The 121,896-nt window shown below is 49.4% G+C and overlaps 7 protein-coding genes and 3 long non-coding RNA genes across 17 annotated transcripts; 1 reads left to right on the forward strand and 9 right to left on the reverse strand.

Annotated features, from left to right (window-relative positions):
* Positions 1-17,836: 17,836 nt before the first annotated feature.
* Positions 17,837-19,775, reverse strand: LOC148182621 (uncharacterized). Its single transcript, XR_015774433.1, has 3 exons — positions 19,662-19,775; positions 19,408-19,470; positions 17,837-18,035 (listed from the first exon to the last, which is right to left on the reverse strand). It is a non-coding gene; the product is annotated as an uncharacterized LOC148182621 (long non-coding RNA).
* Positions 19,776-45,998: 26,223 nt separating this feature from the next.
* Positions 45,999-51,980, reverse strand: MRM1 (mitochondrial rRNA methyltransferase 1). Its single transcript, XM_005525910.3, has 5 exons — positions 51,243-51,980; positions 50,754-50,847; positions 50,091-50,211; positions 46,678-46,797; positions 45,999-46,535 (listed from the first exon to the last, which is right to left on the reverse strand). The coding sequence occupies exons 1-5, from the start codon at positions 51,902-51,904 to the stop codon at positions 46,486-46,488; spliced, it is 1,047 nt and encodes a 348-aa protein (XP_005525967.2). The 5' UTR covers positions 51,905-51,980; the 3' UTR covers positions 45,999-46,485.
* Positions 51,981-52,715: 735 nt separating this feature from the next.
* Positions 52,716-75,650, reverse strand: DHRS11 (dehydrogenase/reductase 11). 3 transcript variants are annotated; one of them, XR_015774460.1, is made up of 7 exons: positions 75,497-75,650; positions 64,929-65,138; positions 59,454-59,548; positions 58,102-58,231; positions 57,233-57,347; positions 56,568-56,633; positions 52,716-55,325 (listed from the first exon to the last, which is right to left on the reverse strand). XR_015774460.1 is itself a non-coding variant. In XM_088066374.1 (7 exons), exons 1-7 carry the CDS (start codon positions 75,626-75,628, stop codon positions 55,284-55,286), a joined length of 765 nt encoding a protein of 254 aa, XP_087922500.1. In that variant the 5' UTR covers positions 75,629-75,650; the 3' UTR covers positions 52,716-55,283. The 3 variants fall into 3 exon arrangements, 2 of the variants coding, with proteins under 2 accessions (XP_087922500.1, XP_005525746.1); XM_088066374.1 differs by having other exon boundaries at positions 57,233-57,325; positions 64,929-65,135; XM_005525689.3 differs by having other exon boundaries at positions 57,233-57,325.
* A 798-nt stretch (positions 75,651-76,448) lies between these two features.
* GGNBP2 (gametogenetin binding protein 2) lies at positions 76,449-93,673 on the reverse strand. 3 transcript variants are annotated; one of them, XM_014255123.2, is made up of 14 exons: positions 93,560-93,673; positions 92,760-92,887; positions 88,914-88,994; positions 87,037-87,290; positions 86,318-86,416; positions 83,680-83,793; positions 81,971-82,174; positions 80,815-80,989; positions 79,711-79,905; positions 79,017-79,167; positions 78,653-78,778; positions 78,420-78,571; positions 77,790-78,038; positions 76,449-77,106 (listed from the first exon to the last, which is right to left on the reverse strand). In XM_014255123.2, the coding sequence occupies exons 2-14, from the start codon at positions 92,850-92,852 to the stop codon at positions 76,903-76,905; spliced, it is 2,097 nt and encodes a 698-aa protein (XP_014110598.1). In that variant the 5' UTR covers positions 92,853-92,887; positions 93,560-93,673; the 3' UTR covers positions 76,449-76,902. The 3 variants fall into 3 exon arrangements, with proteins under 3 accessions (XP_014110598.1, XP_005525747.1, XP_087922454.1); XM_005525690.3 differs by having other exon boundaries at positions 81,965-82,174; XM_088066328.1 differs by lacking the exon at positions 93,560-93,673 and adding an exon at positions 93,409-93,542 and having other exon boundaries at positions 81,965-82,174.
* A 253-nt stretch (positions 93,674-93,926) lies between these two features.
* On the reverse strand, positions 93,927-100,090 carry PIGW (phosphatidylinositol glycan anchor biosynthesis class W). Of its 2 annotated transcripts, XM_088066198.1 has the most exons (3): positions 99,897-100,024; positions 98,074-99,370; positions 93,927-94,982 (listed from the first exon to the last, which is right to left on the reverse strand). In XM_088066198.1, the coding sequence occupies exons 2-3, from the start codon at positions 99,358-99,360 to the stop codon at positions 94,971-94,973; spliced, it is 1,299 nt and encodes a 432-aa protein (XP_087922324.1). In that variant the 5' UTR covers positions 99,361-99,370; positions 99,897-100,024; the 3' UTR covers positions 93,927-94,970. The 2 variants fall into 2 exon arrangements, with proteins under 2 accessions (XP_087922324.1, XP_005525748.1); XM_005525691.3 differs by lacking the exon at positions 93,927-94,982 and having other exon boundaries at positions 97,814-99,370; positions 99,897-100,090.
* A 51-nt stretch (positions 100,091-100,141) lies between these two features.
* Positions 100,142-118,028, forward strand: MYO19 (myosin XIX). 2 transcript variants are annotated; one of them, XM_014254885.2, is made up of 25 exons: positions 100,142-100,210; positions 101,208-101,297; positions 102,918-103,062; positions 103,312-103,460; positions 103,694-103,807; positions 104,538-104,670; positions 104,887-104,956; positions 105,326-105,428; positions 105,641-105,737; positions 106,187-106,263; positions 106,627-106,717; positions 108,029-108,200; positions 108,391-108,464; positions 108,558-108,679; positions 110,278-110,391; positions 110,757-110,933; positions 111,800-111,946; positions 112,172-112,279; positions 112,821-112,891; positions 113,276-113,385; positions 115,128-115,291; positions 115,865-115,994; positions 116,148-116,233; positions 116,530-116,811; positions 117,235-118,028. In XM_014254885.2, exons 2-25 carry the CDS (start codon positions 101,286-101,288, stop codon positions 117,361-117,363), a joined length of 2,877 nt encoding a protein of 958 aa, XP_014110360.2. In that variant the 5' UTR covers positions 100,142-100,210; positions 101,208-101,285; the 3' UTR covers positions 117,364-118,028. The 2 variants fall into 2 exon arrangements, with proteins under 2 accessions (XP_014110360.2, XP_014110361.2); XM_014254886.2 differs by lacking the exon at positions 100,142-100,210 and adding an exon at positions 101,019-101,059.
* LOC148182622 (uncharacterized) lies at positions 104,703-105,722 on the reverse strand. Its single transcript, XR_015774428.1, has 3 exons — positions 105,623-105,722; positions 104,983-105,365; positions 104,703-104,900 (listed from the first exon to the last, which is right to left on the reverse strand). It is a non-coding gene; the product is annotated as an uncharacterized LOC148182622 (long non-coding RNA).
* On the reverse strand, positions 105,939-113,857 carry LOC148182623 (uncharacterized). Of its 2 annotated transcripts, none has more exons than XR_015774427.1 (4): positions 113,756-113,857; positions 111,050-111,199; positions 107,641-107,725; positions 105,939-106,698 (listed from the first exon to the last, which is right to left on the reverse strand). It is a non-coding gene; the product is annotated as an uncharacterized LOC148182623 (long non-coding RNA). The 2 variants fall into 2 exon arrangements; XR_015774426.1 differs by having other exon boundaries at positions 107,641-107,761.
* A 52-nt stretch (positions 118,029-118,080) lies between the features above and the next one.
* ZNHIT3 (zinc finger HIT-type containing 3) lies at positions 118,081-119,264 on the reverse strand. Its single transcript, XM_005525692.3, has 4 exons — positions 119,145-119,264; positions 118,970-119,001; positions 118,704-118,853; positions 118,081-118,545 (listed from the first exon to the last, which is right to left on the reverse strand). The coding sequence occupies exons 1-4, from the start codon at positions 119,222-119,224 to the stop codon at positions 118,352-118,354; spliced, it is 456 nt and encodes a 151-aa protein (XP_005525749.2). The 5' UTR covers positions 119,225-119,264; the 3' UTR covers positions 118,081-118,351.
* A 724-nt stretch (positions 119,265-119,988) lies between these two features.
* Positions 119,989-121,580, reverse strand: LOC102105561 (lysophosphatidic acid receptor 1-like). The gene has a single exon (XM_005525912.3). It carries the CDS (start codon positions 121,362-121,364, stop codon positions 120,396-120,398), a length of 969 nt encoding a protein of 322 aa, XP_005525969.3. The 5' UTR covers positions 121,365-121,580; the 3' UTR covers positions 119,989-120,395.
* Positions 121,581-121,896: the final 316 nt, after the last annotated feature.

A 121,896-nucleotide genomic window follows, 5' to 3' on the forward strand; every position in this document is an offset into this window, starting at 1 on the left:
AACGTGCACTCAACAATGACTCATCAAACTCAGCTCACTCCAGCACCCACACAAAAAATATCCCTTGCATTTTAACACCTTACACTCACAACTGATTGCAGATGACACCTGGCAAAGCCCTGCGTGTGCATCAGCACCAGCTAAACTTGCCCTCAGGTGATCTTGGAATTAGCAGAACTTCATGCATTTGTCCTTCTTTGATGGGTGTTTTTGTCTTCATCCAGGCACTGGAATTGGCTGTCTATTGTTTTCCAGCAGATTTATCCAGACATTGGATACCCACTTCAAGATTGTGATAGACCAAAAGGCACCGCAGAGTAAGAAAGCTCTGTCCCCCAGAACCAGCTCCTTCATTGTCCATTTCTGCTGGGAGAGACATGAAAAATACATTTGGGTTTGTGCTGCATTCAAACTGCAAACAAAGCCAAAATTACTTTTAAACATCCTATTCCATTTACAAGACCACAAGGACAATTGTTTTGCATTATTCTCTCAGTCCCTTGTGCTTCAGGTTCCTTTTACCACTCAGACTGTCACATATGCACACATTCACATCCACCTTTAATATGAAAATTCCAAGAAGGATATTGTGTATAATCCTTCATGGGCTGCATTTTTAATATATATTAACAAGGTGACGGATACCCTGAGTAGACTGGTCAGGGAAAGAAAACGAAGGCAAGAAATATTCTCAGGGTGTTATTGATTAACTGTTTTTCAGAACAGAGGGAATCATTTTTAACTGGTTTAAACTATGATGGACTCAAGTGGAAAATGCAAGCAGAGTTAGCAAGGAGCATAATTGACTGGGCATGGAACTAAGTAACCTCTCAGCACGCTGGAAGTGGTGGAGTGAGGGGGGTTACAGCTGGGGCTGCTCCGGACCCCGAGCCCTTTCTTCCCAAAGTGAACTCTGCCAGCAGCCACAGACGATGACAAGTAAAGGGAGGGGGGAAAAAAAGGAAGGGAAAAAAAAAAGGGTCCAGCCACTCAGTTACATGATCTAAATTCTAATCAAACATCATTTAAAGCATGTTTTATTTCAGCCTCTGGAGAGATAGTCCCTCCTGACTCCTCACCATGGCAACCGGTGTCTCATTTCAGAAGTGTCATGCCACATTATCATCTTGCCGGCTCACACACTCCTGCCTGACAAGTTCTCTCTGCCCCTTGTGACAACCATTCCAGGCTTATGCTGTTTATTTTTGGTGTCAGGCTGGCCCTGGCAGATTGAAAGGCAACCTCAACCCCTTGAACAACAAGCACCACACCCCACTTGACGATAAGAGATGATTTGAGAAGATATTTGCTTACATGTGTATAAGCAATTTGCCGCACGGTGCAGCCCTGTGTGTCTGAGCGAGCGCAGGCACAGGGATGTGTGTGCAAAGGGGAAGGCGACGGACAAACGTGAGGCTTCCTGAGAAAGCAAACAATTCATGTCAGATCCCAGCTAGCAGATTTCCACCATCACATCCTGTAATTCACACAGAACAATACAAACCACGGGCCTAAGAGGCATCCTAGGGGCTGTGTCCTAAGAGGCAGGGTTGCAAAGCCAGACATTGTCTCTGCAAAACGTCCTCGCTGCGTCGCCACGGAGCGCAGGACCTGGCAAAGGCACTGCACGAAGGACTGGGGACAAAACCTGTTAGGAACTGCTGAAGGAACATCCTAGAGAGAAGCTCAGGGCCAGGTTCATCTCTGCCTAGCACAGCTCTTCAAACATCTGCACCAATCTGTGGCTCTGTCCATCCCTACAGAGAGCTGAGCTCTCCTGGCAGAGAGGGCCAGGCTGTGACTCCTATTTACAGAGCTGCTGGGGAAGACTGCTCCTAAATGATGGTCCCTAAGACAGCACTGGACAGTGACCCTGGTAACAATGGCCACAGCAGGGCCACAGGGAGGACATCAAGTGCAGGGCTCTTAATGACCTCTGGTAGTGATGAGTGTTTGGGCCAAAGCTGGGATCAGCCATGCCTCAGGAGCTGTTCTCACCTTTTCAAAGCTGTGTGGGGAGGAAGGAGCCCATGATGCAAACAAACATGGAGAAGGCTGGAAGAGGAACGGTCTGAAGCCTGGCACAGCACTGCAAAATAAGGTAGAACAGCATTTAAAAAATAGCTGTAAGAGTTCCCAAACTGAGAAAGCCCAAAGCAGAGATTCTCCAGCACACACGCATTGTTAGGGATATCAACAAGCAGCACACACAATTTGTGGGCAGCATCTTGCTTCTACCAGAGCCTGTAATGTTCATCCAGCACATAGCCCAAAGAGGAATGGCAGCTGGAGCAGGGGATGAAAATTCTCATCAAAAAGTAAGACATGCTGGTATCAACTCTACACAACAGTTGTGCTTTTAATTTAATTTATGGGCACATCTTCATGTGCTGCTCTGGTCCTAGGAAAGAGAACTAAGTGTGGTTTACCATGAAGTTTATGTGGGTCACAACACAAACAAAACTTGACCCAGTTATCTCAGAGAAAGAATCATAGACTGGGCAAAACCACACAATTAATTCAGAGGCAATCTTTGATCAAATAAAGAGCTAATTGCAAAACAGCTTTCATTAAAAACAAATAAACAAAGCAATATGTTAGTTTAATTTTTAATCTGTTTTCTGGTAACTGTACCATTGAAACACAGAGGCTTACAATAGCAAGGGATCTGTAAACAAAATAGGATCATCCCCAAGACACACTAATGGCATTTTACTGAGTTTGGAAGAGTAGAGCTTGTAGATTTTTAAAATCATAAAAGGAGAATTAACATTGATTATGGAGCAGCAATGAAATGCCAGAGTTTCATGTCCTATAAAAAACTATAAAACAAGCAAATGCTGTAGAAGGGTTTTCCAGACCAGAGAAAAGGAAGACAAGGGGAATATTCCACAATATCCTGACTTGGAAGGGACCCACAAGCATCTCCTGGCCCTGCTGATGACCACTGCAAAAAAAACCCAGGGTGCAAAAAGAGGATACCGTCACTTCTTCAGTGTTTATTTCTTGTTTAGCCTTCCCATGTACAGGGACTAAACAAGAAATACTGTGGGCCACTGAATATGGGAATTAGTGTGAGAGAAATCCCTTCTCTAGCCTGGTCTGTGCATTGCTGTAGCTGTTTTTAAATCACAGTGTACACAGCATGACAGATACTGACAGACAGAGACTGGCTTTTCCAGGAAATAGATAGGGCTTTCCAGCTTTATCCTTCCAGAGCAGTGTTTTAAAAAAAAATAGTAGTAATAATAAAACCAACCCTGGACGAACATCACTGGTGAAAAATACAAAATGAAAATACGAGTGTTGCTGCTAGGGGCTCTCCTCAGTTCAGAATTCCAGGTTTACAGCAAGGCTATAATTTTGCAAACTAATAAGATGTAGTTGGTGGCGAAAGAAGGCAGTGGGGGGAACAGAAATAGAGCCTGAGCTTTGGAGAGAGGAGGAAGGTGGCAGGTGAAAACTCCGATATTTACTCACTATAGATGCAGAGCCTACAAAACCTTCCCTGGCAGCAGCCCGAGGTGCCAGGCAGACAAGGACAGCAGGCTTGGATGAAGTTGTGCATTGTTTTGTGAGAGTGGCAGCACCGGTATTAATTTTTGGTGCAAGTTACAGGAACATCCAGTGCTAATTGTGTTGGTCCTGGCACGGTGAGCGCGGCACAAGTGCCACTGCTGCCTCAGTGTCTCACCCCTGAGCCGTTTGTTGGGTTTTTTTCCAAAAGGGAATTAATTTCTGGGGTGCTGCCTGGCCAACACTGTTCCTGCCAGACAAAGGAACTCACCTCACAAATAAAACCTCTGCGAACCTCTCCGTGAGGGGGCAAGGGGCACCTGTGGAGATGGGTTTTCTGCAGGGCTCTGCCTGGCAAAGGCCCCGGGAGTGCTGAGCAGAACTCCCGCTGCACATCACAAACTCATTGCGGGGATCAGATCCTGGCGATGTCCCGCATCTTTCTCGCGTGTGGGAAGCGGGAGGTCAAAGCCTTCCCGTCCGGGATCTCGCGCGTTAATTGCGGTTTGTGTTTATTTAATGAGGTGTGGAGCAGCCTCTAGTGGCGGGCGGCGGCCACTTCGGCTCAGCCGGGCACGGAGGGTGCTCGGCTGAGGGGATGGCGGCCGCTCTGCTCGGGGACCCGTCACCTTCCCCTCCTTCCCACAGAGCCGCCACTCTCCCGCCTTCCCGCCATTCCCACAGACCCTCCTCCTTCCCACCTTCCTGCCATTCCCACAGACCCTCCTCCTTCCCACCTTCCTGCCATTCCCACAGACCCTCCCGCCTTCCCCACAGACCCTCCGCCTTCCCCTCTTCCCCACAGAGCCGGCACTCTCCCGCCATCCCCACAGACCCTCCGCCTTCCCGCCTTCCTGCCATCGCCACAGACCCTCCGCCTTCCCCACAGACCCTCCACCTTCCCACCTTCCCCACAGATCCTCCGCCTTCCCACCTTCCCCACAGACCCTTCGCTTTCCTGCCATCGCCACAGACCCTCCTCATTCCACCTTCCTGCCATCCCCCAGAGCCGCCATTCTCCTGCCTTCCCACCATCCCCACAGACCCTCCGCCTTCCCACTTTCCTGCTATCCCCACAGACCCTCCTTCTTCCACACATGCCTGTCCCCTTCCCACCTTTCTCACAGACTCTCCGCTTCCCCTCCTTCTCCACATTCCTGCTTTCCCCACAGACTTTCACTTTTCCTGGAGATCCTACATCTTTCCGCCTTCCCCACAGATGCCTCACTTACCCACAGACCTGTCCCTTTCCCGCAGACTCTTCACTTTCCCACCTTCCCCACAAACTCATCATCTTACCATCCCCAGAGCCTTTCCATTTCGCTGCCATGTTCCTGCCCTCCTCCCCACACTGGAAAATCCAACATGTCACATCTGGTGGTGGCTCTTCAATGTGCACTTACCTACTTTGACAATGCTTAGACTTTATTTTGTTAAGGGAGCGTGTGTGTGTGTGTGTGTGTGTGTCAGAAATCTCTCATGGAAACTTGTTGCAGAAACACAGACACTTGGCCAAGCGATGTTTGGGTTGAATTTTTGCTCCCTGCTTCCCCACCCAAGCCAGGTGCCCTCAAACCCTGGTTGGGTTTGTTCCCTTCCTCTTGTCCCTGTGCTTCCCTCAGTTAAATTCACCTCAATAATCACTTTATCCTGAAGTTCTCTGGCATCACATTTTCTCTAATCACAAGCCAGTGCATCCTCACAAGTAACTCGGTGGCAAGAGCCCATCAGCCACTTCCATGTCCCTCACTCATCACTTACTCCAGATAACATTTTCCCACTGTGTTATATCCAACCTTTCCTGCCACAGCAGAAGTTATATCTTTTGGCTTTTCCCTGGCCTGTGATTTGCATTAATTCCTCAGAAAGCTGCTGTCAGTTTTGTTCTCCATTTATTGGCACAGATCCCAATTTTTTTAAATCCTTGATGGTTTTCTTTAATTAAACTCATAACTTCTCTTAACTATTTTTCCAGCACAACCCCAGATTAAAACACACTTTGACCTCCTGGCCATGCAAGGCACCTTCTTCTGAACCACCACCTTTCCTTTCTGGAAAGCTTCCTTGGGCTTGACATTTGTAGGATTTCTCCATTACTGGTCTTCAAAGAGGTTCTCATTTCCCTCAACAGATTTTTCATACGTTTTGCTGACTTGGCTCAAAATCCTGAAGGAGGTTTGACATGGACCACATGCTTTCAGGGTCTTTTAACACTCTTAATTTCTCCGTCACCTCTGCCCAGTTTCCTTCAATATTTCTTCTTTATGCAAAAGGATATTTATCTTTCACTTTGCCATCTGCCCTGCCACCCGCCTTTGTGATCATGAAGGCAAAACTGTCAGGGGTTTCTTTTTTTATGCTCTTTTCCTTAAACAATGTCTATCAATAACTCTCAGCAGCTTTTAGAATCTTCCCACTGCTGATCTATTATTCCTTTGGCCCGTGCTACATTTCTTATTATTTATTATAACCATTTTCATGGTTTTCCCTTCATTTCCCATGGCGGCTCATCTTGTCACTTCTTTTGCTCCTTGCTTCATTCTGAATTTGCGGTTCCAGGACCACATGTTGGCACACCCTTGTTCCTCCTGGCAGGCAGGTCTGCAGATCTCCCAGGCAGGCAACCAGCCATGCAAGGTGGGAGAAGTCAAAGACAAAATTCAGACAGTTTTCATTCCACACATGTATGGCACATGAGAGCGAAGGCAGCAAAGACCTTGTGCTGACTGTGAAACACAGAATCACAGAATGGTTTGGGTTGGGAGGGACATTAAAGCCCATCTCATCCCACCCCTGCCACGGCAGGGACACCTTCCTCTATCCCAGGTTGCTCCAAGCCCCGTTCAACCAGGGCCAGCCACAGCTTCTCTGGGCATTTTATACCAAGTGCATATATCACATATATAATACCATATATTGCCTCTTGGAAACCTACTCTTGTATATTTTCTCTTTTCTTCCATTTTATTCTGATTTTCTTCCAACTTGCTGCTTCTTTTTCCCTCAAGAAAAATTTCTCAGTTCCTTTTCCTGAAACTCAGTTTATTTTGTGTGGTAGCAGTCACAGATTGTGGTTGTTACCTCTAGTCAGCATAAAGTACCAGCCAGAATGAAACCATAACTGTGAATTTTAGTTTATATTTGATGTACAGTGTGAGGGTTCTAAAAATCTGTGAACCTTTGTAACTAATGTTCTTGTCCATCTCAGCAGAGTTGCATGAGGAAAAGGTTTGCCTCTGTGAATTTGCAATTAGATACCAAGAGAATAAATCACTGCTTTTCCTGAGAAGCAAATTGCCCTGGCCTAAGTAAACAAAATCCCTCACCAAGGACTATTTCAAGTTTTTTTTTTTTCTAGCTGCAACTTTCAGTGAAATCTTCTTTGGAAACCCTGTCTCTCTTTTTTTTTTTCCCTGTTATCCTCACCTGAATTTCCTTGCAGCTTATCTCTAGTTTTTAATAGCTGTGACCACCTTAACTCCTACAAAAGTAAGTGCTGAAAAGCCACAGCCCTGAGGGTCAAATAGAAATGTTCTTTATTTATAGGGAGCACATTTAACTGTCACACAGTTCCTGCCCATTTTTTGTGTCACCATTATTAATAGTTTTCTCCAGCCATCCCTGCCTCTGTATGTGCTCGGCGTTTGAGGATGAGCAGCACCACCTTGGACACTTTGTGGGACAAGGGAACCAATAAAAAGACATTCATGAAAATGACCATACCCAGGGAGATAAAATATCATTATGTGAAATGGATTTGCTGGCACTCCTCACCAAATTTACCACCTATTAAATTATAGAAACCATTATTCCTTTATACAGGAAAGTCTGAAACTTTCCCTCAAAGATATGTTTTATTGTTTTAAGTGGGGCTTGAATGCATTTTTTTCCCTTGTGATAAATTCCCACACATGAATTTTCTTAGCGATACAACAGGTCCTTGTCCTACTAATACTTCTATTGATCAAACAGGGCAATTCTTCCCTTTTCTTCTGGCAGTGCACTCCCAGGAATGCTTTCTGCAGGTGCCCAAAGGGAAGCCTTGATGCCAATTCCCAGCGGATGCTGGCACAGACACACATCCAAGAGGGGAAACTTGAGAAAGGCTGATCCGCTTTGATCACCAAGCATGGAAAAACTGGATGCACCTCTGCAAACAATATTTTTTTTCCTCCCCTCTTCCTTCTTAACATGAAGAAAACTTTGAAACACCTGCAGTGGGAAACAAAAGGTTAATTAAAAAGAACCCCAGTCTTTGCACTAAACTGATTGCTGGGACTCCTGCCAGCCTGGGAAGGTTAAAGAGCTCAAGCATGCGTGGGCTGCGGGGGGAATGGCTAAAATTTACAGCCAGCTCCCTGGAAAGTCACAGTTCAGCTGTTCTCCCGGAGCAGGTGCTCATGGGAGCGGGTCTGTCCCTTTCAAAGCGTGAAGATTGATGAAGCCTTCGCTCTCACCAACTGTAAATATACAACCAGCCTTGTCAGAGCAGGTTTGTAACATCACTTGCTGACAGCAAGAAATTTTTTTTAACCTCCTAAACACACACACACACGCCTACCCCACACAGGCTCACACGCACACACAAAAGTACTGAAAAAAGGGATTTTCCCAGGAAACAGAGGAAAGCCAATAAATAAAATGGTGGGAAAGGCATTTCTGTTTTCCCTGCCCAGAGAGGCAATAGATAGAGGACATACGTGGGGGGATTTTACCCTGTGCTTCAGAAAACAGGCAACATCTTCCTTGGGCTGCACAGTTTATGTTATGTTCTGTTTATGTTATGTTTATGCACAGTTAAGTGCTGTGAGACAGCTCTGGAACTTCTGGAGAGCTGAAGTCAGCAGGGCCGTGCACTGCCAGCCACCCCTCCATGGAGATGGAGGACAAGAAATCATAGAGGTGATACAGCTCAAAGCATCGTTTTACTCTGTCCTGGTGCCTGCAGGCTGAGGATTTGTAGTGGGGTACACAGATGAATTACCTGTTCCTTACAGATAGGAATTATTCCTTGCAGATAGAAATTATTTACTCTTACACTCGATAAAGTTCTGCACACTCATGTTTAGATTGGGATTTTCAAAGAGGAGAGTCCCACACAGAAAGAGCACAGCAAAGCCATGGGATGGGCTCTCAGCCCCAGGATCTCCCTTTCTGCTTTTAACATCGTGTAGATAATGTTGCTCTTAACATCATGTATATAATGCAAACACTCCTCTCCTATAATTAGTGGTTTCATTCCCTGAAGGTGCCACGGCAGAGGTGAGTCCTCAGAGAGTGTTTTCACCCAGAGAAGATTGTCCTTCCTGATTAGCTTGGGATGGGTATTCTGTGCCTGGATAATTGGGTAAAGGGCTGAACAACACCCTGCAGGCACAGCTGCCCCCCGGGACTCAGGGGAGATGTGATGTGTGAGGGAGCAATCCACAGCAGAGACAGACCAGCAGGACAGAGGTGGCTGCTTCTTCAGAGAGGAAATTATTTCCACTAATAACTTTGAAGAGCTGCAGACAAATCCAGCAGGAAAGAATAGTATTGGCAAGGCCTCCCTAAAGCCTCTGGAAACCAGACAGACTGAATTCACTCCTGACTTCGGTGACTGAATTCCTTGGATGATTGGAAGCAGAATTAATATTCCAGTATGAGTTTCTTTACTGTCCCACTCCAGGATTCATTTTTAGCATTGCAGTCAGTTTAACTAAAATAATTCCTCAGCATCCTTTACTCAATTATTTCCCAAGGAAATTCCATCTGTGTTATCATTTCTCTAAGGCAAAATTTCAGGGTAATAGAAAACCTTCAGTCTAATTTCCTAAATTTCTTAGGTTTGATATTTCCCCCACAGTGTGAAGGGATTAAATTGGTGATTTTAGGAAATGTCAATACATTTCAAACACCCCAAAATTTTACTGTGGAAAATAATCAGGTTTTGCTTGGTGGAGTTTTGGGGCTTGTTTTTGCTTCACTGCTTCTGTTTTACTACTTTCTTCTGCTTATTTTTAATAGATTAGTAAAGACTGCCCTGCCTGAATAATTTCCTGAAATTTTCCAAAAGCCCTTTGATTATCTCAGTTTACAAGAGGAAGAAATTTCTACACACCCAAGAAAGCTCCAGCAGTCCTCACTTGCACACAGACTCATCCAACACAAATTCCATTTGCATTTCCTCCAAGGCACTTCCAGGATGAACACACCTGCGACAGAATCGTGCGGCGGAGTGTTTGCAAACTGTCACATTCTCCCTTTTGCTTTCCCTTCTCTCAAATTCCTTGACTGACGTGGCTGTTTGAATTGCTAACACTCTGTGATGAGGACTGTCACTGTCACCTCGGCTGTGTTTACCCAGTGCCGCTCACGGTGGGGTTCCCTCCCCGGCGCCGTGCCTCACACCATGGCACATGCTAATAAAGAGGAAGAGAAAAAGGTACTTCCCTCTTTGCAGCAGCAGCGATGTAGCAGCCCTGATGAATAGTCCAGCCACTGGGACTGTTTCCAGGAGCTGTAAGGAGAAAAAGAAGTAATTTATTGCAAGTGCTAGAAATACATCATATACCTGTGAATACAGGTGACCATCACTTGCTCAAACAGCTGGTGCTGTCCTTGGAGGGAAAAGACCTCCAAGGTCTCTCTCTACCATAGTGAGCAGCCAACAGCAAAATCCTCCCAAGCTTCAGGAAGAGCAAGCATTGATGTGTGCGTGCCTTACACTCCTTGGCAGGGCTGAAAAGCCTGAAATGTGATTACATTTTCTCAGTAAAATTACATTTGGGTCTTCCTGAGATCCAAAATGGTTAAAGCAATTTTTCCATCAGCTTCATTATTACCCTTCAGATGGTATTTGTACTCATCTCCAGTTTTATTTTGGTTATCCCTTCATTAAACTGCCTGCTGATGTTTCAAATCCGTGGTTATTTACCTGTTCCTGCCCCATCTCTGTCAGCCTCAGATCTCCTTGTCTCCCTTTGCCACAGGATTCTCCCTCTGGAGGGGTCAGTGAGGGAAGGGGGGCACCCACCCCCTTTCACATATGTCTGAAACCCCCCATCCCATCAGGGCTGCTCCACAGGGTCCCTGCTCTTCTTCACACCTCTGAGATGGAGCTGTCATTGCCTGCTCCAGCCTGGACCTGGCTGCCCCACTGTCAGAGCTTTTCCGAGTTTCCAAGGGGTTTTCAGCCAAGCCGCATTCCCAGGAGCCTAAATTAATCAAGCTTTTTAAAGCCCTACTAAGGATGGACCAAACAACTTGCTGTCTTCTACTCCCTTTTGCCAAGAAGTTGCAAAGAGAGCAGCCAAGTCTCCCATCCCCCTCACCCTGTAACTCCCTGTTCAGAGCTGGCTCAGGGAAGAGGAGGAAAACGAACCCAAATCACTGCTCAGCTCCTGTTCTCCCAGCCTGCCCATCCCACCCGGTGAAACACACGGCATTAACGCCTCTGCAGCTGAGAGGAACTGATTATTTTTATGGAAATTTGCTCCAAGTTCAGAAGTGGATCAATGACAATTTCTTGAGCTGGCTCCATTTTGAGTACCAGAATTGACTTTTGGAGGAGCTGCTTGATTTCCCAGCTTCCCCCCGCCAGAAAAGAGATTATTGCATAGGTGTGTGATGTAATTCAGCTCCAAATAGGGTCTGGGCCTATTAGACCCCAATATAAAACTCACCCAGGCTCCAGGAAAACAGCAGAGCTCCCTTCTATCCCCCTCCTTGTCACACCTCAGGCCAGACAGAGATGGGAGTGAATCCACCTGCTAATATTCCATACACCACACAGATATAAATGGCAGCTCAGGACATAACACAGGAGAGACTCATTTTGGGCAATTTAGTTCAACTATTCCTTTTCAGAGTTCCCCAGTTTGCCCTGTTTCTATTACCCAACCATGCCACTTCTTTGCTTTTATCTTGTCTTGCTGTCTGCTCATTCTCCTTTCTTTTTCCATTCGAAAATACTTTTCTTCTACTTCAAAGGTCTTTTACTGGAGTACAAATCCCTCTGTTTTCCTCTGACCCATCACCTGCCAGGTCTCTGCATCTCCTTGTGACCACATGGGCAGCAACTCACCAACTTTTTGGCACTGACCCCTCCTCAGCAGGGCCAAGTGACCACCACAAGCACAGCCCCTTCACTCTTTCACTTAACATCTTAAAATCATCCTGGGGGCACCAGAGGTAACAAAGATTGAAGCACTTAATGCAAATTCCTGGCTCCAGGTTAGCACAGTGCAGGGCTTTCTGCAAGGCCTCAGTAAAGAGGTTTTTAATTTAGCACTAACAGGGAGGTTATTGTATGTTAAATAAATACTAATTGATTATTTAATATATATGCATTGAGGGTTAACTGCTATGTAATGAGCTCCTCTCCATTAGCAGGGCTGCTGAACGTCAATTAATATGGGTTTTATAATCAATTGATATTTAACATGCCCTAACTTCCCTGTTTAGACTTAATGGGCCAGCATTTCCAAAGTGGACAATGCCAATAGTTTTTTCTTTTAGAAATTAAAAAATATTTGTGTGAAGATTTACAACAGGGTGAGAAGTTCTGAATGCATTAAAAGCTCAGCAAATCAGCTCTGCAGAACTGGTCACAGCAGGGTGAGTCTGTCCAGCCCCAAGAGCAGCACAGAGCAGAAACCTCTGGAAATGGGAGAGAGGAGCCACATTCTCTGTGGAACCTGGACTTTGTTTTCTATAGAGAGTTTCCCAGAAAGTGCTCTGCCCCATTTCCAAGCTTTACACCATGGCATGAGCTGGGCCTGGCCCCTGTGTGATCCCCTTTTTGCTGTCCAGCTGCTGACATACACCCTGGAAATGGGATGTGCAATCAATCCCCTTTTGGACACTACTGCAAGATAAACATTAGGGACAAGGCTTCCAAGGATGACCAGGGGATTTAGACACAAAGCTTCCATTTATTTTAATAAGCATCATGTCTCTGAGTGTCCCAACTGCCTTTTAAAACATCTCATGGCAAAGACTTTATTCCCTTTGCCTCTCCTTCCCAAGCACACCCAGATAAATCATGTGCAAGCTGTTTGTGGTATACACCAGGGAGAAAACAAGGAAGTTTCTAATGAAAAGAGCGATCATAATGCATTTACAGCCATTATCCAACACTATTTCTTACTTAATTTCCTTACTGGCAGCTTTCACACAGTTTTACCACGTGGCACAGTTTAGCTTAGCTGGCCAAAAATTCAGGCTGGAAGAGAACATACAAGGAAGTACATTAGACACTGTAGTCTCAGTTCCCACCTGAGAGCATCTTTTTCAGATTTGCTCCCTCTGGTCCCCAGCTAGAGCCCTGCACCCCAGCAGGCCACTCCAGGAGATAAATGCTCCCTGTAAATATTACAATATTCCTCATCAGCAGGGCTGGGACAGCACAAAGAGAATGGGGCTTGAACAGCACCCAGGCAGGGTGAGGATGCAGATAATAAAGGCTGGAAAAAGAACAAAGAGGAGCACGTGGCCAAATCGGGGTTTAAAGTCTACAGGCTGATTTATGTCATCTGAGGATCTGGCCCACTTAGATCTAATTTTAACATCCCTGACAAATTCCCTTTAACAGCAAACTGTCGAAAGAGAATCTTTTCTCCACCCCTCATCCTTCCATCTCCAGGAGCTGTTCCCTGTGACAACACTGTTCTCCAGCAGTAATTGGCAGTATCATTCTATTATCACTTATTCTTAAGGCCTGAGGATTTCGTCCCTTGCAATTTTCCTGTTGTACAAATTCACATCTATTAGTTTAAGACATGTGCATGTTCATGCATTTATTCCCTGCGTGTGTCTGAGGATGGAGACAGGACTTAAACCTGAAAGGGCCCTCGTCTTCCCAAAAATTAAAGGAAGCAAGAGAGCTAATTACTGATGACACATCACTGGGGGTTGCAGGAGGAGGTACCTCTGGTGTCTCCAGCAAAACAGTGGCAATTCTCCTTATAAGCATTTTAAATGGATGATGATCCTAATGAACTTAATAGCATCACTATCCAAGGACAGCATCAACTCATTGCCATCCTGCATTTTGCAGAAATAGCTTCCCTTTAAACAGTGTGCCCCTGCTTTGAACAGTAATGGTTTTTAAAAGTGTCTTAGCACACAAAGGCAAAGTCTTTTTTGAAACAGGGTGGAATTGGTTGGTGATTATCACTGAAAAGCTGGCAGCCACCAGCTAACCTTCTAACAATGAAATATGGGAATTTACCTTCATGCTTCAGTGCTTGCTATTCAGCTGTCTACCAGGGTCTAAATCAATGATTCTACACCCTCCACTCAAGGTTTCTCTTTCAAATGCTGCAGATATGACCTTAAGTTCATCATCTAAACAATGCAGTTCACGTTTAATTTCATTAATCTAAGATCTTCCATAAAATTGCAATATGGCACCATACCTTTCAAGTACCTTCATTAAAATCCATGTTATTTCTAAATCCTATGCATATCTATGAGGTCATACGGTGTTTTATTAAAATGGATTTTTGAAAGGCTCAGCTCTTTTATCACCAATTGTCATAAGGTAGTTTACAATAAGAAAAAAAAAAATTTTAAACCCTAAATCCTTTCCAATCTATTAGGCAATGAGCAGATTTGAACATTTCTGAAAATTACCACCTGATTTTTTAGGTTTTTTCCAAGGATTTGGAGAGGAAAAGAAAGGAAATTATTGAACCCTCCTCGTTTGTGTATTTTTTGCTGTTTACTATGGGTAGTGCATTACCCTCTTGATCCAGGCACGTGGGGAGGCAGCCTGGAGAGTGCAGAGATACCCAGGATGCTGCTGTGAGACACTTCACCACTCAAACTGTGAATTCAGTCCCTGCCCACACACTGAGGTGAGCCAGCCAAGTGCTCCTGCCTTCCCTCCTCCACCTGGAGCATCCCCGGCTCTGCTTGGCTCGGTGGGAACAGGGAGCAATCCCAACCTCCCGTGGTTTTCCCAGGCTTCGCTGCACTTCTGGTTTTCATCAATAAATTCCACAAGCCTGGAGCTTACCAGAGCCACTGGAAAACTTCTCTGCGTGCATGGGCTCCATTTAGACCCCACACATTAAATAATTGCAAGTGGGGCTGAGTTGGAGCAACCACTGCTCCCTCCTTAATTAAACCTGAGTTCAGCACACACTCCACTGACCTCTTCTAGAAAAACCCACCCCTCCCATTAATGCCAAACAAAAATCTAATGCAAACATTGGAGCACTGAGATCCTTCACAAAGGAAAAGAAGACATGAATGACAATATGTGTCCAAAGACAATGTTCCACCATGTTTCCTTCTCTTGAGCAAGATACTGAGCACCCTGAAGAGACGGAGCTGTCTGGGGCTCCTGCTCTCACCCTCTGCTCTGTTCCACCAAGGTTTCAGCAGGAGGTGCTGCTATTGAGGTGCCATTTGTGACAGAGCTTCCCCAGTAAATATTGCAGGATGGCTTCAACACACTACCAGAATCAGCCAGGTAGAAAATTTCTAACATTTGTGAGTATTAGGAAGCAGCCATTGTGCTGAGCTCTCAGAGATCCCCTCCTCCGGCCGAGCGCTCCAGGTAACAGCGTTTTAATCACACCCCCTGATTATTCACCATCATCATATTCATGAGCCATCCCCATTTACCAATGCGTGTGTATTTGTCTGTTTTACATAGTCACACCCCTTAGCAGGAGTCCTTAGGTGGTTCTTTAGGGTCGGTTTTCATGCCCAGTGCCCTTTTTAGGGGGCTGTTCCTCAAGCCCTGCTTTTCAGTGAGCACAATATCATCACCATTGTGCACAGCTCCTGCTTTGCCAGCCTTGCAGAGCTGGGCTGGGCTCCTCCTTGTGTTTTGCATGGCTTCTGTTTGCCTAAGTCACATCCTTTATCTGTTTCTGCAAGGCTGTGCTGTTCTCCTGCCCTTATCAGAGTCAAATGCTGTTCTGTTCCGCTGTCCTTATCGCTCCCATAAAGCCATCCCCCGGCTGCAGTGCCACGCTCACCGTGTAACATTACTCTGAAGAAGCAATTACAGCGAGCAGAGCAAGGAACTAAAGACAGGTCACCTAAATGAACTGAGGGAAAAGTACATGAGAAAACAAGAAAATGTCTTCATCACTTTTCAGGCTTCAAATTGGAAAAACAGGGATCAATACTGCAGAACTTCATTTAATGGTGTGAAAAACAATCCACCCCAAGACAGGCAGGAATCACTTATTGCAAAACAAACAGGCCAATTAGGGCTGGCCAGGGCTCTGTGGGACACCAGCACTTGGGGCCATTCCTGAGCCTCCTGCCTGACACGAGGCCACAAGGGATGGAGACACCAGGGAAGGCTGCTCCGAGGCCTCAAAGCAAGATATCCCCAAATGGGCAGCGTGGCTGCATTTTAGTGATTTTTCTCCCCTCATCTTTTTCATCCATGCTCATTCCCATTCGGTTTAGTGGTGGCTGAAACCCTGGGCAGCCCTGGCTGATGTGAGCACTGAGTGTGGGCTGGGAGATGGGAACAGATCTTTTCCCTGATATCCAGTCTAAACCTCCATCAGAGGGAAGCCATTCCCTCTTGTTCTGTCACTCCAGGCTCTTGCAAAGTCTCTCTCCATCTTTATTGTCAGCTCCTTCAGGTGCTGAAAAGTCACAATTAGGTCACCCTGAAGCATTCATGGCCTTAAAACCTTTGGTGTCAGAGTCCAGAACCCCCAGTCCACTGCTGAGTGACTGTTTCTGCCTTGGGAAGTTTTCCTCACCTCTGGAGAAGCAGCAGCTCTGCTCCCCAGCACAGCACTCAGGACACCTCAATACAGACATCTGCCACGGGAGCATTTTATTGCTTTTCCTGACATTGCCACTGCCAGGCCCTGGAGCAGATTAAACAGATTAATAGAAGTGATGTAGAGGGAGTGTAAAACCCGCCAGGCTCCACTGTGGGCCAAGTGAAATGGAGAAAGGAGGGTGGAGCTGACATTTGCAGAAGTAACCTCATGTTATTAAAACAAACTTGGCATGAGGGGAAAATATGTTTGCTTTGCACCTCCTAATGGCTACCAGAGCATATTCAAAATCAAATATTTGTAAGGCAGGAAGTTAGTGGTTTTTCAGTGTTTTCTCCTCCCCTTCTCCTCCCCCTTGTCAGTCAAACACAGTTCCCGTGTCACAGGGCTGCCGCTCTTAAAGTACATGAGAATGCAGCGTGGACATCAGCTCTAAATCTTAAAATCTAACTGGGAATTTATATTTGTCTTCAGGAAAATAATCAACCCCAAAACTCTGGATGCATTTCCAGAAAACTGCTACACACTGCAATTTTTCTCTCTTTTTTCCCTCCTTCTGACGAAACATCGGTTGTATTTTCTCCTTTTATTTATTGGAGTGCTAAATGGATTATTTCAGCAATAAATCAGGCCCTTTCATTACATTTTTAAGGTGTTGTCACTGTTATGAAGTACAGTGTGCCATCAAAATTAAGCTCAGGTTGCATTACCACCTATTTTATAGGTAGAGAATTACTTGATGGATTTTTTTCCAGCAGTCTAAGCACATTGTGTCTTCCCTTCCAAGCCCAACTGTCTCCCTATTTTCACAGGGATTTTCCTTCACAAGTTATGAAATTCTCATGCACATTCTCTCCCAAATACCTGAGGTTTTAAAACAGAGGGATGATATTTCTTTTATCCCAAACTCTCCATGTAAAGCTCAGGGAGGTCAGGGATGGGAAAGACCTGTCTGAGCCCCCCGTTACAAACCCGAAGCAAAGCAGCTCTTCTGTGAAACCATTCAGCTGCAAGGAGCTGCTCCATCAGAAGCACCAGAATCTGGGATTATATTTAAAGTTTTACAGAAGGTGTCCTGAATGGCATCTTTGTGATATTGTCATTAATATATAAAACATAACTGATGTCAGGTGTAAAGAGAGGGATCCCTAACACAGCCAAGGTGCTGCTGCATGGCCACGTTGTGCTGGAACAGGCTGAGCTGCACTGGCCAGAGCAGGTGGAAGGGACTTTGGCTCACACAGGTTAAATTCAGACACTGACCCTCAGGCCCTTTCCCCCACTGCTACCATCCTGCTGGCTTTAAGGTGGCAATTCAGAGAAGATTTTCTTCTAAAGTTTCAAAGCAAAAAGCTTTTCAGCATTCCTGCTCCGTGCCTTTCCTTTATATTGCCACTAACATTTTTTTGCCAGGAGTTTTAGAATGCAGAATGTCCCAAAAGAAATGAATAAAGAATGGCTCACCTGAAAATGATCCAACCCTCTCCAACCTCCACCGTGCCTGTTCCTTTTGCAACCCCCTGATGTACACTGGGAGCAATCCAAAGAAATTAGTGACATTACCCTCTGGTAGTGACACTTATGTTCCAATCTTCAGAAAAGTGACTGCAAATCTGCAGACACATCTGCCTGGTGCTGCAGAAGTAATTTTAGAAAACTAGCTGCTGCACGTTATGGGCGATAGTTTGTGAGCTGTATGTGTCAGTGACCCACTGCTGCATCCTCTGGCAGAGCTGCTCAGCACTTCATCCATCTTCCCTTTCTGGCCACGGCACTGGCAAGACAAAATCTTATGCATTATTTAAACCTTCCCCTTTTTCTCCCCCTCCTCTGATTGTCCAGTTCAGGGATGGCCAGAGCACAATGTCCTGCAGTGCCAGCCCGGGGTCCTGGGCAGGTCCTGGGCTCAGGGAGCTGCCTCTGAGCTCCTCTGAGCCAGGGGCTGTGGCTCTGCAGGCTGCAGAACTTGGCACCTGCCAGGAACAAAAAGGAATCATTTCCCTTTAGCCTTTTAGACTCTCCCCAAGCGCCAGAGGATGAGGCGAGTGCTCGGAGCTCGTGGGGAAGGGCCGGGCACCCTGCGGGCTCCACCACCAAAAATCCCAACTATTCCCAACTCCAAAGTTTTCTTCTTCATCAAAGACAGAGCAGAGCACCAAGCTGCTCAAGGAGTTAAATGTATTAAGCAATTTACAATTAATATAGAACTCATTCCAGAGATATCTACTAGAGAGTACAACAGGGCAATTAACCCACTAATACACTAGGCTATTACATCGCTATGTCTCTTATTTTAGCCTGAGGTGATTTGAAACGCATTGGATTAAAGGATATTACAGGAGATAGCATGAAAAATAGCTTAATGTAATGAGCCATCCCGTGATGTCTGCTATTAAAGATGATTTGCAGTTGAAAACTACAACATACAGTAGTTCAGCCATTTAGAAACATGAGTGTATTTAACCCTTTTCTGGCCTGTGTGTCCCTTACTTGAGGTGCAAGAGTTTCTCCCTCTCCTCTCCCTCACTCCAAATGCATTTATCTGAGGATTATCAAATGCACCTTATTAAAGTACAATAGTATCTTTGGGAGATTGGTGCCTGAGGTTGATAGAAAACCAGTAATCTGCTAATAACTTTTAAAAATAGATCCCCGAGAGAGTAAATAGGCTATTTGACTGGCGACACATTCCCGAAATGGGAACTTGTAACAAATTTCTCTGCTAGCCTTAGGCCTGTCATATCAGTTCCAAACAGTGACCCAGACACAACTGGGAAACAAAAGCACCTTATCTTAAAATCTGTAACTGTACCGAAACAGCAGCACCCAGGGAGGGGAGGGCGAGCAGCTGGAAAAGTTCCTGCCTCTGGAGCAGCCCTGCCACGGAGACTGAGCTGCTCTCAGTTCCCAGGAATAATCACAGTGCTGGGAAAACAGTTTCCACCTGGACAGTGTGCATTTCTCTTTCTCTCATTTCTGTGCTCTCCTCTCTGCCTGGAAAGGTGGTGAAATCATTGAATTCGTGCTGTCAGGCGTGATGGGTTTTGTCTGTGAGACGGGTGAGGCTCTGCATACCCCAGGCACAGTCTCTCTTTCTAACAACCCCATTTACACAGAAATAGAGGTGAACAAAAACTGGCACTTACTTGCCCACCAGAAAAAGGGAGGGTTGTTTCCCCGTGTTTCCTGTGAAGTTTTTCTTCTACAAACTAGAACGAAAAAAAATCCCATGCACCCCATTAAAGACATCCCATGGGGACTTGGGGAAGAGCTGTAAGTAAAAATATTATGAAAAGATGAATTTTCTGGGCAGCTTTGCAGCTGGCTGAGGCATTACAGAGCTGAGTTATTTCACCTGCCTCGACAGGGACAATCCTGAGCCACTTCTCACCTTCCCTACCTGTCATCATCTCTTTCCCCATCTCGTTTTGCCACGAGGTCCTGAAGATCTGTAGCAAATCCTGAATCTCCCCCTTTTTCTTTTGTGATGTTCTCCAACCTTCTCAGAGCAGCACTTCCTGCCTGAAACCCAAATAAAAGCACTTGGTTGTAAAAATAGTATTTTCTAGAAGGATCAAATGAGGATTTTCACATTTGCATAAAAATAGAAAAACAATTAGCAGTGCAAAACAGCCCGAAGTGATTACACTTCTCTTGGAAAGCACTGAGGTAAGGTGCTCTTCACACAGGGGATAACTGCAGGGGGCCAACAATTGGATGGGTGCTATCAATACTGTTCCTTCTCTAAAAAAATATGTGAAGAATGGGGAAAAGAAAGGGGAAAGAAACAAAAAAGCAAACAAACAACCAAAAAGCACTTTCAGGCTGAGATTCTCCTGGACCTGAGCTGACACATTGCTGCACCAAAATGGAAAGAGAAGACAGAAAAAAAAGAATCCATTCCCCAGCTGACCTCCCTGTGCATCAAGGATTTTTAGCAGAGGGTGGTGCATCCCACAAACCTTTCCACAGGGCGAGGTGGTGGTGGGCACCTCTCGCTAATCATATAATAAATCATATAATAAATCATATAATAAATCATAGAATCATATATTATATAATAAATATATTATATAACCAAATAATCATATAATAAAGAGCTTTTCCCTGTCCCTCTGGTGCTGTGAGGTGCCAGGAGCAGCACCCAGCCCGTGTGCAGCTTGTTATTAACAGGCTGCTCTCTCTGCAGCGCTCCTCCCTGCGGCCCAGGTGCCACGGGAACCTGTCATTCCTCATTTCCATCCAGGGCACCGAGTGATTTGGGAGAAACAGAGAGGATGGCCAGGGTTTTCTGACCTTTTCTCCTTCAATTTGGCTCCCGTGCTGTGCGAGGAGGAGATGGCAATCACGCTACGTGGAACCGACAAACTCATCTGGGTGTCAGCGGCTGACGCCGGCGATGGCCGTGTCACTCGGCATCGGGGACACCGCGCCTGTGACGGGATCAGGGCACCGTGGCCCCAACCTGGGAGCACATTTGAGCCTTCCCACTGCTCCTGGCCGGGGCAGGATTGTTTAATTGTCAGCACATTCATCGAAAGTCTTGTTGCTCTGTCCGTTTTTCCTTTCCAAGAAGGGTCGGTGTCTCCTTGCACCTGCAGAACTCCTCCTGGAGGGGGGAAAACCTGGGAGACCACTGAGCTCTCTGCACCGCTTTGTACATCAGCCTGAAAGGCTGTGATGGTGATGGGGAAACTGAGGCACAGACTGGTAATGCCCTGATGGATGGTGCAGGAAGGCAGAGGGACACCCAGGGACAATCCCTGCTCTGCAGTGCCCATCCTGTGCCAGCAATAATCCCACAGAGGGAAGAGAGGAGGTGCCCATGACCCCACAGAATTGTCCCCAGCTCCTCCTGGCTCTTGCCTGGAGGGGAGCAGGGTCTGGAGCTTCAAAACCACTTCCTCAAATGGCCAGCCCAAGGCACTGCCAGCGTGGTGATCAGCAGAGCAATTAATTAGTACAAATTCCAGCAGGAAGAATGGCCAGACAGGAGGATTCAGAGGCAGGACTGGCATCTCCTACCAGGTCAATCCCGAGCCCGGCTTCCAAACTCTTCTCTGCCTTCAGGGCCCTCAATACCCTTGGTGTGTCTGATACTGAACACGAGTTTTGGCCACAGGAGCCCAGTGCCTGCTGCAGGCCACGCTCTGGAGCTGCCCTGGCACCACAAACCCTCCAGGCCTGCCCAAACCCTGTGCCTTGGTGGGCACTGGCAGTGCCCATCCCACCAGGCAGCCCCCATAGCTGGCAAACACCAGGACTGGGAGGGGAACGGTTTATGGTGAGCAGAGACACCACATTAAAGGGGAATTCTGACATTTTCTCAAAGTCTCAAACCCTACACAGACCAGCTGGACACACAACAAAGAGCAGCCACAGCATCTTTTGAGTGGACGTCGTGAGTTCCAGGTGAGAGATGGTGCTGCAGGACTAAATATTCCTGGTTGGTGTGAGGAAAACCAGCTGAATTCCCCAAATTCTCAACTGGAGAAGTGCAGGAAGGCAAAGGGGGAGAGGGGAGAGAAGCAAGGGAGAAGGTTTTGTACAAAAAACTCCTTTTTTGGAGGGTAGGAGGGATATTAGTTGGTAACAGCAAGAGCAGAGATTTTTGCACTCCTATAAATCATTATTACTGGATGTCCCTGAGGGGATGAGAAGAATGAATCAGTTACACACACAATGCCAAACTTTTAGATGGAGGAAGTAAAAAGAGAAAGAAGAGAGGGGAGAAAAAAGAGGAAAGGAGAGACAAGAGAGGAAAAAAAGGGAGGACATAAAGAGGAAAATAAAATATTAAAAATGGGGGGGAAAAAAGAAGAGAAAAAACAGGAAAAAGGGGAAACAGAAGAGGAAAATAAAAATAAGAGAGATAAAGAAGAGAAAAAAGTGAAAGAGGAGACAAAGGCAGAAAAAAAGGGAGGAAAAGGGAGAGAGAACAAAAGCCAAAGGAGAAGGAGGAAAAGAAAGGGAAGAATGAGAAGAAGGGAATGAATGAACTTTGGAAGCAATTTGTAATTCCTTTCACCTACATCATGAACTGAACATGCAAAAAAAAAAAAAAAAAAAAAAGAAGGAAAAAAAAAAAGGGGAAAGGGAAAATATTCCGCCTAGCATGCAGATTATCATTTGAAAAGATTCTGTTGCCATGTTTTTGTCCCTGGGTGATGAAAATGAAATTGTCTGATGTGTGCGCCGTGTTAGATTTACCTTTGCAGGGTTCACCCACAATCAGTAGAGAGGGGTCATGCCACAATATGTCATCTCACAGCTCCATCACACCAACTCCAATTTATACGAGGAGGTATTATGCATTTCAAAGGAACCCCCTGCGCGTGGCTCTTGTTACTGATCTATATCACAGCTCAGCTGAGGGAAGATTAGTTCTGCTGCAAGGGCAACCAGACTTATTTGTTTATGATTATATTCTCCTTAAAGACGCACCATTCCCTTTTTTTTTTCCTTTTTTTTTTTTTTTTAATGTCTAATTTAAAGTGTGCATTAAAGGGGCTGGGGAGGGGGTGGGATGTAAAAGGTGAGAGAATTCTGCACTCTCCCACAAGGAAACCTAATAGTCTTAGTCTCCCATGCATCCTGCTCATTAAAAAAAAAAAAAAAAATCACAAAAAAAAACTCCATTTAAATGCAAATTTGAGTTTTAGCTGGGGACTCCCCCAAAAGCTTCTCTCGGAAGCACCAGGGAAATAGGATTCAGAAGCTAAAATGGCTGACAGCGCTGGAACGCCCGTGGAAAACGCTGGATCTGAATCCTCGGCTCCTCCTCGCCACCGCTGCCCCGGGCTGGGGATGGGGATGGGGATGGGGATGGGGATGGGGCCGGGATGGGGATGGGGCTGGGGATGGGGCTGGGGATGGGGCTGGGGATGGGGATGGGGCTGGGGATGGGGCTGGGCTGGGGATGGGGCCGGGCTGGGGCTGGGCCAGCATCGCTCCCATCGCTCCCACCTCGGGCAGGCACCACCCGGCCGAGCTAAAACTCCCAGTATTTCCCTTTCGACTCCTGCTCGCTGCTGCTTTAATCAGCGCTTCCCACCGAGGCGCTGGGAAAGGCTTGCAAGGCTTTGCGAGGCTGTCCCTCCTCCCGAGCTGACTCGGATTTTGGGGTACCCGAGAAGCTGCCACTGACTCCATCTGTCCCCGAGCTTAGGGGGAGCCCTGTAACCCTGCCGGCATTAAAAAATCAGCGACTTCTAGGAAGTTTTTCCAGGAGAAAAGCCCATTTGTTTGGTGGGGAAAGATGCAGATGGGGGTACCAGAGCCTCCCTGCTCTGCTGGGGGTGCCCAAAGCTGTCAGGCATCCCTGGAAGGAAAATAAATATAAAACCAGTATCAGGGCTTTCTAAACCAAATAAAAAGGAGGTGTGTGGGATAGGAGAGGAGTCGTTTCTCGGAGTGGGAGAGCGCTGTCCTTCCCAGCAGGGTTTGTGCCGAGCTCTGGTGCAGGGATGTTTGTGCTTCCCATCGCTGCTTCCCACTCCTCTGCCCCTGATTAATGAATTGCTGGTCATAATAGCCAGGCCCAATCCCAGCTAGGGAATAAATGGGTCCAGCAGGGCCTCATCAGAGTGGAGACACCGAGATGCTGCTCTGCCCTCATCTCTTGGCACCTCCAGCGCTGGGAGGTGATCCGGGATCCACCGGGAGCAGAGGACGGGCACACACCTCCAGCTTTTCTTAGTGTTCTGCTGAAGAATTTTGCCAAAGTTTGCCAGACCAATGCTGAATCAGAAGCATTGGCTTCCAATCATCATCAGCCATGAGCATCAGAAGTGTAAAGCAGTGTCATCAGGAGTGGGAGTGCAGCAGTGACACCCATCTCCCTCCCTCTGCAGTGCTGGTGGCACACAGGGACAATACACAAACAGATAACTGGAGGTAGAAGAAAATGAGAATATTAATTATGGGTGAATTGGCATTTCATTGGAAATGTATCCCATATTTACATGGCTTTTCCCCTGGTTTGAGCAGTTGGTGGGATGGCAGGGTGGCTGTGCTCCCCACAGGGATCCCACCCCAAAATGCTGCTGCTCCTACAACAGGTCCCTCTCACCCTGAGGGGCTGATCCTGCTCATCCACGTGCTGGGAAACACCTTGGAAAACTTCTGGCATCACCAAACCCCTCTGCACTGACATGAGCAGCCACGCTGGGCAAGCAGCTCCCGGCTGCTCAAAGCGTTAAATATTTTCTGCCAAAGTGCAAAATCCTCAGAGTGCAGCTCATGGAGCTTCCTCCTGTGCCAGACCCTCACCAGAGGAGAACCCGAGGGGCCAAGGGCCTGGCACTGCCACGGCATCACCTTCCACCAGCCAGGCTCAGGAGCTGAGAGCCTGGGGCAGGCAACGAGGTGCCCACTCCTGGTTTTCCAGAAGCTCCTCCTAGGAAAGGAGACAACCTTCCCTCTCCCTGCCATTTCCTCCCTTGTTCTTCGTAAAATCCACACTCATTTCGCTACTTTGAAAGCACATAATATGATGGGTGAAAACAATTAAATGAAATAGACTGGTAATACCCATGGGAAAACATTTTTAGATATGATATTACAATCTTGTTTCAAAATTGGATTTTGCCAAGAGGAAATACAGTTTATTATAAAACACATTTTCTTTTAATTTAATTATATAATCTTTGGCTTCAGAGAAGGGATGCTTAAATCAGACCCATTTAATTTTCAAGTGTATTCACCCATCACCTAGGGCAAATTGGTTTAAATTAGTAGGTGACTATATAAGTTCTAGATATGTGTCAGACAAAAATTTATCTGCAAACTCCATATAAAAGACTATCTACACCGGCAGCACAGCGGCAGAAATTACCTGGGATGAACACACAAGCACCCAAAGAGCAGCATTTGCTCTGATTTCAGTGATACCCGCTACAAAACCTGATCCGGGATTATTTTTTAGCTTTGTTAATGTTTTGCCAGATCAGTTCATCACCCTGCATGTCTGCACCGTGCCAATAAAACCTGATGACCTGCAGTTAGATTCCACCAGGTGCATTAAATTCCCATAACGGGAGCAGATGTTGCTAAGTGTCCCAGGGCCTGTTCCCCGGCAGACATTGCATTTCCAGCCCAATGACAGCCGTGGTTTGTTCGGCCTCCATCCGTCACCGCCAGCCCAGGCGGCTCAGCTCGGCCAGCACTGCCCGAGTTTTAGCACAAATCTCCTCCCATCCCACTCCTCCTGCTCCCACAAGCTGGTCAGAGGAAAGCCCTCCAAGCCCAGCAGCTCCCCGCTGCCCAGGCCCGGCTTTGCTGCTCGCGAAGGCAAGAGAGGAAATTCCTCGGGCAAGGGAAAATGCTGCAGTGCAGTCAGGGCTGACTCGGCAGGAACACCGCGGTGATGATAAATAATCATCCCTGGAAGGGGCTCTGCAGGGCAGGGAACGGAGCTCCAGCAGCCAGCCCAGCTCACCCCGAGCATCCCCGCGCTTTGGGGCTGCTCCCACTGGGGAATCCTCCTCCAGAAGCCTCCAGCAGCCCTTCTCCAGATCCACCAGAGCCCCCAGCCAGGCTCATCCCCATCGGCCTCCCTGCTCCCCCCAACACACAGCCCCGGCTTTGTGTCCTCCCAGTGACAATAGTGACCCTCACCTTAAATAAACCACGAAAAAGCAGAGTTTCTGCCCTTGCACCGGGGCCAGGAACTCAGCCACCATCAGAAGGCAGAATACAAAGGCAACACCAAAACTCAGTTTAGTTATTAAATTCTCACTGGGCTGTTTTAACAAATGACAACAAAATCTACATCACAATTCTCGTGGCAGGCAGCGAGCACAGGTCACTGTGAAATCCACAGCCAGTGGAGGCTCTGCTGCCACAGCACACATACATAAATAAAAATATAAATATATACATGCACCAGTGTAGGGAAACTCTGGAAAGGTGAGTTGAAAGTGTTTCCTAAAGGCAAATACTTATTCAACTCCACCAAAACATGATTTGCCAAAATAGCTCATTTTAAATCACAGCTCACAAGGCCAGAATTCCCACAGCCAGCACCTCCACCCTTTATTCTGTGTATTGCAAGTCATGTGAGGAGCTGCTGAAGCACTGGGGGCTGCCCAGGGCAGTCCCCATCCCAGGGGGGATTTAAAAGTGTAGATGTGACACCTAGGACATGGTTTAGTGCCGGGGGAATGTTTGGATTTGATGGTTTTAAACACCTTTCCTGGGATTTTCCATATAGGCCTAGTGGTGAGCGTGGGGGTGGATGGTTGGACCTGATGGTCTCAAAGATCTTTCCCAACCTTACCAATTCCATGATTCTATGGGTATTCCATGAATAAATATGATTATTTCAACAGGTGTTGGACACCCACTTCCTCCTGGCTCTTTGATGCTCTCCCCCTTGGCCACACGGTTTGGGAAGGCACCCAATCCATCCCTCAGGACCAAACCCCAAAGCCAGCCCCGAAATGCAGATGCACTCCAAGTGTGATGCAAACATATGATCTCAGCCATGTCTGGCAAATAAACATTACAAGGGGCTGTTTCAAATCTTTGTAGTAGCAAATCTCAGCACTTAACTAGTAATGCAATAAGTCCTATCAAGAGCAGGCTGAAAGGTGGAATAAATTTCCTGGAGAACAATGAGGGTGATGTATGCATATGACCAAGGCACAATAAAACTGTAGAATGGGAGGAAAAAAATGCATACAGTCAATACAATAAAATCAGCACAAATATAGGTTGTGTAAGCAAATAAATCTAACAATCCAAATATTTTACAACACGCTCACACGCAGAACATTTTTTTCCCCCCTCCCCAGAAATCTTAGGGTGAAAAAAAAATAAATATAAAAATTAGACTGTTTTGCATCTGAGTGTATTGTAAAGGCACCAGCGGCTGTCTGCACAAATTACCATTCATCTAGGCGTTGTTGTGGAAATTTTCAAGGGATTTGCAGTAATTATATGACAAAATGCTTGCAAATCTCACTCATTGCTGAATAGAAACACACGGGTCAAAGATTGAACACTCTCAGCTTGGTAATTTGTAAATGTCAATCAGACGGGGGCCACGGGAGGCACACAGGCGTAAGCACTGAAAGGCACAGCGACGCCGTAGCAACCAGAAAAAGCCTTTTCAATCCACATTATAAAAGGCACGGGATAGTTTTACTTTCCAGCTTTCCTCCCCCCCACCCTCCCTTCTCTCTCTCTTTTTTTTTAAACAAACTGATCACCTTGCACCCAGAGGAGGAGGAGGAAAAGGGGGGAGAAGGGAGGAGGGAAGTAAAGAAAGGAAGGAAAAACAGTTTAAATAAAACTGGTGAGATTAAATTAACTGATACATACATTCGAGGAGGTAGATCGTTTGCTCTGTAATAAATATGGACTCCTATCTTCCCTCCTCGCAGACAGCAAGGAAAGCAAAATAAAATTAAAAGATATAACAATAAAAATTATAAATGCATTGCGGGCCCGCAGACCAAGGGCCTGTAATGAAGCTGCTGCGAGGTGGGAAGCTCCTTATCTCTGGGGATCATAAACAGGGAGAGGCAGGCAAGGTGAGGGGGCCCAAAATCCCCTCCCAAACCCCCTCCCACAGGGACCAGGACCCGCTGCCACAAGTCAACTCCATCTTTTCCCCAATTCCCCAAAGTGGAATTCGGAATCCGATTGTTCCCAGCTGTACAAAAGGAACAATCCTGGTGTCTCTCACTTCCCCAGGGATGTATCCAGGCACAGATTTGCCTCTGGAGAGCAGCATCTCCTCCTCAAGGGCCATTCCCGACACAACCACAGGAATTTGGGAATTCCTGGGGTGTTTGCCCTCCAGGCCCCGCAGCTTTTCCACCTTGCTCTCTATTTCGGTACCAACCAAAAGGACATTTTGGGGGTTCTGGAGGTTGCTCCCGTCTGTTTTTTCCAAAAGGAGGGGAAACCCCGCCCAGAGCAGAAGGAGCTGCTGGTTTTGTCTCAGATGTTGTGATTTCAGGGCTGAAGCCCCATGGCAGGAGAGCTGCCTCCATCCCAAAGAGCCCCCGAGCCCTCCCCGCGAGGCTCCCAAACTTTCCCCTTCCTCTCCTGGCGCTGGGAGCCAGCCCAGGCTCCACACCACACCTGCCCCCACTCACACCCAGCTCTCTTCAACTCTGCCTCATTTTGGGAGACTTTCAGGCACCAAAGCCAAGCAGCTGCAGAGAGGTTTTGTCCCTGTGCCCACAGCTGGGGAGGATGTGCCACCCCTGAACGCCCCCAAAACACTGCAGTGTGACCTTTGGTGCAGAAGAGGGAAGGTTACAGCAAACAGAGCACACACAGCCCACGGTTAGTGCAGAAATGGGAGAAACTCCTCAGAATTTGTCAATAGCAAAGGCCAAGCTGCTGGAGTTCAGCTGTCAACACCCCCTCCATCCCTTCCCTCGATCCCAGGTTCACCTGACATGATGTGAGCTCAGCCTGGAGCTCGTTCCTCGCTCTCCAGGGGTTTTTGAGAATCCCAGACTGGTCTGGGTTTGAAGGGACCTTAAAACTCCTGGGCAGGAGCACCTTTCATGGACCAGAGCTCCCTCCAGGCTGCTCCAGGGCACTGGGAATGGCATCAGCTCCACCCTCCACGGGATTTAATGAATCTGAGAAAAATTATGAAGTACCATAAAGCCACAAGTCTCATAAAAAGTATAATAAAATTGAGAAAAGCTATTAAGTTATAAATACAACCAATACATGCAACATCACTTAGATGGCAGAAACTGGCCATAAAATAAAGTCATTTTAAGCCATCATTCCACAAGTTACCAAGTGTCTTAATTCACCAGCCACACGTCCCTTTATGGCACCCAATCCCATTGTCTGTACAGAAGCTTTAGAACTTCCACCTTCCTGTACAGTTAAAAATGCACCTGCCCTTATAGGAAATGTAGGACAAAGGACTTTGGGGCCTCTTCCAGATTCTCAGGAAGAAGTTGTGCAGATCACTTGGTCCCTATGTGATTTCTCTTATTGAACCAACTCCCAAAATGCCTGGCACAGGCAGAAAACACCATTGGAGTTATTGCAGGATGCAGCAAAAGGAGGGAAACAGGGAAATAGAGGGACTCCCGCAGCCAAAATCTGTGTTTTTACAGAAATCAGCGATGATATTTGAATTTTGAGTCGTGGTGCTGCAGCATCAGGCTCCAAATAATTCTTTTTTTATTCTAAACACACCTAGTGCCCATTGAAAACAAATTATTCTCTAATAAGTTGCTTAGTAAAAATTGTATCCATTTCTTAAAAATACATTGCATATAAAAATAAATAAAAATATGTGCACCAAGGATTTACAGTGCAGGTGTATTTCATTTTCCTCCCTCAATTTAAAGCTTATCCCCCTCCCAACTGCTGTAGAACAATTTCCTCTCTTTATTTCCTCGAAGGGTCCTGTACATTATGAATATTCATTGGAATAATTAAGCACCCTGTTCACAGCTTGTTGTGTTTACTGTTAGTCCAATAAAACCCAAACAGGTTAATGATGATCTTTAATACGGGAATTTAATATTATTTCACCTCTATATCAGCGAAAAGTTTAATTTCCCCTTTAAGCCTCATCAATTTAGGGAAAATAAGTAACCACCATAAAAACCCACCGCAGACTCTAAGTCAGAGGTACAAGCTCCTATGTATTTACCTTCTGAATTTCTCATTTTGGTTTAGCATTAGAGAAAAAGCGAGGTGGGATATTTTTTCTTTTCCTAAGAATTATTCACATCGCGGCTGGTCAGCGGAAAGCAAAAAAACCCTTTAGGATGCGGCAGCAGCAATGGGAAAAATACATTTTATCCAAGATCCCGGTGAGGAAGGCTCCGAGGGAAAAGTGGAATTCGTGGCCAGGGCAGCATCCCCGGCTCCCTCCGAAGGCAGGGCTGGCACTCGCTAATTAACCCTTAATCAGCCTCATTAGCGGGGAGGAGCAGGAGTCAGAGCAGCGCAGCCGGAGCAGGACGGACCGGCACAAATCAGTGGGCTTTATGAGGATTACTCACATTCATTTTACCCTTTAAAAAAAGGCAATAAAGCTTTGCTGGGTCACTACCGGCTGCCGAGGGGTTTTAAAGGAGTTTTTAGGGCTCAGGGCACAGCAGGGCTGTGAGCTCACTGCCCACCCCAGCAGTTCTGTGTTTTTAGGAAGGTGAATCCTCCTCCCACCCCAGAGATGTCCCTGATCCCTGAGGTTCTGCACCAGCCCAGGATAATTCCATGGCCAGGCACCCCCGGTGCCAAGAAACCTCCTTTGGTTTGCAGCCCGAGCAGGCAGGAAAAGCAGGCACTGTTAGATCAGACAGAAATTACAGAGCAGAACATCCAGCTGTAAGCAAAAATGAGACCAAAAGGGCCAAGCATATAAAATAAATATAAATAAAAGAGTGAGGGGAGAGCCCTGGCCTGGCTGCACTGCCTCAGCCCCAGCTGAGCAGCACCAGCCTCTCCCTGGGCCTTGAACGCTCAAGAAATATTATTCTGAGAATTACCTGAGGTTTTATTTAATGCAATAAAAGCTCATTTTCGATGGGAGTTAGTCCTGAAACAGAGGACTGTTAGGAAATTCCAGGTGATGCATAGCTCAGCCCTCGGAACCAGTGAACTCCCAAATACCTGCAGTGCTCCAGGGGGTGATGCGCCTCTGCCAGAGTGGCTGGCTGGATAAACAATTAAGAGAATGTCTAATTTAGCCCTGCAATTAATGGGGGGCTCAGTATTTACACCAGCTAAGCAGCATTTCCTCCACTATTCCTTTAGGTTCTCTCATAAGCCAAGTTCCTGCCTTTTTCAAACCACTCAAAGGAAATGAGAAACTAAACCCAAAGCAACCAACATCCCCCAGCCCAGGAAAAAGCAGAGCAAGAGCAAGCCAGAGGTGTTACCTCCCTTACAGGGTTCTACAAAGCATCTTCTATTAATAGAATTTTAATAAAGTGAAGGAACTCAGGGCAGGGAGAGCAGCTGGAGCCGGAGTCTCAGAGGCATCCCTCCAGAAAAATGTCTTTATGCAGGAAAAGAAGAGGAAGAAAGAAAAGGGGAAGGCAGTGAAACAAAATCAGGGGAGCAGAGCCCACCCCTGCAAACGCCAATCCTGGAATTCCCTCCGAGCTGAGGGCAGGGAATAAAATGCAGGAGTTAATCTGAATTTCAGGTATTTATAACCTATTTATTTTATTATTATTATTTTATAACCTATTTATAACCCCTACCTGGAACCTGGCTGGGGGAACGAGGCTCCCAAGGAAAAGCTCCCCCAATCTGGTAACTGGGAGCAGCTGAGCACTTCCTCAGGAGCTCCCAGGGATGGATTAAGGGACAAATTCTTTTAGAAATCATTTGTTTCTCTGCAATTTTATTTAACTTTGCAGTGGTTCCCAGCACACACCCCCAGCAGCAGCAAGGGCAGATCTTTACAACTTCCCTTGAATATTTCTCTCTCTATAATACACAGAGTATTTCTCCATATGTGATGGAGAATATAATTAACCCCATTTCCAGCAGAAAGCAGCGAAAAGGGAGGAAAATTAAGTCAACCCCTCCATGTGGAGCTGCATTTTCTGGCACTTTGGCCCAGAATTGGTGTGTTTGGCACTGGGACTGCTGGAACATCTTTTCCCACCCAGCTCTGGGTAGGATCCAAGCAGAAATTTGGAGATCCAGAACCGATGATGAGAGGTAGAAGGAGCCCAGCCAGGAAGGCAGCTCCCCTGTGCCATGGAAATGCCAGATGTGGTGTGTTTGTCCTTTGGAGATGTCTGCAGGAATAAAGAGGCTCCCCCTCATCTCCATTTCCCCTCTGCTGAGCAGCCTGTGCTCACTGCAGCAGGAAATGGAGTTCTCTAAAAGGAGTCTGTAGCTCTGGGACCCCATGGATCCCATGGAACAGCAGGCAGGGGGTGTGGGACCTGCTCCTGCTGGGAGGCAGAGCTCTGGGAAGCCACAGCCTGGGTCTGGGGGGAAAACACCCCGAGGCTCTCAGGGAATCCTGCCTGGAGCAGGACTCGGCTCCCTGACCTCCTTCCCAAGGAGGCAGCAGTGCCCAGCCTGGTCCCTGATCCCGCTGGCCACTTCTGGGGGCTGGCCTGAACCCCAGGGTGGGTGATCAGCAGCATGGTGCCCAGCAAAGCTCTGCCTCCTCTCCAGCTTCCCCTGCTGCTCCTCATTCCTGCAGAATCCAGATGACAGAGCAGCTGCTGCTCCAAAGAAAAGCATCAGGAAAAGCTGGGATGGGGCTGGGCTGGACCAGGGGCTCCTCTGCAGGGACAGCGACATCAGGGCCTGTCCCAGCACAAGGACACTGCACTCCTGTCCTGCCAGTGTTCACTGCCCCCTTCCCTCTCTTCTTCCTCCCTCTCCTAAAGGAGAAACTTCCAGCATCATTTCCAAACTCTGCACCAATGGCAGGTTTTCATTTCCATGAGCTCCCATTTTGGGAGTAATACATTCTTTATGTGGCAAATAATAACATATATTTATAAACAGCTGTTGCTGCACGAATGAAAATAGTTCTAAAAGGAAGAAATCTGGTATGAGATAAAATTACTTTTTTCATTTAGCAGTTGAGCTGCAATCAGGAGAAACAATCCATTTCAGGCAGTAACAGTTTTCTGGTTTTAAACACCAGCCAGCAGCATCTGTCACCCATCCCCAAAAAATAACTCTGTGGCTAAGAGAAGAATGACCAAAAAGGAGGAATTTCCCCATTTCCTCAGCACTCGGCTGTGTCCCAGGACTGCCCTGCTCCCTGTGTCTCTCACGGGAGGGCTGTGGCTGAGGACATGGGCAGAGCTGGACCATTTTGGGAGTCTCCAAACTCCTGTGGATGATCCAGCCCAGCATCCCAGAGCTGCTGCTGTCCCTCTCCAAGGGCTGAGCCCTCTCCCACTCCTTTCCCAGCACCCACAGCCACAAAACAGAGCGAGTTTCCCATCCTGCTCCCCTCTCCCATTCTGCCACCCCTGGCCCTTGGCACTCAGCCTTTCCCCTCCTGCTTCTCCCATCATTTTTTCCTTCCAGGAGAAGTCAGGGCCCCAGGGTTCACCCCCACACACCCCCATGCCCAATATCAGAGCTCCATCTAGCGCTGCACAGCCCCTCCCGCCGCCAGGGCCGGGGGGAAGGAGGGGGGAAAAGGGAGAAAAAAAAAAAATTAAATATATTAAAGGTGTTAATAAGCGACTTATTTAAACGGAGTATCACATATTGAACATTAATCACCTTGCAGTAAAAGTGTAATTAAGGAGTCACTCTGCCTTCTGGGGAAGGCTCGCTTGGAAGCCGAGAGAAAATGGTCTCTTTATTAACACAAATTATTTTATTTGGCTAAAGGTAATAATTCTAAGTGAGGTCAACGGGCCTCGTGCACACGCGAGCGGTGCTGGGCCCGGCCAGCGTTTCCATGGCGACTGAGCCAAGTTCATCCTCCTCCGTGATGGTTCTGCTCTCCCACCTCCTCCGGGATTGTTCCTGGGGAAAAAGCGCCCTTGGATCCGTCAGCAGCTGAATCCCTCCGGGAGAATCCCCCGAGCCCTCCCGGGGGGCTGGGGCCACGTCCAGAGGGTGCCGGTGCCGTCCCCGGCGGCCGCCCAGGAGGCTCCGTGTGGGAATGGCGCTCAAGGAGCGGGATTGAGAAGCAATCCCACGTGGGGTTGGCTCCTCACGTGCTCCAGGGCGGTTTGAGGACAATTTTAGGACAGTTGTGGGGTGGTTGGAGGGTGGCTGTAGAACCCCATCCATCCCATCCCCGCACGGCCACGCCGTGGGGATTTTCCCCCATCGCTTCCCCCGGGGGAGCCAGGGCTTTGTGTGGCTTCATCTCTGCGGGAGAGCTGTGACAAACTGCAGATCCAGCGGGAAACCATGCCAGGGATGGATGTTTCTGGCCAGAAGCCTGTTTGCCTCCTCATTTTAGCTCAAGTGCCCACGTTCAGCATCCTCATGGCAATGAAGTCTCCGGAGCTCTTCACCTGTGAGCACTTCCAGGGGGAGCAGAGAGCAGCAAACCTAAAAACCTCTCTAATTTTATCAAACCAAACTCCACCAACGCACTGGTGACATCCAGAGGGGGTTTGGGCTGGAACCCCCTTTTTCCCGAGCGCATTCCTGTGCTGGGAGATCTCCTGTGTTACTCTGCCTGGCAGAGATGATTGTCTGAAGTCAGTGGTGATTTATCTGCCTCCCATGTCGTGTCTCCCGTTTACACTGCTGGATGTGGAGCACAGCATTAACATTTTACTATTATTCTTACCTTTCAATGCAAAAAGATAAGAGTGTAAATCTGGGAGACAAGGGACGCGTCAACGGCGCTCCCGGCACGCGGGGCTGGCCATGGACGCTGCTCCTCCTCCTCCTCCTCCTCCTCCTCCTCCTCTCTCCATGCTCCCAGGCTCGGTGGGGACAATTCCAGCCCCCAAATGTGCTCTGATCCTCCTCCGAAAACAAATCCAACTCCCTTGACCAACATTCTTCATGGTCCAAGACCCCTCCTGGCACAGCCACAAACAGCCTGTCCCCAACTGCTGGCCAGGCCCAAGGAACTTATTAACACCTAGTCAAGATTAATCAAGCAGGGAAAGCTAAAGCAGGGCCCTAATTAGTTGGTGATGATAACTATATTTGTCATCCTCTCCCCAATTAGTCTACTGTACGTTTCGGAGTTTAATTGCACCTTGTTCTTCATTTAAATGTCATCATGTGCATATATTCTCCTCCTTCTTTAGCAAATTTGAGAAAAATTTGACATTAAATATAGATTATCTTTAGATTTTCATAATTAACACAACTGAACTGCCTTGAGCCTAAATAGATCTCCTGCTGCTGTGAGTCTGGCCTCTCTCTTGGCAGGGGTGGTCCAAAGGGTGTGGGATGCAGCCCCTGGCACCGGGGGCACGGGTGGGTGGCACTGGTGGCCACGGTCAGGACGTGGCCTCGAGGTGCCCCTCAGAAGGAAGGGATGGAGCAATCTTTGGGGTTTTCTCTCCTTTGGGTTTCTCTTCCTGCTTGCCAGGGCCGGTGAGGTGTTTGATGGTGAGCCGTGGGTCAGGCCGTGCCCGGGGAACCACGAGGGTGAGAGACTGTCCCATGTCCCCCGTGGCAGGGCCAGCCCTGGAGCCCTCCCCAGCCTCAGCAGGGCGGGACAGGGAGCCCTGGCTGTCCCCGGCTCATCCCGGATCCCACTGATCCAGATTAGCGGATATTCAATATATTGAGGGACAGAGAGAGCTCCGGGGAGCGACCTCTGCATCCCAGCGCCTTTAACCCTTCAGCTGCTGCCCATGGCTCACCACAGCACTCTGTGGCACCCAGCACAGCTGTCCCCAGAGCTGGGGACACCCGGCCACCTCCCCCACTGCCACCCTGGGCCTGCTGTGCCCGGCTCCCTGCGTGCCATGGACGCTCAGGGAGCCATTCCCTGGCAAATCCCGGGGAATGGTTGATCCTGAGCCTTTCCCTGCTGCCCCTGGGGAGCCTGGAGCTTCTCTCCTGCCACACCTGATGCTGCCCAGCCCCAGCCCGGCCCTGCTGTGCCCCCCTGAGCCCCCAGGCAGGGCCAGACTGGTCCTGAGCCATCCCTGGAGCGGCTCCACATCCCAAGCTGTGCTCGTGCTGGGAGCAGCACCGGCCCCCAGTGCCCCCCAGTGCCCCCCAGTATCCCCCAGTGCCCCCCAGTGCCCCCAGTATCCCCCAGTGCCCCCAGTATCCCCCAGTACCCCCAGTGCCCCCAGTATCCCCCAGTGCCCCCCAGTGCCCCCCAGTATCCCCCAGTGCCCCCAGTATCCCCCAGTACCCCCAGTGCCCCCAGTCCCCCCCAGTGGCCCCCACTCTCCCTCAGTCCCCCCAGTATCCCCCAGTGCCCCCCAGTGCCCCCCAGTGCCCCTCAGTGCCCCCCAGTAGCCTCCAGTACCCCCAGTGCCCCCCAGTGCCCCCCAGTGCCCCCAGTATCCCCCAGTATCCCCCAGTATCCCCCAGTATCCCCCAGTATCCCCAGTATCCCCCAGTGCCCCCTGCCCACCTGCTGGGAGCTGATGTGAGCAGCAGCTCTGCCCACAGCAGTGCTGGCACTGGGAACAGCCAGGGGAGGGGAAAGGAAAAGCAATGAGGAAGCTGCACGGTCCTACCTGTCCCTGAGGAGGAGCCTCAGCACACGGATCATCCCTGCCACCGACTGAGAGCCAAAAAAGCCCCTGTGCTCTCTGATCTCCTCCCTGCTGCGGCGTGTCCAGCACAGGGAATGCAGCCCTCCCTTCCCGGGAGGAGAAGAGAAAGGAAAAGTGGCGGGGGGGGAAAAGAATTTTAAAAAATATAGAGAAAAAAAAAAGAAAATCAAGGGGTAGTCAAAAAGTGTATTAGAAGCAAATCTGGGGAGAAATCAATGGCATGTAATTAGGTTTGATTTTTCTGGCGTTCTGTGTGGCTGGGGGTGGTGTGGGGGGTCCCCCTGTGAGCGCAGGGATTAAGGCAGAGAACAGGTGCTGGGCCACGAGCCCGTGGCCACCAAAGTATGACAGCTCCATCACTGCTGGCAGGGCCACAGCAGGGGATGGAGGCAGGGAAAACCACCCAGGCATTTGTTTATTCAGTATTTTACCTGCTGCCCCTCCCCACACACAAAGCCAGCCTGGCAGCGGGGCAGGGGATTGTCCCCAGAGCTTCTCCTCCTTCCCTCTAAAGCCCTCCTGGTGCCGTGGGGGACCCTGGCAAGTCCTGCCTGCTGGAAATGTCCCTAAAACTCTGGGGAGAGACTCCTGTGCCCCACAGCAGGGATGCTCCTCCCCTCCCTGCTGGGACATGGTGGTGGTCAGGGGGAAAAGAGGAGAGAGAAACTTGTCCCAGCTCATCCTGCATCTCCAGCAGCAGCCGCCTGTAAATCCCGGGTTTAGTTCTCCTCCCCTACACGGGAGTGACCCATGAGGTGCTGGAAGGAGAATCCAGTCCCTGCCCGGGATGCACACAGGGACACTCACTGTGCTTCCTCAGGAAAACACAGGCACAGCTGGGGCAGGAATTGATAAACCCACGCTGATGGTGAACCTCAGCCCTTCCCACAGCCAACAGCAGGAGAAAAAGCTGCTTTTCCATCGTTATTCCACCTGTTTCCTAAAGAGCCTTTCCACAGCTGTTCTGGCTCCACGTGGCAGCATTTTCCAGCCAGACCTTGGGAAGCAGGCCTGGTCTGTAAGGGAAGGGCTGGGAAGCACTCAGGGCTCTGTGGAGCATTCACACACACACACACACACACACAGAGGTTTGGGTGTCCCGTGCACCTCTCTACCTACACACAGATTTATTTACATCTTTATCCCTCCCTGCAGTTTCCACTGTCGAGTTTCCAGCCGTCTCTCCTCGCCCTCTAAAGTTGTTTGGGGTTTTTTCTTCTCCCCTTTAACCTTGAAAATTAACCTAAAACACTGGGTGCTGTACACATGACTTGCTCAAATAAATTGCATCCTTAATTATGAACACCCTCGGCTCCGCTGTGCTCCGGGCCACGCCGCCCCAGCGGACACCCCCCTCCTGATGAGTGCTTATTGAACACGGGAACAACAATCAACACTAATTAAATACTCAGCTGTTGAGAGGAGACAATGTTTATCAAAAAATGCAAGAGGAGGGGAGCGCATCTTCTGTTTTCTATAATTAGTTAGCGATATTCCCCAGGCGGTCTCGGCAATCGAACTCGGGTTTGTTCACATCTGTTTGGCACGGGCAGACAAAGGCCAGCACGGCCCCTGTCCCTGTGTGTCCCCCCCAGAGTCACACCCCGGCACAGCATCCCCACCCTCCCCATCCCCCCAGGACTGGGACATTCCCTGGGAATCCTGTTGGCTGCAGGGATCCTGTGCTGGGCAGTCCGAGGGATGTGAACCACGGGCACCCCAAAGCCAAACCCTCGGGCACAGGAGAGGGGGAACGGGAAGGGAGAGGGCACGAGGCCCCTTGCACCCCGTTAAAGTGAGCCCCTCATCAGCAGGACATCATCTGGATGTAAATTCATACCTTTTTCATGCTTCCCTGGAATTCTCCAGTGGTTTTCAGCTGGGGAAGGGGCAGGACAGGGCCGTTCATTTCCCTCTGTCCACGTTAGTACAGGCTTAAGGATCTACTCAGCAGCAGAGGACAAGAGTTCAAATTTCCCTGAAGGAGGGGAATAAGGAGATTCGTGGTGGCTGGGCGTGAATGCTGGAGCCTGGGACAGCTCCAGATAAGCAAACACCGGGTTCAGTTTGTCCAGGAATGAAGAACAGGAAGAAAACCCCTCTCCATCACACTCCATGTGTAATCCATATTCATCCAAGCACTGCTGAACGTCCCTGTCCTGTCCATCCTCAGCCATGTTCCCATCCTGTGCGCTGCTGAGGGTACAGACAAGCCCTGTGGTGAAACCAGGCTTGCTAAAACCCACTCAGGCCCTGCTCCGAGGTTACTCCGTGCCCTGCTCCCAGGTTACTCCGTGCCCTGCTCCGAGGTTACTCCGTGCCCTGCTCCCAGGTTACTCTGCTGGCTGCGCTCACAGTGGAGCCAGGAGCCCTTGGCAGAGGCTGCTCCAGGAGCTGCCGGACCCGCATCGCCTCTGCTGCCGCTCCCGGGCATCCCCCGGGCCCAGACCCTGCCCCAGGCAGCCCCTTCCCAGGGCCATTCCCAGGAATTCTCTGTGAGGCTCCCTGAGCAGCCCAGGGCTCTCGGCTGGGCTCGGCTGCAGCTCCAGCGCCCCGGGGATGCTCCCGGTGCTGCCGCCGCTTCCCAGCCCGGCCCCGCTGGCTCCGGCAATGCCGGGGCCGGGAAGGGCAGGAATGGCCCCGGCCCATCCATCGGCACCCGGGGGTGCGGAGCCGGGAGCGGAGGGAAGCACTGAGCGCGTTCCTCCTCCTCCTCTTCCTCCTCCTCCTCCTCCTCACAGAGCCAGACCAAGGCCCGGGGGCAGCAGCAGCTGGGACGTCCCGGCCACAGCAGCTGGAATGTCCCTGGGCACAGCTGGAATGTACCAGGCACAGCTGGAATATCCCTGGGCACAGCTGGAATATCCCTGGGCACAGCTGGAATGTACCAGGCACAGCTGGGGTGTCCCTGGGCACAGCTGGAATGTCCCTGGGCACAGCTGGAATATCCCTGGGCACAGCTGGAATGTACCAGGCACAGCTGGAATGTCCCTGGGCACAGCTGGAATGTACCAGGCACAGCTGGAATATCCCTGGGCACAGCTGGAATATCCCTGGGCACAGCTGGAATGTACCAGCCACAGCTGGAATATCCCTGGGCACAGCTGGAATGTACCAGCCACAGCTGGAATATCCCTGGGCACAGCTGGAATGTACCAGGCACAGCTGGAATGTCCCTGGGCACAGCTGGAATGCCCCCAGGCACAGCTGGGGTGTCCGTGGGCACAGCCCTGGCACCCTCCCTGGTTCCCTGGGCACAGCTGGCACCGAGCTCTGCCAGCAGAACACAAGAAAAGGGAATTAAAGCTCAGCAGGGCTCGGGGCACCGCTGGGCTCCCAGCCCTGTGCTCGGGGACTTCACCTCCCTCCCCCTCCCCACCCCCACTGAAAGCTGGGGCAGCACCAGGCTCCTCTGGGCTCCTCTGGAGGCTACAAACACCAAACTGGACCTTCCAGACACTTTTCATCCCAGGGAACTCAAACCACTGAACAGCCTGAACCCGCTGCTCACTGGGGCTGGGGAGGGGGTGACACCAGGACAGGGCCAGAGCAGGAGCTGCTGCTGTTGTTGATGCCCTGCCCAAGCCAGCTCGTGGCCTCAGCACTCCAGGGTAAATAACCAAGCTCGGAAATCAGAACATCACCCTTAGCCTCCCATCCACCCTCAGTACCTCCATCATCTCTGGTAGTAAACAATCTCCAAGACTCATTTCTTGGAGCAGCAGCAGATGGTCAAGAGCATTTCCTGAAATTGAATATTGTAATGAATTTAGGATCGAGAAAATTTACATAATAATCTGTTTTAGATTCGGATAGTGAAGAAACCTACATAGAAACTGCTTCTTTTCAGCTATTTGAATTGAAGTATAAATCTCCAAGTATTTTAATTATAAACAAACTTTCTGCTCTTCTGGATCCATGGAAGAAATTGAAAAATGAACTGCCTGGGGAGGCTGAAGGCCACACATCAGGCTCAATTCAGGTTTGCCTCTCATGACCCAGGGGCTGGAGTGGGATTTTGGGGTGACTCAGATGCCAGAGGTGAATCAAATTTGGCTGAGCCTGTTGATCCCTCATCAAACAGCAGCATCCCAGACTGGGAACCTGGGGAGCTGCTCGGGAAATCAAGAGCTCCTGGACTGGGGATGGGATGGGATGGGATGGGATGGGATGGGATGGGATGGGATGGGATGGGATGGGATGGGATGGGATGGGATGGGATGGGATGGGATGGGATGGGATGGGATGGGATGGGATGGGATGGGATGGGATGGGATGATGCCTCCCAGGGAATCAGCCATTCCTAGATCCCAGGGAAGGATCCAGGATGCTCAGCTCAGGCCCATGCTGGGTGCACACATCCATCCCCCTGTGCCTCCCCTATTCCCCACCCTGCTCAGGGCACAGGGTGAGGCTGGGAAATCCCTTTTGGGGTCATCTCATCCTCACCACTGGCAGTGGTGCCAATCCCATTCCCAGGACACCAGCACTGGCACAGCCAGGGCTCCATCCATCCTCATCCTTCCTCTGGACCTCAGGAGAATTCCCCTTCCCACCCTCGTGCCAGGAGATGCAGAGGGCCCTTTCCTCTTAGAAAAGCAAATATTTAGTCTAGATAAAAAAATCCCCTGAGCCTTTTCCCCAGGTAATACTGGTAACTAAAATAATCACATTCACTTTGCTGGTTTAATTTTATATTTCCATTCCTACCTTATCTTTTTTCTGCAAGCATCATTAAACCACACCATAACAAAAATACATGAACTGTTATTCTTTCCAGAGAAGCCATAAACCACCTCAAAGCTTTTCAAGTTTATTCTTATCTCGTACATCTTCCTCTGGTTCGGGGTTTTTTTTCCCTTCATGCATTTCAGAAAGGTAGTTTTCCCTAATGTTAAGAATAGTTGCATTGAAAATGAGATGCTGCCTCTGAAAAGCCCCTCTGGAGGATTAAATAAGTAAAATACAGCCAGAAAATAAACTGGAACCTCATTAAAATAATTTTGCAAGGAGAAATCCTGCTCTACAATAGGTTTTCAATATCACTTAGAAAATTCTTCGAGTCATATATATATATGTTCTTAATTCAGGACCTTCCATTAAAAAAGACATTACAGAGGGAAGTGAAAGGCCATTTAGTACCCTTGTTTATATAAAAATGCATATTAGGCCCAGATGCAATCTCCAGCAGAAGGTTTGGGATGCAGCTGGAATGAGCTGTGCTTGCCAGGGAATCCAGGACTCCTGCCCCCCCTTCTCTTCAGCTGTTCCCCACTTCCCAACCTCCCTGCGGGGTCAGCTGCTCACCCCAAGGTGCCTTCGTGGCTCCAACCTGCTCCATCCTCAGCAGACAGGGATGAGGCTGTGCCAGGGCTTGGAGCAGGGATGAGAAGAGCTCGATTCGCCCCAAAGATGCCCTGGGGTGGAGCTGGTGTTCCAGGAGTGATCCCCGTGGGAAAGGGGTGACTCTCCCTGCTGTGACTCCCTGTCAGGCACGTTTCACATGTGACACCATCCCAAACCTTGCCATAAGTGTGTCCCTGGCCTGGTGGAGCAGGGGTGGATCCAGGGGTGTGCAGGATGGGGTGGTCACATCCCATCACATCCTAAAAGCAGGCCAGCTAACAACGTTCCAACTCAGCAGGTTTCACTTTGCATCAATTCCCAGCACACTGCCACAGTTTTAAAGTGTAAAACTCCTGATCATGGGTGAGGCAATCACTGCTGCTCTGCTCAAAGCAGGGCCAAGGAGCCATCGCTCACCTGGGAGGAAAAAATTCCTGAGGGGGCTGCTCTGAGTGAGGGCTGGAGCTCTGCAGATCAAAGTCGAGGTTAAATCATGGAAATTGCCAAGCTGGGAACAGTTTTGGATGTCCTGCTTAACAAGAAGGTAAAATACAGGTGACCCACAGAGGTATCCCAAATGTACTGGGAAATATTTAATCTCCAAAAAAACATCTTTAGTGCAATTACTGTTCCCTGCCCACTGAAAACATGAGAGCTTCAAGCCTCCATCATGGGCCTTGGAACAGCTGTAATAATTAGATGGGTTATTAGATTATTAGTATTTCTAATCTATAGCTATTAGATCATTAATAGGTGTCATTTAGATGGGATATGAGGAAGAAGTGCTCCCCTGTGAGGGTGGTGAGCCTGGCACAGGTGCCCAGAGCAGCTGTGGCTGCCCCACCCCAGCTTGGAGCAGCCTGGGACAGCGGCACAGGGTGGAATGAGATGATCCCAACCCAAACCATTCCAGGATTCCCTGGACAATCCTGAGGCTGGAGCCCAAGGAGGCTGAAGGATCCTCCTTTCCTGCAGGAGCCCCTCTGCACTGACCAGCAGATCCCACACAGCGTTTGGGCAGCCGGTTTTGTAGAGAATAAATATCACATTTCAATTTCATGGTAACTTAGGAGGGTTTACTGGCAAATACCATGGCTTTTACATGGTTCTACCAATTACTGAGCAATTACATGTAACCTAGATCTGGAGGACACACAGCAGCCTTGTAATGTATTCCTCTCTCCTGGAAAAGAAGAAGGCAGTTAATAGAAAACACTCTTTTTTTATTATTATTTTAAATTATAAACCTCTCCACAATATTCCTGTGTGACATTATTAAAACTCCACATCGATATCAAACCCAAAGCAAAGGCTCCCATCCCATTAACACACCAGTTGTGGGATGATCGATAAAAATTTACTTTAAACTGCACCATATGTTGCTCCCCACAAAGTTTTATTATTCAGATTCATCAGTTTGCACCTCAACCCCCGTGCAATTAAATCCCCTTTAGCAGCACTGACCTTCTGATTTGAACTCGTCATTCCTGCAGCTGGTTTGGAGTTTGAACAGCACTTTTAAATAAGGAAAATGTAAAATGTCTGTGGATTAATGGTGGGGTAGGGGGAGCACTCCATGGGCAATCCCTCCTGTGCTGGAGCAGGGAGGGAAAAAAAATAAAGGGAAAAAAGAGCCTGAAGAGTGCCAGCACATTTCACTGTGTTGTAGCGTATTTGTAAACATCGTTAATCACGGATTAGCAGATGGTGATGTTAATTGCACCTGTGGAAGTAACAAGACCTCAAGGTTGATTACATTTACAAACCGGGATCGGGGCTGCGCATTCCGGAGGTGCCCCGTGGGCAGCATTCCCAGCTCCAGCAGCATTCCCAGGCTGTTCCCTTCCCCTGCCACCAGCCTGGGCTGGCAGAGGGAAAGGTGTCCCCTGTCCCAGAGCCACTCCAGCCCCCAAAATATCACTGGGAGCCAGCAATGAACTGGGTGGAACGGGATTTTTCCAGTGGTTGGATGGGGTGGAACGGGATTTTTCCAGTGGTTGGATGGGGTGGAACGGGATTTTTCCAGTCATGGTGATACCCTGAGCACAAAAGGGAAATGTGGGGCAGGAGCTGAGCTGCTCTCACAGCCAGAGCTCCCCGGGGTGGGTTTTTGGAGATGGGAAGATTTGTTTTTTCCCCTGGCTGAAGATAAGGCAGCGCCAGCGCTGAATTCATCTCCTGAATCAAGGAGGACAAATATTTTGCCACTGTGCTTACAGACACTTTGATTATTGAGAAATCATTCTGGAAGGGCAATTAGTAAATTTTAAAATCAATTTGGTAAATAAGCCTCTGGAAGGAATCCATGACAAGCAGCAGGGAGGGAAGAATTGACTTTCAAATTACACACACACACGCTTTATTCATATCTAAATATCAAAGAGAGTCTATGTACAAACAGAAGTCATCAGGAAACCTGTTTTGATCTTGCTGATGTACACAAGAATTGACAATTAATGTCCCCCTTTATGATATAAAGCTGGGAGTTTTTTACAGTTACATTACAGGGACGATTATAGTCAAGCTTAAGGCTAAAAATAATGAAAGACTATAAAAACTACATTTTAACATTTAAAAATACCCAGGAAATTAACTGGAGAAGCAGGCAATGATCCAATTAATGGATTGCATTTATTAGATCAGGGGCAAATGGCACAGCACAAAGCTCCAGCTCCAAAGGTAGGAGAATGCAGAGGTCCTCATGCTCCTCAGGATGGGGCTGGGGCAGGAGGACAAAGCATCAGCTCCATCCAAAAGTCACTGCAGGTGGATCCCAGAGGGAAAAAATGGGGCTAAAACTTACCAGAGAGGGAAATGAGAGCAGTGGGAACAGCAGAGCCATCCAGAGTGGGATTCAGTGCCCTCACAAGCAGCAAAGTCCGAGCTGCAGCCCAAGTTATGCACTCAAATCCTAAAACTCAAGCTCAGGCAACTCCCCAAAAGCCTTGTCTGATGCTTCAGTGCCAAATCAAGGTGCTCCACTGATACAGGATGGGGAATTCACAGGAGAGTGCTGATGGCCAAGCAGGAGCTTCTCCTCCCACTGCAGTGGATACAGAGGTTCCAAAGCTTTTTGGGAGCCTTCCAGAAACAAAGGAGCTGCTGCAGGGCTCCTCAGCTGCCTCCTCGTTAGAGGGGCTGAGCAGATGGCCAAGCACAGCCTGACAGAGCCTGGCTTTCCCAGCCACACAAAGCCAGGAAGAGCCTCCCCACTGCTGAGACAAACTCAAAAAAAAATAGAAATAAAAAGGGAGAAACAGCAGTTCCTATGAGATGGGAAATAAATATACTTACCTGTAGGTCAAGAATGAAGAAATGGCTTTACCCTGATCCCTGCTGCTCCAGAGGAAGGATTCAGTTAGCCAAGTGCCGAAGCTTGGGATCTTTCCTCTGGAAAATGAGCAAATCTGAGCCACGGGCACCCTCTGCTGGGGCAGCCTCAGCTGCTGAGCAGCTCCACAGGGCTGCTGGAGGCCTCCAGGCCTGCAGCCCTTTCCTTTCAGCTTTAAACCAGAAAAAAGGGCAAATTCAGTCCCCGCAGCAGTTCAGGGTTGCTCAGCTCCCATGGATTCAGGTAACAGCCCTGTTGGTATGATGGTGTCGTTCCAGAGGGATTTGGGATTTGTCCCCCTCAGGACCCAGCTCAGGGGCCGTGTCCCCACCCCAGGCACCCTCCTGTCCTGTCCACCACAGCCACAGAAGGGAGCCCTGGACACCCTTCAGGAGCTCCATGCCCTGTGCCCCATCCCAGGCACCTGGAGTGTCCCCAGGACACACAGGGAATACCCCCAGACCAAGGCCTACAGACTTCATTTAGCTCAAAGGAAAGTTCTAATTAGTCACTCAGAGTGATTTACTTATTCATTTGGAAGTGGGGAGGGGGCAGACTGAGCAGAATTGTTTGAAATTATCCCTAAAGGGCACTGTAAATTAAGTGTTAATGAGGAATCCTATGCAAAGGGCCATGGTAGCTAAATAAAATAATTAAGGTGCTAAGTGATAACATTCTTTTGGCTCTCAATAATTTAGCCAGCCTGGTTTTTCAAGCAGGATAGTTGCAAATGAAGCCACCCCAGTGCCATCAGCAGGACAGTGGTCCTGGGGCACCTCAGCCTCCATCAGCCCAGCTTGGAAAGGAAACTTCCCCAGAAAGAAATGAGCTCTAGATCCCTCTTCCCACCTGAAGGTCTAATCACACTCTGGATTTATATGACACTAAATGGATTTGAGTCTACAACCAATCTTTACAAAAGCTTTATTTCCACGGGCTGCATTTCCCCCCACTGCAGCTGTTTGCCAGCCCTTGGCAGGGCTGCACAGCTGGTTTAAAAACAGATACAGAAAAACCAGCCCCAGTGGTTCCCGAGCTCAGCTGGCACTCAGCAGCTGCTGCCCAGGGGAGGGCACAGGGCACTTTCAGTGGCACTGTCACCCAAACTGTCCCCAGGGTTCAAGGGATGCACAAAGCACGGTGCTGGCAGCCATCCCTGAGTGTCTTCCTGCCAAAACTGTCTGCTCCCAGACCTGTCTGCCTTCCCACAGCTGCTCCTCCCAGGTGTTCCCTAGGACATCAGGTGTTTAGTCAGGGATCCGGTGGCTTCTGCAGCAGCCAAAATGCAGCTCAGGTCACTGGGGCTCTCTCTGGAACTCACAGTGATGGTGGAGACCCTGGGAAGAGCATTTCCATATCCACCCTGAGCAGCTTCCTCCACCAAACAGAGGATTTCAATCTCCATGCCCTGGTCTCCGGCTGCAGATGGAGTGCAGGAGGATACCTGTAGGAAACAAAACTAAATAAATATTAAGGGATTTTTTAATTTTTTTTTTCAAAGCACAAGGAAATGGTTCAGTGGACCTGGATGTTTGATTGTTAAATACAGAAGCTGGGGGTGGTTTGGTGCTCAGAAGAGCTCTCACCTGCAGCCACAGAGACGTTGAGGGAGTCGATGCCGGGGTGCAGCGCCCTGCCCGGGGGGATGGCCAGCATGCGCTGGCACTGCAGCTGAGTCTCCAGGGAAAGGCCCTCCCCTTCACTCCCTGCAGGACAGAGACACTGCTCAGCTCACAGCACTGCCACGTCCTCTCCCCCTCCTCAGTGCAGCTCTTGCTCAGCTCAAGCTCACCATGTTCCTCACAGCAGCTCAGCCACCAGAGGGGAGCCAGCACCTTCCTCCCTTCCCTCCCTGGATCTGCTCTCCAGCATCTGGAGTGGCTTTGAGGAGTATCTGTCCAACACAGCTGCACAGAGCTCCTGTGGGCACAGGCTGCTGGCACTGGGACAAGGCAGGCAAGAGCCACAGGCCAGCAAATCCCAGCTCCCTATTGCCAGTGACAGCTCCAGCCTTCCCAGCACACACTCACACTCCCCCACGGCCTGGGTGCAACTTGTGCATGCAGACAGTTGAACCGGAGGCTTCAATTGATTAGTTGTTAAACCAGCCAGCAGCCCTGATGTGTTTGGGCTGATACACTGGTGAAACAGAGTTGAAATCTATCCCAGGTCATTAGGAGTTGTTTGACTCACACTGTCACAAAGGGAAATGGAAAGGGAGAGGCTTTAAACAATGCTGTGTGCAGACAGGTGAGAATGCAGAGGGCCATGGACCTCCCAGCCCGCCTGGCTCCCCAAAGGGTTCTTCCACATTGTTATTTAGAGCAGCACAGGAAGCTCCAGGGCTGCAAGGACGGCCAGCTCATCCCAAACACCTCTGGCAAACAGGCCCAGCACGTGGCAGCCAAAGCTCCCCTCCAACAGCCGTGCCCTGGCCTGGCTGAGCCCCACACCAGGGCACTGCCAGGGCACCCTGATCCCTCTGACCACACAGGGATGGCAAGTGTCATCACTCCCAGTCAGTTTCTTTGCCCCTCACGTTTGACTGGGCTGATCTAAGATGCACTCTATGTAAAAAAGAGGATGCTTTGGGTAATGCACCCTGCATCACCTTACCAGACGAACCCAGTCATGGCAAAAGCTCTTTGGTTGGGGTCAGTGAGCCTTCAGAAGCCTCTAAGCCCATCCTGACCAATGCTCCCCCCTGCTGTAAGCCAGCAGTGCACACAAGGCCTGGGGGAGTTACCCAAGGTCACAGGGTGACACCAGGAATCAAAGCCAGGCCTCACACAGCTCTGCCTGTCCCCTCACCACTGCTCCAGGGATGCCTTAAAAAACCCAGAAATAGTATCCTGGAAAAGTTTTACACCTATTTGCCTCCTGAGCCTCTCAAACCACACTCCCACGGGACTCTCCAACTGGGACAGCAGCAATGGCTCCTGGAGAAATCCTCTCCTGTCCCTGATAAGGGTCTTACAATTCCCAATAAAGGCACCGATTTTGCCTCCAGCTTTTACAAAGCTTTTTATGGGCCTGGCTGCTTAAAATAATTAGGAGCGATAAATTCAGAGCAAAAAGACTTGCACAGTGTGACACAAGGGAGGGAGTATTGACTGAATCAGATTAAATCCTGGTTTATACTGGTGAACAAAACACTTCCCACTACAGATCTTTAACTTCCACCTCTCAGCTTTGTCCCTCACTGACAGAGCTCAAAGACCAGAGCTTGGTGAAATGACAAAACACATTTCCTGCCCCATTTACAATTAACACCACTGACAACTGCAGTTTCCAGTGCAGGAAATTCAGACCCAGCAGCAAAAAAATATGCAAAATGAGCATCTCCATAAAACCACCAGCTCTGTGAAGAGCCTTAAACCCCGAGCTAAAGACTGAAGGTCTAAGAAGAACAAATTACCCAGAAACTCTTCTTACTCAGCCATCTAAGTGCTCCCAATCTGTTCCTGTGTGCAGCAGGCTCCCAGTCTGAGCTGTTGCCTCCAGCAATGACTCCAGTGCAGACAACATTAAAGCTGGACTGTCCAAATCACTCTCTGCCAAGCCAGCGAGGATGCCAGGAGGGGGAACTGGAGGCTGCAAATGCTTAACTTACAAGACAATCTGTGTGGTGCCAGGGAGCTCAATCCCAGGCTGAATTATCTCTGCTGCTCCCTGCAGCTGCAGGAGTGCTCCATATTCAGATCCAGGACGTTTCTCCCAACAAGCCCAGCATCAGACGTAATGTTCAATTTTCTTTTCAGCCAAGAGTTAGTGCTCAGCAGAGAGTTGAAATCATTACTGCTGCAAGGTCCAGGAGCTCTCCTCATGCATCTACCAATCAGCCTCCAATCTCCCCTGACAAAAGGATATTTGGACTTTTTCCTGGAGAAATCTCTCATAACTCAAGGTAACGACACTGCTGCCGCTTCCAGCCCCAGCCTGTCTCCGGGTGCTGTCGCCGTTTGTGGGATGCATTTCTTTGTGGGCAATCAGCAGAGCTGCCAGCCTCCCTGCTCCCCCTGGAATACAGCTCCACACATCTTGTAGAGATGCCAGATTTGCAGCGTTGTCTTGTCAGTGTTTCCAGGAGTTCAATAAACATTTTAATTAAAGGAATGTCCTCCGAGCCAAGCCAGCCCCAGCAAGGGGCAGGATTACAGCCCCTCCCTGGCTTGTGGCCAGCAGGACTCTACTTCCAAGTGAAAAAGCTCCAGCCAGCTCCTGTGCCAGGTGACACGGAGTGGGGGACATGGCACAGTCACACACAGGTGCCTGGAGCTGCACTCCTGGGGGAATTTCTTTCTTCAGCTGCCACAAAGCTGCTACTCCCCTTCCCTTCACCTTCTGGGAGGCTGCACAAGCCCAATCTGTGCCTACAGAAGGTGAGAGTGGGCAGAATTCCCAGCAAGAACTGCCAGTTCAGGTGCTCAGGGAAGTGGCAGCCACTGCTCCAACAGGGAGGAGATTCCTCTGCTCCTGCTGTGCCAGGTGTGCCCTGACTGCTCTCAGGGGTGGCTACAAAGCCCAGCTTTGCATCCAGACTATGCCCAGCTTCAGCCCCTCATGGTTCCTGCCACACCAGACATTTCTGGTTTTAAGGGCAAATGTGGCACAGCTCCCCCCGAGCAGCTCTGAGCAGCAGCTCCAGAGCTCTCCCTCAGCTTGGGGCTCACCACCACAGAAAATCCAAATCTGGGGCTCCAGCACAGGATCAAAACACAGAACACAATGCAAACACCACACTGTGGCTGCCCTGGCACCAAATCTGCACCCAGACCCTCCACAGCTGCTGAACTCCCTGTGTATCAACGCAAACTGTTCCCACTGGGAGCCCCCTCAGCTCCCCCCATTCCTCTCAGCCCCTGCTTCATTCACAGCCAGACCATTCCATTAATTCACTCTCAGCTTTTCTCTTCCAGTCCTGGAACAATCCCTGGAGTGAAGCATCCCCCTCACAGCTGCACCCCCACCCAGCCCACAGCTCTGGAAATGGAAATACCTATCACTACAATAACGGGTTTGTCCCACCGGAATTCCGAGCAGCTGATGACAGGAACATCTTCCACATCCTCAGGCCTGCTGACTGTTCCCACCACTTCCCAGCCTTCTGCAATTTTAGCCTAGAAAAGGGAAAGAAATCAAGAATTGCCAGATATTCAAGCTTGAAACGAAGTCATGTATGCAAACATTCTTGGTTTTTACATTTTCAGTTAAGCTGACTGGAGGTTTTGTTTTTGGCATCCCTTAAATTTTTGCCTGCAAAGGGCTCCCTCTCACACCTCACTGCATAGGGGAAGTGTAAAAAGATTCCCAGCAGCTCCCCCCAGCCCTGTTTCCTCCTCTATTCCCTGCTCCAAAGGCTGCCCAATGCTGCCATCGTGTGCCTGGGCCCTGGGATGCTGCTCTGCCACACAACCCGAGGGAGACAAACCCCGGCATGCCGAGAGCCACAAGACTGTCCTGGCACCACCAGCTTCCAGAAAAAACAGCCACTCTCCCTACCCGAGGGAATGGAGCTGGGGGTGTGTGCCCAGCACTGCTGGCCCCAGCACAGACACTGCAAGTAACTCAGGGCACCCTGAGTGCCTCCCCTCTGTGTAATACCTGCGGTGTCTGAGTACTCCTGGAGAAAGGAAAAAACCAATGAAGTGGCTCACTGTACCTTCAAAAAGCCCTGCAGATCATCTGTGCTGTAAACATCGAAGACCTCCATGGCTCCAGCGCTGGCTTTGCTCACTACGGGAGTCAAGGGGCAGCTGCAAGGGGAAAAGAATGGAAAAGTGTCACACGAGAAGAAATCCAGGTTAATTTTTGGTTCTGTACCTCCTCCTCCTGTCTCTACAACCCTCCACCAGATGCCACTCACTATACAGATGTGTTTTCCTATGGAGAATGAGGGCTCAGGAATTAACCCAGGAAACGGGTCACAGGTGGGACAACTGAAACACAGAATGGGTTAAAACAAGAGTCCAGGGAGAGCCTGGAATCCCACATCCCGCAGCCTGCCTGCAGAGCAGCAGCATCCCAAACCCTGCTCTACACATCAGCCCCAGAAATCTCTTCAAACATCAGCTGAGTGATGCAGCCCGGAAACCCGTGTGGGAGGGAAAGAGGGGCTGGAGGAGCCCGGACCTGTTGCTGTGGCCCGTACCTGTTGCTGTGGGTCGCCACCACTCTGTCCACCCCCAGGAAGTACGCGGAGCGCAGCAGGGCCCCCAGGTTCATGGGATCCTGGATATGCTCCAGCACCAGCCACAGCGGCTGCCGGCTCCCGCTGTCTCCATCCCCCGGCTGCGGCTCCTGGGCGTCCCGCAGGCTCCTGAAGGGCAGCGGGGCGGCCTCCAGACACACTCCCTGGTGGGGCCGGCCCCAGCACAGCGCGTCCAGCGCCCGGCCCGGGACGCGCAGCACCGGCACCCCGCGGGCCGCGGCCTGCAGGGCCAGCTCGGGCCTCACGGGCCGCCCGGAGCCGCCGCGGGGCTCCTTCAGGAACAGGCGGAACAGGGCCCTCCGCGCCCGGGCCAGCGCCAGCCCGCACGGGGCCACCCCGAACAGGATCTCGGAGCCTTTAGTCCTCTCCAGGGACAGCGCCTTTCGCTCCAGCCCCTTCCCCTTGCCGGCCCGGGGCAGGTCCTGCTGTGCCCGCAACAGCTCCCGGCCGGTCCGCGACCCCCGGCCGGCCCCCGGGCCCTGCGGGAGGGGTGCGGGGGGATCGCGGCCTCGGGGCGCTCCTTGCTCGGCCCCGCGGGTGGAGCGGAAGCGGAGCCCGGCCCGGCCCAGCCGCAGGGCCCGCTCCATGGCGGGGAAGGTCATCCCGCGGGGCCCGGGACAGCCCCGGCCGGGCACGGCGCGGGGGAACCGGCGGCCTCGCTCGGCTGGCGGGAACCCGCGGGAGCGCGCACGGAGCCGCGGGCACGCGCGCGGGCACCGCTCCGCTTCCGGCGGGAACCGGGAACAGAGCCCCGCCCTCCGCGACAGCGCCCCCTGGCGGCCGGCGGGAACACCGGGAACGGGGCCCGGAGAGAGCCCGGGAACGGGAACGGGAACGGATCCAGGAGAGAGCCCGGGAACGGGAACGGGAACGGATCCAGGACAGAGCCCGGGAACGGGAACGGGAACGGGCCCCGGAGAGCCCGGGAACGGGAACGGATCCCTGAGAGCCCGGGAACGGGAACGGGGCCCGGAGAGCCCGGGAACGGGAACGGATCCCTGAGAGCCCGGGAACGGGAACGGATCCAGGAGAGAGCCCGGGAACGGGAACGGATCCCTGAGAGCCCGGGAACGGGAACGGATCCCTGAGAGCCCGGGAACGGGAACGGGAACGGATCCAGGACAGAGCCCGGGAACGGGAAGGGATGGGGAACGGATCCCGTTCAGCCCCGGGAACCCCGGTGACCGCAGACGGAGCCCAAGGAACGGGGAGCAGAGCATCCCAGAGCCCCGGGCACACCTCCAGAGGTTATTCCCAAAACTGCTGTCCAGCTCTGGAAATTCTGATTTTCCTCATAAAGATCCAAAGCGGAAGAATTCTGCCTGGATCGTTCCCCAAACAGAACTTTGGCTGTGAACAGCAAAAAGACTGTTCAGCTTTAACACAAAAATAACGAAACACACCACAGACGAACCACAGTGTGCCTCTCTTTTTATTCTTTATTTTACAGTTCACAATTAGAAACCTACTGATAAATTACACAGTTCACCGATCCTCGCGTTTGAGGGGTTTCACTGCCCCTTGTTGTGTCCCATCTCAGCCCAGGAAGGTGGCAGGAGGTGCCACCAAGGCCACCGAACCCGCAAGGAGCTCTCCCTCGTGGGGGAGGACAGCAGGGATGATCCCCTAAAACCACACTTCAGATGGAAAAATATACTGCACATCTCGAGTTTACATCAGACTTACAAATGTTCTTAGGGCAGGGAAAAAACCAGAACTGCTGCAGGGCAGCCAGGCTGTGTTTGCAGGGAGCAATTACCTGGACAAACCCTGTGTCAAGGTTCTGCACCTTAAGCAGTTCTCTGCAAATCCTCCTTTCACAGCACAGGGAGATGTAAAGCCCTTCCTCAGCCACACATTTCAACATCTGCTGAACTTTGCACACGGTTGCTGCCACAATTCAATGTTTCACCACTGCTGCCCATATCCCTGCTCAGCTTTCCCTGCTCAGAAGTTCCTAATTTCTCAATATTATTTTTTTTTTTTGGCTTCTTTAGTTCAACCACCTTCTCCTGAACTGCCCAGGGTACCTGCTGGGAATCCACACAAGGGCACCACCTTGGCATCCTGGAGCAGGGCAGTGCAAGACTTCCCAAGGGACAGGGATCTCACTCACAATAAATTAAAAAGCCAAATCCAGGTGCACTTGTCAGTAGAAACTGGCAACAGGTGAGGAATGGACAGAACACACCATGTGTTAATAAAGAGGAAAAAAAAAGGGGAAAATTGCCTTTTGATTTTGCCATCACGAAAAGGAACATTTTGCCAGTTTTCTCCTTGTATCCTCCTACAGCTGCTCACCTTTGACACAAGGAATTCTAGGTATCACAAGTTTAATTCATAGTAATACTTCAATATCAACACTCAGCACTTACGCAGCGCCTGTCGTGGTCAAAGTGCTTTACAAAAGCTTGTGAGTCCTCACAACACCCCTGTGAGGTAGGTGAGTGTTACTATCCCCATTTTCCAGGCAGGGAAACTGAGGCAGAGAGGTAAAGTGACTTGCCCAAGGCTGTACAGGGAGCTGAACTCGTGTCTTGGTGGCCCAGCTCCGGTCCCCTTGTGCAGGGGTAACACAGATGAGCTCCCAGGGCTCTCCTGGTGTAAGCCAAACAATCCAAGCCAAATTTCCCAAGCTCTCTGTCCTCTGCTCTGACCAAATGACCATCCCTGACCTTCTGAAACGCTGCCTGGAGCCCAGCAGGAGCTGGACAGGGTCTGCAATCTTAAGGCAACGTGTCCAGGAGCTCCACGGAGAGCTGGACACACGCAGACCTCCCTGCAGAGAGTCTCCAGCTCTGCTTTGGGGCCCATTCTCTTCTCCCTCAGCTCAGAGTAAACCCAGAGCCAAACACCAGGGCTGCCCCAACACGAGACCTCAGCCAGACCTTTCACCTGCTGCTTTTTGTAGCCCAAATGCCCCTGGAAATCTCTCCTCGTTCCACACACCTTCGGCACGGCTCGTTCCACTCCATCTCCCTCTCTCTCTCTCTCTCAGAGTTTGTGTCTCTACACAAAAATAAACTTCCACCATTTCCAGCTCCTCAGCACCAGCATTTCAACAGCACCAGAGCAATCCACGTTTCCAGAAAAGTGTCAATGCATGCAAATATCACATACAGAACATCGAGAGTGCTGGGAGATGATACCAAGGATAGAGGTGATCACAAGACAGCACACGTTTAGTTTTTATTAAAAATACCAAACAACTCACTCTTACTGTAACTATGCCACTTAGATTATCATCCTAACCTGCCCAGGGACAGGTGCTTTTCCTCCAGCTAATTACCTACCTAGAAAAAAAGAGAAATATCAAGCACACACATTTATACTTCCTCAAACTTGGCAGGCATGATTCATGTGAAGGGGAAAGGAGGGCTGGGGGAGGTTGTACACTGGGGTTAGAGCAGTGGGATACAAAAGAAAAAGAAAATATCACATGCATCATCACCATCAGTAATCAACCCCATGAAAATAAACTCAAGGCATGGATTCATAGATAGAATCAATAGATGGATTCATGTGTCACCCACTGAAAATCTCAAACCCTAAGCACACTGAAGCTGGCAAACATCCTGTGCCACTTCACCTAGGTCCACACACAGCATCAGCAACTAAGATCAAACAAACCTTGAAAAGAAAGCAAAAGGAAGAATAAACCAGCCTGGAGACAAACAATCTTCCACAAAACACTTCCCTGCATTATTTTCAAATACATTTTTACTCTTAAGCAGTTTCAGAAAGGAGTGGGGGAGAAAGAGGCCCACTAAGAGTTTGTGGTTCTGGTTTTGTTGGTTTTTTTCAAACTGGCTCAGCACCAGCACCAGCTCAGAGAGAGGGAGAGAAAAATAATTCTTCAAACATGATCCTTGGTACTTGATTAAAACGCTGCCAGCCAGCCGAGGGAACCCTGGGCTGCCAGAGGGTTCCAGGTGGAGTGGACACGGTGCTGCTCATGGTGCTCCTCATCCTCCTTCCCTGCTAGGAGATCTGCTCCGTGGGCCTCATCTGTATATCCCCGATCTGCAAGAGACCAGCAGGGGTGGAACTGCAATTCTGCACTGGAATTCTGCACTGGGCACTCCTCTGCTGCACTGTGACCTGCAAGGAGCCTGGTTAACTGAGCTGGGAGGAAAGCAGAGGTGAAGGGACCTGCTCTGCCTTTAGCAGGCGGCAGAAGCTCAAATGTGCATGGCAAAGGTGCAGGATGAACCTCAGGGCTCAAGCTGCGGTTTGGGCCGGCTCAGAGCTGCCACAGGCAGGGTTTTATCTTCTCAAGCCAAGAAAAGCCAGTTATCCCCAGGGATGCAGTGTCAGGGGACACGTCCTGCTCCAGGGAGCAGAGTTCAGACACTGAGGAACCTCTTGTGATCAAAGTCTGCTCTCACAACAGGAACTCTGCTCTGCTCCTCCTGCCTCCAGCCCAAAGCTGGCCAAGCATTTCGTGTTTCTCAGGAGGGGAGTCCCAAGGGCAGCACAAGCACCTCACACTGGGGGGAACAGGTCCAACATGTCATTTGGCAGCAGCCCAGACTCTCAGCAAACCTCAGATGGTCCCATCCAAACGGGCAGAGCGTGCCCCTAGCCCTCACATTCCCCTGCCCTGCACAGTCCTTCCCTGGCATCATGGAATCACAGAATATCCCAAGTTGGAAAGGACCTACAATGATCATCTAGTCCAGCTCCTGGCAGTGCACAGACACCCCAAAATCCCACCCTGAAAGCATTGTCCAAACACTCCTGGGGCTCTGGCAGCCTTGGCAATGTGATCACTCCCTGGGGAGCCTGGGCCGTGCCCCAGAGCCAGCTCAGCCTTTGCTGGATCCACAGGGATGTGAAGAGCCCAAGCAGTGCCATCCCAGAGAAATCCCAAATCCTGAGCAATCCCAGAGCCCCAGCAGTGCCATCCCAGAGCAATCCCACACCCAGAGCAATCCCACACCCAGAGCAATCCCAGAGCCCCAGCAGTGCCATCCCAGAGCAATCCCAAATCCTGAGCAGTGCCACCCCACACCCAGAGCAATCCTAGAGCCCCAGCAGTGCCATCCCAGAGCAATCCCAAATCCTGAGCAGTGCCACCCCACACCCAGAGCAATCCTAGAGCCCCAGCAGTGCCATCCCAGAGCAATCCCACAGCCCCAGCAGTGTAAACAAACGTGATCCCTGCTAATCCCCAGCGCAGGCTCCCTGATCTCCCAGCTGATCCCAGGCGGATCAGCCAGGCCAGGGCAGCCCTCAGCCCCCCCAGCCCCATCCCCAGCCCACCTGTACATGAGGAGGGGCACTGAGGACATAGATGACAGCATTGGCCATATCTTCAGCCTTGAGACACTGCAATGACAGCAAAGGGGCTCCGGTCAAAGGGCACCACCAAAGTTCCCCACGAGATCCCTCCTCTCCTGCCCATCCATAATGAGGCCAGACAGGGTCACTGGGGCATGTCCAGGAGGTGAAAGCAAGCAGGAAATACCCAATCCATTAAAAACTGAACAAAGGATGTGCCTGGTGCTGATAATTCTTTGACTGCTGTGAATAATCTCACTGCTGGCACAGCAATTCTGCCAGGTCAGGCAACGCCATCCTCATCAGGAATTCCCACAGGAAATCCCCTGCCACCTGCAAGACAACACTTCTGCTGCTGCTGGCACCTCTGCTTGTCACATCTTCTCTGCAATGAAGAAGTCACAACCTGCAAAATGGCAAAGCTGACTGACACTTATTTACAGAAGCATCAAAATAAAAGGAAAACTGTAAGGAGCTGGAAACTGCACCCAAATGAAAACCTACACAGTGTGTAAATACCAGTGGAAAATCTGAGGTTTGAGGGCTGACATTGGAGTGCACTGGGCACTCTCTGGAACCATCAGCCAGAAGATTGTTCCATTACAATCAGAGCCACTTCCCTCTGTTTCCATTCCTCCAAGTCCTACCCGAATGCTCTCATAGGTTGCAGCAGCCCTCTCGGGGTCGTTATCATGAAGTTTAAAAGCAAATCCTGTTTCCACCAGTCCTGGAGATATACACTGGAATAAAGCAGAGCACATCCTAATAGGATTTGTAATTCCCTTCCAGTAAAAGAATAAAATTTAAATAAAAATAAATAAAATAAAAGAAAAATAAAAGAAAAATAAAAGAAAAATAAAAAGAAAATAAAAAGAAAATAAAAAGAAAATAATAAAAAGAAAATAATAAAAAGAAAATAAAAAGAAAATAATAAAAAGAAAATAATAAAAAGAAAATAATAAAAAGAAAATAATAAAAAGAAAATAATAAAAAGAAAATAATAAAAAGAAAATAAAAATTGAAATTAAATAAAAATTGAAATTAAATAAAAATTGAAATTAAATAAAAATTAAATAAAAATTAATATTAAATAAAAATTAAAATTAAATAAAATAAGTAGTTTTCCTGTTATTTTCTTTTCCCACCCATTTTTTAAGGGAACAGTTGAAGTGAGCAACTTAATGATTGCTGTGGCAGGTACTTCCCACACCCCAGAGGGACAGAGAAGCTAAGGAAAACATGGAAAATCTCTGACTGAGCACAAACAGCCCAGCTGAGCCCCTCCCTCTGCTGATGTGACCCCCCCCAACAAGCAGCTGCCCACTGAGTGCACCCAAAAAATCCCATCCCAGACCTTCTGTGCCTCAGCCTGGCAAAGAGAGCCACCCTTTCCCCCAGGACTCCCTGACCATTCCCAGCACGGTTCTGCACCCCCTTGGCTCTTCCCCAGAGGGAAAAGCTGTGTCCCAGGGAATGGCAGCAGGGCAGAGGGAAGCAGGGAGCACTCAGCACTCACTGTGGCTCGGATGTGGGTCCTGGCCTCGCGCAGCTCCTGCCGCAGCCCCTCGGTCAGCGCCGTCACCGCGTACTTGGTGGCGCTGTAAAAGTGCACCACGGACTGGGGCACCACGCTGTGCCCGTTCATGCTGGGGACAGAGCACAGGGTGGTGCAGTCTGAGACACAGAGTGTGTGCCCTCCTCTCTGGTGCCTGGCTCTGAGATCCAGGAGAACGCTGAATTTCATATAACGTGAAATTTATGGGCGTGTTTTCATGGTGTTACATGAAAACAACTGTTAAAGTTAGATAGAAAAGCTAAAAGTGTGAGTGTGTAGATTAGAGAGTTTTCTGAAGTCACTGGGAGAAAAAGTTAGTTTAGAGTTTAAACTAATTTAGAGAGCAGAAAATATGGAAGATTTAGACTGATGTCTCTTTTTCTTCTTTTTTCTTCTTCATGTTCTTCTTCTAGAGGTTTTTGGGTAGTAGTGAGTGATTGGATAGAAAATGCAGCAATGCAGTACACAAGTGATGGGTCATTGGGTCATTAAGAAAAATTATTTATGTGTCTATTGTTAACTGGATAGGAATAAGTATAAAGATAAAAAGGCTGCACAGCTCAGGGCCATTTTGTGCCTTCAGAGCCCAAAGTGTGCCAGGTTGCAGTGAATTAAAATTGTGCAGAAAGTCTGGAGAGACCTGCCAAGTTTTGTAATAACATCCTAATAAACATGAGAAACAAGATCCTAATGAGCTTTGGAGTTTTCTTTGGACCCAGAGAACTGAAATAAGCAGAACTCCCCATGAAGGAGTATCCTCAAGGAGCTCAGCTCAGAGAAGCTGAGAAATCCAGGAGTGAAGAGAAGTGCAGAGGAAGTGCAGCAGAATCAAGAGAGAAAAAACAGATTAAAAAAGTTACACAGGGACACCACTGCTGGTAGCTGGGAGGGACCCACAGGACACTCAGAGCATCACAACAAACCCAGGGAGGGGCTGGCACAGGGAACAGACACCGCCACAGGCTCCTCTCCACACAGCCAAAACTTCCTGACCAGAAATCAATCTTCAGTCCTGCCCCATCAGGAGTGGTTGATATCATCCCTTTCTCCCTGGTCTGGATTACTCTTTTCTCCCTGGTTTGGTCTTGCTTGCTTTAGACCAGCAAAGATTAAGTTTGAAGTATCAACCACCACAATCCTTAAAAAACCCCATCAGCACCACAGCAAGCTTGAAACTCCAGTGCAAGGTGAGGAGGAGGAGGAAGGAAGAGGAAGGAAGTCCCCATAGCTGCCCCCACCCAGTGCTTAAATCCTCTCTGTGCTGCAGGGAAGAGCAGGAAGCCCCCGAGGCTGATCCCACACCCCCTGTTCACCTGTTAATGTTAATTATGTGCCCATCATCGATGTTTCTCTCCTTCATGGACTGATAGGCCTCCCGGGTGCAGATGCTCACAGCCATCACATTCACCTGAGGGGAGAGAAAAGAAGAAGAAATTAAGGCCAGCACCCCTTGATTTACCCCTCGTGTGCCCAAAATCTGGGATATCTGTTCCTGTCCCTGGGCAATTCCCAGGAAAACCCAAAGAGGGAATTGCTCCTCCTCAAACCCCACACTTGAGCTGGGGGCTGCAGCCACAGGGACAGGGGGTGCACAGACACCCAGGGAGAGCAGAAATAAATGGAGTTGGTTGTTTTAGGGCCAAGTGTGAAGGTGAAGCCCAAAGGCAGGAGAGCGAACGCCTGTGTCCCCACAGGCAGCACGGTGGGCAGGAGACAGAGCTGGCTCTGTCCAGCACTGAGCACTCCAGCCTTTGGGCAGCTGGCAGGGCACTAAGAGCAGGTAATTAGGTCAGTCCTGAATGAGGAAATCCCCAGGTCCTGCCTGTCAGAGCACCAGAGGAGGCACCAAAAGAGCGGCCAGGCACAGGAAGCAAAGATCACTTTGTGCCACAGGGAGCACCAGAGTGGGCAACTCACCCTGGGGGTGTGGAAGCCACCGATCTGTCACTGCCTGCTGACATTTTCCTCAGCCCTCAGTGGCAATTTACCCAGCCCTTTGGGATCCAGAGCATTCCAGGCTCTTGCTCTTTGGACCAGCACTTCCCACTGCCCTGGCTTGGTTAAACTCGGTCCTATCGCCTCCACAAGCATCAATGCACGGCTGCATTCCCTGACCATAAAACAGAGTCAAAGCTGCTGGGAAGATAAAGAGAAGGAAATTATCCCAGCTGGAATTCAAAGGGCCCAGAGGTACCTGCAGGACTGATGAGAAAGAATCTCAGCAGTGCTGATGGCTCAAGTGGCTGAGATCTGGAAGGGGTTTTGCTGAAGGCCTCCAGAAAGGATGTGACCATCCCCTGGCAGGTCCTGGCTAACACTGGGTCAGGTCACTTTGCCAGCTAAATGAGCAGCCCAGAAGGGTCTGAACACACAGCAGTGGGTGAAACCTCCGGGAAGAACTGATTTCCTGATGAATCAGAAGGCAGGTGCCACTATAAATGGGTGGAGCAGCAGGAACAAGGCCAACAGCAAGGGATGGAGATGGGAGAGGGCTGGGGATCAGCACTGGGAAAATAACAAACAAGAATGGGGAAGAAAAAGTTGGACTTGATGGCACAAAAGGACAGGCAGGAGAGAGACACTGGTTTGGAAAGAGATGGAGCAGACATGCAATTACTGAGCAGCACAAAGTGGAGCAGGGTCAGCTCTAGGATCTCAGTCACTGCTTTTGTCTGGTGTTTTTATTCCCCAGAGGCCATCCCTGAGGGCTCTGTCTTGGCCAGAGATAAAAAGGGTGTTTATCTGATCCTGGGAGTACCCAAGCAACACAAGTGGAGTCATCACCCCCATGCAAGTGCACTTTGGTCAAGCATGGAGTCACTGCTGGGCACCTCGGCCATCACACCTGGAGCTGCAGAGATAAAGCTTTAACCTGAATTCATTCACCTGGGCTGTGTGAGGAAGAAAATGAGCAGAGAAAGCAGCAGAAGGGCCCCTCAGCACCGAAGCCCAGAGCAGGGAGGGCACGGGCAGGCTCTGGGATTCCTCAGCAGGGTGTCAGGGAAGGCAGGAGTCACCCGCTCCAGCCTGACCCAGTCCTTTGGGATATGGATCTGGGCAACTGCTGGTGTAAAACCCTTCATGCCAAACAAGATCCCCGCCTCAGGATGCCCCAGCCCACCAGGCAGCTCGTTTTTGGAGCAGCCACCCCAACTCCCTCTCCAAAGGCCACTAGAGGGTAACATCACCCCAAAGCCTGTGACTCACGGAGCAGCCATTCCCGGCCTGGGCAAAGTTACAAGATTTTGACAGCTCCTGGCAAAGCAAGATCCCAATCAACAACCACATGGGAAAGTCCAGAGCCCTGTGATAAAACCCCACAGTACAACAAAACAACTGGCTGGAAGGCAGCTGAGCTGGGATAGCCCTTTCCCACCAGCACAGACTGGTTTTTGGGGTGAAATCCCATTTCAAAACGTGGAACAGGCACTGAGGAACCTAAAAACAAGCCTGGAAAATGAGCAAATCTGCATCACCCAGAGGCTGCTGTTACAAATATCCACATCAGATGTTTTTCTGCCTCCCTCCTATTTTAAGGAGAAAAGGTTCAAAGGTCGCTTGGCAAGGATGGCCAGCACACCTGGGCCCTGCTCAGTGCACAGGCAGCAGCTCTGTGACAGAAACCACGGTGCCACATTTCCCAGCAATTAACGAGCTCCAACTGCCAGATCAGAGAACATAAAAGATCCTGTTCCTAGAAGTGCTCAGCATTTCACTTTCCCAGAATCAGCCTTTTCCAAGGCATCCAAACAAGTGCCCCAGCCCCAGAGCACATATGGAAACGCAGCTTACAGCAAACACATCCCTGCACAGATGGCTCAGAAAAGCAAGAAGAACAGAGCCTGGCTTGTCAGTGAATAATGCCAAGAACCAAACCCATTCTGTGTTTAGAGGATGTGTGCTGCAGCCCTCTGCGCCCTGAGCAGGGAAAATGGGGAGTTCAGTTTGAATTCCTGGCTGGAAAGGTCAGTGGGTAAAGCGTGAAGGAGCTGCTGCAGCCCCAGAGGCTTGGTGTGTACACAGCAGCCAGCCCCAGCTCCTCCTGCAGAGCAGGACTTTGCTCCAGCCTCACAAAGCAGTGAGAAGACGGGGGAAGCTGTGAGCCAGGGGAGGATGGGCTCAGAACCTGCCTGAGGTGACACCTTCCCTCCTGCACCCACGGCAGATCTGCTGGCTGGCAAGGCAGGGCTCTGTAAAGCAGCACATCCACAATTCCAAACATCCTGCAGCCTGAGGAGAAGCAGCTCCCACCTTGGGCATAAATAGCAGACAATAAAGAACCGGAACATTAGGAAAGGAGAGGAATAAGTAAATTACAACATGGGGTTTTGGCTGCTAGATATAGAGCAAGAAGGAGGATACTGAGAGGGGAATCTGGAAGGACACGGAGCCTCAAAGCTCATAAAAAATGCATGGAAGCAAAAATCAATTTACCAAAAAGGAAAAAAAACAGCCTTTCATTTAAGGCCCTAATGCCTCCTAAATCGATGGCTCCATGGCTGTTTGGAAACTTTCCCCATCCAGCAGCCTAGAGGTGCCCTGGAAGTCTCCAACAGCATCTCCCTGCTCTCCAAGGAAGCTTGGGAAGAATCCTCCCTGCTGCCACACAGCTCTGCAAAGCCCAGTGGCCCATGAAAGGTGCTGGCAGCCCTCTCTGTGAGGGAAGGGGCCTGGCCAGGGCTGCCCTGGGGATGGGTGCCCTGGGGATGGGTGCCCTGGGGATGGGTGCCCTGGCAGGGGGTTCTGGCCCTGCAGAGCCCCCCAGCCCTGCACAGCCTGGAGACAGTGACATGACCAGCAGGCAGCCACACAAGAGGGCACAGAACAAAAGGGGAAACTCCACTGAGCTGTTTCTAGCCATCAGCAGTAGAAAAAAAAATAAAAAAAATAAAAATAAAAAGCAAAGCCCAGGCTTGCCAGGCTGCCCAGGCTGGGATGGGTGAGGCATTGGGCTCTGGAGCATCCCAGGGCTTTGCCTTTACATTCGAGCCTTGTTCAATTAACACAGAAACCAGGAGCCAAGCCAGCAGCTGCTGGGAGGATGGTGAGAGGGAAATATCTGCCAGCACAGGGAGAAAGCTTGGGTGTCTCAGGCTGCTGCAGCAGCATTTTTGCCAAGCAGTGAGAGCGGAGAGAGCCGTACGGATCATCCCTGGGAATAAAGCATTCCCCCAGCCTGGTTTCCTAACACTGCCCTTGTGGGGTCACCCATCCCACCCCAAAACAGCCCCCAAAAGCAGGGGGACCCCACAGGCTCCCAGACTTTGAGCCACTGCTGTTGGTAAGCACCAACACTGACTGGAGTGTCTCACACAGGACGATCCCCACCTCAAAATCTTTCTCCCTAAAAAGGTGGAAGGTCAGATAAAGGGAGCACTTCCAGCTGAGCAGCCAGGGAGGGGAATATGGATTGGGGAAGCTGGGAAAAGCCACAAGTCCCCCAGCCTGCCCACCTGACAAAACAAAGGAGCACGAGGCACACGCAGCATCCCTGAGGGATCCACACACGACACGGTCCCAGGGACCAGGACAAGGACTTTCCAAGGCCCAGGTGACCCCCAGGGCCTGGCTCACAGCGAGCCAGGACCCTGCTGAACACCAGCTCAGCCTCAGCTACACTTCACTTCATTTTCTTTAAAGCCTCCATGGCAACCGGGGCCGGGGAGATGCGGCTGTGCAGTGACCCAGGCTGGGCAGCCCACAAAAGCCTGGCTGGGCAGACAAAGCTGAGCTGAGCTTGCTTTGGCTGCAGTCACAGCAGCCAGCAGCCAGGCCAAAATCCTAACAAGAACTTAATTAGCCAGGATATGGCAGCTCCTGCCCTGGCAGCAGGAGTCTGAAGTCTCAATGTGCTTCTCTGTTTTGCTTTACATGGCCCCCAGGAGCAGCCTGGAGGAACAGCCAGGGGAGCTGACACCTCCCAGCTGGCTCCACTGCTGGACACGGGGGCCCTGAGCCCACAGCTTCAAACAGCTTTTCAGACATGTCCTTCCCTTCACCAGGACAAGCTCTCAGAGCTGCTGGAGGTGCCACAAGGCCTACTCACAGCCCTGAGCTCCACTCCTCCTCCTGCGAGCTAAACGCTTCCGTGCATTAGAGGAGGTGGCACAGGAGGGGAAATCACTCCATGAAAAGCTCCTGGTCTAGCACCTCACTGGCCAGAGACATTTCAAGGACACCCAAACTATCCTGAGGTCCCACATGTGGCTGCCACTGCAGTGTTCAGAAAAAAGGCCCCCAAATTATGACAAAAAATGGTGAAGGCACAGGAAGATGCCCAGCAGCACCTCAGGACAGCAGGACCCAGGGAGAAGTTGTGAATGGGATGGGCCATGTGCATTTCAGCTCCCATTTCAGCACAAGAAATGCCCTCATTCACATCCAGCCCTAACCAGATTAGGGCCAGAAAATTAAGCTATAAAGACAAAAAGCATTACAGCTTTTTAAGCCAAAAAGAATCTGCCCATTTCTACAACCCACTGCCACAACTAACAGGATTAGCTGCAAAACCCAGCGCCTGGCATTTGGTTTCCTGCTTTATTGAAGAAAAAGAGAAGCAAGGCTCTTCACCCTTCAGAAAGCCAGAGAGCTAAAGGAAAAATGCTGCTGTGTCTCCATCCTCCAAGGTGAGGGCTCAGCAGCAGGGCAGGAAGTCCTTCCACTCCCCAAACAGCAAAGCTGGGCTTTGTCAGAGCAGGCTGAAATGATTTCAACTCTGAAATGAGTGGATGGTGGCCAGAAGAGACAGAAAAGTGGCCCAGCTCCTGCTCCCTCTGGGGAATACTCACATCTATCATGGTCCTCCAGCCCTCTGTCTTCCCCGAGAGCAGGGGCTCGGGCCGGGCCAGCCCCGCGTTGTTGATGCAGACGTCCACACCCTGGTGAAGGGTCTTGATGGCCGAGAACATGGACAGGATCTCCTCCTCGTTGGACAGGTCACACTTGTACGGGATCAGCGTGCCCGGGTAGCCGGCACTCTGGCACTCAGCTGCCAGCTTCTAGGGGAGAGAGAGAGGCAGCAGGGAAACAGCCATCAGGAGGGGAAAAAACAGCCAGCAGGAAGGGAAAAAACAGCCAGCAGGAAGGGGAAAAACAGCCAGCAGGAAGGGAAAAACCAGCCAGCAGGAAGGGAAAAACCAGCCAGCAGGAAGGATGGAAACAGCCAGCAGGAAGGATGGAAACAGCCAGCAGGAAGGGAAAAAACAGCCAGCAGGAAGGGAAAAAACAGCCAGCAGGAAGGGAAAAAACAGGCAGCAGGAAGGATGGAAACAGCCAGCAGGAAGGGAAAAAACAGCCAGCAGGAAGGGAAAAAACAGCCAGCAGGAAGGATGGAAACAGCCATCAGGAAGGGAAAAAACAGCCAGCAGGAAGGATGGAAACAGGCAGCAGGAAGGGAAAAAACAGGCAGCAGGAAGGATGGAAACAGGCAGCAGGAAGGGAAAAAACAGGCAGCAGGAAGGATGGAAACAGGCAGCAGCCCTCTCCCTGTGGAACAGCTTATGCAGCCACATCCTGAGAAACACACCCCAGGGCTAACACACCCGGGCTGAAAAGCCGGCACTGGGGAGGAATCACTGTGATGCTAATCAAGAAAAAGGAGATATCAATATCCAGGAGAAGCTAAGAGCTTCAGCCTTTAAGTTATTGAACTTGAGGACACGCTCAGTGCTTGTCCATCACCCTGGGCAATCCCGCTCAAGGTGAGCGGTGCTGGCAAAATACAAATAAATCCTGCCCTGGCACCAGGCTGCGAGCCTGCCACACTGGCAAAGGATGTGCCTGACAATTCCTCGCTAGCCACGACTAAGAATTACTCCAAATATCCCAACCTTTTGTCAGGCTGGGTGACACAAAGCCAAGGAAAGGCCGGGAGCAGCCGTCACCGCATCTCCCGAGGATGCCCTTCACCCCGACACTAATGAGAGGCAGCATCTCCTCCCTGATGTGTCCCAGCAGTGACAGGGCCAGCTCCCAGCGCCAGGCAGGAGCCACATGATGTCTGGTTCCTCGGGGAGATGGACTCTGCCTCCAAACCTCCACCAAATCACTCGGACGCTGTCGCCCGCAGCGGCATCACCGACAGTGACATTTCAGAGGGTGCAATAAAGCCCTGCTCCTGCCACGGGCAGCCTTCCCACTCCTCCCTGCATTCCAAGGACTGCAATTCCCAGCTTTTCATAAAAGGAGGAGCGAGGCCCAGCGCAGGAATCTGCTGGAAGTGGCTGCACATGAAGGCAGCTCCGAGCTCCTGCCCTGCAGAGGGACAGACCCCTCCCTGCACCCCAAACACGTTCACTGGAAGCGTTCTGGGGCGAGTGGCTCTGCCTGGTGAACGGTTCCCAGTGTTTCCAGTGGCTGAGCCAAGGCCCTGAGCAGGGAGCTGCAGCTTTGCTGCTTTACCTTTCCCAGAGCCCAGCAGCTTTCACAAACCACAAGCCAAAATCAGCCCAGGGTGCAGCTGTGGCTCAGGAGCTGCTCTCCTGGCTCTCCTGCCCGGTTCCCAGCTCAGGGAAGGCACGGCAGGAACACAAGAATGATGATTATTGCTCTCCAGCACCGGGAGAGAAGGGGACGGGTTCAGATCGATCCATCCCAGCAGCGTCAGGATCCCCGGAGAGCCCTGAGCTGACAACATCCCTGCCTGAACAAAGGTGCCCCTGGCACTGAATCCTGCCCCCCTGTGCCCTCCTGGGGCTGCCTGCACTTTGCCATGCAGGAAACCTTGTTGCTGATGTGCTGATAGGAGTGGAAAAATGTATTCCCTTTAACCATTGGAGCACACACTAAAAAAACAGTCAAAGGGGGGGAAATCTGCAAGAGCAGCATTTAGAAAATTCACAGCAGTATGAAGAAGGGCTGCTGGAAGGTTCTGAACTGCTCCAGAGATGGGGCCTCGTTCCTGCAAAGGAGGGGAAAGGAGCAAAAGGAGCACGAATTGGTGCGAGAGTGCGAACCAGGCAACGCCAAAGATGTTCAAAAATTAGCACAAGGGGTTGGGAGGAATCTCCCAGAGCAGGAGCTGTGCCAGGAGAGCTGGCTGGAGGGAAGAGGGGCCCATCACCATGGACAGGAAAGGACACACGAGCTCACTGACAGCCCAGAGGGACACAGGAGGTTTCACAGCTCCGCTGCCATCTCCAGCTGCCGCTTCCAGCACTTGGAGAAACCTTTCCCTGCTCAGTCCAGCCCCTCAGTGGGGACACAGATGAAGGAGCAGAGGAAACAAGGGATGTGATTTGCTCTGGGATGGCCCTGCTAGAGCAGGGAGGTTGTATCAGATGCCCCACCGTGGTCTCTCCACGGGCAGCCACCGGGGCTGGAGCTGCCCATCCTCTGCTCCCAGTCAGCCTCCAGCTACTCCAGGAGAAGGGCCTTTCTCCCTGGCAGAAAAGCTGCTCTGACACAACTGGCCAGGGAAATCAAACCTCTCTCAAAACCTTTCTTTCCCTGTCTGGTGTCTCGCTGCCTCCGAGGCTCAGCACAGATCCTTTCATCTCTCAGGCTGCACTTGTGCTAACAAATTCTCTTTGAAAACCAGGTGCTGAGCACTGCTGACATCCAGGCAGGGCTGAACGTGCTTCAACCATCTACAGATAAAGAGTCATCACAGACTCTTCAAAGAAACATCAACTGCGGGCAAGTTTGCAAGAGACTTTTGAAAAGCAACTCTCTGAGCTACAGAGCTCGCAGAGTTTTTTTGAGAGCATCCATTAAGTCACTCAAGTGATGCTCATCCCACTTTGAGCACACCACATGCACAAGGAAGAAAAAAATGAGAAAAAAGCTGGTTTTCCATCTTTCACAAACAGTTTGAGAGTGACCAGGTAATGCAACAGCAATACAGACGAGGCCAGTGCAAGTCCTGGCGATGGAAATCTGAAATAAGAATTGTTTGGGTTGGAAGGGACCTTAAAGATCATTCAGTTCCACCTCCCTGCCATGGGCAGGGACACCTTCCACTATCCCAGGTTGCTCCAAGCCCTGTCCAGCCTGGCCTGGGACACTTCCAGCATCTCTGTACCACACTATTATCTCTGGATGCTTGGAAACGGGCAGCCAGGTGCTCCCAGTCTGAAAGGATGCCTCACATTTATGGGATGGGGTTGCTGTGTTCAGAAACCACCAGTTCTCCCCAGAAAGGGTTAAATGCCCTTTGTGCATACACTGTGAGTGCCCTGCATTCACATTCAGTCCTGGTAAAATGGTTTTACGGAACTAATTGATATAAAAATGTTAAGGGACTCTAAAGAGGAGGGAGAAGAAGGAGAGAGTCAAGGAGGGCTTTATTTGGCAAACCATCCCATTAACTTCAGACACATTTAGTTCAGAGAGATTAAAGCTAGAAGAAGCCATTAGGTAATTTTTAATCTAACCTGCCATTCATCACAGGTACTTGTGTCCTACTGACTGAGCTCATGCTTGAACACAGAACTGCACCAAGAAACCAACTGGAAAAGCACCAGAGTCACCCCAATTACTTCTGCTACCTAAAGCAAATGAAGGAGAAAAATTCTAACAAACAGCATCACAACTGTGAAAGAAAACTGGGGGATTACAGACCCTTTCATTCCACTGATTGGCAAGTCTGAAGCTGCTTTTAATTAAGATTTAATAACAGTACAACAGCGTAATAGAGATGTACAGTGAATAAAGCACTAGGGTGGGGTTCATTTATTTATTTCCACAGCGCTCTGTGACCATGAGAGAGATTCAGAGCTGTGTCCCCCCTGCCAGATGGAGAGAATCACACCCAGAGCTTCTGGCCCATACAATCCAGGGATAAATGTTCCTCCACATTTCTTCCCAGGCACTGGAGCCAGGCTCCTGCTCAGCTGGGTCTGGCTGAGCCATCATCACATCTCCCCAGAGCTGGGAGCTGTCCTCCCAGGCTGCTCCAGAGCCACGCTGCTCTTTTCCAATCCTTCTCTGCTCCCCGTGCTTTCCCAGCAATTAAACATCCCAGGATAGGTTTTCCTCACTTAATTTCCAATTTCCATTGTCACCCATGAGCCAAACCTGCAGAGGTCCCTGCTACCTCACTCAGTCCCTCCTCACGTCAAGGCACTTTTAGTTTTTCACTTCTTGCTCCAGGCCTGCGTGGGGGAGGAGGAGACACTGCTGTCACTGCTGTGACAGCTCATTAGAGCGATGTCTCTGCCTTCCTCTGAGCTGTGCCTGTCCCAAACCCAGCCTGTCCTAAACCCAGCCTGCCTGTCCTTGAGCTCAGCCTGCCCAGGGCAGGTTCCCCTGCACAGAGGCGCTTCCCTTCCTCCTGCAGCAGCCCCAGGGCTGTGTTTTGGGCTGGAGCTGCTGCCTGGCTGCCCATGGAGCCCCAGCAGCTCTCACACACAGCTTGGGGGGCAGAGCTGAGCCCCAGCTTCTGCCTGACACCCCCAGATCCTGCCTCCTGCGTCATCTCCACCTGGAAAAATTATTTTACTTAAAGCAAACCCCGCCTAATCGTGCAGTAGCGAAGGTCTGAGATGCCCTGAAAATGTAAGGGGTGATCAGAGGTCCATGGCAAGCAGCACAAACCCACCCTGAGTAAAACAGAAAACTGAGACTGTCCTGGGTGAGTGGGGAGACAGCCAGGGCTGCTCCCAGACCTGCCACAAGCCCTTCCCAGCCCAGCACCCTGAGCAAGCCCCAGCAGATGGGATGAGAACGCACCGAGAGCTCCGAGCTGGGGGTCCCAGGCCACTCCACAAGCAGCAGGGGAGCACCAGAAGAGCAGTCCCCGATGTCACAGCTCGGCGTGGCCTCTTGTCCTGGCAGCGCCCTCGCTGCGGCCTTCCTGCAGGGCTGGCAGGGCCCCGCGGCCACTCCAGCCCCTAATCCCCAGGAATCCTCTTCTGCAGGGGCAGATTAATGCCTGGGCCTGCCCCCAGCGCTCCCCAGCTCCCAAACTCAGCCGGCAGGGGCTGGCTTTTATCCCAGCCCGGGTTTATGAGCCGTGGAGCAGCGGATGAGGCCGCAGCACGCCCCAGGCCGGGCTGGGGGAGCGGGAACGGGAGCGGGAACAGGGACAGGGACAGGGACAGGAGAAGGGACAGGAGAAGGGACAGGGACAGGGGCAGGGACAGGAGAAGGGACAGGAACAGGGGCAGGGACAGGGGCAGGGACAGGAGCAGGGACAGGAGCAGGGACAGGAGCAGGGACAGGGACAGGAGCAGGAGCAGGGACAGGGACAGGAGCAGGGACAGGGACAGGGGCAGGGACAGGAGCAGGGACAGGGACAGGGACAGGAGCAGGGACAGGGACAGGAGCAGGGACAGGGACAGGGGCAGGGACAGGAGTAGGGACAGGGACAGGAGCAGGGACAGGGGCAGGGACAGGGGCAGGGACAGAGGCAGGAGCAGGGACAGGGGCAGGGACAGAGGTAGGGACAGAGGCAGGAGCAGGGACAGGGGCAGGAGCAGGGACAGAGGCAGGGACAGGGACAGGGGCAGGGACAGGGGCAGGAGCAGGGACAGGAGCAGGGACAGGAGCAGGGACAGGAGCAGGGACAGGAGCAGGGACAGGAGCAGGGACAGGGGCAGGGACAGGGGCAGGGACAGGGGCAGGAGCAGGGACAGGAGCAGGGACAGGAGCAGGGACAGGGGCAGGGACAGGGGCAGGGACAGGGACAGCCCTGCTCAGCTCACACACCTCCAGGTGACCCAAAATCTGCAGCCACACCAGCCCAATCCCAGCTCAGTTGGGCAGGGCCCAGGCTGAGCCTCACGGGCCTGGCAGGGACAGAAATCTGGCATTCGGCAGAGCCAGGGTGGCACAAACCCACCTGGGGAATTGCTGCCAGCCAGGAAATCCCCATTGGCACTGCCCACCAGGACCCTGAGCAGGAGAGAGGGAAAAACCCAACCTGAGCACAGCCACTGCCTTCTGCAGAGCTTAAACTGCTCATAAAGCCCAGCAAAAGCACCACTGTATTTTCTTCACAGCACTGTGACAGCTCTTTTCACACCTCCCTGCCCTGGGCACTCTCCTTAAAGCCAAAACTGGCCAGAAAGTCCCCTCTGTGCTCCTGCAGAGCCCTCCCACCTTCCCAGGACAGCTGCCAGAGAAACTGAGGCACAGGACAGCCACCTGACCTTCCTTGCAGTACACACCCCCCCGTCCCAGCTCTAAAACCCCAGGAAAGGCTCAGCTATTATTTATTTTCAGGGCTCTGAGCATGGTATTGTTGCTCTATTGCAAAGCCCAAGGGAGCAGGAGAGCAGCAGAGAAGGGAGGTTGCTGCAAAGTGACATCCTTAAAACACATTTTGGGGGAGGAAGAGGAGGAATCCAACCTGGCTTAAGCCCCCCGAGTTTCAAGGCTGAGGGAAACCACGAGGACAGAGAAGTATTTGTTCCCCCCACTCTGGACAGCAATTATGGGATCTCTGCTGTTTGTCAGGGAAGGATCTGGTCAGGGACAAGTGGCAATAAAAGCACTGCAGAGGACTTGAGCGCCCACCATCCCCGAGGCAGAGCCTTGGCCAGACACAAAACAAACCCTTCCAGAGGCCAAGGAGATGCTGAAGGTCATTGACAGCACAGGGATTGTGCCTTGGGACTGCCCTGCCCGAGCTGCTCCCCCTGCCTGGGCACTGGGAACAGCCCAAAACCCATCCTGGCTGCTGGGCACAGGGACAGACCCACCAGGGACAGACAAAATGGAACCAGGTGACCTCTGAACCACCACACTCAATTAGCTGTTAATTACCCTTCCTGCAGCACCCACGGGCTGCAGAGCCTCCCTTGCACCTCAGGGTTCATGGAAGTGACCAGAGAACCCAAAAATGGATGCTCAGATCCCACGAGGAAGACTCAGCTCCTTCTTCCTCCTCCCACACCCTCCTCACAGACCGGGCTGCTCCAACCTGCAATCAATTCCTCGGCGTACCAAAGGCTGTTTCCTGAGCAAGATCTAACCTTGACAAAGCAGGGCCTGGTTATAAATGTTACCTTTGATCAATACCTGTCACAAATGCATTGGAATTAATTGGTTAAACCTTGTATCTTAAGCCACATTTATTGCTTCCTGCACGGCTCTGCTCTTAGCAAGCCAACAAAGATGGGAAAAAAATGGATTTCTTTTGGAAGATGGCATCCATGGTGTTCCTGGTCACACCAGAGCAAGGTATCCAAGGAATGAATGAGCTGCTGGAAGATTTCCAGTGACCTGGAGCAAGTGGATTGTCCCACCTGGAGCATCTGCCAGCCCCAGCCACGCTCTGACACCACAGATGGAGGGAGAGCACCTGCCAGGACTTCTGCTATTCTCTATAAATATAAAATAAATCAATGTTAATTATTTAAAAAAGCCTAGTACCAGCATCACTGCAAACCCCTTGGAAACAGCTCCCTGTCTCCTGCCTTCCTGCTGCAAGAGAAAAGCTGCAGAGTCCCTCTGAGCCAGAAAAACCCTCCCAATTCTTCCCCTCCCTGGTGAAGAACCCTGCAAAATAAACCTCACATATCTCACTGAATAAAAGACCAGAGAGGGGTTTGCCAGCTGGGAGAGGGGGGGAACATTTCATCCCATGCCTGTGCAAATTCTCCCCCTTTTTGTGCTGCAAGAAGTCAGACACAAAGTAGAAATTCCTGGAGAACACGAGGAGCAGTGAAGTTGAAGAGCACCAGAGTGGCTGTGGCTGAAACTCAGTGATTCTCTGCACCCTGGGGACCCCAGGAGCAGCAAGGGGGTCACTGTGAGGGTGATATCTCCCAGGGAGCATTTTCCCCTCCAAAGCCTGGTCTTCCAAGCTGCTAAAAACGCTTGGCTTTCATTAAAGCTCCCGACTTGGAACGCGTGGCGGTGTCTGGAGAGCAGCAAACACTCGCTGAGCACACGCCAAAGAGTCCTTGACAGCTGTTAGTACCTCCAGGCTCTGCATTTAAAACAAGCCTTCAACCTGAATTACCTCCTGGCATGCAAAAGGAAAATACAGCCAGTTTAATTATATTTTATTCCTCGATGTCTGGCTGTTAAAGCTCCTGTTTGATGACCCAGGAGTCTCCAGTAGCAGAAGCAGCAGGAGTGGGGCTGCTTGGGAGCAGAGAGGGAAATGTGGCCAGTGGAGCCACTGAAAGGAAAAGGAAAAAGATCCATCTGCAGGTTTTGGGGGTTTTTTTGTGAGCCATTAACATTTTTATTTCAAAAGTCAAATAAAGACCACTGGAGTTGTGACATGGATTTAATGCCAAACACGCAACTTTGCAAATCCTTCGTTATCTTGCCTCAAGCCCTTATCTGATTTTCCAAGAGCTTAAGAAATCTTGACATAGCATTTATTGCCCGAGCTAAATCCCCACCAGACAACCTGCTCTTTCAGTCAGCTGGAGGTTACAAAACCACCTCACACAGGGGTTCCAGCCATTTCACCTTAAAAACTGCTGACTTCCATGAACTTTAACGGAATGTGATGTTTTTGTGTTACCAAGCGAGCGCTGCATTCCAGGTTTTTCACCCTACTGCTTGTCCTTTTTCCATTTCAAGCTGCCTTGGAGCACCCTGGGATAGTGGAAGGTGTCCCTGCCCATGGGGGTTGGAATGGGATGGTTTACAAGGTTCCTTCCAACCCAAAGCACCTGGGATTCCATGATCCTGTTAACCACGGCTGTGATGTTCTGGCATCACCAAACCCTCTTCTCTCCTCCCTCCATCACTGTGCTCCAGCCCTCAAATCCCCCCCAATCAAATCCCCAGCTCAACAGTTCCAAGTCTGGATCTCTTCCTATTTTATTGTACTTTTTTTTTAAGGGAAAGCCTGGAGGTGAATCTGCTGGAGGAGGAAAGCTCTGCTGGGCAGGATTGGGTCCAAAGCTCCCCCAGCATCCCTGGCAGGCAGGAGGTGATGGAGCTGTTCCCACAGTGACCCTGGATCCCCCCACGCTCCACCACCTTCCCCAGCGCTGCCGGGATTCTCTCCCTCGTTAAGGAAACATGCTTGACAATAAATAAACCCAGAATAGCAGCGGAGCAAAACACAGTCCAGACACCCCACCGAAACAAATGCCAGCGCTGCAGCCACGCTTGGGTCCCGGGGAGGAGGGAGGGAACGGGCACAAATATCAGTGGGAACTCGTGTCTGGGACACCTCGGGACACCGGGGAGCAGCACAGGGCACATCTGCACCCCGGACAAACCCAACCCAGCAGACATTGCTCGTGGTTCAAACAAAAATCCACAGCCTCACAGCGCTGCTCGTTTTGAAATCCACGCTGTATTTTGGCCAGGAAAGGTTCAGAGAGGAAGGAAACTCACGTGAACTCACGAAGGGAAAACAAGTTGCATTGATTTCTTTCCCAAATGAAAAGATTCCAAAACAAAATCCAAGATAAGGGCACGACTGGAAACAGCAATATTGGAAATAACTTTCGGGGGGGGGAATGGGAAGTAACAACATCCTTTGCAGCATCCTTTGCCAGGCACCCCGAGGCTCCAGCACATCCAACACCGGCAGCTGCCCGTGGGAAAACCTCGGGAGAGCTCAGCTTTCCCTGCAAACCGCAGCGTCAAAACGCTGGGAAGTCCAAAATTAGCAGCAAGCCCCAAAGGACAGCTCGCTAAGTCACGCCGGTGTTCTCTCTCTGCAAGCGGCGCCTCCGCGATACGCAATGAAAAACGGGAAAAGTTTGGCTTTTCCCAAGCATTTCTCTACTCAACCCCACTGAGCAACGCCACCGATGCCAAGCCTTGGTTTCCATGAATTTTGGACCATTTATTCTCAGGACAGTCAGCTGTGCAGAGCCCTTATCACCTCGGCCAGGGAAACACAGCCCTGCGGATTGTACAGCTCTCCTGTAGCTCCAAACACCCAGGATGGCAAAACTGAACACGACTAAAACTTATTTTACCTCCCTCGGAGGAAACTTCCCAAACCGCAAATGAGCTTTGGCCACTGCGAGGCTCCGCTGGCCAAGGCAGGGAAAGGATCCCGAGAAAACATTTCTTTTAAGCATCTTTATTCTCAAGCCAGCGCCATGAGGTTTTTGACGGGGCTGTAGAGATGCTCCTTGCAGGAGCGAACCCTGCTTTAACAGGAACTCCTAAAATCGCCCTGCCTCCCGAGCAGCCGCATCTCCGAGGGGCTGGAGAGGCCCCGCTCCCGGGGAGATGCTATTTTTAACCTCTATAAGAAGTGACTCAAAAAAAAAAAAAATTAAAAATTAAATAAATAAAACAAGAAAAAAAAGCCAGCAAAAACAACAAAACCCCAAAATTGAACCCGCTCCTCGCTCGGGCACCTTCCACCCGGCCCGGGGACCGGGCTGGCCGCGGCATCCCCGGCGCCGAGCCGGGAGCGGCCCCGCTCCGCCGCGGCCTCGTGGGGAGGCGGCCCCCGCCCCGCTGCCGCCAACGCCGGTACCTCGATCTTATCGACGCTGCGAGCGCATCCCACCACCTTCATGCCGTGCTGCACCAGCGCCCGCGCCACGGCCGCGCCGATGCCCACCGAGGCGCCGGTGACCAGCGCGACGCGGCCGGTCCAGCGCTCCATGGCCCCGGCCCGGCCCCGCCGCCGCCGCCGCCGCACAAAGCACCGCCCGCCGGGCCCGCCCCGGGAACGGGAACACGCCCCGGGAACGGGAACACGCCCCTGGCCCCGAGGGACACGCCCAGGGGACACGCCCAGGGGACACGCCCAGGGGACACGCCCTCCATCCCCTGAGTGCGCCGGGGCTCAGCCCCAGCGACCCAGATGGGAGCGGGGTTTGGGGTTTTCCTTCCCCCGCAGCCAAGCGAGGATTGAGAGGGATAAAACGGGTGCGGAGAGAGCAGAGGATGAGCTGCGCGGTGAAGGGGCTGTTATCCCCCGCCCCAGGGACAAGGGTGCTCAAATAATTCCCAGTAATGTGTGAGGAAACGGGTTAATTGAACACAAGAGGCAGAAGTGCAGGTATTGAATTGATGAAGGAAAAGTGTGGGGTTCAACAATGCCTCCAGAATGGCCCAAGCTGCACCCTCCACATCCATCCCCCCCACTAAAGCGTGCTGCCCTTCCTTGGGCACAGCCCTCGCGCCAGGATTGCCAGGGCAGAGCCCCTGCCAGCTCCGTGGCCATCCCTTATCCCAGCTCCTGGAAGCAGAACAGGCACCTGATGCCGAGCAGTGCCAGGTTGGGACCGTGCCACCGACACAGCCGGGCACTCACAGTCCCTGCTGGGCTGGCAGCGACTCCACCATCCCCACAGCACATCCCTGCAGCAGCACAGGTTTGCAAGGATCTGTCCTTGCCCAGAGCAGCTCCCTCACCTCACCCCCACCTCATTCCTGAACCGCAGGGACTGAGCACTCCAGTACAAACATAGACGCCCACCTTTACTATGCATATTAATAAATATTCTTTATTTAAATTTTTGCACATTGCGCTTTAACATATTACATCCAAAACATTTTGCAAATGGATGTCTACTTTGTAAAATCTTATATTCAGCTCCTTGTCATTCTGTACAGAATTATAGGTACAACATTACTTTGCCACTAGTTTGCTTTTTGTAAGTCTCACAGGAAGAGAAACATTGAATGAAAAGAGATGGCTTAAATTAGAAGAGAGGCTTGCACAGCTACTCAACTAAAAATACAAGCCTGGAGAAAGAACAAAATTAAGGAAATCACCTCCACCAGCCTCCCCCTGGAAAAAAAACCAAGGAAAAAAAAAAAGAATCACATTAATTTAAGATAAAATTTTGCCGTAAGTCACTAAATTAAGTTTGGAAGGAGAAGGCGCAGTAGTCATCTCGAGTTTCAGTGACAGACAGAGTTGGATCGGGTTCAGTTGGCTCCAGCTGTTGCCAGCCAGCTGTTGCAGACGGGCCCCTTGTGATCGTTGAGGCGACAGTACTTGTTGAACTTCTCCTTCAGGTGCTGCCGGTACTGCTCCCGGTTGCTGTAGAAAGACTTGTTGTTTGCCATGAACGACTGGATTTCGTCCTGGGAGATGAACAGTTCCTCATCAGAAGTGCACTCTGACTCATCCTGCAATGAGAACGGGGATTTCAGAGCTCCAGGGCTGCCCTCCTGTGCAGCACATCTGTCCCCAGCCTTCCCTGGCACAGCAGCCCCAATCCCAGCTGGCTGAGCTGGACACCCTGCTCACACTGAGCTCTGCTGGCTTGGGGTGAGCCAGGTCAGTCATGAAATGGATCCTAATCCACTTCAGTCTTAGCACATTCCCACGGGAAGAGGATGGATTTTATCAGAGGGTTTTGGGGAAAAGGTGGAGAAAGAAAAAGGGAAGAAAAGGTAGGGAACGAGAGAGAAAAATGAGGGAAGATGAAAACAAAAAAAGAAAAAAAAGAGAAAAGTAGGGAAAGAGAGCAAAGTACCTTAATAAATGGAAGGAGAAGGAAAGGAGAGAGAAGAAAGCTGCCCAAGGAGCTGCAGTGGGAAGTAACATTTGCGGCCTGAAGGCAGCAATAATGCCCACTTCATGTTACGGAATAATGCAATCCTTGACAATAAGCACTTGCAACACAAGCTCTGTCACTGCATTCCAGTGACAATTTCTCCTCCTCTGCAAAGCATTCAATTATAAACTTCTCAGGGAACATGCACAAGGAACTGAACTGAACACTGGCACTTAATTCCTCACTGGTTCTCAGCCCCGAAGATTAAAGCAGGATGCTACAACCTAAAATTTGAAGGCAGCGGTTACTTACAAGGAGTTCCACTAAGCTTTTGGCACCTTTTCCAGTATCGGGGACAAGTGACATTTCTGTAGGTTCTGCAAACTCTGACACATTTTTCATATGCTCAAACCAAGGCAACTGCTGGCCACTTTTGTCTGCGCTACAGCAGCTCTCAGCGTGTGTGTCTTTGGTCTTGTCGCGGTGAAACTCTGTGTGTGTGAGATTTCCTGAGGTCTCTCTGCTACCTGCATCTGCCAGACAGCTCCCAAGTTTCTGAATCTGAAATGGAAAAGAGCCTGCAATGAACTGCCAGCGATGTTTTAAATGGAATATTCAAGTTTAAGATGGAAGCAGAGGGAAAAGAGGAAGGTTCAAAGGTGAGCAAGGGTAAATATTCGTATTTAAACGTGTGCCTGGGGAGCTGGGGGTGGCACATTCACTGAGAGTGAGTAAAAGTGCACATGCTTAGGGACATAGAAGAGACTTCACCACAACCTACTCTAGGAAGGACCTCAATTCCAAAACCTGGGATGACAAGGGAACAGCAGACCCCCACTGTCCCATTTTCAGTGTAAGTCTCAATTGGAATTTAAAATCCTTCCGCAACTACTTTCAAATGTAAGCATTTAGAGAAACATCTGGCAGGGCCATGCTCCTTACGTGGTCGTTCTCACACTTCAAAGCTTTACTTTTCTTTTTCTTCTTTTTGTTTTTGCCTTTTGTGTTACTCTCCTCTGCATTAGCCCAGCACTCCACACAGCTGTCTCCATCCTCCTCCTTGTCATCGCAGCGATGGACGCAGGCATCGTCCCCTGCAAAACACAGCCAAGTTTCTTTTGAGGTGCTGCAGCTCTGGGGATATTAAAGCATCATTATCTTCTTCCCAAACCTACCATTTTCATCATGGTTGCAGATGCCCTCAGTGCAGGCCACGTCCGAGCCCTCCCGGGACCCCGTTTCGCTGCCCTCCATGCTCGAGGAATAGCCACAGTCGCTGCCAGTACAGTGTGGAGATAAACCTGAGACAGAGGCCAAAATTACTGCCATCTGTAGGAACTGCTGCTCATTCTTTAGTTATGCCTCTAACAAGAAAGAATTCTGAGAACCCCAGACATGTTTGGGTTGGAAGTGTTCTTAAAAATCGCCTCATTCCACCCCCCTGCCACGGGCAGGCTCCTTTTTAAAACCAGGTGACCACTGTTCACCCCATAAATGGCAAATGCTTTTTAAAATGAAAAATATTAACATTTAACATACCTTTCTTGATTTTAGGTGAGCCTAATAGGGTACCACTACTAGGACAAGTGCAAGAAGTGCTTTCATTAGTAACAATTACTTCTACACAGTTGTTGGCTTCTTCGGTGCTACCACAGGCTTTGCAGCTGCTTTCCGTGAAGTTTGAGTTCTCCTTCAAACAGAAACAAAAAACACTTGCAGGCACTGAAAGCAGCTCAGCCAGCATTTTTGTAAAGGATACTCTTTCCATGAGAAAAACCAGCTGACACTGACTGATAACACCATTGCTTAGAATTCTTCACAAGTACAACACCACTAAACAAAACCCCAACCAATTTACCTTGACCCACGGCCACAGCTCATTAAGGTCAGCCAAGAGATCCCGAGTAGTAATTCCACTTAAACATTCTCTCTCTCCAAAAATTCAATGGTAATTGTCTACAAGTAGCATTGGAGTCCCCAGGTTCTGGAGTGATCTTTAAGAAGTCACAGTTGACAAATAATCTGCCATAACCTGAACCTCAGATTTAGGATTAAAAAACAAAACCCACCCCCACCAAACCCCAAAAGTGGAGGAGTCCCAGGTAATTACTTTACAAAGGCTCTGCTCATCTGGAATTAAATTCCACCAGTGACCAAAATGCAATAAAATCCCTCAAGAATTCTACCATGGAACAGTGAGCTGATGGATGAAGCCCCAGCTATCCATGTTTACCTTTGCCTGATTGATTTCCTTCTCTTCTGCTGCCTGCAGAGGAGCAGGGATCTCACACACACATTTATTTTTCCGTCTGTTCTTCCGCTTTTGGCGTTTCTTCTCTTGTTTCAGCTCTCTCACTCTCTCCTCTTCTGAAAACTCTTCACAGAGCTGCTCCAATCGACTAATGCCCTGCACTTTTTCCACAGCCATCTGTTTACAAGAGGTTAGATCCAGTTACAGAAGTTATCACAATTCAGGCTTTTACAGTTAGAAAAAAGGAGAAGGAAAACAGCCAGTATTGAAATCCCAGGAACACAACTATTGACTACAGGAGAGAAATGCCCACCCAGATGCAGTGATTTAGGCTGCTGGGAACTCGTGGGGGGGAGCTCTGGGTCACACCTATGGCCCAGATTCACATTTTTCAGTGAAAAGTTGCAGATTTTAACACACTGTTGAATCTATGATACTCTGATCCTATGGGAGTAAAAAAACCCCAAGAACTAACCAGCTCAATGTTCCATTATAATCTTTCCCAAACTGATTTTCCTCCTCCCTTCTCTGGTGTTTTAGAAGTTTTTAGAGAGAAAAGTTACTATGAATGGAAGACGAACGTAACAAAAAAGATCACATAAATTGTCAATTAATATTAAGTATTGGTATGTGTTAAAGGAGTTCTGTCTGAAGCCCAGGATCCCACAGGATCAGAGTGCATTGGGAATAAGCTGACCACAAGAGCTAGCAACCACTTTTGTAATCCAAAAGCACATCCTCCATTTTTACTCATAAACCAACCAAAAACTGCTGTATGCAGCCTGAGCTATTTTAAATGCAATCAGGAAGAAAAACAGAATTAATAACACAGAAGGTTCAGTGCACTGGAATGGGCAGCTTGAAAGTAAAAGCAAGCCTCAATCTTTTATATTCCAGTTTATTCCACATGGGAACACGCTCCAGTTGTGCCGTGCATGGATGTCACACAACCAAACAAGGGATTGAGTGCAACACCCCTGACACTCCTTCCAGCCCTATGCTAGGGAGCACAAAACAAATTAGTGACAATGGGCCCAGCTGCAGCAGCAATTCAGACACAAGGTGGATAAAATTCCATGTTTTTACCTCAAAGCTCTTGCGTAAAGCATCAACCCCCAGGTAAAAGAGCATCTGCCACGTCTGCTCCTCAGCCCGCAGCTTCTGCCAGATCCGGTGCAACCTCTCGTACAGGTGGATGCCCAGGCAGGTGAGAACCTCCTCCTGGGCTATGTCTATTGTCTTGGCGTGCCTCTCTCTCCGTCTGGGGGAAAGGGGAACCAAAGCACAGCATTGTTAGAGCAGCTGGAAGCCAACCAAGGGATCAAAGCAGGGCTGACGTGTTCTCTGGAGGTACAACTGCAGCTGTGTTTGCAGGAGAAGCCTGGCAGGGCTCTGCTGTGCTGCATGCAGATGCAAAATAGAAAGGAACAGGTCAAAGCCACCACTGTGGAGCAGCATTGTGCCTTGCCACCTCTGGCTTCAGGTGCCACATCCTGCTCTTCCCTAGGAGGGATCAAGAGTTTAAATGCCAGAAAAATGCATTCTTTTGTGTCCTAAAATTTGCTGGAGCTCACAGCAATTATTTCACCATTGGTTAGGTCAAGCTGAATAAACACACAGGGAATTTTGTACATTACTTACCGTGCAGAGTAAAAACATTTCAGCATTCATCTGTTCATTACCAATCTATTACCTATCAATCTGGTCAATCTGTTAAGGGAAAACTACTATGAAAAGATTTACTCTCCTCATGAAACAGTTATGACTGAGCTTTAAAGGTATTGAGGTTGGAACTAGATGACCTTTAATGTCATTTCCAACTCATTCTATGATTCTCCAATACTGAGCTCAGAATTGTCCTTTTCACTGAAAGGTTTTAAGATGATTAAAAAAAGGTTCAGAAATAAACAAACAGCTACAAAACTCACTCAAAAACTTGGCATTTGGCAGAACTCAACCAAGGCTCTCTTTCTATTTTGCATATTTGAACACCTCAGTGGACAAGCAGGCAGCTCTAGGGACTCAACAATGAACTGGAAGACATTTGGTAACTCCTTTTCTTCCAAAGCACAGCTGAAACCTTCAAAGCGCTCTCTCCGAGCCTACACCAGTACAAATATTCACAACCACGAGTTCATCACACAGCAAAGAGGCAAAAAGCCACTTTGGGCAAAGACATTTTAGAGTCAAATAAAGAAGCAAAGCGCTAGATAGCCCACTCTAGCCAATTACATACTCATACCCTCCTGCGAACTCGGGCTCGGCCCGGCCCAAGAGGTGCGCGATGAAGTCGGTCTCGCAGCACACGTGGATGTGGCGCTCGTGGGGGCAGCAGCGCAGCCCCTCGTACAGGGCAGCACAGTATCCCTTCTCCTTGCTGCAGTCCAGCTCCCCGATCAGGATGTTGTAGGCACGCAGCACTTTGTTCTTGCAGTCGGTGCAAAACCTGGGGGAAAGCACAGGATCAGGCTGGGTTTGCCCGAAGGTGCTGGCTCCGCGGTGATGTGTCTCGGCTGGGGCACGGGAGGGTCATGGTGCTTCACAAAGTGTCATTATTGTAATATTATGGCTATTATCCACATCAATTATCCCACCTATTCCAATGATATCAATGATATTACTACCAAGATATCAAACTTCTCCAAAGCGAATCCTTGATTTGAGGAAATTCCCACACAGAATTCAACTCAAAGATCAAAAATCTCAACACTGAGCAAACAGTGCAAACCAGGGCAAAATCCCTCTCTCAAGCAACACATGCCACATCACCTTCTAGCAATTCTTCCAAGTGTACTCAAGTGAGTGATAAGAAACAAGGCAAAGTTTCCCCTGATGCCTGCTGTACAAGAGCAATTCTTGTTTCCACTACAAACATATTTTGAATTATTAGATTGCTGTGCTGATGGCCAAACGAGGGTTATTTATAACACAACGTACTCATTTTAAACATGTGACAGCTCATGTGTGACAGAAGTATACTTATAATTAAAATACAAGCAAATTAAGCTCATTCTGTGTCATAAGAGGAGTAACCTTCAAGAGGCTACAAGATCTCTTGCTGGATGACTCTAAAAATGCAAGTCAGACAAGCTGCTCACATTTCAGCTCAGGAAGCTGGCTCCCCATGCCAGCTCTGGATGGTGTTTTTCCCTTCCCTAGTGTCTCCAGCCACTTGACAGCACTAAGTCAAACATATTTTGCTACTGTCGAGCTACGATACCTGTCTGCTTTCTGCGGTGGAAGGAGAGAAAACAGCAGTATTATTGCAGGTTAGCACCAGGAAGGCAGCCAAGGCAGTGTTTAATGTCACAGGAGATTAAAGTTATTTTGTTTCCAAAGTGTTATTTCCACAGCACCGCCACCCCCGCACCCATCTGTGCCCCCACAGTTCATATCAGAACCTTGAGACTGCTGGAAATTAACTTTTCAATCAGCACAGTAGCTCCTGTGCACATGCAACTATAATTTAATGGTTTATTTCTGCCCTGCAAGAGAGATTTACCAGCACCAGGCATAAACAAGTGGTTTAAAACAGTGCTTTAGAGGCAACACCAAGCCTAAAATCTGCTTGCACTAGTGCAGCTGACAGGATTTCAAAATGGCACATACTCCCTGAAAGCCTAAAAACAGGCACAGCCCAAGAGCAGAGAAAGAATGAATGAGAACACACAGCTTTTAAACATTAAACTGTAAATCATGATTTAATCCTAGCCAAAAATATTAAGACAAGCAGCTATGACTTCACTTCATCAGAGGTCTCCACATTTTCCCTTGCATTGAACACAGAATATTTCACCATCTTTGTCTCATCAGCCTGGCAAAGTCCCCCATCACCACCAAGCTGAGACCTTCAGTTTCACAAGGAATAAACCCCTCTACATTTTGAATGTTTTGATCTCCTAAAAGCACGTGTTTCTCAGCAGGCAGCTGTGGTTTGCTCCTTTCACATACCTGTGTTTCCGTAGGTAGGTCTCTAACGTTTCTAGGAGGCAGCTCGAGTCAATCAGAACCACTTCATCCCTGCACTCCTGGGACATGAGCTCCCACACATCCATCCAGCAACCCCTGCGAGGAAATGAGACACAAAACTCTGCATTGTCCTGCTGGGGGTCAGTAAACAAGCCCAGCAAAGCCTCATTCTTTACCTGACTGCTCCCTGGGAAGGTCCATAGCAGAAAATGATGCTACACTTGCTCTCTTTCCTCTTCCTGTCTTCTCTACTTTTCTTAACTGCTTTTAATTTCTTTGAACTGAGTCTGCTACTGCTCCTTTCACTGTCACATAGTATTACCAAACATTTTTCAGACCTATAACATATATATTATCAGCTAGTTATTTTTCCTAAACAAATCCTATGGAAAATGCTGCTCTGTTCCTTGATTTTATTTGAATTGTTTATAGGTTAAGCCTATATGTATATCTACACACCATCTGTGAAAGTCTGGGTCAGAACTGAGATGCAAATTTTGCTGTCCATGTTCATAACCCAGACTCATCAACTTTCTAATGTTACAGCTGCAAACCAGTCATTTTCAGAATATTACTTTAAGTATAAACACATACAAGTTTTAATACTTGTCAGCTGAAGACAATTTGGTAAAATAACAAAAGAAAAAAAAGCAAAACAAAGAAAACCCCAACAACTTTCACCATAAAACATCCTACCTCAAATTTCAAAAATTTGTTAGTATATCAAAATAATTTTACAACTCACATTTGGATGTGCTAAAAGTGAGCAAAAAACAGACTTTAAAAAACAAGTCATGGTTATTTACAGGCTTTTCTACAGTTAATACTTTATCAGAATGCTCACGTCTGTCTTACAGATAGAGCAGGAAAATGGGAAGAAGCAGCCCTATTTCCTAATTAGAGGAGTTCTATGCGCCATTACCCAGTTTGCCAGGTCATAGGCCTTGCATTTAGGAGAGTTTCAAATGCTCCTGAGCCCCAAATGGAGCTGAGGAGCCAAAAGCCAGGCACAGACTGAGGACATCAAGTAACCCTCGAGTGGCATTAGCTGCTTACATAACTCCTCTAATTAAACACCCAGCTCCAACTCAAAGCCTTTTTTGTGTAGAGGAAATGCCCAACAGATGCAACTCATCTGAAGGAGTTTCTTGTAAAGATGTGGAGCAGGAGCTCTACATTGGTAAATGAAGTTTGTTCTGTGACAACTCTGTGCCTCCACAGCCCAGCCAGAGCCTGTTTATTTGAATTTCTATCAGTACTGATACACTCTGGTCACTTCTGTACAGAACAGAGGGGTTCCAGCTGAGGAAGTCCTGCAAGTCCTGCTTCTTTAGCAAACTGCACTGCTTGTCCACAGGCCACGTTTTCTGATAACCCCAAAGTTTTACCTGCAGAGTATAAAATATTGTGCTTCCTCATATTCCCTATTAACCTGCCAGCGTCCAAAAGAATAAGGGGATTTATTCCAGCATGAATTGAGGAAATAAAAGCAGCATTTTCCTCTTTATTCATTCAGCTTCAGAATTGTTCTACCTCACCAAAGTGCAAACTGCAGGTTCCACAGCATCTGTTCTCACACGGAAAAGATTAAGCTCACTAAATATACAAAAACCCCAAAACCCACTTTCACAATGCTATGAATTTGCTTTATTTAAGGAAGAAATATATATACATATATACACCTCTATACTCTCAGGATCATGTGTAACATAAGCTTTAAACTAGTTTTGTGAAAGGCCTATAACCAAAATATAATAGAAGATTATGATTAGTTCCCAGTATCCTCAAGCAGCACAAGCAAAAATCAAGTGTCAAATTCCACATGCCTGGTATCCCAGGGGATTTAACTAAACCCAGAGAGACTCCAATCTGCACAGAAAAAGTCATGTCGTGTAACTGGAAACCATGAGCAAGCTTTCACAGGTTGGAGGCTTAACCAGCAGCAGAACACAGCTGAGTAAAAAAGGTCCAGACACTCCAATTAAGCCCAAGAGAGTAATTTATTGGTCATCATATGAAAAAAAAAAATAAAAGGAGCCACCTCACAAACAAGAAACCTCCCCAGAATCCACAACAGATTTACAGGGAGTGTTCTGCTTAACCAGCTGGAATAAATCATTTCAACTTCAAGACAGAGGCATATATGCATATTGTTCAGTGGTATATTCAAAACATGCTGGCACTTTTGAGAAAATACATTTTATGGAGTTCCAGTTTTAACCCTGCATCCAACCACAATAAAGCCCTTGGTTAACAGTTGTGTAAGGCATTTTTAATAATCCCAAGCAAAATGATGGATATTTATTTAGCATTATTCTCAATGTGAGAAAATCTGCTGAGCAACCATTTTGGTCTAGAGTACAAAAACCAGTTTGTCTTTCTAGAGCATTGTTTATATCACAGGACAGAAGCCATCCATGCCCTGAGCATGCCCAAAACTCCTGATGCTTCTCTTCCTCTCCCCAACAACTATTCAGGGTCTGCTACAATCCAACTGCTACTCTGGCAAACAGATCAGAGCATAAAAATTAATCTCAATGCTTAAAAATAAATCAGTGTCTATACTTTGCTTCCTGCTTTTTGCCTTTTTTTCAATTGTGCATGTTAAGCACAGACTTACCCCAAAGGTTTTGGTTTGTGTGTGTCCAGGGAGTGTAGTTGACACCTCTTGTTCTTCTTACTTTTGGGAATTGCATCAATCATGTCATTCAGTTTGGACCTATGGGGAAAAAAATGTGAGGAACATTGTATTCTGAAAACCACTGGATCAGGTTACACTACCTCACTCTCCCCATCTCAATCTCCTCAATTCTGCACTAACCTTCCCTACTTTTCCTGCTAACTGGAGCAAGAAGAACGAGCTGAAGGCAACTGGAAGGCCAAGGCACACTGTGCTGAGCACTCACTGTTTGCTCTGCTCACAGCTGAGGAACTAATGGCACTGGAGCATTTATTGTGCTCAGCAAGGCCAGAAGGCCTCACTTTCTCAGTGTTAACCTTTCTACCTAAGAGCAGCAAGCTTTGGTGGAAAAAATCAACACTCTTATTTTTTTTACGTGCCAAGCAGCAAGGCAAACACTCTTCTTCCAGAGACCATGAAAAACCCCACAGCGCCCATATCAGATTAAGGACCAAACATCAAATATTGGCATCTTTCAACTGCAATCATGGCACTGAAACTGGTGGTATCAAAGATTAGGTTTGCTTTTTCCCCAGTTTAGGCAACAAGTGGCTGTAATTATGGATGTTGAAGAGGAGAACGTGTTGTGACAACTCAGCACCGCCAAGGAGGCGACGCGCAGAGAGCGGGGACGGCGCGAGCAGCCCGCAGACACTGACCCGTGCACGTAGAAGAGCGTGTAAAGCTTCTTGGCATCAGTCATGCAGCTGCGGGTGACTGAGAGCACCCCCTTGGGCCCCACGGTGAGGGGCTCCAGGGCAGGGTTCCCTGACTCCACCAGCTGGGAGAAGAGGCGCTCCACGCTGCGCCGGCAGCCCACGCACGGCACCAGCTGCGACAGCGCGCTCAGCACCTCCCGCGACGTCACCATCATGGCAATGTTCAGGTCCTGCTGCTTCAGCATGCTGTGTCTCTGCAAAAAAACCACAAAAATCAAATCATTCAACACTTCTTCTCTGGGATTTTTTTCTCCTCTTTGTTGCCTCCTTTCACCGCAAATGCTGCTTCAGAGTAACTGTCGCCATTGGGAAATCCTGTTTCTCCACCTCAGCACAGATGTTGTGGGAAAAGGTCTCACACACACCAACTGCAAGTTTTCATCTTCTACTCACACTCCTTTCATCTTGGGCACGTGGAAAGGAAATTCACCAACGCTCACTGGCATTTATGGAAATCTCATTTACAACCAGCTTGTTCTGCTCAGACCATGCCAATTTAGCAGTATTTTTCCTGGAAGGCTAAATGCCATTTCCCATTACAATCCTACTAGCTGGAATTAAAGAAAGCATCATTGCTACTCAGGGTGAAGCCTCTGACTTCAGTAGTGAACATCCAATGTCTGCTATTAAGAGAACATTAATGAGAACACTTTCCAATTTTGCTTACATCAGTAAATGATTGTAGATGTGTCTCCTGGCCCCTGTGTCAAACACATCCAGGTACGTGTCCCCACAAAATGCACATACCCTTCTGGTCCTTCTCGCTGCTGAATTACTGCCTTGGCTTTCAGCAGCACTGGAGTGCCACCAGCAGAGGTGTGCAGAGCAGAGGATCCCTTCCTCGCACCCCAACACACAAACCCACACTTGAGTTGTATCTGCACAGGGAATGTCATGTCACCAGAGTATTTTCTGTACTATTGTCACATCACACCACTCCAACACTCCTCATGCACAAAGGACTTGCCACAACTTTGGGGAAAAGGAAGAAAAGACCACACAAGACAGCAGAACTCGCATCCACTGAAAAGGGAAAGCACTCTCAGCTCCTTCCATGCAGTATGGAAAGCAGAGGTACCATCAGGTAACATTTAAGGTTTGTGCTCTTAGAGGAAGAGCCCATTAAATCATCTGCCAAGCACTATCACTCTGCAATAACCCTCTTTCCTGTAATTAATTGCAGGAGTCACAGCAAAGCAGGAAGGAGCTATTTTCACAACCCAGCTACACTTGGCATGCAGCACGTGTCTGCACTGCTGCTGTCAACCCTGAGCGAGGCCGTGCAACTGCAGAGCAGCAAGCTCTGCCCCTCTGGACAGCAGCTGGCACCATTCTGCACCTGCTACAGGTGTTACAGTTATTTTCCAGAGGTTGGCACATCAGTTTCTAGGATTAAAGTTTCTGGGGTACCACAAAACCAATTCTCACTACTTATCTATATAAAATCTACAAATTGGCACACAAATTCTGCCCTGGCACTAATCAAAAGAACCCAACCTCAAGCAATCCACGCTTCCACTTGAAAAGGCAGCTCAAAACTGCTCAGAAAAATAAAAATCGAGATGTATTTAGAAGCTGTTGCTTCCATTGCAGATTCTGAGCTCTCAGACACGCAGCAATTGCCTCCTGACAAGACAAGATGCAATAAATGCTGTGGAATCCAGAGCACAGTGAAGCCAGTGCACTTTGGTACCAATGTGTGACTGCTCCCAGGTGCTGACGTGTCTGAGGCATTTCCAGGGTCACAACCTCCCAAAGAAGCAAAAAAACCAACCTGAGGAAAGCAAAAATCTCACTTCTTAGGAAACATTATTTACCTGGATGAACTGTTTCAATTGTGTACTGTTATTCTGATGTCCGTCAAGGTTCAACACATTATCAGGAAATTCCATCACCATCTATACAAGAGAGGAAAAACAATTTAAAGAGGAGCTTTCAGACAAAATAAACAAAGCCAAACAGAGCATTAGTTGTTTTACTTTCTTGGGGGAAATAAGACTGAAATTATGTTAAATACTCATTCTTTTCACATAATTACAGGAGCTTGGGAAAGGATAAAATGAACTGTTTCAGACAGTGACTGTTTCAGCAAAGTAATAAATGCTTCATTAATATAATGTTCTAAAGGTAGTTTATAAATGGCAACTCTTAAATAGCTGTTGCTAAATGGACCATCAGTATTTATATTATCATCTACACAACTTGAGACCCTGCTTCAGCTAAAACAAACAAACAAAAAACTTCAACACACTGAGATCCGAATGGACCCAACAGCTTAACTAAATTTATAAAGCTCTGAGGAAACAGTCACAACAGTTTAATGACAGAGTCAACTCCTCCAAAGGCTAATTTCAAACCATATTAACCCAACAAGGTACTCCAAGGCATAGTTTGCTTTGTGTGATTGCAGCTGCAACTCTCAAGAGGCTCAAAGCAAAATGTTAAGCCTACAGAACAATGTGATTACTTGTAAGTAATTAATAACATTTCTTATCAAATTACTGAGAAACAAAGAGGGCAATTTCTTGGGAGGAGGCAGAAATCAGGAAAGCAACTTTCAGCCAAAAATCCAACTGTGCAACCATGGAATAAGACGAAAGCAACAAGAAAAAATGTGTAAAGCCTGGCTTAGCTCTCTTCTCTGTCCAAAATGAGAAACAGGGAATTTGTCAATATGAATACTGAAAGTTCACTTTAAAATCTGAAAGACAAAATAACAACTCTGGTTAATAACTCAAATGCAAATGAACACCAAATAAACTGTCTGATTCATCCCTTTTCCTCCTTCACCTTCCCTCAGCTGTCTAGTGAAGGCAGAATTCCCTGCTGTCTGCCTAATTGCCAACTCTACCTCCAGAGGACTCACACACTCACTTTTCCAGGCACTGAACACCACTCCAAAATAAACACCATTTCTCTGAGAACAAGGCATTATTTTGCTGTCCCATGTGCCCCAATCTGAGCAGTGGCACAGCTGCTTCATCAGTGTGTAGAGCAGGGCCACTGCCAATCCTAACCCTCAGCTCCTTTTCCAGCTTCCCTCAGCCCTGATCCCTCCCCACCAGTTTCTGCTGCAGATTTGCAGGTTTCCTACATCACTAATGTCGTGTTTCTGCAGGCCAGGAACTACAAGCAAAAGTAAAAAGCTCTATCTGCTAATAACACAGACAAGAGATAAATCTGCCTATTTCTCCCCCCTCACCTTCATCTCCCACTATCAGACAACACCCGGAGGTATTTTGTACAACAGAGCAAAAGAATCAAAGACTAAATTAATTCATGTGTCTGATGAGATTTTATTAAGTGGTTAAACATCAACCACCATCACACCCTGAACTGGAAGGGAAAAAAAAAAAAATCCTGTAATACCACATCAAATGGAATGCCTTCTAGAAACCATAAAAGCTTCTTAAGAAATGAAAAGGGTTCAATATTGAAACCTCCTTTAATTTCTGGCTGAGCCAGAAGGAACAGGGAAGTGTGGTGGTGAAGAATCCACTCAGGGCAGCAGCATCTCCCTGCACCTGAGCTGCTTCCTGGCCTACTACAAAGCAACATCCCAGGTGAAGAGCACATGGGCCATTCACTCCTAATTTGCAATCACTAATTCACCGATTCCAGATTCAAGGCACAGATTCCAGCTGACTAACAGGTTCGTTGGTCCCATTATTTTTAAAATTTTGGTTTTCAGAGAGGTAACAGAAGCCAGTTACTATCAATATCCACCATTATTTTTTAAAGATAGTGCTGCAGATGTAAAATTCCGTTTCAAAGACAGCTGCATGTCTTGTAATAGCTCTCATTAAGTATTTAAAAAATAAATTATAGATGACAGACAAGGAAACTCAAGAGTTCATTCACTTGCTTCTGCAGATTTTTTTTTTTTTTAATAAAAGCCTCCAGAAACCACCTAGAAATCCAAATGCTTTGTAACAACAGTAATAGAATGACCAGGAAAAAAAAAAAAAAAAAAAAAGGACACAAGGTAAGATTTTCTCATAGTGAGGATGACTTGCACTTGCATAAATGCCTTTCCTCCAGATATCAAACTGATTTACAGTTAGAGGACCCTTTCAGACATGAGAATGGTGTAGAAAGCAGAAGGGCAGCAACAACACAGTGCAATTACACAAAGTTTGGGCTTGGTGTTAAATTCTGGGACTAAACCACAAATGAAATTTTAGGTCTGCTGAAGTCATCTACCAAGTAGAGCTGAATTTTCACTCTCAACCTATTACACACAACAAAAATAACAAGAGCATGGCAAGTCTACATGACACAAATTAATGAGTAATTTTTATAGGAACTCCAGGAAGGAGATAAAAAAAAAAAAGGAAAAAAAAAAAAAAAAGAGAACCCCAAGAGCTTAAAACCAAAAACCACATGGAAAATGAATAGGCACAATAACTTTCAAGGTGTGGCCAAGACACCAAAAAACTCAAACTTGCAATATTCCTGCACAGCACTGGGATTTCCAGGTCATCAGCCCGTCCAGGAGAGGCAGATACTGCTTTGGACTACTTTAAGGGAAACTCTGCCTAATACCTGAATACAGTTAACCAGAGAGAACCCAAAAATATTGATTATATTTCGTAAATTAATGATATGCCACCATTCAAACTGATCAAAACTGAAATACAGCAATAGAACTTCCTTCAAATGCAGCAAAACCAGCTGGGGCCTGTCTGAAGACATTCAACAGTTTTGTTCTGGAAGGTGGAAGAATGGTTTGGCTTGGAAGGGACCTTGAAGATCATCCAGTTCCAGCCCCCTGCCATGTGCAGGGGCACCTTCCTTAGCTGATAAAACTCGGGGATTCTTCCATCCTAAACATTAGATTAGGAATTTAAATCACCCCCACTTTACATCACTTAAAGTAACAACAGTTACTGTCTCATTGTCAAGAGAAATCAAATATGAATCATTAAGATACCGAATTACACTAAGTGTGATATTATTTTCAAGGCATTTTCATGCTTTAAGAATTAAAGCAAAGAGCGACTGGCTAGTTAGAGAATTTTTTTTTCCATTTGCTCCGTGTTCTCCTACAATACAATTTTTCAACCTTCCTCTAAACTCACGAGGAGGAGGACCAGAGAACCTCCAAGCTGCATTTAGTTGATTTTTTTCCCCTGAATCTTCTGGAAACGGCCAAACCACCACGTTTTCCAATTCACAGCAACACCCTGAAATGGGAACTCCCCGATTCGTTCCATTTCTGCAGACTCGATAACCCTGACTTCACGCCAAAGCTTTCGAAAATGCCTTCAGCCTTTCCTCGGCTGTTTTAAGAGCAGAACAATCAGCCGGTTTGAAGCCGGGCTTTCACGTTAACATGGCTCCCTTCCTTCCCAGCTGAAAAATGGCTTTGCTCCACCCTTGAGCACCGAGCCACGCTCGTGGCTCCGGCACAACTTGTGCACAGGCCCCGGCACAGCGCGAACTCCCTCATTATGCGGCTCGCCCGCTTTCAGAGCCGGCCATCAGATAAAAAAAGTTGCCACATTCAGCTCTGTTAACCCCAAGTGTTGCAAAGTCCCAAAGATTAAGGCTGCAGGAGCCCGAGGAGGAGCCAGCGAGGCCCGGAAAGGAGGAAAGGCCCGGCCTGGGAATTGCAACACGCGGGAGGCGCGGGCACGGCGGGACGGGCCCGAGGGACTCACCGTGAGGGTGTCATCGATGTAGAGGGGGATCTGCCGCTTCTCGAAGGGGAACTCCTCCTCGCCGTCCCGGCACACCGCCACCAGCCGCGCCATCGCTGCTGCTGCTGCCGCTTCCTCCCCGTTCCAGCCTGCGGGCGGCCCCGGCCGGAGGTAAACACCCGCCGCGCTTCCCCGCCACACTTTCACCAGCAGCCGGCACCCAGCCTGCGCTCCCCATCGCCTGATTCACCACGCCGAGCCCGGCCCACCCACCCGGCCGGGAGGGACCCGCGCGGGCCGGGAATGCGGCAGCACACGGGCGGCGAACCGGGCACGGCGCGGGGGGATGGAGACCCCCGGGGGAAAGGGGGAGATGGAGCCCCGGGCAGGATGGAGATGGAGGTCTGGGAGAGGAGATGGAGCCCGCGGGGGAAAATGGAGCCGCCACGGGGAGATGGAGCCGCCGCCCCCCGCCCGCCACCGGCCCAGCGCGGCCGCCGGGACCCGCCCAGCCCGGCGCGGCTCTGCGGCTCCTCCGCCGCCCCCGGCCCGCGCTCCGCGGGGGGAGCCGCCGCCTGCCCAGCGCTGCCCCGGGCACCCCGCGGGGCGGGCCCAGCGCCCGCCCGGCGCCCCCCCGCGGGCGGCAGCCCGGCTGCCCCGGCAGACCCACCCCTTCCTCCCGTTGCTGCGCGGCCTCGCCCGGCTCCCCACGCGGGGCTGCGATGGCGGGAGCGGCCCGGCGCGGCGCGGGGGATCCCCTACTGCTGGCCCTCCCCTCGCCCCCCCCCGGCAGCGCTGCCCCGCGCCCGGCGGGCCCTTACCGGCTGCTGGCGGCGCTGGGCGGCCCGGGCGCTGTGACAGGCGGGCGGCACGGCGGGTCCCGGAGCCGCCTCCTCCCTGCCCGCCCCGGGGCCGCCCCGCCCCGCTCTCGCGAGAGCCGCGGGCACCGCCCGGGCCCGCCCCGGGCACCGGCCGGGCCTCGAGGCCGCGCGGTGCAGCGGCCGCTCCGGGCGGGCGGGAGGGACGCGGGGCTGTGCCCGCGGCGCCGGGAACGGCCCCCGGCGCTGTCAGGAACGGCCCCGCCGTGCCAGGAACGGCCCCCGGGCCGGCGGTTGGGCCGGGGGCGGGTGCGGGCCCCGGGGCGTTGGAGGTTCCAACGAGCGGGGCCGGGCCGGGCGTTAGCGCGGGTGCGAACGGCCCCGCCGGGAGCACGGGCTGATACAAACGCGCTGAACCCAACGCTCTGAGGCACGGGCAGGGGGGCGATTTTGGGGTGTCCTGTGCAGGGATAAGCGTTTGACTCGATGTCCTTGGGGCTCGGTAAATTCTCCGCCTCAGACGCTGCCCCGGCATCAAACGCAGCTCAGCCCTCGCTGCGCTGGTGCCGAGCCAGGCAGGGCAGGATTTCACAGCTCTGCTTGGCGCCTGCAGCAGCCCAGTGCAGCCGGCTCGAAATCTTGTGGCTGCCTACATTAAGCAGCCCAAAAAAAAAAAACCCAAAAAAACAACAACAAGAAAAACGAACCCTAAGTCTTTCTTGAACTATTGAACAATACAGCTGACCTGTTCATTCTTGTTGTGTATGGATATAGGCACTAAAGCCCTCACAGGAAAGTGCAGGGGAGGTAATTAAGGAGCAGGAGTCTTTATGTTTTCTTGTGTCTGCATAAAAACGATGCTTGGTGGAGGAGTTGCTGTTCTCGAGCTCCTCGTGCAGCAGCTGTAAGGAGAACCACATGTGGAGTCACGGTGCTGCACGGTTTGCAGGCGGTGTTTTCACGGCTTTCTGCAGCAGAAAAGCTGGGGTTTTGTAACGAGGGATAGATTCTCACACCAGAGCACTCTGAACCACGCTGAACTTCGGTCTTTGCAGGGATGTGCATTCCTGTGGTCGCTCCCCGCTCCCAGAGTATGGCATCAACAACTACTGTCCCAGGTTTTGTATTCTTGGAGTGCACATTGATACAAAAAGCACCATTACATTTCATACAATTTTTATCCATGGATCTTTAATGTTTTTTTAAGTCGCTGGAACACGTGGCTTGTTTGTTATCTCCAAGGCGGTGGAAAGGCAGCCAGCCCCTTCCTGCGTTCATTTGCATGGCCCTCTTTGCCTGGAAGAAATACCTGTTCTCTGGGACAGTGTGGCTTTGAAATAGGATACTGCCTGGAATCTGCAGGGTAACATCTGACTTCAAAAGAAACACCACTGCAGCTGGGAGACGAGGCATGCTAGAGTTGCTCCTTAAAAATAATGAGATGTGTTAAGAAGTTAGTGATGTGTAATAGAAGGTTAAAGATAAATGTAATCAGCTCCACTCTCCCACCATATCCCAGCATTTTTCTACCCCGCAGCTCTACAGAAAGATAATTTGGTGAAATTATGGCAGCAAAGCAAAACAATTTGTTTCCCTCTGCTTTACTATTGTTGAAGTAGGTGACACCTTATGGTTGAACCATTAGTCTTCCTACTTGAAATATCTTAAACTTTTACTGGTTATGTAACAACTAAATAAAAGTTTCTGATTTTAAAAAATGCACCTTTAATCTGTACAAAGGGTTGTTTGTGTAAACACAGCCCAGAGTGAATTGAAATGCAGAGTTCCTGCTCCTTCCAGCCACCCAGCCAACAGCTGTGTGGAGAACAGCAGTGTCCTGGTGGTCAGTTTTCACATCTTTTCAAACCCCAGCAGAGCTGTTTGCTCATCCTGTGATCAAAGGGTGCTCGCTTGCATCTCTGGGTTCTCTCGGAGGCCTGGGCAATTATCTTGTGCTCATAGGCTGAACACTCAGCATTCATAACTACACCAGTTGCTTCAGGGCAGAGCTCAATGCATTTGTTATTGACAGCAAGCAATGAGAATTAATTGTGTCATTAATTCACTGGGGAACAGCTCGCAGAATCCCAGAATCATTTCGCTTGGAAAAGATCTCTGAGGTCATCACCTGTGACTGATCCACACTTTGTGAACCAGCCCAGGGCACTGAGTGCCACATCCAGTCATTCCCTGGACACCTTCCAGTGCCTGACCACATTTTCCATGGAGAAATTCCTCCTGGTGTCCATACCGGCCCTCCCCCAGTGCAGCTTGAGGCCATGTCCTCTTTGTGTCACTTGCTGCCTGGGAGACCAAATCCACCTGGCCACAACCTCGGACTTGAGCAACCCTCTTACTCCTCAGGGCTTTAGAAGCAGGAGAAGTCTCAGGATGAGAAGCTGGCACTGGTGAGAGGGTTGTTCTCACACCGGTGCACACGATCCCCTGGGTTTGCTGCTCTTGTGGCAACCACAGCTGCAGGTCTGGAACTGGCAGCACCAGCCCGTGTGGAGCTCGCCCAGCAGACCTCCCACGTCCTCCTGCTGCCCCGGTGCACTTGGCACCTGGATGCCCTGTGCTTGTCCAGACACAGCTCTGCCTGTCACACCCAATTCGTTCTGAATCACACCAACAGGCTTGTGCTCACAGGCAGAACTCGCTGCAGGTTTTGGGCTTTAAATATTTCAAAAATAAATATCCATGAGTATTTTTGCATAAATGAGTAGTGCCTGTCGGCTCAGGAGGGAGACCTTTCTTCCCTAGGCAAGTCTAGGAAGTGTTTTAAAATAAACACATCCACCAGTTACCAGAAAACTCTGCTACAAACTGACAACTGTTTTTAAGAGGTTGTTGCCAGTTCTTGCATTTGTTCCCCAGGATAATACAGGCTGCTTTGCTTTAATTCTCAAGACTGCAGGGCTTTAAGTTGGAAGCAAACAAGCATGAACTCAGTGTGGCCACACCTGTAATCCTCAGGCTTCACCTTTCTGCTGGCCAGGGGCTTGGAGAACCTCATACATTTATAACTCTTCCACAGCACGTCTGTCTTAAGGAATCTGATTTAGTGGCTTATTCTCCAAAGGTTTTATGATTCATCACTTGTGATAGACAAGGAGAAATATGAAATATGGCCTATGTGTACTGCTGTAACTCCATTGACATTGGACATCTATCATCAGCTACCATTGGTATTCTACTCCTAAAGTATTTATATCCCATTATTGAATTCCTCACAATCTTCAAGTGTATTCTCTTCCCAACGACTTTATGAGGTCAGGAAGAACTGTCACAGTCAGGAAAGGGAACAGAGGGTGTTCTGCTCTGGCCTTGCAAGGAAGACTTGAGAAACTGAGCAGCTCCCTTCTCAAGCCATTGCCAGAACCCTGACCCAGTGCACTGCACTTCTTTCCATCTGCACCCTGTTTGTTTGCTAATAAAAATTAATGCCAAATGTTCCCCCCTTGGAGACATCTCTGCTGGCAAAATATTCAAATAGAAAATTCAATGTGCTGGTCTGCAGGTGGGAGCTGAATTAGTTTGGTATCTTTGTATTTTTTTTATGGAGTGTTGCTCTTACTATCTGCACCACAACCTCCAACAACTTCTTTATGAATTCATCTGCAGTTGAGTTTATCCTTCAGAGCATCACACTTTATCTCAGGTCTTCATTTATATTCATCAGTGGGGATGGAAGTAAAATTTAGCTTTAATTCAAAGGCTAATTTAGGTTTCAGTGTATGATTAACATTCCACAATTACTACCATCAAAGTCAAGCATATGCATAAGTCTCTGCAGGACTGAGGCCAAAACGGTTTCAAGTATCCACTTATTCGATACATTTTATATAAATAATTATTCTTATCTATTATTTATGCAAGGGCCTTAACTAGGTAAATCTTGATACAGCTAGGCCTCTCTCTCCATATAATTACTCATCTTCTTACTTTTCATCTGGTTTCTACTGTACCTTGTTATCTAATTCCTTGGGTATGAGCACACTTCACTAACTGTAAATACAATTTACTCTCAGGAGCATCAGGAATATTCAGCAATCTCCAAACCTAAGTTTTCAGGATAATGTGCAACAACTCCCAACAGGTAAGATCATTGACTGTATAATTTGGTAAAACGAACCATTAAAAAGCAATCAACACCAAATAATAAAAAGCTCTGCTAAATTATAAATTATTGTAACACATCCAGGAAAAATACTGATTTTTCCATTAAATACCATCATTCAACTACAGCAAACAAAGTCCAGCTAGTCCACTCAGCCAAAGTGGAATCACCAAAACTTTAATACTATATTTCTGGCATGCAATATATACATAATTAAACAGTTAAAAAACATGTACAAGTGCAGTATGCATAATGTAAAGGCAGCCTTGCTGTGGATTGTGTCTATCAGGATGTTCACAGCACCAGTCATAACATTCGCTAGCAAGAAAAACAGTAATTGATTTTTGTTAATAGCGCTAATCAGGCATAGCTGTGACAGCTTGTCTTGCCTTCCCACCTGCACGGCCTCCACTCCCTTTTTCCTGGAATCAGGGGGCTGCACAACCTTCCAGCAGCAGGGCACGCTGGACCCCTCGACCAGCAGCTTTGTGAACACCAAGGCGAGGTCAGTGAGCACGAAAAAGCCCAGCAGCAGCAGGCAGTGGGCGAGCACCCAGGTGCAGAAGGGCAGGTTGGCCACGCGGCGGGACACGGGCTCCGTGCACGCCTGGCACAGCTGCAGCAACACCGACAGCACCAGAACGGCCAGAGCCAGCCCCTTCAGGGCTTGCAGCCAGCCCCTCACCGAGCTCCTGCGCTGCAGCAGCCACAGCCCCACCTGCACGCTCGCCAGGTAGATGGCCAGGTAGCCAAAGAGGGAGAGCAGCCCTTCCCGGTTGGCATCGAGGAAGCCGAGCCGGGAGTCCCTGCCATCGCTGCCGTGCAGGATGAACGTCTTCAGAGAGGTAGTGCTGAGGAGCAGCTGGTAAAGCACAGCCAGAGCTAGTGCCACAAGCCAAGCCTTATGTTTGGGGAATATGGCCAAAAGCAGAGATGCTGTGAGTCTCACCGACGCCAAGGTAAAGAAAAAGTTCCAGTGCACCCCGTACTCCGAGGTGTGCTCGTGGTACTCGATGGATTTAACACTCAGCAGCCGCCCCACGCCGAGGGAAATCAGCGGCCACACGGAAAACACCTGCCTGGCCAGACTGGAGAATCTGGGCTGTGTCGTGTGAGACTTCTGTCGAACCTCAGGGCAAACAAGAGCATTTCCAAAGATAAAGGCTCCCACCCCCAAATCCATGACTCCGGTGCCGTAGGTCTCGGCCTTGGCGTATCGCCGGGGATACTGCGGGAAATCCACGGCCAAAATGCTGATGGATGTCAGCACGTTGACATAAACACGGAACACAGTTATTGCTGGAATGCACTCGGGATCCAAGTATGCCTTCTGAAATTCTTTTACAATTTGCCCGAAGGGCACTCTGGTCTCCAGTTTTCTCTGGCTGTATATTTTGGAAAATATTCCGGCACAGAAGGCAGCAAGGATAACTGGTATGAAAAAGATGATTGGAGACAAGACAGTGCAGGAGAACAGGAGAGGAGACACCAGCACCAGGAAGTCTAGCAGCAGGCTGTACTTCCTTGAGCTTACAGGTTTTCCATGGTGCAGGTAGTACAGGATCAGGAGGAGCCCTCTGCAGAGCAGGCACAGCGGGGGCAGGGACAAGCCTGCGGAAATTTCCAGCAAACTCGTTCCGTTTAGGTTGCTGATAAAGGCTTCTTTCAGCTGTTTTTGGGACATTCTTCTTCCTCTGAAAACACAAAACATAAACTTGAGGTAGATTTGTTAAACGGGTCTCAGAACTCCTTAAAAATGAATCAGTTCATTAAAACAACATTGATTTCAGAAGCTACTGAGTTACTTTTCACTTTAAAGAACACAGAGCAGAGCACTGGAGCTGGCCAGGGAAGCCAAGGACAGGCACAGGCTTGAGAAAGCTCCAGCATTTTATATCCTGCTGTGTTCCAACAAGGTGCTTCATGGATTTTTGACGGAGATCTCTGAACATCAAATACTCCACTGAATATTCACATGGTGAATAATCTTACTGCTCTATAGAACATCCTTTCCCATATTCTCTAGGGTGTAAATGGCAGAGACACCTAAAAACGTGGCCCTAAAGAACTTTGTGCTGCCTGGTCAGTAAAACCAGCAGCTGCAGCCCCCAAGTGCCTTTTCAGGGCAGCCCCAGCCCCGCTGGGGAGAACCCCTCGGGATGTAAAAAGAGTGAATTAATCACGGGTTCTGCTCAGCCCCGGGGCGGAGCGGGAGCTTACCGGGAGCGGGGGGACGGATGGCGGTGTGGGGACAGAGCCGGCGGGGCCCGGGGCCGCCTCCCCGCCCTCACGGCCCCGGCCCGGAGCGGCCAAGGCGTGAATCGGGGCCCGGTGAAGCGGGCTCGGGGGGTAAAGTCGGGCCCGGGGGCTGAAGCTGGGCCCGGTAAAGCCGGGCCTAGTTCCCCGCCCGCACTTTCGCCGCTTCCGCAGCGCCCGAGCCCCGCCCGAGCCCCCGCCCCGGTTCCGCCTCCCCGGCCCGCCCGCCCCGCTCCGCTCCCGGCCCCGGCCCCGCTCCGGCCCCGCTGCCGCCCGCGGTAAGTCCCGAGCCGGCCCTGCCCTCCCGTCCTGCCCGGTATCGCCGCCGCCGGGCCCTGCCCGCCTCAGCCCCGGCGGCGCGGCCCTGAGGGGACACCGCGCCTGGCGGCGCCCTTGGGGTCCTGCCCGAGAGCTGCCACAGCCCCGCGGGTCCCCCCGTGTCCCCCCCCATGTCCCCCGGGTCCCCCCCCATGTCCCCCGGGTCCCCCGGGGTCTGCGGGCACCGGCACAAAAGGCTGTGCCGGGAGAACGGGGTGGATCGCACACGGGTTTGGGGATGGGAGCGCGCCCGGGGCTCCAAACTGACTCCAAGTGGTGTTTTCATGCCGGGTTGAGAAGGAAATTAAGCATGGAATAGGAGTAACAACAGAATGAGAAGAGGAAGAGGAACGGAATAGAGTTAGAATAGAATTAAAACAGAATTAGAATAGAAGTAGAATAGAATTAGAATAGAAAAGGAATGGAAGTAGTGGCAGCTTCAGCTGCAGGAAGGACAGTTTTTCCTTGCTGTGACTGGAACCTCAGCGTTTATCACAAAAATTCAAAGAGCCTGACTCACCTTGGGTTGGCTCACAGAAATTTGCAGAGGAAACAGGAAGGGGACAACACAAACTTTTCTGAGTCACTCCCCTTCCCAAAGCTCTGGCTTCTCTGGCACCGTCAGACCCTCAGATCTGTCCTGTTTCTCCAAACAGAAGGGATTTAACAAGTGGTTGCAGTTTCTTGCCAAGAGAACTTGCTTTATTAAAGAGAAGCAAAGCACTTTATTCCTGATGGAATGGAAGATACATGATTCCCTCCAAAAAAGCTTTATTTACAGGGGCAGCAGAAGGTGACCATCACTCTGGGTAGGATTTCCAGCTCCAGTGTTACTTGGGCCACACTGGGATCAGTAATTTTATCTGGATTCTTTGGAATTTGCTTGTGGAACCCTCTGGAGAATGACATCCCCAGAGTTATTTTTATCTAAACACCTTTTTATTTTCTTTATTTAAGCATTCTCCAGTGTGATTTGAATGAAGTATCCTAAAGGAAAGGCTCTCTCCAGTCTTCCCATCCACAGGCCTGGACAAGATGCCAAAGCAGGTAAAAAGAAAAGCAGGAATTGTGCATGCTAATTAAATTTTACTGCCAGGAGAGAATTCTTGGCTTATTTCCATGCAGTCAAGATTAGGTAACACTAATGAATATTCACCCCTGCTTCAGGAATTGACTGGACCTATTTACTGTGGGTTTGAGCTGTATTAGAGACACCAGGCAGTGATTTTTGTTGTGCCCTGGGCTCTAACAGGGCAGGTGTTAATGCAGGCAGCAAGCACATCCTGAGGGTGTTTGTTCAGGAAAATGAATGGACACAAGAGTTGGGATTTATTTTCAGATATTCTTTTACTTTTGGCTAAGCAATCATAACTCAACTGAAGTGATGCTGAGCAGGGCAGCAGAACCAAGCAGAACTCAGTCTTGCAGTCTCACAGTGGATTTAACTTGCCTGCTGTAATACAGGAACACGGGGGGCACGGGGAGAAAGGGGAATTGGCAGGAACTCCTCAGGTCCATGGAGTGTTTCCTAATTGTGGTGTCTGTTCTCTGACAACAGCAAGCTGCTTAATGCTCATTCAGAGGAGAATAACAGAAATCACTTGGATGGCAGTGTTTTACTGCGTTGCTAAGCTTTTTATTTTTCCCCTTACTGTGTAAAATTCTGTATTACTGGAAATGAATTACTTATGCTGTCTGCAAAAGATAAAATGCTCCTAAATGAGTACACTATTGTAGCTTTTTTTTTTCCTTAGGAACATGCTAAATGGGGTTTGCAGTGCATTTCCCCATATTAATGAGCTCAGCTCACATAGTGGGAATGCTACTAACTAAATTTAGCATTTTCTGTACAAATAAGGTGATGTTGTTCATTAGTTAACTTGTGGGACAGGTAAGTAGGGATAGTTTGGAGAACTTTCTGTCAAAGAGAAGGAGATCAGAAGAGGAGTGTATAGAGTGCAAAAATCAGGACTGGAAACTTTTCCATTCCTCATTTTCTTATCCAGCCTCTCCTTTCCCCAGAAATGGCAAACAGGTGCTGGAATCTCTCTTCTGGCTGGTTTTCCATTACATACAACAAGTGTGTCCTTCCAGATAATGCTGTCAAGGACATGGGAACCCCGAGGCTGAGATTTGATTATTTTCAGTGATTCAAAGGGGACAAAACTTCAGCTAAGGCAGGGCAGCTCTCCCCCCAGCACCATTCCTCTACCCTCTGGCTGTGATGTTTGCTCTCTGCAGCATTCACCCTGAAAATGAGAGTCTCTGCTAGGAAAGCTGCATTTGTTTTGGCCTGCAGGGGCTTCCAGCTGTACCTGCAGCCAGCCCTTCCTGCTTCCCTGAGCCCAGGGCACTGCTTGGATTGAAGGCATGACATGCAGAGGCTTAGAAATGAGCCAGTTGCAAGAACTTGGTGTGTGTCTGTGCAGAACTGCAGTGTGAGCCCAAGGCCATGTTCTCTGGGTGCCTTTGCTCACAGCCAGAACACTTTTCTAACATCAGAGCAGGAGGAGGAGGAGCAGCTGGGAGGAGGAGCAGCTCACACATGCTGGCTCCTGCTGAGGCCAAATTTTGGTGACATGGAAGCAGCAGAGGAGCTAGAACAGGGAATGGGGTGAAAGTCCAGCTTTTGACCTTTCACTGGTGGTGATCTGACATCCCCTCCAGGAAAATGGCCAAAGGGAAGATTCTCTCATCCAGAATGACCTCAGTGAATCATTTGAAGAAGAAGTTAGAGCCTTCCTCGGTGATGAAGAGAAACTGCATCTTTTTGACGACCTCACAAAAGTGAATCCGGTGACAACCAGGACAGGTGAGCAGCCAAGGAATGTCTGCTGAGGGATCCCTTTCCCTGCTGGTCACTGACACTGGCAGCTCCTGCTCTCACTGCATTACCACCATGAACACAGGAGTTGTGTATGTTACCCCTACATCACTCTCTTGCTCATCTCATTCTCTATTAACCTGATAAGTAGCACACCTGAGACTTTTGTTACAAACAGGCACAGCAAGAGTCAAACACACTTTGCAAAAGATGCTGACAGAAGGTGTTGCTTTTCAGTTCTGAAATGTCTTCAAGCAAGATACAGAGTCAACCTGTTCTATACAAATGCTGGCTGCAGTCTGGTGGCTTTAAATCCTTTCCAGCCTTTCTCCTGCCTCTACTCACCTGAGCTCATGAGGGAGTACCACATTGCACTTTGTCCTCAGGTAACCCTTGTGTTTGAGATCACTGTCCTTCTGCAGAGCCTAGGTGTCACACTGCTCCAAGTTTATCTGAGCAAAATACTCCCACAGGATAAACCCCATTTCTAGTGAAATACTAGCTCTGTTAAAAGAACAGTTCTCTTTTCAGGTAAATGTGAGATGACCCTTGCTATCCATTGCTGTTGAACTGTATGGTTACTGTACTCTTAAATATGAATATTCTCTTTCACTGCCAGGATTTAAAACCTCACATCTTTGCAGTGGCTGAGCAAACCTACAGGAATGTCCAAAAGCAGATGGACCCTGTGAACCAGTCCATCATTGTGAGTGGAGAAAGTGGTGCTGGGAAGGTAAGGAAATGTTTTTCTCCGACATTGCTCTCAAGTTTTGAGCTCTGCCAGTGATTTGTAGTGCAGAGTAGTGCAGAGAATGAGCAAAGATGAATTAAAAACACCTCTGACACAGCACGTAGCCAATCTGCCCAGCGCGACTCTCTTGAAATGTGTGTGAAGCATTAAGTGATTGCTGCAGTTAAACACACTCTGCTTAATATAGCAGCTCTTCAGGTGACATATGTCATTTCTGGAGGGCTGGGTTTGAATCATTCAGCAGGATTTGCACCTGAGTTAATGCCTCAGCCTGGTCTGTCAGGGAGCTCGTGTGAGTCTCAACAAACCCTCTGTAAAGACTTAGAGCAGTGGATTCAGCTCCTACCCTGGCCCTCCTGTGATGGTCCATCCCTGCTCAGGACAATGCAGCAAGAACAAGATGCTTTGCTGAATGGTAATGACTCAAAATCCGTTCACATTCATCCCATCCCAAGGCAGTAGCTGTTAATTCTGGCTGAGCTTCCAGATGCCGACACCTCGATGGAATTGCCATTCAGCAGAGCACTCGCACTGCTGCAGCACTGAAATGTGTGTCTGTGGCACAGAGATCCCACTGAACCAGAGCTCTGAACCTGACACAGTTCCTCTCTTTAGCCTCCCCTCCAGATTCACACTGTTTCCAGAAGGCAGCACTGACATAACTGATAACATGCTAAAAACAAAGAGCTACTGTCAGATCTCTCTCTTGCAGACCTGGACCTCTCGCTGCCTTATGAAGTTCTATGCCTCTGTTGCTGCCTCAGTTATCTCCCCAAAAGGCACCAAAACTGTGGAAAGGATAGAGAGGAGAGTGCTGGATTCCAACCCTGTCATGGAAGCATTTGGTAAACGTGGCTTTTTTAACAACAAACTAAAGTAATGGCCACTGTGGGAATGTCCTTTGTTCTCACACGAGTTTAAGCTATCTCTTGGTCCTCTCCTTAAAAACAAACTCTTCAGATACTGGAGTTATTTACAGATCACCCTAAATACCTGAATGTGCTGCATGGCAGAGTGGGACCACTCTGATTGTTCTGTGTCTGCCACTGGCAATTTCACAGGAAACGCCTGCACCCTGCGGAATAACAACAGCAGCAGGTTTGGGAAATACATCCAGCTCCAGCTAGACAGGTAAGAATTACTGTGTAAGACCTTACCTGCTGTCTTGTTCCTTTAAATCTTTATTATCTTGTTCCTTTAAAACTTATTTCTGAAATCTACTGTAGAATTTTTTATGTCTTTAGAGTGTATTTTGGTTTGCTGGCAGCTTAAGCTGTTATTATTTTCTTTTTTTTTTTTTTATTCTGCAAGCTCTCATCCTGATCTCTAAAAGAGAGCAATGAAAAGATAGTGATGTAGTTAAGAACTCTGAATAAAATATGAACAAAACTGAATGTGAACTGCAAAGCATTGACAATCAAGTGGTCTCAGAACAACACAACCCCTCTTGGATTCTGTGAAGAGGTTTTGTTGAAATCTTTGCTCTTTTTCCCTCTCTAGATTCCATCATTTGACTGGTGCTTCCATCCAGACTTTCCTTCTGGAGAAAACAAGAGTTACCTATCAGGCCCCCAACGAAAGAAACTTCCATATTTTTTATCAGGTTTGCCTTCAGTTAATTTTGCTGTGTATTTCTGACACACAGCAGGGATGAAATCACCAGATTTAGCACAGTTGCAACTTTTAATAATAACCAGTTTCCCTGTCTCCCAGGCTTCCAAATTAAATCACCCTCCCAGTATGTTATTCTTCACTGTCTGGGAGCTGTAAACACCAAAGGCAGAATTCAATTGTTACCTTGTTTTCCATCTCCAGATCACAAAAGGTGCTTCTGCAGAGGAGAGGCTGGAGTGGAACCTTCCAGAAGGGGCCGAGTACCGCTGGCTGCCAAATTCTGAAAGTGACTTAGATGGTAAAGATTAGTTTCACTAACTAATTAATCAATCCACAAATAATGGCTGGAATTTTAAAGGGAGGCAGGCAAAAATACATCCTGTTCAATCCCTTGGACAGCCAACAGCAGATGTTTTGCAAAGCCACCTGCATTATTGGGATTCTTTTTAAGTTTCACTTGGCACTGTTAAGTCTTAAAGCTTAAAATCAGTCACCTGGCTTAAAACAGCTGGTTCTGGCCTGGCAAATTTGCATCTCTGTGGCTTTGTTTAGAAACTGTCTTGTCTTTGCATGTGCTTCACCTGACAGAGGCAGAAAAAACCTCTGGGCTGGTTCTCCAGCTTGTGTGTGGGATTTACCCAAAGAGCTTCTCCACTGGCCATTCCAGCTGGATTGGATGTGCTGAGATGTTCTGCTTGCCCCTGTTTTTGTGCTTGGCTTTTTCAAGAGCACTGTTTGGCTTTTCAGAGGACTGCTTCGAGGTGACCAGAGGGGCAATGTTCCACCTGGGCATCGGCCGCGCCACGCAGAGCAATATTTTCAAGGTCAGCCACACAGCAGGGACAGCACGAGGCTGCTGAGGATGTTGGGAATGTGTTCCCAGGGTGGGATTGCTGCTGGAATAAATCCCTGGCACTGTGCAGAGCTGTTGCTCCTCACTGGAGGGCCCTCAGCTCCACATCAGGCTGCACAGCCAGAGATTAGATCAGAACTAAAAGTCTGCACCTCGGAATTTCAGTTTGCCTTCAGGAATTGCAGCATTAGGGATTCACTCAGAAGTTTGGGATCTGCTTGCTGCCTTTTGTGCAGGAATGTTGTGAACTGGCCTGTTCCTGGGGCTAAAGGAAGGCTCAGGGGACACTGTCTTGGGGGGAGCTGTCCTGAAGAACTGCCTGATTGTATTCCAGGTGTTATCAGGCCTTCTGCACCTCGGGAATGTTCAATTCTCTAATCCAGTGGATGAATCTCAGCCTTGTGAACTGGAAGACAAAACCAAAGGTGAGGCAACAACCATGCCATGCTCCAGAGCCTTGTTAGTGCAGTGCAGATGCCCAAGGGAAAGGATTAGAGAAAGGAAAGAATAGAAAGAATTATTTCCTTTAGTTAGTTAGTTAATTTAAATTTACTTATTAAATTTATTCACTTATTAACATCTATAAATTTATTAAAATTTATTAAATCTACCAAATTTTCACTTGAGTGATTTTAACTATTATTACTTTTCATTATTAATTCCTTTTAACTACTAATAATTCTAATTCCTTTATTAATAACTTAATTTTAAAATTTAATAAATTTGTTTAAACTGTATAGTTAATTGCAATTTAAATTATTAAATAAAATTTATTTAATTTAAATTAATTTCTTCACTTAATTCAGAAAGAATTCCTTATTAAAGGAAAGAATTTGAACAATAACTCTCCTGCTGATAGGAGACAATCAAGGCCATGAGCAACCCAAAATTTAGGTGTGTTTTTGTGAGCAAACAAAAACCCAGTGCTCCCCTGCCCTTAGAGATAATATCCTTCCCTGACAGGTCAGGGCAACTGCAGCATTAGCCAGTGATTTCAGGAGGATTATTGGCAGAACTGTGGCTCTTGATTGTAATCTTACTCTGCCATCACAGGGCTGGCAGAAACCTGACCCAGAGGGAGAGCAGAGCTTTTCACATGAAAGCTTGGAGGTTTTCATGATAAAGACCAAAACCAGTGACAACAAATCTGTTAAATTGCAGCATGAATAGAGGTTGTTCTGCATAGGCTTGTGAATCTGGATTTCCTTCAGAGCTAAAACTGCCCTCAACAGTGAAGTTTCCTGCTACAATTTCACATGCTCTGAACTCTAAACTACTTAACACTCAAGTAATTTTGAATACAGCTCAGCTGAGAAAGATCTTAAATTCTTTATCAGCAAATACTCACTTTTCTGCACTTCCTTTCTATCCCCAAATTCCTGCTTTTTTCCTGGTCATCACTGTTTGATTTGTCTGTCTGGATTTTGAGGTTCCTGCTCAAAAGAGGTGAACAAGTGACAAAGACACACCTAGAGAGAAAAACAACTTCAGTGCGGCAAACTTCAGCTTTTTCTGGTATTCCTTCATTTTAAAGAGAGGCCCCAAAATTCTACATCCAAATTAAGAGTCTGGTTTTGTAAAACTTGCTCCTGAGTTTGGGTAGAAAGATCCAAAATCCACATTTGAGTTGGAGAGCTGATGGAAGTGGCATTTTTCTACACAGTCTCTAGACCTCCCATATCTTCAGAGGCATGAACACACCAGGTAACCTTGCACTGTTTGTTCTCCTGAACAAGAGTTCGTGAAGACCACGGGGGATCTGCTCCAGATTCCCATTGAGGAACTCCTGGAATCTTTAAGGATTCGAACAATCACTGCTGGAAAACAGCAGCAAGTGTTCAAGAAGCCATGCTCCAGAGCTGAGTGTGAGACCAGGAGGGACTGCCTGGCCAAAGTCATCTATGCCAAGTAAGGATGTGCTAATCCAGGTGGCTTTTGGGAGGGGATGGGGAGGCCAGAGGGATTTGCTTGTTTCATGGCAGCACATCAGAAATTCCTCTTCCTTCCAAGTGACACTGATGGAAACAGCAGTAAAGGAAACAATTCTGATTATTGCAAGCAAGCAGCTTCCAGCTAATCCCCTTGTTGCTGTCTGCAGGTTGTTTGAGTGGCTGGTTTTGGTGATAAATGAAAACATCTACACAGATCCCTCAGTATGGACCAGCTTTATAGGTATGGATATCCCACCCTGGTTTAACTCAGGGGCCAGCAGCCCTCCAAGCTGCTCCTAAACTAAAGCTCTCTGTCCTCCCACATTCCTTCCAGGTTTGTTGGATGTTTATGGGTTTGAAGCTTTCCCTGAAAACAACTTGGAGCAGCTCTGTATTAATTATGCCAATGAGAAACTGCAGCAGCACTTTGTAGCTCACTACCTGAAGGCACAGCAGGTAATACCCCAAACTGAAGATCAAATCTTCAATATCTGATTTAAAACAGCAGCTTTTTGTCACTTTAATTGCATTGCTGTGCCCATGGTCAGATGGAACCTTCAGCAATGCTACAGAAAGCAGTGGGAGGGAGCAGTGATTTTGCAAAGAGGGGGAGTGTGGGGCAGTTGGAATGACACAGCTTTGTCTCTTGGGGACTGGAAATCCATTGGATCTCTGCCTGTCAGGCTGTTTGCTTTTCCTCAAAGAGCTGAACACTTGAGACTAAATTCTTGGGGTAAGTGCAGCCTGACTTGAGATTCTCTTGGAAGTTTCTGCTTACAGCCATTAAGCATAAAGTCCCTAAAGAATGGGGAGCTTCCAGGCTGAGCTTGGTGTGAAGGCAAGGCCCACCAGGACCCTCTCACCAAAACACCTGAGCACGTGGGACCACAAGACACAGCTCCCAGTCATGCTGCTGCCTTTAAACCAAACCCCAGTGTGCACCAGCTTTTATTTTTGCTTAAGGAGGGACACAGATGGTGTTGTTTCACAGCAGAGAAGGTTTTTTTGCACCATGCAGTCCCTCACTGGTCACACACTGCTAATTCCAGCTCTCATCTGAGTGCCCTGCAAGGTGCAGAGTCCTTGCCAGGGCTGCTGCTCTAGCCCTCCCCACTGCAGATCCATTACCAAAATGCTCTTTGCCATTAACTGGAATCAGGGAAATTATTTTCTTTGTGGCACCAGTGTGCTGGCACCTCCTACCTCACAGCAGGCTTTTGTCAATTTATTCAGGAGATAAGTATTTCTTTGACTGCAATTTATGCTTTTGCTATTGCCAGGCTGCTTTCCCTGCCTGCCCTGGTCAGCATGCCAGGGGTTAATGGTCAGGGAAGATGGAAAGCAAGTTCAAGCACACAATTGCTTTGCTTGAAACAGCTCCATGACCTCTGTTTATAGCACCCCTCCCACGCACTGCCTGCCCTCTTACCTCTGGATCTGGCTGTCCCCCAAACCACTTAAATGCCATTAGTGGCTGTGCTGAGCAAGCTTTTGGCAGGAGGCTTTTCAAATAACTGCCCAGAGCTTGTGCTTGTTAAACACTGCTGACAGTTTGTCCTGTAATTCAGCATAAATATTGTACCAATTATTCCAACCCAGTATCTCTCTGCACTTCCTTTCAGATCAGGCTTTGCTTTAAATGGAGCCCAGTTAGTGAAGTCTGGCACACAAAGGTTGGGTTGGGGCTGTGTTCCAGTCCAAGGAAGGAGTTCTGCTTGTTCCTTGTCCTTCAGGGAAAATCTCAGCACAGCCAGGAGAGGCTTTGTGTGACTGTGGCCTTTGTTTGTTCTCTAAAGCAGCCTTGCAGCTCGCTCTGATAAATCCATGGGGCTCCCAAATCCTCCGACAAATTGTTCCAGCAGGTTCTGATCCACACCCAAAAGCTACCTGGGGTGGAATATCCTCATGTGGGTTTTTTTTTCTCAAGCTTGGTGTTGATCTGGAGCTGAGCTGGGATTAACTCCTCAAACAGGACCTGGTTCAGCTGCCCAAGGCACAGAGTTCTGAGCTCTGGTGCCCTCTGCTGCAGAATAACCCCTTCCCTCTTCCTTCAGGAAGAATATGTAGCTGAAGGCCTGCAGTGGTCATTCATAAACTACCAGGATAACCAGAACTGCCTTGATCTCATAGAGGGAAATCCCCTCAGCATTTTTTCCTTGCTGAATGAGGTAAGTGTGATTTAAACCCTTCATTTCTTGGGCCCAGTTTCCTGCCTTTGTCCCACACCACCAAAGAAAACACAAACAGTAAATTAATAGCAGCTATAAAATGTCTGCAGGGCTTCAGTTTCAGAAAAGTCATGCCACTGCTTCCTCCTGTTCTGAGTTGTCTTTTTCCCTCTGATCCATGTTCTGATTCAAATATGAAGCCTCAATTACTTCTCTCCCCCTCTTCCTTCCCAATATTTCAGGCCTTGCATACTCAAAGCAGCTCTAAAGGTAATATTGCTACGATTTGAATTTTAAATGTTGTAGCTTTTAGAATCAGTTCTTTGGGACAAATCAGAGATGCTGCAATTGTGTGTCCTTTGCAGGAGTGTCGTCTGAACAGACCCTCCAACACTGACCTGTTCCAAACCAGGATTGAGAAAGCCTTGTCCAGTAATCAGTGTTTAAGTCGAGATAAGTTCAGTAAGAAGCCCAACTTTATCATTTCCCATTATGCTGGCAAAGTCTGCTATCATCTGGCAGCAATGGTGGAGAAAAATAAGGTAGGTGCTTGCAGAAAGAGCTGTTTAAAAAAATTTTAAAAGTATCTTACAGACCTAAAGCGATTTAAATCAAAGCCCCACTGACAAATATGTTCATTGCTGGGTCCTGGACATACCTTGCTGCAAATAAATCCTTCAGGCCATGTAAAACTGGGTGATGTTCTTGGTGTGATTCTCTGAACCACCACTGGCACAGGCAGATGCTTTGTTACACCTCAGAGTTGAGGTTGAAGTGAACCATCACCAAATCAGGGCTTCCTCCATTCCTGGGGGATGCAGAATTGTTAATGGCATCAGGGCATTTTTATAGCTAGAAATACAGCACTTAATTCCCAAAAAAAATCAGACAAATTTATGAGAAACAAGAGCATGGGCTTAACTACTGAAAGTGCTGAAAGCACTCAAATTTTGGCCATCAGGGAATAACTGAAATGTGAACTAGTCTGCAGAGAGGAGGCTCCCTTCTCAGCTCTGACATTCCCAGCAATTATGGCAAGTGCTACTATTTATTTAGCAATAAAACACCATCTCTTTAATTCAAAGGAATATTTCTGATGTCTTCTGCAGTCTGTGCTTCAGGGACTGAACCAGTCCTGAGAGTTGGAGCTTTCTTAGGCTGTGTAACAAGAACAGTGTTGGGAGCAGTTGTACATTTGACTGGATTTGCTGAATGTTCAGCCAAACATTGTTTTCTGTTCCTAAATCTGACTATGAATGAATGCACATAATCAGATTTGAAACTGCAGCTGTGGTCATATCAAATTTGGCATCAGAAATACTGTTCTATCTCTATATGTGGAATTCTTATTTTCAGAGGTGCAGGTGCCTGCCAGGTCCAGATACTGACAGGTCATGTCTGTTTGCAGGATGCTGTTCCACCAGAGCTGGTCCATGTTTTGCAGAACTCAAAGGACCCTTTGCTTCAAAAATTATTTCCTGTGATGGAAAAGAACCAAAATAACACCAAAACCCAGAACAGAGCAGCTGTTGTTACAGTGGTGTCCAAGTTCAAGGTACATCCTATTCAGGTTTCTGCTGTAATTTTGGAAAATTTCTGGGTTTACCATCAACAGTTTGATGAAGGCATCCACAGAGTGGATTTTTTGCTCAAGCTGTCCTGTAGAAGTGCTCCAACGCTGAGTCTGTAAAGAGATTTTTCCCAAAAGCAGCTTCATGGGGTGGATGGAAGATCCCTGAGGAGGAGGAGCCCTGATGAACCCTGTGTTTGTGTCCTGCAGAGCTCCCTGGAACACCTGATGGAGATTCTGAGCAGAACCACACCCCATTACATCCGCTGCATCAAGCCTAACGCTGACTGCGAGGCCATGACTTTCAGGAGAGAAGAGGTAACTTTTCCAAAGCCTTTGCTCTGGGTTTCTTAGGATCTTGAGTGACTTGCAAAGCTCTTTCCATGGCACATTTTGAAACAGCTCTTTCTCCTTTGAGATAAACACCCTTTCAGAGTCACTGAGGTGCTTGTCCAAAACAGCTCCTAAGCACAGCAGCTCTTCCAGCTGCACCTTGCTTGTTGCTGGGGTGATTTGGTCTGCTGCCCTCCCAGCCCTTCAAAGAGGTGGAGGTGATCTGAGCAGCCCTGGGCACACAAATACCTTCAAAACAAAACTCTGCTTGCTGCTGGAGTCCAGGAGGCTGAGAAGCTTTGGGAGCAGAGCAGCAGATGCTAAAGCTGTAACTAGAGAACCTCATCTGATGGGCAGTCAGGCTCTAAACAGCCATGGAATCTGCTGAGCATGGAAATACCAACCCTGGCTGTTCACACCCTGCTGGGTTTGGGCACTGCTGGCTGTGGATGCCCAGGACAGGGCACACAAGGAGCAGCTTCCACAAAAGTCAGTGTTGCCTAAACCATCTCAATCTGTGCCCCAGGTTCTCAGCCAGCTCCAGGCCTGTGGAATAGTGGAAGCCATCAGCATCAGTGCAGCAGGTTTCCCAGTCAGGTAAGTCCAGCTTCTTCAGCATAATCCTTTTCTATAGCAATTGGTGGCATTTAGTTATTCAGAAGAGCTTATAAGCAAGAAACACAAATATTTTGCACCATCAGCACATCCAATTCCTGCCCAGGCTTTGCTACAATCACTGTTACTGGGAAATCTGAATTTCTTCAGAATTTCTGTACTTTCTGGCCTGTTTGACCATTTAGGCATCAGTCTGTTTGCATCCCACATACTGGATCCACAGAGCCATTCTGGAGTTTTCCCCTTTCAAAGGATGAGTTATTTACCATACAGCAAAAAGGATCAGTTATTTACCATACAGCAAAAAGGATCAGTTATTCACAGTAATGATTCTTGCCTGGAATTTACTGCACATTTGTCTCTCAGGATCCCTTTCCAAAGTTTCACTGAGCGCTATGAACTATTGAGAAAATCCTGGGGCTCCAGTAAAAAGAGAGTGTGGGATAAAAGTAACTTTCATCCTGCTGAGAAAAAAGGTGAGTTTCTACAGGTAATCCCTCTGCCATCAAGTAAAATTGTCCCTGTACCCATTTGGTATCACACAGATCAGATAATTACTGTATTCACCACTATTCTCAAAATACTTCTTTAACCTGTCACCAACCTGAGTTTCTAATTTGCTTTAACACTTAAAATCTTTCCCCTCACTGCTGGTTTTCTGTGTTCCTCCTGGGTGGAACAATCACAGTTACAGTGGTGTCTGGGGTTCCCCTCACCCAATATAATTTGATTTAGAGTTGATTCTTTAGTAGACTTGAAAACCACTTATCTTTTGCCTTATTTTCCTTCTCCTTCCTTTCTTCCCCCCCGCCGTTTCTTTGCTGAATCACTGACCTTCCAGCTTACCTGGACTCTGCTGCTTCTTCCACCTTTTGCCAACTTCTCTTTTTCTAACTGAGGATGGACTTTAACAAACACAATCCAACCTACAGGTAATGCCTTTGCTATGAACTCCTGAGAGGAGGAGCTCATCAGGTGGTTACATTTAATACTGAAGGTTACTGCAGTTGTTTTCTGTCCCCCAAATGAATCCACTCTTCACCCAGTGGGTCTGGTCAATAAACAGCAGCTGTGGGAAGCAGGACCAACCTGTTCAGATGAGTAAAATTGCTGGGAATCTCCTCACCATGTGGAAGTGGGGTGAAGTAAGGAAGTGCAGGCTGGAAAATTACTTACACACTGGATCTTTCCCCCTCAGTTACAAACCCATTACCTGCAAAGCCTCTTTGTGATAGGTTTTTAGTCCTTTTTATCTCGAGGGGGTAATAAGCTGCAAACAAAGCAAAACAATTGCCCAAACACAGGAATAAGCTTTTGGTTCCCTTATCAGCCCAGCCCCATGAACACCATCAGAGCCACCAGATGTCTTCCTGTAAGCAAGAATTGCTTCTATTTGTTTTCAGGACCTTAAAATGCTCTCATCTCCTTAGAAATATTTATAGCAGAAAAGCAAACAGTATCCAGGATGGAATGATGCAAAACCCATCCAGCCCTGTGCATGCAGGAACTCCTGCAACAGTCTCTTGTTCCAGGTCTGAATTAAGTCTATCTCTATTTCCAAAGAGATTCATCTGGCTGACCTGTTTGTAACGTAGCAAATTGTGCACTGTGTCCCAGAAATGGCTTTAATAACCTGTAATTGCTGCCATAAATTCCTGCTCAGTACAGGACCCCGTAGCTGCTCCCAGTGCCCTGTGACAGCTGTACAATTGTGTAGAATTTGTTTCCCCTTCCTGCACTTTTCAGTACATTAAGGCTACAATTCTCTGTCTTTTGGTCTTTGCTCCCACAGCTTTGAGTTTTGAGTATTTAATGTGATTTTCTTAGGACTCAGCTGTTCAGTCTATTCTTAATTGCACTGCTGCTGCTTTCTCCTGCTTCCATGTAGGATGCTTGGAATGGGAGAACACCTGAGCCTTCTGTTTCACTCTAGACCTACCCCAAATGACAGTTTTATCTGTGGAGAACAGAGGTGATAACAGATGAGAAGGCAGCACCCAACCACAGCCCAGTTCAAACACCCCACACTGGTTTTCTGGTTCCTGGCACCTGTCTCATTTTAGCCTTAAACACAGCAAGATCAAGGGCTCCCAGCCATCTCCTCCTCCCCTCTTGCTGCAGGTGTTTCCCCTCTAAATGGCCAAGAAGTCTCAGTGCAAAGGCAATTCCCTGGCCCTGATTTCTAAGTTTTGCCTTCTCCTCAATGCTTCACTTCCAGGTGAGATTCCAGTGATGGGTGATGACAAAGCACCACGTGCTGCTGTTCTGGAGATCCTTCAGGATGCTGTTAGGGAACAAACCCCTGCTCAGGAAACAGGGGATGGAGCAAAAATCCCCTCGGTCTACTGTGGTGAAACCAAGGTGTTCCTGGCCAATTCCATGGTAAGTGCTGCTCCTTGGCTGATGGCTCTGGAGTGCTCCTGCCAAGCCAGCATGACCAGAGTTGAGCATTTTCCATCCAGTTCTTAAACTCAATCAAGCACCCATCAGAATCCAGCTCTGCAAAGCTCTTTGTGTAACAGCCTCTGTGTTGCCAGTGGACAAGGAGCTGCACTTGTGTCTAGGATTGTCAGAATTCCATTAAAGATGACAGCTTTCCTTAGCTCCAGATGACAGATTTGGCTGCTCCAGCAGGCCTACACAATTTCCTGGGGAAAGGGAGGAAGGAGACAAAGGCACTTCTGCCAGGCTTGCAGGATGCAGCCCTGGAAGCAGCCCCTTCAGGGGAGCTGGGTGTGAGCCTGCTGCTGCTGGGACTGTGGGAGGCTCCACTTTCCTCCCCAAGAACTTCCATTTTCATTTCCATGTTCCCAAAGAAGCACTAATGAAGTGCTGGCACTTCCCAAACCTAATCCAGCAGTCAAAGGATGCTGGAATGAGGCTGTGGTCCCCTGACAAACACCAAGAGGCTGCACAATTCTATCCCTAACTCCAGGCTCCTGTTCCCCACTGCAGCTGGAGCTCCTGGAAGCCAGGAGAACAGAGGTGTTAAATGAGAAGGCATTTTGCATCCAGTGCTGTTGGAGAAGATTTAAAGAGAAGAAAACAGCAAAGAAGAAACGCTCTGCAGCTCTCATCCAAGCAGGTGACTTGCTAAGGGTGGGGCTGAAATGACAGCAAGGGACAGTTCCAGTCACACTGGGGGGTTACAGAGGCACGAGTGGCTAAGGGCCATCTCTCACAATGTGAGAGCTGCTGAGATTCTCTGCACTCAGGTTTCTCTCCGTTCAATCCTCAGCTGTTCGCTCCTGGCTAGCCAAGAGGCGCTTCCAGAGGGTGCGCAAGGCTGTCAGCGTCATCCAGCGTGGCTGGAGGAAATGGAAGGTGAGTATGGGGCACAGGACAGCACTGAAATGGAGCCTGAGGCTTTTTGGTGTGTGAAAAAAAGTCTGAGAACTACAAACCCAGTGCTGCAGAAAACTCTCCAGCTGAAGAGCAGAGGAGATGCCAGCCCTGTACAGCTGCTTCTGGGTCATCCTGCAGAACAAACTCATTCCTTACCTGCATGGAAATTGGGGTGTGCTGTCCTTCCAGACTCCCTCTTTTTTATCCTCTCAGTTTTGCAGTCCTGAGTTGTGTCCAGGACATTTGAGAATATTGTTGTTCTGTGTCTATTGCAGGCAAAAGCGGCCGCGTTGGCAGCAGCAGAGCTGGATGAGGGGGAAGGAAAGTTCCCAGCTCCTGGAGCTACCTTGGCCAAAGCTCCCTGTTCTTTGGACACAACGTGGCCTCTGGAGGCAGTTGTGCAGCTCTGGCCCCTGGGCCTGGCGCTGGCTGCTGCCCCTGTCAGTGTGCTGGGGCTGCGGCGGGCGCTGGCGCTGCTCAGCTGCCTCAGGGGGCTGCAGGAGGGCTCCAGGGAGGACCTGGGCTGTGGCATCGCCTCCATCAGAGCCCTCCCACAGGTACTGACCCCTCCCTCCTGCCTGCAGCACCTGCCACAGCTTGGGAACAGGCTGGGACAGCATTTCCCAGCAGCCACAGGCACTGCCTCCCCTCAGAAACTGCAGTTACAAATCACCCTCGGGTCTGGGGGGGAACATTTTTGTGTTTGCATCAGATTCTGTGTGCAGGAGCTGCCACAGCTACTGCAAATGGAGCTGAGCACTCCAACCTCCAGAGTTTGAGCTGATTGCAGTTCAAATCACATTTTTTAGTGACCATTTCTCTTAAATCCATTTGTACTGAACTCCTCTGGAGGAGCTCCTTTGTCCTCATCCACCAGTGGTTCACATACTCAAGATATAAAAGTGAATAACACAATCAGCTGCACATCTGGCTGAAAACTTTCTGGCTGAAAACTCTCCCCCTCTTGTCCTTCCTTGCAGGGCTCTGTCAAGTTCCACTGCAGGAGGTCCCCCCTGCATTTTGCCAACGTCAGCCCCCACACCAAGGCGTTTTCAGTCACAGGATTCAACCAGATCCTGCTGGACAGAGAGGAGCTGCTGCCCACTTAGCTCTGCCCCCTGGCCTTGCCCTCCAGGGAGAGCTCTCTGCAAGCTGCTGCTTTCAAATCACTCAGCATCCACTTCTGCTGCTACCTCAGAGCTTCCACAGCGCTGCCTCGCACGTACAACGTGATGGCTAATTCAGCATAACACACGTGATAATAATACACATTAAATTAACTTCAGAGTGTGTGGGGGCAGCTCCTCCCCCCCACACTTTACAGGAAATATCAACACTATGGGAACAAATCAATTCCAACAGATCAGGTGCTTGAAGCAATGAATACTTGAACTGAATGCTGCTGGCACTGCCTGTGTGAGCCAGAGGCTGCCTGTCAGAGAGCAAATAATGCAAATAAATATTCCTGATTCCTGCTGGATTCTCAGAGGTGCAACCGTCCTGACCGACCACGAGTGTCCCCAAGGGAGTGAGGAGCAGCCAGCTGCAGCACTAAGGGCAGATGTCTCAGGGAAAAGCAAGGCTGGGCTCTTGTTTTTATCTACAGGACCAAAATTTGTGAGCTCTCACAGCTGCCAGGTGTCTGCAGAGCTCCCCAAACAGCACCACCCTGCCCAGGGGTGCTCTGTACCCTCCCTTTGTTGCTCATGGATCTTGAAACTGTTCAGCTGCTCTGTGTATGTCATCTAAAATAAACTGCTCAATGCCTTGTCAAGGTGTCTGACCCTTCCCAACAACCTTCAGTGAACAGAAACATTTCAGAGTACTTGTAGATTAAAATAAATGCAAATATATTTAATATGGTCACTGTGAAGCAACATTTCCCGTGGCTGCCAGTATTTCTGTGCCTACAGAAAGAATTCCAGAGTGTGTCAAGTTCAACCCCCAGGATCTAAAAACGTGTCCCAACACACCCCTGCCCGTTTGTCAGCTCCAAACTGAAATCATTGCACTGACACCCACGGGCAAAGTGGCCAGGACACACAGTGCAGCAGCTCTGGCTCCTGGAGGATAAAAAAACCCCATTCCCAGAGCAGCTCAGTCAGGGAGAACGTTCTCCTTCTCCTCGGGGGGCTCCACAATGCTCAGGCAGCAGTCGGCAAACTCCACGAACAGGGGCTCCTGCATGAGCTTCCTCAGGAGGGAGCTTTTGTCCCGAGCCTGGTTGAGGGTGAGCAGCAGCTGCCGCAGGTGGGGGTTCCGCAGCAAATCCCTCAGCTCCGCTGATTCTCCTGTACCGGGGGCAAGCCCAGAGCTGCAGACGGGCCTGAGGCCAGCCCTGCCCTGCAAACCAACCTCCAGAGGGACAGAGGGAACTCGGAACGCTCCGGGGCCCGGGATAAGCTGCAGCTCCCTGCAGGATTCGTTCCTGCTCGCTCCCCGCAATTACCCAGGAGCTGCAGTTTCTGCAGCGGGACGCGGTCCTGCTCGTCCTCCTCGCCCAGGATGTCCTCCAGGGCCCAGGGGCTTTGTGCGGGGCCCGGGGGGGGCTCCTGCCCGGCCGCCTCCCGCTCCTGCCGGGGCTCGGCTGCACAGCGCTCTGCGGACACACCCGGTTAGCCCCGGTTAGTCCCGGTTAGCCCCGGTTAGTCCCGGTTAGTCCCGGTTAGCCCCGGTTAGTCCCGCCGCCCCCGGCCCCCCCGGGCCCGCACTCACCGCGGTGGGTCCGGCAGCACGGCACGGAGCAGCTGCGGAGAGAACGGCGTGAGACGGGCCGAGCACGGCGGGGCCGGCCCCGCTCACACGGCCCCGGTCAGCCCCGCAGCCTCAGCCCCGCGGACAGCGGTACCAGGCCGTTCCCCGCTCCCTCCCCGCCCAGCCCCTCGCTCACTAAGCGCTGCCGCAGCGCGGACAGCGGTACCGGCCCGCGTCCCCCGCCCCGCACTCCGCGCACGGCCCCGGGACCCGCATGGCCGCGCTCGCCGCTTCCGCTTCCGCTCTGCCGGCCAGGGCTGCTAATCCACCGCCGAGCGCCGCCGGCCAGGCGCGCTTAATCCACCGCCGAGCGCAGCCCTATGCAGGGCATTTTCCGGCGCTATTTGGAGATATTTCCATAATTAGATAAATATAGAGGGATCTATGGATATAGATACATCGAGAGATAGCTCTGCATATGGGGAAAGCAAGAGGGAGTTGAGAGAGAGATGTATACATCGAGATAGGGATAGGGGTATAGATATGGGGATATATAAAATATATAAATAGATGTAGATATGGAGATATAATAGAGAAATATATATATAGTGAGAGAGATATAGATAGATAGAAAGATGAGGAAACAACAACAAAGCAAAGAAATTGGAAAGAAGTCCCTGAAAACTCCAAGTGGGTGGGATGAATGTGAGAACATCATCACTGTGTGGATTTTTATGGAATTTTATTGCTGTGCGTTGATGAAATAACGGAGCAGCAGCTGAGCAGTGCAGAACCAGAAACATGAGCTGATGTCACAAAAACTATCCAATCCAGGCTTCTAAAGAAGTTTAAACATTGAGATTCTTCTAGGAAATATCCCAGTGTAACTAAAAATAAGCATCCATCTCCACTGGGATCTGACAGAATAATATCTACTAAATAAATACCCAGAAACCAACTCTTTTTGCTTTTGAGAGGGAGGAGTTCAGATCTTTTTCTTTTACAAAACACCTGGTCTTGACATTTTTATTTCTTTTTTTACAGGCAACTTGACTGCAGCTCTGATCCTGAGGAGCCCAGCCAAGGTTTTCACCTGGAACAGTACAAATGAGGGCGGCGAGCGCGGCCGCGGCACAAAGTAAACACCGATAATGGAGTTATTTTTAACTGCAGGGAGAGCAGCTCCCGTTCCCGTTGAACAGGCAGACAGAGCTTCCCGAGGGACAGGGACAGCGGGGACCCTGCTGGGAGGAGCCACCAGGCTCCATCCTCCATCCCCGGGCTGGTTCTGCAGCCAGGCAGGGAACCATGGGGCTGCCAAGGCTGGGAAAGGCCTCTGAGGTCACCAACCCACCACATCCACCACCAAACTCCCTCAAGGGCCACGTCCACTCGGGTTTTTGAGCCCACCGTGACCCGCCGTGCGCGTTTGGATCCCTGTTCCTGGTTAGATGTTCTCGATGGTGCAGGCCCGTACGCGGTTGGCCGAGAGGCAGCGCAGCGCCTTCAGCTTGGCCCCCAGCGCCCTGAACTTGAGGGTGTAGAGGATGGGGTTGCCCAGGCAGGTGATGGTGATCAGCATGGCCGTGCAGTTCCTGAAGATGTACACCCCGGGGTAGAGGTCGGTGTGGCAGCGCTGGTTGGCGGCATCGAAGATGACGCCGGCGAAGAACGGCGCGTAGGACACCAGCGCCAGCAGCCAGATGGAGATGCTGGTCCTGGCCACCTGCGTCTCTGCCGACTTGTAGGTGCCCGTGGCTTGGCCGCACGCCTGCATCCTCAGCTTCCTCTTCCTCAGGATGATGATGATCCTCAGGTAGGTGAACAGGGGCACGAGGAAGGCCAGCGCCACGTTGGGCATGGCGATGAAGACGAGGTAGTTGACGCAGAAGGGGCTGTAGAGCACCGAGATGTTCCTGTCTGCGTGCAGGCAGTTCCAGCCCATCAGTGGCAGGCAGCCCAGGAAGAAAGCCAGGACCCAGCTGATGAAGACCACGGCGATGGAGTGGTTCCTGGCCACCCTGAACCTCGTCCTCATGCTCTCGGCCACGGCCAGGTAGCGCTCGATGCCGATGCTCACCAGGTTGTAGATGGTGGATAAGATGGACGTGGTGTAGAGGGCGTAGGGAGCCAGCATGTCCTGGGAGCCGAAGATGGTGATGTCGGGGTTGGTGATGAAGAACATGGAGATCCAGAAGCCGGAGAAGCTGGTGAAGAGGTCAGAGACAGCCAGGTTGCAGAAGAGGATGGAGATGGGCTTGTGCAGGTCCCTGGTGGCCAGGCGGGTGAAGATGACGGTGCAGTTGAAGATGATGGAGGCCACGTTGATGGTCAGCTGGGGGATGCCCAGGGCCAGCACCAGGTAATGACTCCAGATCTTGGTGTAGTTGGCAGAGCAGTTTGGGAACCCATTCATGGTGGGAAACGCTCCAGGCAGCCCCTGACGAGGCCGGCTTTGCTCATCCCATACTCCCCAGGAGCTCCCACCTGGACCCCGGGCGCAGAACCACTCCTGACACGCAGCTCCTGCTGCCACATCATCATTGTGACGGGGATTAAACTTTAACCAGGTGTGTTTTTAAATATTTGGGTTGCCAGCTCGGGGCTGTGCCGATCACCCGGAGTTGCTAGGATAGCCCAAACTGCAGAACACATTTCCCACACGGATGAGCTGCTGGAAGCAACCTTTGACAAGACAAAAGCCTGGCCAGGGCTTGGGGAGATGAGGGATCACGGCTGCAGTTTGAGGTTCTCCATTCTAAAATGGAGTGAATTCGGTTTTAACTCAGGAATTTATTTGATCACAAAGGATTAAAGAGTCAGGAAAGGGAGAGCAGAGTTTTGTGGGTTTGGAGTGAGGAGCGTGTGGCTGAGGGAGCTGAAATAAAACATCAGTGCTGTGTCACCAGCCTGGACCCCAGCAGCCCAGAAAATCCCTTTTCCCACTT

The sequence above is a fragment of the Pseudopodoces humilis genome, chromosome 23 (assembly GCF_049639895.1).
Source record: "Pseudopodoces humilis isolate 2021_Gansu_Grassland_sample_001 chromosome 23, ASM4963989v1, whole genome shotgun sequence".
Classification (NCBI taxonomy): domain Eukaryota; kingdom Metazoa; phylum Chordata; class Aves; order Passeriformes; family Paridae; genus Pseudopodoces; species Pseudopodoces humilis.

Coding starts and splice junctions, on each gene's coding strand:
- MRM1 (XM_005525910.3), bottom strand. CDS start 51,904: ATGACCTTCCCCGCCATGGAGCGGGCCCTGCGGCTGGGCCGGGCCGGG. Junction 50,848..51,242: donor GTGGCGACCCACAGCAACAG/GTACGGGCCACA, acceptor TTCCCCTTGCAG/CTGCCCCTTGACTCCCGTAG. Junction 46,798..50,090: donor ACCCGTTATTGTAGTGATAG/GTATTTCCATTT, acceptor TCTGTCCTGCAG/GGAGTGAAGGGGAGGGCCTT.
- DHRS11 (XM_005525689.3), bottom strand. CDS start 75,628: ATGGAGCGCTGGACCGGCCGCGTCGCGCTGGTCACCGGCGCCTCGGTG. Junction 65,139..75,496: donor GCAGCGTCGATAAGATCGAG/GTACCGGCGTTG, acceptor TCTCTCCCCTAG/AAGCTGGCAGCTGAGTGCCA. Junction 58,232..59,453: donor CACATAATTAACATTAACAG/GTGAACAGGGGG, acceptor CTCTGTCCCCAG/CATGAACGGGCACAGCGTGG.
- GGNBP2 (XM_005525690.3), bottom strand. CDS start 92,852: ATGGCGCGGCTGGTGGCGGTGTGCCGGGACGGCGAGGAGGAGTTCCCC. Junction 87,291..88,913: donor AATTGAAACAGTTCATCCAG/GTAAATAATGTT, acceptor GTTTTTTTGCAG/AGACACAGCATGCTGAAGCA. Junction 78,779..79,016: donor CTCACCTAAAATCAAGAAAG/GTATGTTAAATG, acceptor CCTCTGTCTCAG/GTTTATCTCCACACTGTACT.
- PIGW (XM_005525691.3), bottom strand. CDS start 99,360: ATGTCCCAAAAACAGCTGAAAGAAGCCTTTATCAGCAACCTAAACGGA.
- MYO19 (XM_014254885.2), top strand. Junction 103,063..103,311: donor TCCGGTGACAACCAGGACAG/GTGAGCAGCCAA, acceptor GTTGCTTTTCAG/TTCTGAAATGTCTTCAAGCA. Junction 104,671..104,886: donor CCCTGTCATGGAAGCATTTG/GTAAACGTGGCT, acceptor GCAATTTCACAG/GAAACGCCTGCACCCTGCGG.
- ZNHIT3 (XM_005525692.3), bottom strand. CDS start 119,224: ATGCGGGTCCCGGGGCCGTGCGCGGAGTGCGGGGCGGGGGACGCGGGC. Junction 119,002..119,144: donor CCGCGCTGCGGCAGCGCTTA/GTGAGCGAGGGG, acceptor TTCTCTCCGCAG/CTGCTCCGTGCCGTGCTGCC. Junction 118,546..118,703: donor GCAGAAACTGCAGCTCCTGG/GTAATTGCGGGG, acceptor CCCCCGGTACAG/GAGAATCAGCGGAGCTGAGG.
- LOC102105561 (XM_005525912.3), bottom strand. CDS start 121,364: ATGAATGGGTTCCCAAACTGCTCTGCCAACTACACCAAGATCTGGAGT.